Raw genomic sequence first — 144,179 nt, forward strand, 5'->3', positions numbered from 1 at the left:
CCATCTGATTTCCAGGATAACCTCCTCAATTGTTCTTCAATGGAGTATACAGGAGAGAGGTAAGGGACCACCAACAGTTTAGTTTAAATATCACCCCTTCTACTTTATCTTCATGTGAATGGAAGGGACTATGTGTGTTTTCCACATACCAGTGATACTAAAATATACTGGGAAGGCCACTGACTTACCATTTATGTAGCCCTACCTGCCTGCCAGAGTATGCAAGCAAATCATTTGCATTTGTCTCCTACCGGGAAGGCAAGCTTATTGGTTATACCTGTTTGCATAGGATGTTGATACTTCTGGCTATATTTCCTTCCCCTCAACTTTCACAGAAGACCAGCTGCTTTTCACAGCAGAAAACTTCTAGCCTCTGCCTCTTTCCCTCTGGAGCCTACACTGCCTTCCAGTGTATTCAAGCAAAGGCTTTGCCTGCTTGTAGCACAAAGACATTTTCAGATAATGGAGTAGCTTAGGTAAAAGGTCCTAAAATTAAATAGAATCAAAACACCCTCCCTGAACCACAGAGGCAGTGCAGTGATTGATGGAAAGTACGCAAAAATATCAATATAGATGATTCTGTGGGGATGGTCTCTCTGACACATGCATATGCTGAGTTGTCTTTTCATGCTTTCTTCCAGTACTGCTCCCACAGCGAAGGTCCCACTGCCTTCCCACAATGAAGTATTAAAACAATAGTACCACTTTTATTTAAAAAAATAGCAACAAAGCCCATTGTGGGGAAAATACAATGGGCTCTATAAAAGGGGAGGGTGGGCAGGCAGATGTTCTCTCCTCCTCCATCACTGATCCAGGCCAGATGAAGGCATGTCCACCCCCTCTGACCCCCTCTGCACCTGATCCCAGCCAAATGAAGGGGAGTGGGCATCACCACCTGTTCTGCGCCTGATCCTGGCCAGGGGAATGGAGGGCACCTGATCCCGGCTGGGTGAAAGGGGGTGGGCATTGCCACCTGCTTCATTCCTGACCTCAGCTGGGTGAAGGGGCCTTGCCTCCTACTGTATGCCTGATCCCTGCTGGGTGAAGCGGGGATGGGCATTGCCACTTGTTCCGCTCCTGAGCCCTGCTGGGTGAAGAAGGGACGGGCATTGCCTCCTATTTTATGCCTGATTCTGGCTGAGTGAAGTGAGGCGGGCATTGTCTCCTGCTCCACTTCTGATCCCAGCTGAGTGAAAGGAGGTGGGTACTGCCACCTGCTCCACTCCTGATACCAGCTGGGTGAAGGTGGGATGGCGAGCATTGCCACCTGCTCGGCACCTGATTCCAGCTGGGTGAAGGTGGGGGAGGGCATTGCCACCTGCTCCACTCCTGATCCCAGCTGGGTGAATGTGGGGGGGGGGCAGGCAGGCATTGCCATCTGCTCCCCTCCTGCTCCCAGCTGGGTGAAGGTGGACGGCAGGTATTTCCCTCTGCTCCGTGCCTGATCCCAGCTGGGTAAAGGGTGAGCAGGCATTGCCACCTGCTCTCTGCCTGACCCCAGCTGGGTAAAGGCGGTGGGAGGGCATTTCCACCTGCTCCACTAGTGATCCCAGCTGGGAAAAGAGGGGCTGGGTATTGCCACCTGCTCTGCTCCTGATCGCAGTTGGGTGAATGCTGGGGATGGGCATGGCCACCTGCTTTCCTCCTCATCCTCACCAGAGAGTCTCAGTGTGGTGCTTTTTTGGTAAGTGTTTATAAGTGTTTGTATGTTTCATATTCATGAATATTATTATAGTAGAACAAAGTACTAAATTGTATCATACATTTTTTTTATTTTCAGCTCAGGTGTATTGTTTCTGTGACTCCTGAGAAAGGTTCTACGAAACAAGTCACTTGCTGGCTCCTTGTCAAGTCATGGGTTCCTTTCACCCCTATATTTACAGCACCTGTAGACAGGAAAAAGAAAAATAGACTATCATTGTTTGTTTGAAGTATTATATACTTACCTGGCATGATGAGACGCCGTACTCTGTCTTCTTCCCATTTTCTACTCAGCTCCTGTACTGGTAGTTAGACTATTAGTTACTAGAGAAATTGTGTGACAGCCGCTGACCTATTTTACTATGTACTTTTTGGACTAATGCTTTCACTATATCTACTCCTTTTTATGGTTATGTAGCATATGCACTTTACTATTCTTGGAATATATCTTTAATATACATATATTCTTTTCATTGTTATTGCCCTCTGCGTTTTGCTTGTGGGCTTGCTCAGCTGGGTGAAGGCAGAGGGTGGGCATTGCCACCTGCTCCACTCCTAATCCCAGCTGGTTGAATGTGAGTGGTGGGCATTGCCACCTGCTATGCTCCTGATCTCAGCTGGGTGAAAACAGGAGATAGGCATTGCCACCTGCTTTGCTTCTGATCACAGCTGGGGAATAGCATTGCCACCTGTTCTGCTACTGATCCCTGCTGGGTGAAGAAGGGATGGGCATTACCTCCTACTCTGCGCCTGATTCTGCCTTGCCTCCTGCTGTATGCCTGATCCCTGCTGGGTGAAGTGGGGATGAACATTGCCTCCTATTCTATGCCTGATTCTGGCTGAGTGAAGTGGGGCGGGTACTGCCAGCTGCTCCAATCCTGATACCAGCTGGGTGAAGGCGGGGGCAGGGAGAGCATTGCCACCTGCTTTGCTCTTGATCCCAGCTGGGTGAAGGTAGGGGGCAGGCATTGCCATCTGCTCCATGCCTGATCCTGGGCAGGCTTTCCACCATGGTGCACTCTCTGGAGGTCTGGCTGCCTCATTTGGGTTTTCCTCCACAGCAGTGCACTCTGGAGGTGCACCAGGGTAGGAAGTGAGTTGTCTTGAATATGCTTAGCCTTTCAGAGGATGTCCTCTGTTGCTGCTTGGAGTGGCAGCAGGCAAGGGAAGCTCAGGGCAAGGGGTTTGGCAGCCCTACTGTGGCTGTCATTTCCTCCCCTTGCCAGTAGGGGACTTTTTAACAAAATCAGTACTTGGCATTCATTTTTTTAAACGTAAGTCTCTAGTTCCTTCCTTTGCAGAGAAATAATAGAAAGAGCTTATCTCCGCAATGAAAGGAGTTAGAGCCTTTTTAAAAAAATGAAAGCTAGCCTTTCAGAGAACTTGCTAGAACTACTTTTTAAAAATTGTGCTACCCTCGGTGGTGTACTGGAGGGGCTTGGGTGATAATTGCTAGAGACCTGAGGTAGGGATATTACAGGGAAACCCAACATGTGGAAGCCCTATTGCCATTGTGCTTTGTTGGCAGCTGTACCAGTAACAGGGAAACCACACAAGCCCATCCCAATGTGGAAGCCACCTTAGTGAAATTGAATCTTTGGATCCATCCCACATTTTTTACTAGATCATGGGTCGGATCCAATCAACTTTTCTGCTGGTAAAAAAGGAAAGAGGTTCCCTTTGACCAACAGATGGCAAAGCTAGTGATGACAGTAACAACCACCACAACCACCACAACCGTATGCTTCTATACCGCTCTTCTGGACAGAGTGGTGAACAGAATCAGTGTTATTATTATCCCCACAATACAACTGGGGAGATGAGGCTGGGAGGAATGGCTTACCCAAGACCACCTGTAGAGTTCATGGCAGTAGTGGGGGTTGAATCAGCAGAGTGCTGGCTCAGAGCCCAGCCACCTCACCACTATGCTACAGCAGTATAGAATGACCCCCTCTTCAACAAGCTCAGAAGTGTTTTTTTTGTGCCTCTCCACCTTGACTCCAAATTACTCTGTTTCTCTTCCTGTCTGCCAAAAGGTCTACTCTTCCTTTTGCTGCCTTGGCTTTATGGTTTAGCCTGTCCATTGTCCTCCTCTGGCCAGGGTCATCTGCATTTCTATGGCACTGCATGGTTCTGCACTAGTGAATTCTCCCCAAGCCCAAACCCCTCAAGCCCATCCACAGTGAACACACGTTGGTTCCAGCAGAATCAGCTTTATTAGGATCTATGCAGTTCAGGTCTGTTCTCTATCATGGAGCTTGACAGAAGTGACAATTCAGATTAAGGAATCTATGTTATAGTTGATTTTTCCCGCACTCCAAATGACAGGTTTTGGCGTGCAAGCCTACAAGAGTTCCATGAGAACCTAATCAGTTATGACTTTGTGTTAGGTATACAATGCCTACTTCCCAGCATCTGGGAACAGGAGAGAAAACTGGAATCTAGACACATCAAGGTCAGGGTTAGCCAAGACTCACATCTAAGATAACAGGAGAGGCCCTTTCTGGGTCCTAAGGAAGTAACGTCTGCAATATGGTTACAGATAATCAGAGAGAGAGAGGGTTTTAAATCAGTTTAGTAATAATGCACAGTATAGCTTCAGTATATTGTGGTACCAGCAATATAACAAACATACAACCATGGCATGGCTGTACACAGACATGACAGGCACTGCATGGTTCTGCACTAGTGAATTCTCCCCAGTTGACTCTCAACTTTTACCCATGAGCCAGAAATGATTCACTTACCCATTCTGTTCATGCACAGAGTGCAAGCTCAACAATTATCCTTTGGGACTGCTAACTTTAGCACTAATTCTGGGAGGCATTGCATCCCAGCAGTGATAATTTTTATGAAAAAAGTGACCAGACTCAAAGTACACCAGACACATAAATATTTTACATAATTAGCCTTTGTAGTACAACTGGAAATCAGTGGTGAACCAGTATAGTATATTAATAGGTTGGACTGGGACTGTGGGTTGGGGGTCCATGAAACTACACTGGCCAAAATGTTTGGTTGATTCTTGTTTTATTATTCTAAAACAGATATCTTGAACATTTTTACCACGGCATGAGTGACTTATACTTCAGTTTCTGTAAGCAGTGTATAACTGAATTTAATCCCTGAGAGAACCCTTGGTGGTCCACATGACACAGCAGAAAGAAATTGGTCAGAACAAAATGACACAATCCATAGAAGGAAACACAGAGGGTTAACCTAGCCAGCTCTTTCACTCAATCTCATCTAATTCCCCTCCTTACTACAACCTACATCCCACATCTTTTGCCCATGCAGGTCTTGCAATCTCCAGAATTGTCTTTTTGGGTAGTTATAGGGTCTTCTTCCTTTTTCACCAGATGTAAAAGATGTCTGAAGTTCTAGATAATTGCTACCTTTTTATTTATTGTCTAGTTGCACCAGACAATAGACCTGGATATACATAATAAGAAATTAATGGCTTTTGTTAAAGATTTGTGCATATCAGATGACAATTCAAAATTAGAAACTTCCAGATCTTCACAACAGGATTGCAAAATTCAGTTTTGAGGGGAGCTTTCAAAATGTAACTTTGTGAGTCAAAAGCTCAGCAAAAATAACTTGCAGAATTCAGTATTTTACACATACTTTCCCCCTTAAAATGTGTGACCCAAGAAAACATTGTTATTGAGGATTCTGTAAACACATACATGCTGCTTTCCCCATAAAAGCAAATTTGAGTAAGAAAATGTTGTCCTCCCTTTTCCCTCACTCTGTCTGTACTTTGTTAAAGGTACCTTGAAGGCAAAAATAATTTTATCAATTTTAAAAGAGCCTTCCTGATTTCCTTGTTTCTCAGACTGTAAATGATTGGGTTTGCTACTGGTGAAACCATGGAATACAACAGAGCCGCCATTATTTCCTCAAAGGATGATGACTCTGAACTTGTCTTCATGTATGTAAACATCCCAGTAAACGTAAACAAACAGAAAACCATGATGTGAGGAATACAGGTGGAAAAAGCTTTGAATTTGCCCTGTGAAGAAGGAATTCTTAAGACTGTGGAAAAGATGCGAACATAGGATACAGTGATTGAAGAACAGAAGATTAATCCAAAGACAACACCACATATAAGGATTGCTATTTCATTGACAAATGTGTCCGCACAAGCAAGCTTGAGCATTTGCGGGATATCACAAAATAACTGACTGATCTTGTTTGGCCCACAAAAAGGTAAGCGGATGACATTCGCTGTGTGCAGTGATGAATAGATAACACTACTAATCCAAGAACCTCCTACCATACTGGAACACTTCATCTTGTTCATGATCATGTGGTAACGTAGTGGGTAGCATATTGCAATGTAACGGTCATATGCCATGACTGTGAGGACAGCCAGTTCTGCTGATGCAAAGGTGAGTCCGAAAAAGATTTGGGTCATGCATCCAGAGAAAGAAATATGTCTGACTGTGCTTAAGGAAACATTCAGGGACTTGGGGATGGTGACAGAGATGTAGCAGATGTCAAGAATGGATAAGTTGACCAGAAAGAAGTACATGGGAGTGTGGAGATGGCTGTCCAGGACTACAACAACAATCAGAAGAATGTTTCCTACAAGGGCAACTAGATAAATCAGCAGAAAGATCATAAATGATAATGTCTGTAGTTCAAAAACATCAGAGAATCCAAGGAGCAAGAAATCAGTCACTGTGGTTGTATTGACCATTTCCTATGAACGAAAATTTCTGTAGAGGGAAGGAAAAAGTGAGTGAGATATGTAGAAAAATTAAAGAGTAAAGCGTTGCTTATCCAATATATATGCACATGATGTAGAAAGTAGGCAGTATCTAATGAAGCATGAACCAAACTTTCCTTAGATGTTGTGTTGTTCCATTCACACAATTAGTATTGTGTATGCAGAAACACTCGTTTGTGTGATCAGATTGTGTGATTCTTTATAGCTTTACATTATATTTCCAGGTTAATAAAGTTATGCTTTATTTTAGAAACAAGCCTTCTGTTCTGGAGGTGGAGGACCTGTTATGAGTTTATTGATGCCTCATGATCATTGAAAAAGGTTGTAAGTTGATATCATTTATTTTCATTTATAATCTGCGTTTCTCACTGGGACTCAAGGCAAATTATAGGTGCAATAGGACACTCCAGTCAATCAATAAACCAATTACAGAACATGATGACCTTTTGTGAGTCCTTCTCATTTCACAGACTTCCAATGGAAATTATAGGTGAGATACATTGCCTTTCTCTTAGGTTAGGTCCTCAAGATGAATTGAGCTTTCTGACTCACCTTCTTCCTTAATGGGCACCCCGACTGACCTGACAGTGATAGGGTTAGTGCTGGAGACACTCAAACTGATTGTTCTGGGTGACTTCAACATCCTTACCAGTGGCACCTCAGTTGAGCAGCACACATTTTTATAGACTTGTTGGCCATCATGGCCCCATCTCCAGCAGAGACAGGTCCCAATTAGAGATGGGCATGAACAGAAAATAAAATGAACATGATGTTCATTGTCCATTGCCATCCATGAACAGGGACTCACAAACAACCACAAACATGGCCCTACTCACGAACATATTCATGGTTGGCTGTTCGTGGGGGTCAGCAGGCTCTCCTCCAGCCATCATCCAAGTCAAGATCCCTACTGCACCACTCCCAGAAACCTTACCTGAGCAGGCAGTAGGAAAGGTACCAATAATAAATAATAGCTTGGCCCAGAGCCTGGCAGCAGCCCTGGAAATTGAAGGGGTAGATCCCTATCCCAGCACACACCAAGAAAATTCAAGCTCCAATGCATTCTCTCTATCAAAATGTCAACAGCAACTGTATCTCTCCCTCTCCACTGTCTGCAAAGTCAGAGCTGGGAGCCCCCTCCCCCCTGGTCTTTGCTCCCTGGTTGTAACAAATTTGTAGTTCCACACTTGAAAAGAAGACCTGCCTATCAAGCTAGATTGGTATTTCCAGGGCAACAGCAGAAGTTCAGACAGAGTTCAGAAATCCCTACCTAAGTTGCCAAGGGAATTGATTGTAGGTGCTAGACTGTCTGGCTTGATAAACAGCAAGATGAACAACAACGAATGAGGCTTGCAATGACCACCTGTTCATTTAGAATGGGGCCTCATGAACAGCTTGTTCGTGAACAGCAGATTGGGCTATTTGTGGCTTTTTTTGTTTGTAATGCTGTTCCTGCCCATCTCTAGTCCTCCTGATACTATTTTTTAACTCTGAGTCTTTTGAAGAAAAGCTACTCTGGGGAATGGAAATTCACCCTGTGCCATGGTTTGACCACCATCTGCTCAAGGAGAGAGTGAATGTGGCACCAATCATCTGCAGGAGTAAACAGTATGTTAAAATGGTCCACCTACAGAGACTAATGTATCGGGCCAGCCTCCTGAATGCCTTCAGTGACTTTAAAGAGGAAAATGAAGTTTGGCTATAATAGAGATCACCTAGAACAATGCTCTTTGTTTTTTTTAAATACAGTCCACTTTGCAAGAGACTTTATTGCATTGTTTTCTATTTGGGTAATACCGTTTTCTGTATTGTTTAACATGTCATGCTTAATACTCTATGCTTTGCTTCAGATTTCTGTGATCCTAGTCTTTTACATTTGCTTATTAGATATCTCTTTCTATTGATTACATCCATTTACACTGCATAAGCTGCTTTAAGTCACAGTGATAAAAGCTGACTATAAATCTAATAAATAAGCAAAGACTACAAGCATAAAAAAACAGGGCAGCAACTATGGAGTGGATCCGTGGTACAGCCAAGAAAAATGCTCTTAGCCCTTCCTTGATACCATTTATTGTGATTATCAACAGCCATGTGGGTGAGCTGCATTGTAACCAGACATTTGACCTTAAAGCAGGAGGCCATGAACACACACACACACTAAGTAAGATCATTGGTCTATCAAGGTCACTGGAGCTCCAGCATATTTCAGTGGAATCAGCAATCAAAGTTTGCGTTGAATAATAAAGTCACATCTTTCCATTTGTGAAAAACTGAAGCTCCTTATCATCTGTGGATACCAGGTAAGAACTTATAAAGAGCTCTGCTGGATTCAACAGTAGCCTCCCAAGTGCTTTTAGTGCAAGGTGGACATTAAGATAACAGTTTTCATTCTGCATCCCCACCATCTGTTATTTCCAGATGTCTCTGATCATGTAAGGTCCAGTAAACCATCATGTCTCATAATCTCTGATAGACTGGTCCTCCATGAATTTGTTTTCTGAAGGTCACCTGACCTAGCTGTCATTTTTTGCTTAATTTCACCTAATTAGCTTCCTTAGAATATCCCCAAATCTGCATGGCATTTGTATATACAGGTCCAGTATCCTCAGCATAGCTTTTTTTGCAGTCAAAAAGTACAGCCCTCCTTTTTTTATCAGCAGAAAAGAAGGCTGAATCCAACCGAATGTGTTATGAGAAATGCTGCTTTGTTTTTAAACTACTGCTTGCCAATGTTATTGGGTAACCTCAAGTTCTAGGTTTTTTGACAGTAGGAAAAAACATTCCCTTCACCCCCCACACACTGTTATTTGCTTCTACTGTATGCCCCTGAGTTATCCTTTTTCTATACTAAAAAGTCTCAGAACACGTTAGCCTTCCCTCAAAGCCTTCTGAAGAAATAAGTCACCCAATTTGGGTAGGGTAGTCCAATGCTCTGGAACACCTCAGGTAGACCCAGGCCTTCATCTCTTACTTTTCCTCTCCCTGATACATTTTTATCTGATCCCTCCTTCAAAGAACTCTGGGAGGCATACACTGTGATCTCCTTCACAGAGGTATTTTTGCACAAACTAAACAAGCTACAGTTTTGGGTCTGCCATTATGAGGGGACTCAATACCAAAACCATGACTAAATATTACTAAATTGTTTTGTGAAGATAATGTTATGTGTTTCTTAAACTCAACACACTTTAGGTTTCAGTGTATCTTTAATTTGGCCCTGCTTCTATCAGTTTTATCCTTCACTACATCTGTGAAGTAGGCTTGGCTGAAGGACAGTGAATTGCCACTTTTTAAAAATAATACTGCAATATCCTTTTTGGAGCAGGGGTGACTAGAATTGTATACAAGATGCCAAATGGAGCTACACTGGAATTGGGAAGATTTGGTGTTCCTTTAAAGCAGCTGATGTGAAATAAAAAGCAGGAAATATTGCTTTCTCTTAGCAAGACAGTATACTTCTTAAAGCTTTCTCCAGATACAATACTTTGAGGCAAGATCACTTTACATAAGTGTGACTTCTCTTCAAGTGTAGAGGTAGAGATGGTACAAAGACACAGCTAATTATTTGCCAGAACACAACCCTAACAATTTTACATTTCATCCTTTTTACTTGCTTTTGACCCCAAAGGGGATCCACTCAACTTACAAACCATTCTCATATCTTCCATTTTAAAATTCTTTCTATCATGACCTGTAAGATAGGTTAGACTGTGAGAGAGTGACTACTTGAAGGTCACCCAGAGACTCAAACCTGAGTTTCTCAGAAACTAGACCAATATTTTAACCACTATAGCACGCAGGCTCTTATAAAGTAGACCTTCTGTACTTTAAGCTGATATTCTCTGAACTCCCATCCCCAGATTCAAACCTGACTTTAATGTAAGTAGAAAACCATTAGTTTGTCTACTGAAGTCACACACAGATTCATTCCCAAGATACAGGAATTAAGTGGAACTGCAATGCATAAAGGAATCCAGTAATTCAAGCTTACCACAGCCCCCCACCATCAAAGAAAAAGCCAACAACCATGGTTGTTTTATGCTATATAGCTGGAATCTGAGCAGCCCATACAGTTACAATCGATTCCTACTACCTGCTTCCTGCAGAAGTCAACATTCAGTGAAGAATGGTTTGTCTGAATTAACCATAAGTCTGCTAACTGAAGAATTGGCTATGTTTGCAATGTAGGCTATCAGCTTTTAAATCTGGTCCCTCTATCTGTCCCTTGGTATTAGTTTCGTCTGCATGAAATTATCAGATGATGTTATTTAACTTCATGCCATGTAAGCTTCATCTTCTGGTTTCTAATCATTAAATCTTTATTCAAGGGACAGGACTTTCTGTCTGTCTGTCTGGCAACCTTATTTCCCAGGTGATACTGAAAAAAGTTAAACTTACTTGGTTGTTCTGCCACCATCAGCTCATCATAGTTCACACTGAAGTGGACCCCAAAGGTAATTGGAGGAAACTAAGCAATGAAACTTGCTTTGCTCTCTTTCTGCCTGTGACCAAAGCTGCTGCTATCTGAGGTCATGACAGGTGAATCAATTTCACCTAGAAAGCAAATCTATAAAGTGGCTCACCACCTTTCCTGATATATTTTCTGCAATTTCAAATTGGCCTCTTTAAATGAATTTGTATTGTTGTGCAGTCTGAACAAAGTTAAAGCATGAAGTTCCTGAGGGAAGGTAGTACATGTTTTCCTGATATGTTTTTTGTTGCAGAATTATCTCCTCCCAAGGGCATCTGGAAATAAAAATTGCTTTTTCCCCTTCGTGTACTGCTGAACTAAAAAAAAAATGAACAAAAGAAAGAAGAAACTTCTTTTGTTTACTCTTACTAAAAATAAAATAAAAAGTAGCATGGGTCAGGGTTGTCAGTTCCCTGAACCAGCTGCTGTATCTAAGCAGGAGATAATGGTGCTACTCAAAAATATCATGAAATATTTCCATTTATATTTTTTCTATTTATTTTCACTACTTACTGAAAATGACAAACCCAATTTTTAAAAAATGAAAGGAAAACGTAACATAGGAAGCACTCAGATGTAAGCCCCATTGTATTTAACAAGATCTGCCCTGGGAAAGTTTTTTTTTTGTTTGGTTTTTTAGGATTTCATCTCAATCTCCTCTAGTGTTAAAAAAAAACCAAACACCTTTTACCCTTTATTTCCCCATATTGGAGTTTCCAGTACAGCAAAGGCACAATGTCTTCTCCTTGAAGTATAAAATAAATTAGTTCTTCTTGTGAATAATTTTAGTGACTCAAACCCTTGCTTCATTTACATTAAGCATTGTTCAGTTCTACAACTACTTTTTATTACCCAAATCCATATCATGGTGGCCAGAGATTACTAAATATTATTGGAAATAATGCTATATTTCAAACACTGCAGTGTTCTGAAATGTTATGTGAAATCCATGAAGTTTATAGCTACGTAAACATGGGCATGATCCACCCTCACATGAAGCCTCAAACGGCTTCCCCCTCCTCCAAGCTGTTGGCAACCCTATCTTGGAAAGTCCCAGGTTCAATCCTTAGCATCTCCATTTAAAAAGATGTAGCACTCTGTGGTGAGAAAACCCTCTGGCTGAGACCCTGGATATGTCCACAGGGCTTGGATTCTCCATTTCTTTGTCATCACTACACAAGCAGAGACATTCACACTGGGGAAGGCGAGTCCACTCATGAGTTTTGCTCCCTACTTTAAAACAGAAGGTTTTTGATGGCTTAAAAATATCGGTAAGGGATATTTTACTTTTGAGCAATAACATTATAGCCACTCAGTGTCATGCTCTGCCAGTGGTGGAAAGTGCTATCAAGTCACCCCTGCTGGGGTTTTCAAGGCCAGACACAGAGGTGGTTTGTTATTGCCTGCCTTAGCAGGCAATGCTCTACTAGTTCTTCTAAATTCCCAACTTTCAGTGAAAGAAAAAAAAAAGCCTCTAACACCTTTTGTTGTGAGTATGGTTAGACTGAGAGACAGTAACTAGTCCAAGGTCATCCAGCAAGCTTACATGGCATGTTGGGGATTTGTAGATGGGTCTCTCAAATTCTAGCTTGACACTGTAATTAATATACTATATTGGCTCTCAGCTCCCCCGCCCCCAGCAGTCTCTCCCTGAAAACGTCTGACCAACTTGTAGAAGTCAGGAAGAAGCACTTAATTCGAGTGAGTTATGTGGTGGCTAGTACTACCAGACCCAGCCAAAATAGACAAGTTGTGAGCAGGCTGCCAATGGGCCCAGGTGAGTTCATCTTGGCATCAAGGGAAGGGAAAGAGGACATGGTGCAGGAGGGGAAAATGAGATGCCCCCTGCAAGTCTTTGCAGGTCTCCACTTGTTTTATTCAAATATCCATCATTTGCTATCAAAATAGGCAAGACGGGAATTTCGGAACTATGAAGGAATTAATTCCTGTTCAGAAATTTTATTTTACAGATTATGTTTTTATTTAATAGGTATAAAAGAATTCTCTATTGTCTTGGAGGACATAGGTTTACAAAAAGAAATTATAAAAAGGAAGAGGAACTAATAGGAGAGTAAGACAGTCATAGGAAGACATTGTACAATGGTTTAAGTCCAGGAGAAAGGAATAAGCATTTTGAGTCTGGGATTTGAAGGGAGGGTTGCTAACAGGCACCAACCACTAATTCTCAAACAAATCCGGAGTTTAGGCAGGCATGTTAAAGGCATGGGATGTAGGTGGCATGAATGTGATAGGGATTGCTTTGAGGTGTGCAGCTGAGGCAGAGCGTTTGCATTATGTGCAGAATGCCCCAGTTTCAATCTCTGGCATTTCTTGTTAAAAAGAAGTCAGGTGATATGAAAGACCTCCATTTGTGATTCTGGAGAACTGCAGCCAAAGTAGACAATAATGGCCTTGCTCAGCCAATGATCTGAAAGTATGAGGAAACTGTGTGTGACATTTTAATACTACTTTTTGAGGGAGGGGATGGGATGTGACCAACTGATAGAGTATCTGATCTTCTCGGCCAAAGTTCCAGGTCCAGTCCCTGGCATCCTCCATCAAAAGGATCAGGTGGCAGGTGATGTGAAAGACATCTGCCTGATTCCCATTGCCAATTAAAGGGACCAATAGTTTGACTTTTTAGCCCAGGACACATGAAGTCCTGCACATTCATTGAACAAAAAAGTGAGTGAACCTTCCCTCTCCATGATCAGGAACTTTCTGAAGGCATCATTGATCATGGGAGAGAGGCATTTGATAAATGCTGTTATCTTTTGAGAAGGTATATACAAGGTCTTCTGTAACCAGAGAAAAACACTCTGAAATGGTGTCAAATGAAAAACAGTGAAGCACATCTTCCTTGCAAAACATAGAGTCAACTACAAATAAACACACCCAGGATAAATGTTCTGAACATGTAAGTTATGTAGAGACTTTATTGTGCAATGTTCGTTTTTGATAAGATGCTTTGACCAGCTGTAAATGAAATCATTTTTTAAATAGTTTCCTTACAGCTGTTTTCACCTCTTTGTTTTTCAGGCTGTATATGATGGGGTTTAACATTGGGGTTAAGATGCTATACTGAATTGACACAAGCTTGTCTAAAGTGTCTGAATAACCTGAGGCAGGTCGCATGTACCTAATGAAAGCTGTCCCACAAAACAGAAGGACCACTGAGAGGTGGGAAGCACAAGTAGAGAATGCCTTTTGCCTCCCTTCTGAAGAGCTGATCTTGAGAATGGTGCCAATGATGCGAACATAGGAGGCTACAATGAGAAGGAGGGAGGCGAACCCTAATGTCATACTGAAGGTGAGAATTACCATTTCATTGGCAAAGGTACTAGTGCAGGAGAGCTGCAATAGCAAAGGCAACTCACAGCTGAAGTGGTTAATGTAGCTGGGACCACAAAAGTGCAAGTCAATTAAAAAGAGAGTATTGACCAGAGAATCCAAGAAACCAGATATCCAAGCACCCAGCACCATCTGAACACAAACACGGTGACTAATGATGATACTATACCTCAACGGGTTGCATATGGCAGCATAACGGTCATATGCCATTGCTGAGAGTAGGAAGATCTCAGTTCCAACCATGAAAATAAAGAAAAAGATCTGAACAACGCAGCCACTGAGCGAAATGGTCTTCTTTGTAGCAAGAAGGTTCTCAAGCATCTTGGGAACAGTGACAGAGGAATAGCAGATGTCAAGGAAGGATAAGTTACTAAGGAAGAAATACATTGGAGTATGTAGTTGAGGATCAATTCTTATCACCAACATGATAAGCATATTCCCTACCAGGGTTATTAGGTAGATAGGTAAGAATACCAGGAACAGGAAAACTTGGATTGTTCTGTCATCTGAAAGTCCCAAAAGTACAAATTCAGCTACAGTGGTCTGGTTTTCCATTGTATTTTTTCATAGCAGGCCTAGGGTTGGGAAAGAAACATTTCAAAAATCAGATGATGAATTAAGGGGAACAGTGCTAAACAAATATACTACTTATTAGCTATAATAGACCAAGACATAATAAAAGTGCATGTACTTTCAAAGATTATAGAGATGTTTGCAGTTCTTTGAAGACTTTTAATCTGGTCAACAGCATGATTTTGAGCCCCACAAATTACTTGTCACACTTCGTCCTCTTAATCTAACTTTATCTTCTGATGTTAAAAAAATGAGTTTATTTAGAAACAAATTATACTATTCATGAGGTGCAGAGAGGGAGACCCCATAACTAATACTGGGTTGTCGCCAAACTAAATGTTTGGTGTAGTGGTTAAGAGCACGGGACTCTAATCTGGAGAGCCGGGTTTGATTTCCCACTCCTCCACTTGAAGCCAGCTGGGTGTCCTTGGGCGAGTCACAGTTCTCTGGAGCTCTCTCAGCCCCACCCACCTCACAGGGTTATTGTTGTGAGGTAATAATAACACTTTGTAAACCGCTCTGAGTGGGCATTAAGTTGTCCTGAAGGGTGGTATATAAATCGAATGTTGTTGTTGTTATTATTATTATTTCTTTGATGGATAACTGTCAATGGATAGCTTTCCATTCTGTCAATGGAATGGAACTTTTCTTCCTCCCCCTTTCCAGAACATGATGTAACTAGTTTGCTCAATCCCCTAGAAAAAATTAGCAAAAGCCTACATGAGACAAGCCTTGTATTGAGGAGCCTTTCTTTTTGGAACCCAACCACAGTTCTAGAGCAACCCCAAAGGAGAAAAAAGCACAGAATAAATTTACGAACATATTGATTAGACACAATATTGGCTACACAAAGTAATAAAAACAATCATAATGTAGGTTGTCACCCTCTTGGACTCTCCTCATACACTGAAAGAACTGGCAGTCAAAAATTCCTCTTACCTACATGAAATATGTCTTTGCTTTCCTCTTTCGTATCAGCATAGATTTTGTGTTGTTCCTCATATAGAAGGGCTTTTCCTTGTTTTTCAGCAGTATGACTTTTCCTGAGAATGAATAATCCTGCAACATAAATATGTCTTTGGACTCTTGCATGTCCATGAGCATAGTTACACAAGATGTCCTCTTACCATGCTACATTCAAAGTGAGATTCCTAAGGCAATAAGAGATCTTGAAAAACTGTTTTTAAAAAGAGCTAGACAAAGATTATGCAATCTCTGAATGGGATTCATATCTCTGAGGAGTACTAATTGGAACAAATAGAAAGCCAAGTATTTGGGGAATACTTTCATGATTTTGCTGTTCCATACTAGATAATATAGTGTACAGATTTTCCCAGATTGCCCAGTTTATCCCATTCTTTCAAAGGGGACAACATGGCAACCATGGTGATATGACATGTCTTGTAGTTGTTTTTCTTCCCATCTCAGAGTCCACAAAGAAAATGATGTAATTATTCCATAGTAATTAGCACAAAGGTTTGATACAAGGACTGGAACAGTTATTAACAGTTATTGTGGGAAAGCTACCTCCATATTGTGAATCTCCAATCAATTCCTTAAGTTTAGTTATGGTACCTCATGGATTATGACCGTATGCTGAGAATAATAACATATCTCACTACATCCCCTTTGTTTCAGTACTTGAATCTGCTGGGAAGGGCACTGACCTTCAGAACAAAATTATCACTGTTCACACAGCAAGTTGCCATACATGTTAGAGCCCAAGGCCTTGCGACTGAAGGACTGTTTTCAACAGAATCCTCATTAGGGATGCTGTCAAATTTTTGATCCCTACCAATTTGAGTCTCAAAATCCCTTTTTTGATTTTTGCTGACTTAATTATTTGAATTGGATTAAAAATGCTCCCTTCCTTAATGCTCAGATTGGACCGTAAACATGCTGAAACGATAGATTGGTGTATACCATTTTTTCCAAGGAAGTTTGATCACTGGGAAGGCTATGCTGGGGGTTGTGGGGCCCACATGGGCAGAAGCTAGAAGAATCAGATGATGTGACATTGACTGGGAAAAACTGATCCAAAGAATGTCAATTCCACATTAGGTGTCTGAAAGACCATTTTGTTCAATGGGACCTTGAATGTAAATAAAGGATGGAATTCAGCCAGTTGTGCTGCAGGTGAAAAAAGGAGGTTTCCTATCTCTTTCTACAAAGGGGAATCACTGGTCCTGTAAAGACAAAAACCATGAAGGGCAGGATTGGTAGTATGGAGGTCAATTGGGTGACAGAGCAGAAGTGAGTTTCATGGCAATTAGCCATGGACCAGTTTGCCCTGGCCCACATAATTTGGATATGATGCAAGGCTTAATGGGTGGGGGCTGAAGCAGGTGGCTCAATCCATCTGGACAGGGCAGCAAGGGATGTGGCTGGCTGTCCTATCCCTCATCCTCCATTCAACAAGGAAATTGACCAACCCCCCGTACCTGATGGGACATGCTGGTTGACAATTGGGCCAAGTAGGATTTTGGGGGGTTGGCTGAATTCATCTATAAAATGGGATTGGCCAAACAATGGACACTGTAATATGTAGTTTGGTCATGTGTGGGATTGTTTTGTTTACAGAGCTAGTATAAGGCAACTTCATAATTCATTCCACTGATTGTTCAAGGGGATTATGGAAGGAATAGGGTTGCTGTTTTAATGTCTTTGAAAATGTTAGCAGGTCCAAGCAGGTGTGAGTATACTAGCCACCTTCTGTGCCTCTGCACAAATGCCTGGTCATCTCCAAAGGTAAATATATGAAAGAAGTCGTGTTGTAAACTCCTCCTCCCCTGATTACTGATGCTCTGAAAGTAAAGTCATTGATCCCTGGGAGGGAGCAAACTATTAGAAAAATTCTGGAAATACCCTATTGGCACACTATTTTCATCGAACTAAATTTTTCAATTTCTACCCATAAATCTCTTACACACTTTTTTTTATTATTTTTTTTTATTTTTAATATCTAACATAAAAAACTACAAAAGACTACAAAAGTATAAGGGGGAGAGAAAGAAAAAAAAGAAGGGAGGACTGGGAAAAGGGGAAAAGCAACATATAAGCAACAAACACTACACTACATGTCTTGTATTCCCTTCATGCTGCAATTTTTCTTAAAAGTTAACTTTCTAATATGCTATCAGATTGGTAGATCTTATACAATACAGACTATATTCAGGATCAGGTTTTCTTCCCCCTCCACCCCCTGCGTCTCGGTCTCAGTTCTCTCTGCGCAGCTGGAGCAGCTGCGCCCGCTCTCTCCTCCCCCCCACTTTCCCCTTCAGACTTTGAACTTTCTTCCTGCTGGAACTCCTGATGGTTGAGCAAAAAGTCTGTCAGCTGCGCTTCCGATGTAATCTTGTAAGTTTGATCCTTATATCTAAACCAAACGCCTTCTGGAAACAACCATTTATATTTTACATCACATTTCCTCAAGAAAGCTGCAAGTCCTTTATACTTAAATCTTCTTTTACGAGCCAAAAATGGAACATCCTTCAGTATTTTAACCTTGTTGCCCAAATAATCCAAGTCCACATTATACGAATTATATAAAATGGTGTCCCAAGTCTTCTTAGATGAAAAGTCAATAATAATCTCGCGAGGCAGCTGATGCTTCATTACATACTTTGAAGATGTCCGCCGGACTTCCAAAATATCGCTTTTTAACTCTTCTTTAGTTGCCTTTGCGAATGGCGCCAAAAGTCCAGACACCAGGTCTTTCAAATTTGCACTTTGCTCCTCTTTTACATTCTGAAGACGCAGTACCGTTTGGGCACGGTCCACTTGCAATCCTATTATTTGATTCTCCAAAAGCTTCACTTCCTTACTTGTTGCTTTCATGAGTACTGCGTTCTCGTGTGCAGAGTGCTCTGCTCCGGTTGCTGTTTCTTTAATGGTTTTCACTTCGCTTTCCACTGAATCAACCCTTTGCCCCATTTCATTCAGTTTTGCTACAAAAGGCTGCACAGCATCAAAGACTGCTCGTCTCACCATCTCTTCCAAAGTTTCCCCCTTCCCCTGTAACGTCGCCATCACCGATTTACTCATTGCTGGGCTCTGCTTTCTCGTCGCCATCTTAGGGGGGGGGGGCGCCAGGTAAGTTCCAAAACTCCGTGAAGGGGAAGAAATCCGCACCTTCTTAGCTTCAACTCCCACCAATCCTTCGCATACGCTTAGAAATCAGAAGGGATTCGCTTACTTACAGGTTTTCACCTTAAATCTGCTTATTGCCGTTCTCCACGGCCCGGCTGGACGCGGTGCACAGCACAAGTCTGCTGGCCTCCGTTGGAGCAAACGGGCAATTTACCCCTTGCATTGCTTTCAGGGGGTTCTTCCCACTGCGCTCCGGATCCCGTCTCCCTCACTGGGAGTCTGGGGGTTAACCCTCATGGGTCAACCACCCGGTCAGGCTGCTCGGACGTTTCCTCCCGGACCTGCGGAGAGGAGCGTCCGACATGGCCAGGTAAACAAAACCGAAATCATCTCTTACACACTTTCTGATCACCATTTACCCTGCCACATTAAGCTATTGCAGCCTGGATGGAGGTCATTAAGAGTTGTAGTCAGCTATTTTTTCTACACACACACAAAGCTACACTACTCTCAGCCTTGAGAAAGTGAGTTCCAAAGAATGTCATGATAACTACCAAAGCCACTGTTACTGTTTGTGCCTCCTCAAAGATGATCTCTGACTTCTTATTCTATCTTAGTCTGAGAGAACAAAAGGGTTAAATATGCACCCTTCAGCTCTAGTCTTGAAGGCCTGCCTCTTCAGTTTTATCATGAGTTTGCTGGTGCCAGCTTGACTGCTCTCATTCCTAAATGTAATCTATCATCTGGAAATCCATCATTCTCTGAAGATCATGTACTTCTGATTTGACTTGTTAGAGGACTTCATGAGATCATTTTGTACTGTAAACAATTTGTTACATGTTAACCAGGGCTTTTTTCTGGGAAAAGAGGTGGTAGAACTCAAGACCGCACAATGACATCACTTTGGGTCAGCTGGAATAAGGGGGGAGTTTTTGAAAGTTTAAATTGTCCTCGGCAAAAATGTTCACATGTCTGGTGGCCCTGCCCCCTAATCTCCAGACAGAGGGGAGTTTAGATTGCCTTCCATGCTGCTCGGCGGCACTGAGGGCAGTCTAAACTCCCCTCTGTCTGGAGATCAGGGGGCGGGGCCACCGGCCATGTGACCATTTTTAAGAGGTGCCGGAACTCCATTCCACTGTGTTCCCGCTGAAAAAAAGCCCTGATGTTAACTCAAAGGTATAAACACAGAGATGCTGATGTTTAACTTTATGCATTTAGTATCTGACTGCATCAGACTTATTGCTAAATAAACCTTTTCTGTTTTCATGATTCCCAAGGTTATTCCTTGACTAGTAGTGAAATCAGGAAATCTACTATAGGCTAAGGAAATTGGTTTAATTTTCACTTCACAAACATATGGCCACTTTATCACACAGTTGCACCCCCAGATTTCCTTCTTGCATTTGTTGGAACAGCCTAAGAATTACCAACTACTTTCAATAAATTGTGCAATCTTATATTCTAATAGCCAAATGGCCCTGAGCTGAGGATACTTAAATGATCTAGGGTTCCAGAACCAATTTCAATTAGTGGTTTAAAAAACATTAATGGTTAAAAAAATGATTAAAGGCTGTCCTGTGGCTTGAGATGCCCTCAGTGGATGTTGCTAGGCAACCAAGTTAACAGGCTTGGTTTCTGTTAGGAAAAGGCAGAGGAAGGGGGAGGGCCCTTTACATGGCTGTTTTGGCCTCTGAGGGAAGGCTCAGTGAGGCCAGACCCAGAAGCAACCATTGGGTGACTTAATACCATGTGACTCACCCAGGCTCAGCTCCTTGCTACTGCTTAACAGCAGTACCACCTAAAGCTAGTCTAGTATTGTGGTTAGAGTAGGATGTAGGAGAGGCTATTGAGGGGCAGGGAAGGGAAAGATGACATGGTGTTGGAGAGGAAAATGAGACACCCTCTGCCTTGGAGGACACTGTTGTACAAATAGGAATTTTAAAAAGGAAGAGGTGCTAACAGTAGAATAAGGAGGTCATGGGCAGACATTATATGATGATTTAAGTCCAGGAAGAAAGAATTAAAAAATTGAGTCTGGGTTTTGAAGGGAGGGTTGCTAACAAGCACTGACTGCTAATTCTCAAAACAAATCTGTAGCTTAGCATGTGTGTTAAAGGCATTTGGAATATAGATGGCAAGAATGTGATGGGGATTGCTTTTCCATTTGGCTATATGGTGTGGGGATATGGCTTAGTGGCAGAATGTCTGCATTATGTGCAGAAAACCCCCAGCTTCATTCTCTAGCATCTCCAGGTGATATGACCCTGGAGACCTGGTGTCACTTAAAGTAGAAAGTAATGACCTTGCTCAACCAATGGTCTGACAGTATAAGGCAGCTGTATGTAAGATTTTAATGTCACTTCTGGGGGGAAAGGAGATGTGGCTCCTTGATAAAGTATCTGGTCTCCTCACCCAAAGTCCTGGGTCAAGTTCCTGGCATCTTCTGTCAAAAGGATCAGGTAGCACATGATGTGAAAGACCTCTGCCGGATACCCTGGAAGAAAGGTAAAGGTAGTCCCCTGTGCAAGCACCAAATCATTACTGACCCATGGGGGATATCACACCATGAAGTTTTCTTGGCAGATGCTCTGGAAACCCTGGAAAGCCACTGTCAATTAAAGGGACCAATAGTTTGACTTCCTAGCCCAGGACACATGAAGCCCTGCACATTCACTGAACAAGCACATGAGTGAACCTTCCCTCTCCATGATCAGGAACTTTCAGAAGGCATCATTGATAATGGGAGAGGGGCATCTGCTAAATACTGCCATTTTTATGAAGGTATATACAACGCCCTCTCTAACCAGTGACAATCAGTCTTTAAAGGTGTTAAATGAAAAACTATGAAACACATCATTCTTCCAAAATATAGAGTCAACTGCAAATAAATACCCCAAGATAAATGTTCCAAACACATAAGGTACATAGAGACTTTATTTGTACAATATTCTTTTTCAATAAGATGCTTTCAAAATTGAACATCTGTAAATGAAATCATTTTTTAAATAGTTTCCTTACAGCTGTTTTCACTTCTTTGTTTTTCAAGCTGTATATGATGGGGTTTAACATTGGGGTTAAGATGCTATACTGAATTGACACAAGCTTGTCTGAAGTGTCTGAATAACCCGAGGCAGGTCGCATGTACCTAATGATAGCTGCCCCACAAAACAGAAGGACCACTGAGAGGTGGGAAACACAAGTAGAAAATGCCTTTTGCTTCCCTTCCGAAGAGCTGATCATGAGAATGGTGCCAATGATGCGAACATAGGAAGCTACAATGAGAAGGAGGGAGGCGAACCCTAATGTCATACTGAAGGTGAGAATTACCATTTCATTGGCAAAGGTACTAGTGCAAGACAGCTGCAATAGCAAAGGCAACTCACAGCTAAAGTGGTTAATGTAGCTGGGACCACAGAAGTGCAAGTTAATTAAAAAGAGAGTATTGACCAGAGAATCCAAGAAACCAGATATCCAAGCACCCAGCACCATCTGAACACATATGCGGTGGCTGATGATGGTGCTATACCTCAACGGGTTGCATATGGCAGCATAACGGTCATATGCCATTGCTGAGAGTAGAAAGACTTCCGTTCCGACCATGAAAGTAAAGAAGAAGATCTGAGCAATGCAGCCACCAAGAGAAATGGTTTTCTTTGTAGCAAGGAGGTTCTCAAGCATCTTGGGAACAGTGACAGAGGAATAGCAGATGTCAAGGAAGGATAAATTACTAAGAAAGAAATACATTGGAGTGTGTAGTTGAGGATCAATTCTTATCACCACCATGATGAGCATATTCCCTACCAGGGTTATTAGGTAGATAGGTAAGAATACCAAGAACAGGAAAACTTGGATTGTTCTGTCATCTGAAAGTCCCAAAAGTACAAACTCAGCTACAGTGGTCTGGTTTTCCATTGTATTTTTTCATAGCAGGCCTAGGGTTGGGAAAGAAACATTTCAAAAATCAGATGATGAATTAAGGGGAACAGTGCTAAACAAATAAACTACTTATTGGCTATAATAGACTAAGACATAAGAATAAAAGTGCATGTACTTTCAAAGGCTATAGAGATATTTACAGTTATTTGAAGACTTTTGGTCTGGTCAACAGTATGTTTTTGAGCTCCACAAATTACTTGTCACACTTCATGTCCTCTTAACCTGACTTTATCTTGAGAGGCAGTTTGGTGTAGTCGTTAAGAGCTCGGGACTCTAATCTGGAGAGCCGGGTTGGATTCCTCACTCCTCCACTTGTAGCCAGCTGGGTGACCTTGGACTAGTCACAGTTCTCTGGAGCTCCCTCAGCCCCACCCACCTCACAGGGTGTTTTGTTGTGGGGATAATAATAACATACTTTGTAAACCACTCTGAGTGGGCATTAAGTTGTCCTGAAGGGCGGTATATAAATTGAACGTTGTTGTTGTTGTTATTATCTTTTGATGTTAAAAAATGAGTTTAATTAGAAACAAACTATACAATTCACGAGGAGCAGAGAACAACATTGAGCAGAGAACATACAATTCATGAGAAGCAGAGAACAACATTGGGTTGTCTCCAAACTAAATGTTTTTTTGATGGATAACTGTCAATGGATAGCTGTCCATTCTGTCAATGGAATAGAACTTGTCTTCCTTCCCCTTCCCAGAACACAATGTAACTAGTTTGCTCAACCTCCCTGAAAAAAATTAGCAAAACACTACACGAGATAAGCCTTGTATTGAGGATGCTTTCTTTTTGGAACATAACCACAGCTGTAGAGCAACCCCAGAGGTGAAAAAAGCAGGGAATAAATTTGTGAACATATTAATTATACACAATATAGGCTACACAAAGTAACAAAAGTGATCATAATGTAGGTTCTTCTCACCCTCTTGGACACTCCTCATACACTGAAAGAACTAGCAGTCAAAAATTCCCCTTACCTACATGAAATATGTCTTTGCTTCCCTCTTTCGTATCAGTGTAGATGTTGAATTGTTCCTCATATAGAAGAGTTTTTCCTTGTTTTTCAGCAGTATGGCTTTTCCTGAGAATGAATAATCCTTCAGCATAAATATGACTTTGGACTCTTGCATGTCCATGAGCATTGTTACACAAGATGTCCTCTTACCATGCTACATTCATAGTGAGATCACTGAGGCAATAATAGATCCTCAAAAACTGTTTTTAAAAAGAAGATAAAGATTATGTAATCTCTGAAAGGGAATTCATACCCCTGAGGGCTATTAAATAAAAAGCCAAGTATTGGGGGAATACTTTAATGAGTTTGATATACCATACTAGGTGATACAGTGTATAGAATTTCCCAGAACATCCAGTTTGTCCCACTCTTTCAAAGGGGACAACATGGCAACCATGGTGATATTACATGCCATATAGTTGTTGTTTTTTTCATGTCTCGGAGACCACAATGAAAATGATGTAATTATTCTATACTATGGAGCACAAAGGTCTGACACAAAAACTGGAGCAATTAAGAGTTTTTGTGGGAATGCACAATAACATTTTGAATCTCCTTTGCGTCAATATGGCCAATGATGAGGCTGGTGCTCTCGGCAAAAAACACACAACACATCATTATTTTATGAAATGGGCCACAACTTTATTGATTACAGCTATTGGAGCATTGATAAGTCATAGGGCAATGGATCCGTGGTATCGAAGGACCCATTACGGTTTGTTGGTTACTCCCCAGCCCACCTGCTGAGTACCAAGGGATGGCAGGTGATGTACTACCAACCCAGCATCACCAGACAGCACCTGCCACCCAGAGCAAAGCCTGCATTGCCCCCCACCCAGGCACGTACCTTCCGACTTCACCCCATATCGCATGTGGGGTGAGCTGCCCAGTCCGTACTACTCATCCCAGAAGATCCGGCCCAATATCTCAAAACTGCCACAGGAGGAGGTCTGCAAAAGCCAATGCTCCAGTGCTTCAACAACTGAATCTCAGTTGAACTCCCCTTCTGTCCCTAGCCCTGAAGCCTGAAGGAAGGTGACCCCCCCCCCAACCGGGTCCTTGGTCAATCTGGTCCAGTAGGGAAAAAATCCTTCCTAGCCTGCCACAATATGGTCCTGGGAAACTGAACCATGATCTTTTGGGGACACTGACGCCCATGCAGGCAATCCAGTCCCATTCTGTTAGATGCAATGCCACCTCCACCACAGTGCTCACTCACCAGCTCATCTGCCTTCAGGGACCCATTGCGTGCAACTAGAACAAAGAAACATTAGCACTGGCCTGGTTCCATAAGTATCCCTTCTATGCCTTCAAGGCCCAGTGCCCAATGGACTATATGCGAGACATAGGAAATCCTGCTTCCACCATGCTGGTGTCTGCACCAATCCTAAAAGAGTGAGACCCAATCTTCCACTGCTGCCTCCAAGAAAGGAGGCAAGCATGTGGGCAGCAGGATAGGAGCCTGGTTTCGTCTGCACTCCTCCCTCTGTACCCCTTGGCAAAGTTCTTTGCTACACCCCCCAGCCTTCCCATCCAGCTGCAACTTTGTACGTCAGTGAGTCAGTGAGCTTCTTTTCCTTACCTGCAAAGAGTAGTATTACCGCATGGATTATGACCATATGCTGAGAACCACTGCATCCCCTTATTTTAATTAGTGGAATCTCCTGGTAAGGGCACAGAGCTTCAGAACAAAATCATCACTGTTCACATGGTAAGTTGCCACTAGAGATGGGCACGAACTGAAATATGAACCAAAATTAATCATGAACCAGGTTGGTTCGTGGTTCGCGAACCACGGTTCGTCAGATCCCATTTCTGACGAACCACCATGAACTTTAGGCTGGTTCATTTTGGTTCGTTTTTTGGCTCGTCACTGCAGACAGCCTGGTGCCAATCAATCAGTTCCCTAGGCAACAGGGGATGGACTTCCTGCAGACCTTCTGCTGACCCAGAAGTGAACTTCTGCTGGCCCACAAGTGACCTTCTGTTTGCGAAGTGATGATTTTCTGACCTGGATGTGATGTTTTCACGAACCAACAAACCGGTTCGTGAACCAGGGGCAGGTTCGTGAAAGTTTGTGGTTCATGGTTTGTGAAATTTAATGAACCACAAACCACATGGTTCGGGTTTTTTTCGGTTCCTGCCCATCACTAGTTGCCACACATTAGAACCCAAGGCCTTGCCACTGTTTTCAACAGAATCTTCATTAGGGATGGTGTTAAATTTTTAATCCTTACCAATTTGATTCTCAAAATCCCCTTTTTGACTTTGCTGAATGAATTATTTGAGTTGGAATAAAAATGCTCCCTTCCTGAAGGTTCAGATTGGACCATAAACATGCAGAAACAATAGGTTGATGTGTACCACTTTTCAGAGGAGGTAAGGACCCAATTGACCATTGAGAAGGCTATACTGGGGACTGTGGGAGCCAAATGGGCAGAAGACATGCAGGATGGGGGCTGCAGTGAGAATAACAACAACAACAACAACAACAACAACAACATTCAGTACAACTTAACACTCACTCAGAGCGGTTTACAAAGTATGTTAATATTATCCCCACAACAGTCACTCTGTGATGTGGGTGGGGCTGAGAGAGCTCTGAGAGAGCTGTGACTGTCCCAAGATCAACCAGCTAGCTTCAAGTGGAGGAGAATCAAACCTGGTTCTCCAGATTACAGTCTTGCTGATCTTAACCACTACACCAAACTGGCTCTTAGATGATGTGACATTGAGAGGGAAAAACTCACCCAAACTCAATCCCACATTAGGTATCTAAAAGACCATTTTGTTCAATGGACTTTGTATTGTAGTCGGCCCTCCCAGCTGGCAGCACCGTGGCTTGGACAGGGGCCATGTTTGCTGCCCCATAAGAAGGAAAGGCAGCAAGACCTTTCCCAGGCATCTGGGGCTTTGCTGAATAGGCAGAGCAAAAGGCTTATAAGCCTGCTATGCCCTGCACCAGTATGCAGTCTCCTTGTTGCTCAGCCCGCCCACCCTCCCTATAGCAGTGCAGGATTGGCCAGTCACCGTTTGTCAGGGCCAGGTAGGAATTTTTTTCTCCTGTCTTAATTGTCTTATAAGGGGAGGTGTTTTTTGCCTACCTTGCATTGCAGGATTGAATAATGTAATTGGTTCGGTAGAGCTGTAAATAGTTTGGCCACTGGCAAGTTAGGATGGGAAAATGAGCAGGTCGGTGATCCCCTTGGCACATCCTCATCGCTGGGGAATTGAGGTCTGTCAGGAGCAGCTGGTAGGCTGTACAGCTGCCAGTTGCAAGGGCAGACTGTCAGGTGGCTTCTCCTGTACAAGTAATGCCCTCCTGCTTTATGGTGTGCTGCTGCAGGCTTGGAGGGGGAACCATTTGCCTGGCCACTGAATACAGCTATGATTTTGTATGGGTCAGTCCAGGGCAGCGGGGGCTCTCCCGGACAGGTCAAGGTGGAGGTCTGGTGTGACCCCAGGGCTTGACCTGTACCACTAGTTATTTAGATCCGTGTGGACAGTTTATGTTGTAATTAATAAAGTGGCCCAATTTTGATTCCCAATCTTTGTGTCTGCTTTTTACTTAGACCGGGAGGGGCAAATAACATTTACATTTTAAAGAATGAGATTCAGCCAGGTTTTTTGCAGGTGAAAAAGCAAGAAGGTGTTCCCCCCTCTCTACTCTCAGATGGGGATCAATGATCTTGTAAGGACAAAAACTATGAAGGGCAAGATTGGTAGTATGGAGGTGAATTGGGTAACAGAGCAGAAACGCTGGCTACATGGTACTCAAATGTATTTATATATTATCGAAGGCTTTCACGGCTGGAGAACACTATTTGTAGAAGATTTTCCAGGCTGTACGGCTGTGGTCTTGGCATTCTTAAACCTTTCCTGTTGAAATTGTGCTTATGCTTATGAATGTTAATGGCTTCCCTGTGCAATTTGACAAAGTAAGATTGCACAGAAAACTATATCTTAATGTTATCTGAATATATACAATGTTTTCTGAATTCCATCCACTATTTTTAACATCCAAGCCATGACATTTTTACAACCATAACAAAGTAGAGACATGTAAAAGAATTTTGTCCCAGAGGTAATTCCTTAGAGTGGCTTGGGATCATTTACAGATTCCATCAGTCTCTCTTTTCAATTAGACATCAAGGATTTATGCATTAATATTAAAATCTTATCTTGGTGTAGTACCTGTCCGCTGTTGTAATAGAATCAGAGCAGCTAATGGTCTGATCCTTCGAGAGGTTGTCTAGTAGAAAATTGTACCTGATTATAATAAAATAAAAAGTTGGATCCAGCCGGCTTTTCCACTGGTAAAAAAGACAGAAGAGAGTTCACTTTGTTGTACACAAAAATGTGTGTGTCTGTGTATCCTAGCCAATGAAAAGAAATGAATACACAGGCAGAATGAAGTCTAATAAAGGAGATAGTGTATTGTCGAAGGCTTTCACGGCCGGAGAACGATGGTTGTTGGGGGTTTTCCGGGCTGTATTGCCGTGGTCTTGGCATTGTAGTTCCTGACGTTTCGCCAGCAGCTGTGGCTGGCATCTTCAGAGGTGTAGCACCAAAAGACAGAGATCTCTCACTGAGAGATCTCACTGAGAGATCTCTGTCTTTTGGTGCTACACCTCTGAAGATGCCAGCCACAGCTGCTGGCGAAACGTCAGGAACTACAATGCCAAGACCACGGCAATACAGCCCGGAAAACCCCCAACAACCATCGAGATAGTGTATTGTTTCTACAAGCAATAGAAGAAGAATTAAACAAGGCTAAAAGGTACCCAGAAACCTGCTCTTCTTGGCTTCTAAAGCAAATACATGAAATTTTATGCCTTCAGATTCATTAGTAAATATTTCAATGAGAGAAACATAATTGGTTGAAAAGTTTAAACATATCGATAGACTGGCAAAATTCCATTGGTCAATTAAAACTTTGGGCTGTCCATTTACACATTAGTAATTATTTAGTGTTTCAAAGAACATCCACCTCACTGGCACCTCTGATATCTGTTGTTTGGGAGACTGTCAGTTTTTCAAGGGCAGGGGATGTGTTTGCGGTGCCAGCTCTATGGGCCTGGGTCACTAGTGCAGGAAAAATATGCTGACGCTTAATGGTGGATGAAAACAGGCCACAACTTTATTGATTACATAACAGAAAGGAGCGATGGCCACGTAGGGCACGGATCCCAGCATCGGCTGACCCACCTGACAGCCGGTGACCTCACCTTTTCAGCCTGCCTGCTGAAAGAGGAAACTGCAGGATGACGGTTAATGGAGCCACACTGGGCGGTAGCCTCTGCGTAGTTCCCTGTCACCTGGGCACAGGCATGCTCCGTCCGCCCCCGAGCTGGGCTTACCGCTGCCATGCCTGGTCCAGGATCCCCTATGGGGATCCCCATCTATGGGGAAAACAGTGCCACGCAGGTACTGTTTCCCCCCAAGGGATCGGTGCCCAACGCCCAAACCGCCAGACCTAAAGTTGTGACAGAAAACCACAGAACATTGTCCAAAATTCTTCCATAAATCCAATTAAATGCACATAAGCCAATGTCATCGGCTGAACGATCACAAAACTAATACAATTCTCATAACTGGCTTCCTAGTCCCCCCAGACCCCTACAACACTAACATAACTTACGGGAGGGAGGGGATTGCCACACCGGAGCCAACTACGGGGATCCTGGGGCCGGCTCCTATATATAGGAGGTGGGAGGACCTGATAGAAGCCTCAGCTTCTCAGGTCCAGCAACGGCTCCCACCTTCCTGAAACCCAGCCGGTCCCTCTGATTGGCTGGCTGGATAATTCAAAGCGTGCAAAGCATGTGGTTTTGCAGCCTTGCACTTTGCCGCGGAGCCGGCCCCGGGAGGATGATCCTGCTTCCTCCCCACCCCGCGTGCCCCACAAACGCCAGCTCCGGTGAGTTCGGGGGCCAGGGGCTTCTCAAAACAAATAAATTTTCTTACCCGCCATAAATCTGTCTGTGTAGCAAGGGGGAGTTTCTCCCATGGCCATAACTTGATTTTGAATTACTGAGGATGTTTTTGCTTTTACAAGTCTTTTCCTAATCTATTGCTGGCCTTGCTAATAAAGAGTTATCATTTTCTCCTTCTAGCTTCCCATTATCAGTTAACTATAGCCAGAACCCAAACCGCAAGACTGCCTTCACCTTTTAGTGTCAGATCAAGAATTCTAAAGGAATGTCGGGGAAGGTCTAACACTGACCCTTTTGTATGAGTGAGAGGTAGAGAGACTTATCCATATGGATGTGCATGCCTAAAGCTAGAATCAGGTGCTTATATACTTTGGTTCTACTAGATATATGTGTATATGTGCTTATTGTAACAGTCAGGACAAATGCGATTAATATACAAGCATGAATAATATGCAAATATGCTAAGTGAAGTTAGCTAAGGTTATTGAAAAGCTTATTGGAATGTTCTGCGTCAGCACTGTATCCCATACGTCCGTATTATTATTAGGTGACCATAATAGTGACAGGTATATGTAAGAAAACACCCATTCTGTAACTTTGCCTCCCAAAAAGCTGTAACCTGGACCATGGGATCTACATGGACAAAAGCCATGTGTGATGAGGTTGTGTAAAAGAAATAATTTGGGCAAGGTTTAGCAAGGTGGCTGAATCTGATCCAAATTGAAGGTGGCAATCAACCCACAACATGCCCCTCCCCTCGCTACCTCCCAGATTTCTTTAAAAAGTCATGTAGTATGAATGATTTGTATGAAGTTAGTTTTTTAATGGCACCAGGAAAAGGAATGATTCTTGAGAGATTCATTCATCCTAAATTGTCCCATACTTCTGAAGTCAGACAACAACATGCAAACACAGGTGAGTACAATATATTGATTCTTTGTCGTATCACTGGTGTATACTAGCTGAGTCCTTGGAAAGCTACAACCTGGAATCATTATTATACCTGGCATTAAAGCAGCAAAAACTAATAAGGAACTAATAATGCAATCCTAAGAAGAGTTACACCCTCCTGAATCTACTACAGTCGATGGATTTATACAGAGATAACTCTGTTCAGCATTACAGTATAAATCTCATGTGGTCTCTGAGACATATATAAGTAAAAGTTCTTAGAGATCCCAAAGAAAGCGTTTGATGCTAACCAACAATTTATCACCCACTTTGGAACAGAGTTAACTTCTAGCTCAATGTGCAGGTCTATAGTAATTTTCTTTGTCTGTTTGGATTATTTTTGATCATGGCAACAGGTAAGTCTGAATCCATCATGCAGTCATTAATTATCTAGGATGTATGTGTCTTCACAAAGTATGTTCTTTTACAATGGTAAAGATTCTGTAGTAGGTATTATACCATGTTTCTCCTGGTGCAGAGATGGTCTTCCACTTTGGGACATGTTTCTCTGGTGCCAGGCAATTTTGGCTCCTTGGAAGGCATTGATCCTGTATGCAAAGAAATGTCTAATACTACAGGAATGTGTTTCAGTAGCTGAAGGCTGTCTCCAAACTGGAGAGGGAGGAATGCAAGTGGAAACAAGTTTTAAGATCCAATGCACTGACTCTTTTAATGCCACTAGACTATGATGATTTCTGAATCTGTATATAAATCACACTAGAGTAGACTTGGGCCTTGTGTGTTGCATGCTTTCTTCTTGGGATTTTCTTCTTCCATAGGAGTAGCCATATTAGTCAGTTGCAGCAAAACCAAACAAGAGTCTAATGGCATTTTGAGAGGCCATTTCCACACACATTGAATAATGCACTTTCAATGCACTTTCACAATCCTTTAGAAGTGGATTTTTTGTTCCACACATGGAAAATCAGTTTCAAATGTTCACTAATGAGTATTGAAAGTGGATTATCCAACGCATGTGGAAGCAGCCATAATTAACAAAATTTTATTCCAGTATAATCTTTTGCACACCAAATCCCACAAATAACTGCCTTGTAAGAACCAACTATGTTGCATCAGATGAAGTAAACTCTTGTCAATGGCTGCTTCCACACATGTTGGATAATGCACTTTCAATACGCTTTAGTGAACATTTATAACTGATTTTCCATGTGTGGAACAAAAAATCCACTTCTAAAGGATAACTAAAGTGCATTGAAAGTGCATTATTCAATGTGTGTGGAAACGGCCATAGAAAAGTTATGCTGGAATAAACTCTTGTCTATCTTTAGGGGAGCAGTTGATTCCAGTATATTCAGGCTTTTATATGTCCTCTATGTGGATTTATTTCAGAAATCAATTTGTTTCAGGAATGCTGCACTTTTGCTCAGCTAAATATATATATATGCATGGTAATGTTTTGTATAGCAGCTTCCCTGGTGTTACTACTGATTTTGAACATCTGTATTTCAGAAACCCATTTCTTTATATCATAAACTGGGTAGTGCACAACAGAATACCTTACTGTGATCACAGCTAAACTACTCCTAATGTCCATGATCTAAACAATCACTGCATCTGACTTTTCAAAGTGTCTATTTCACATTACCATTTCTAGTTGCATACCTGCACACACACATGTTTACAGTCAGACACACATACAGCAAAGTCTTGGCATATGACATCAGGCACCTTCTGCTGGGTTGAATTTTAATAATGAATAGTTTGATTTTTAAATTTTCATTATTTAGGCTGTTGCTGAGAGTGGGGTATGAATCCACACCTTTAAATATGTGTAAAGTCACCTTTCAGGAACAACGGCCATGGATGAAGAGAGGCTAATAAAAGTTTGGGAATAAATACCTAGATGGCACAGTTGATGAACCCAGAAGCCAAGGATATAAAATCAAGGGGTGGAGTGAGAAGTGTAAACATAAAATATGTATAGTTAACTGAGGGTCAAGACATGTGCCAGTTTTTATCCCATCTTTCCTCTAAGGCTTACCTGAGTATCTGATCATCTGTTCTCCATTTTATCCTTACAATGAATCTGTAAAGTAGATTAAGCTGAGGGAGAGTGATTGGCTCAAGGTCATCTGGTAAACTTCATGGTCAGGGTGCTATAGTGGTTAAACTGATTGAACAATAATAGGAAGACTGAGGTTCAAATTCCCACTCAGCCATGAAGCCCATTGTATGATTTGGGCCAATCATTCTGACACACTGTTCTGCTTCATAGGATTGTTGTAAGAATAAAATAGGATTGGGGGAACAACGTATGTTTATTTGGTTGAATTATAGGATAAACATAGACAGTTGAGTAGGGGTTTAAATCCACATCTTCTCTATCTAGTCCAGGCCATTAATTACTACACCACACTAGCCCATTTTCCTCTCTTCTTTTATTTTCTCCCTCCTTCCATTTCTTCTTCATTTTCTTCCTCTCCCTTTCTCTCACTTTGGTTTGCCCACTTGTTTGAAGATCTTTTTATCATGTGAAAATAATACAAATAAAGAAAACGTGAACAGCTTGTAAACAAACCAAAACTTTTAATTCAGACAAATATTTATGAGAGATTTACTATTGAAAGAAAGTTTTTGAAGTATAGTGGGTATAAAAATGGGTGTGGAAAATATGAGTAATAAGACATTGCTATTGGTTGAGAAGAATATATTACATTAATAAGATATGAATAATAAGGTTGAGTTTGTTATGTAAACGTGTGTGTTTTTAAACAGTGTGGTGCTTTTACTTTATCAATGGGCTGTTATGTCGTTGTTTTTGGTTTCTGTGTTGGGATGTGGAATGGTATGGTATTGCCTGATCTTGTCAGAACTTGGAAGGTAACTAGGGCTGGTCCATGGATGGAAGACCACCAAGGAAGATTGCAGAGAAAGGCAATGGCAAACCACATCTCCTTCTAACTTGCCTTGAAAGCCCGTTGCTGGGGTTGCCATAAGTCAGTTGCCATAAGTCAGAAAGTACATGTGTGCTCATAGCTACACACAACTGTGTTGCATTGTTTCTAAGGAGTTAAGGAGGGATATACATATTTTAAATTAATAAATAATTGAATACTCAGGAGTCAGTGATTTGTGTGTTGGTCTATAGAAGAAAAGGGTACACCCTTTTATGCTTATCACTGCAGTGTAATTCATGCTACTCAGTAAGAAAGAATATTTATTTTATTTTATTGCTAGCTTGATGCCCATGCATCATTATGGTATTTAACTACTTTAAATCCAGTTATAATATTTATGGGTATGTAACTTTTTTGGTTGGGGGTGGGGAGGTTGAGTTGGTTTTGTAGTATAATAGCATAGTACCTGAGCTTCACAAAAGTATTTGAATAAAGCGAAGCACATTGATGCCTAAAACTGATGAAGTGAATTTCAAAATGTAACATTTATTGAAGAGATTTTTAAAAGGAAAAGATTGTAGTGTAATAAATAACGTGGAAAAATACGTGCAACCTTTTCTTTTCTACTGAATGACCTTTTCGTAGACCTCTTTGGTGGTTTTCCCCCACTTTGGAGCCCCCACTTTGAGGAAAAGCTTGTGGGCTTGGAAGCCAGGAGGGTTGAGCAGGTTGAGGAACTCCACAGGGTAGTGGACCGCATCATCCATTTGCACCACTGAGTCCACAGATTTCACTCCATTTCTGCCCCTTTGAGGGAATTAAGTTGTGTTTCATTAATGATGGCAGCCTTGTCATTCCTGGGGGTCAGAATGGCATGTCTGCACAGCCCATCCATGGACTTCTCTGTGATAGTGACAATATCAGGGTATATTGTGGCTGTTAGGTCTGCTAGGGTCATCATCACTACTGTGTCCAGGCCTGCAGGGATGGTCATCTTTCCCTTGGATTTGGGACTTGCTGGTACTTGGCCACTGCTGCTCAGTGCACCTCATGAGTACGATGTGCATATTTCTTTGTCGCATCTCTAAATTGCTTCCTCCTTTTAGCATCAGTATATCTTACACAATGTCTGCCAGGAGGCTTCTTGGGGGCAGTAAGAGGTGATGGCTGCAAGAGGTGTGAGGTGGAATTGGACTGAGGGAGGGGTGGTGTGCTGGGCACTGCAGCAGGTTCATGTGAGAGGTTCGCATTGAAATGGCCCCTAGAATGGTCATGCACCATCTCCCCATGAACATTTAAAAACTCAGTTGCCATACTGACTTTTATATAAAATCCCTTTTCAGGAGTCTTGTACTGTCTTTCTTCAACTGACTGCAGTTTCCTTGATTTAATTTTTACCTCAGAACACAGTTCCATAGCTGACCCATCGGGGGGGGGGGAGGTGCGAGCAGGCAGGCCTCACAGTAGGATTACCAGGTCCAGGTGGGGTTTGGGGAGGGGCCTCAGAATGGTATAATACCATAGAGTCCACTCTCCAAAGCAGCCATTTTCTCCAGGGGAACTGATCTCTGTCACCTGGAGATAAGTTGTAATTCTGGGAGATCTCCAGCCACCACCTGGAGGCTGGCAACCTTACACCACAGGGAGATTTGCAACCCTAATGAACTAGGGGAAGACTGGAAGGTGCATTTTACCTTAGGACACATTCAACAACTCCCTTAGGAGCTATTTAGAATGTTGGCCCCATATGCAAATGACCCTGAAAGCTAGCCCAATCAGGGATGAGTTGACAGTTGGCAGGGGAGGAGATGCCTGTCAGCCACACAGAGAAGCTGTATCCCTATGGGAAAACACATTTTACCCCCTTTTACCCTCTTAGGGGGCGAATTTCTTAAAATCCCTTCTTAGTGAGCCTCTACATCACAAAAGGAGCATCCTGCCCAAATTTCACATTTCTATGTCCAGGGCACTTGTCTTTTTATATATAGATTTACAAAGTTATTTATAGTCCGCCTTTCTCACTGAGACTCAAGGCAGATTACATAGTGTGAGATTAGTACAGTCAGTATCAGGAACATTTCCATACAGTATCAAGAACATTTCTATACAGTGTTAAGGACATTTCCAAAACAATGCCATAGGATTTTACAAAGATGTAGCATTAGTAAGGATCCAAAACAGAGTTGAAGAATTGCTGAAACAGAACATAATCAATTCTAGGACTGACATTAGATAAACATGAAGTACAGGTATTATAAGAGTACATATTTGAGCAACAGATAATATGCAAGGCAACCTAGTGGTGAAGTCTATGGTCCCTAACTCATTAGCAAAGCATTTGAGAGCCCTCCCTATAATACTTCCCTCTGGTCTGAGTAAAAAGCCTTCTTGAATAATTCAGTTTTGCATCATTTGCGGAAAGCCAGGAGAGTGGGGGATCTTCTGATGTCCTCAGACAGACCATTCCATAGGGTGGTGCCCACCACAGAGAAAGCCCGTGTGCGGGCTGCTGTTGATTTTGCCCACGTACAGGCCAGCACCTGCAAGAGACCCTGTTCAGATGAGCGAAGCTGCCATGGAAGGACAAAAGGAGAGAGATGTTCTCATAGGTATGCTGGGCCAAGCCCATGAAGAGCTTTGTATGTAATAACTAATACTTTGAACTGAGCATGGTAACTGATGGGTAGCCAGTGGAGTGACTGTAGGATGGGAGTGATGTTCATGCTCCTGCTCGCTCCTGCTAATAGTCGAGCCACAGCATTCTGCACCAATTGGAGCCTCCTAGTTAACTTAGATGGGATACCAATGCATAGGGCATTACAAAGTCAAGTTTTGATGTTACCATAGTGTGGATCCAGGTGACCAGGTCGGCGGAGTCAAGGTAAGAAGCCATTTTCCAGGCTAGAGTGGAATTGTAGTAAGCATTTTTTGTGGCTGCCTTAACTTGTTTTTCTAGTAGTAGTGCTGGATCCAGTATAACCCCTAGGCTCTTAACCAAGTCTGCGAGGGTCAGACAAACTCCATCGAAAATGAGGAGTACAATGTTTTTCAAGATCTCTGCTCTCCCAACAAGCATCACTTCAGTCTTGTCTGGGTTCAATTTCAATTTGTTATTTTTCAGCCAGTTCACCATGGCTGTCAGGCAGCGATCTAAGATTTCTATTGCATCCTGTGGGGACCTGGATAGTGAGATATAGAGATGCGTGTCATCTGCTGTGAATGAATTCTCCTAAAGGTTTTACATAGAGGTTGAATAACATGAGAGATAAGACTGCACCCTGCAGAACCCCACAAGTTAGTTACCATTCTGGAGATAGCTGATCTCCGACGGCAACCCTTTGAGTCTGTTCCATGAGAAACTATTTAAACCAGTCCAGGGCATCTCCTTTAATGCCCACTTCTGTTTCTAAATGCCTCAACATGATGGCATGGTCTACTGTGTCTAGGCTGCAGACTGATCCAGGAAGAGCAATAAGGAGGCATGACCTTTGTCTATATTCAGACAGAGGTCATCCACTAACGCTACTAGTGCTGTCTGTGTCCCATGCACTGGCCTGAATCCAGACTGGAAAGTGTCTAGAGCACTAGAGTTTTCCAAGAAGATCTGAAGTTGGTTAGCTACTTCCCTCTCAATCACTTTGCCCAGAAAAGGCAGGTTAGAGATTGGGCCATAATTGGCCACATCAGTTATGTCTAGGGATGTTTTTTTAATTAGCAGGCGGATAACTGCCTGTTTGAGTGGCCAGGAGAAGGTGCCCTGAGAGCAGAACCACAAGTGACAAAAGGCACAGATTGGACACTTGTCTGCTTCCCTCAAGTTTTGATGGGAAATGTAGGCAACTTGGCGGAATGTTGGACAAGTGACAGTTGAAAAGTCCATTGGACAGCAGTCAGAGATCGAAGCTGCGAGACCAGGATGCCTACATTTCCCATCAAAACTTGAGGGAAGCAGACAAGTGTCCAATCTGTGCCTTTTGTCACTTGTGGTTCTGCTCTCAGTTAGTGATTGATTTATAATAGATCTCAGCGCTTCACTTATGTGATCTTTACTTGATTTTAACAACCAAGAAGGGCAATGATCAAGCACACAAGTAGCAGCTTTCATAGATGCCAGGATCCTGTTAAGGTCTGTCATTGTAATTGTCTCAAAGCAGTCTCAATGTAGGCCAGATGGTGTATTAAACATTTCTCCTATCTCATTTGCATTACATCCAGCATCTAGATCAGAGCGTACGCATGCTATTTTATCAGCAAAAAACTGATTAAAAAAATGGCATACCTCATCATTTTCCTGCAGCCATGTCTCTGTTAGACAAGCCACATCAATTTTGTCTTCCTGCAACATCCCAGCAATGCATGCAATCTTGTTCCTAACAGATCTGGCATTGCATAGGATTAGTGTAGCAGAGGGTGGGTGGGGATGGAACCAGCCCCACTGTAAACAGGTGGAATCCTAGAGAGGTTGGATAAACAGCGAGCGTTACTGTGCTATGCTGGGTGCCTTTGGTGAGTCCCACTCCCATATTTACCAGCTCCCAATTGCACTTGAATAGTACATTTGACAGACATTTTCACCATGTAAGTAAGTAGTAAGTAGGAAGCTCAGGACTGGACCGTACAGCCAACTTATTGGAGTCTCAACATACTGGTGGTCTCAGTGTAAGCAACAGACTAGGCTACAATCATGGTATAGCTGAGCAGCAGTGTCAAAGAGGTGTTGCACCCATCCTAAATGCAATTCATAATATAGTGATGTTCCTCCTATCATCTCGTAAGCTCTAACTCGTGCAGCTGATGGCTGGTCCCGGGCCGCATTCCCCGGGCTAAGAGCCATGGGCCAAGAACCCTTTGGCGCTCGCCCTTCGGCTTATGCTGAGAGGCTCATGCCTCCCTGCATGGTGCCCCAGTGAAATAGCCAGGCTAGCAAGCAGCAGTACCTGTGTGGAGAGACAGAGGGGAGTTCTAAAGCTTCATTAGATGAAAATGTGTACAAATTGTACAATTTTACAGGTCCCCAAAATTTCCTCACATCTCTACGGTTGAATATTGCAGGGTTTATTTCTCATCAATGGAACATAACTTTTGATTTTGAAATGTATTGTATTCAAGTTCAGGATATCATATAAAGATTTCCCACTAGCCAAAATCATCTAGTTAGCTTTATGGAAGAGTGGGAATTGCAGTCCAGGTATCCTCACTCCAAAGTGCTCAGCAGGAAAGGATAATTTTTATAGGTCTACTTTAGCTGTAATCAAATGTTTGATCTATTTTGACAAGGCTGCAAAATTAGGGAAGGACATACCACATTATGGAGCTTCACTGAGCTGACTTGATTAAACATATTGTAGTCCTGAAAAAGAAGTTTCACAAATCCCTAAGGAAGTTAAGTGCCTGCTAGATATCCATCAACACACTTCTCTTTGGCCTTCAGGGATGTACACACATATAGAATGCAGATTTACAGATCAATCAAAGAGGAAGGCATTTGTTTGTAGTACTGTAATGGTGTTGTTCATTTTTCTTCTTTTTCCAGATGGAAGAGCAGAAGGACTCCATAACAATGGTCAATGAAACAGCTCTGACTGAATTCCTCATCTTAGGGTTCTCTAGTTTACAGGACCTTCAGCCCCTGCTTTTCTTTATCTTTCTCATCACTTACATCTGTACTTTGGCGGGGAACATCTCAATCATTACCATTGCCTGCATGGATCCTCAGCTTCACACACCCATGTACTTCTTCCTAGGGAACCTCTCGTTTCTGGACATCTGTTATACAACAACCAATGTCCCTCAGATGCTAGTGCACCTGCTGTCTGAGATGAAGAGTATCACATATGCTGGCTGTGTGATTCAGCTCTTCTTCTTCATCTCTTTTGTGGGTACCGAGTGCATTCTTCTGGCCACCATGGCCTATGATCGTTTTGTAGCTATCTGTCACCCTTTGCACTATACAGTCACGATGAGAAAAGAACTTTGCCTCCAGTTGGCTGGTGTCTCCTGGGCAAGTGGTTTTCTCAATTCAGCTTTGCACACCTATTTCACTTTCCACTTGCCTTTCTGTGGGGCCAATAAACTCAACTATTTCTTTTGTGACATCCCTCCACTCTTGAACCTTTCCTGTGGGGACACCACCCCCAATGAGATCATTCTTCTTGTGGTTGGTGTCTTCATAGGATGGACTCCATTTGTTTGCATTGTTCTCTCTTACGTCTACATCATCTCCGCTATCCTGAAGATAAGCTCCTCTGAAGGAAGACTCAAAGCCTTCTCCACTTGTGCCTCACACCTGACTATTGTCCTCATGTATTATGGGAGTGCCATCTTCACCTATGTCCGGCCAATATCAACATACTCATTAGATAAAGACAGATTTATTTCTGTCCTTTACAGCATTGTCACACCCATGTTAAACCCTTTGATTTATACCTTGAGAAACAAGGATATTAAAGGTGCTTTAAATAGAATCTTAATGAGGAAAATGTATTCAAATTGAAAGCACATATGTTTATATAAAATGTGTAGTTATATCCTATCCTGAAAGTATTCTATAATTAAATTAGAATACAGCATTGTCACTTACCCATTTTAAACCCTTTGATCTATACCTTGAGAAACAAGAATATTGAAGGTGTTTTAAATAGAATCTTAAATGGGAAAACATATTCAAATCAAAAAGTACAGTGTTTATGTTTGTATAAAATATATAAAATGTGTAGTTGTATCATACCTACAAATGATTCAATAATTAAATTAAATTAAATTAAAGATTCTACTAAGCCACCTCAGATGGTTCCAAATTTCAATGTTCACACTGTGTTTTAAAGGCATTCCAAATTCAGCACCCAGTTTATCCCCAAGTTTGAATGCATAGCACCTGTGTCCTTGTGGAACAGCAGACACAGAGGACCTTTCTTACTATTTCTCTCCTGCCCTCTCTTTGAGGAACCTAGATCTATAACATTATAGCACCACTCTGCCATGCCCCCTTGTCATCCATACTATCAGATGAGTCACGGAATAAAAAGGTGCTGAGGTATTTCTGGAATGACATAAATAGATGTGAAACAGTAATATGCATTCAATTGTAGTAAAATATCTGTTTTGTGGAACAATCTCCTCATTGAAATAATGAAGGTAATCTCACTAGTTTTTGTAAAGGTTGTAAAAACTTTCTTTAAAGTGAACTTGTAATGGGTGGATGAAGTAATAGCAAGTTTATGGCGGGGGCCTTCAGAAAGCAGTGGTTATGTTGTTGCTGTAAATGATACTGAGGCTTTCATTTTTACCTGGTATTAATTGTTAAACTTTTAGGGAACTGTATATTTTATTATGCTGTAAACAACTTTTGACCTGGGCCGTTTCCAGACGGCCCCCCGCCTCGCGAAACGTCGCGCGTCGTTGCGCGTCGTTGTGCAGAAAACACGAAATATCGCGTTTTCTCGCGCGAGTTTTGCGCGACGTCTGGATGATCTAAGCAGGGGAGTGGATAATGGAAAAAAACAAGTGGAAATTGCACACAGAACTCTCTGGTTCACGTCATGAAAGCAGTTTCTGGAACTCTGAACCAAATCCAGCAAAATAAAAATTGAAGTTGGACAAACAAACAAAAAACAAACAAGAGAGACAGAACATTACAATATATATACCAACTTCTCTCTATGAGCAGCGTTCATCCAGCCACCCTTTTCACTCAATCTTACCCAGTTCTCCTTCTTAATATGGTCCATAATCCTAGTTCCTGTTGTCTATGCAGGACCCTTGATCCCCAGTATAAACTGACTTGGTGATCAAAGTGGGTCCCTCCTCCCTTGACTAGCACAAAAGTTGGTTTGATTTAACCAAATGGGAGATGTACGTTGCATGGGTCCTGATTTAAGTGGTATCTGAATACATAAAATGTTCTCTAAATTTCATTCATTACTTTTAATGTTCAAGCAATGATATTTTTACAACCAGAACAAAGAGGGATTGTGTAAAAGAATTTCTTCCCAGAAAGGATTCCTCAAAGTGGATTAAGGGGATCATACGCAGATTCCACCAGTCCCTCTTTTGATTAGACCGTTTGTATTTATGCATTGGTATTAATGACTTATCTTGGTGTAGTGTCACTTCATTGTAGCACTAGAAAACACAAGCAGCAATTAATCTGATCCTGATGCGACTTGGTAGAAACATGTACCTGATTAGAAAAAGCATAAAAGTAAGGATGTAGATTAGTCAATAGATATTAAGGTAGGGGGCATATTAAAGTGTCTGGGAGACCTTCCCAGATAAAGCTTTCTTTAGAAAGGAATAGATAATGTAGTTTAGGTAAAGGACTCCACCACCACTACCAAAATCTTGAAAGATTAATTCATCCTTAATTATATCGTGCTAATAAAGGCAGGCAACCATATACATAATGCAACTGAGTTCAATACCACTAATTTTCTGTCTAGTGACTGGAGTGCACATGCAGCCCCCATGGAAAGCGAATGCCTTGAATCATTATCATCATCAAAGGCATTGCAGGCTGTTGGCAACAATGTGGCAGAAATTAATTAGCAACTAATTCTCATGTGGTCTCTGAAACATACATAAGTGAAAGTTGAGCGAGATCTTGGGGCAAGCATGCAAAGCTAAGCAACAGAAGAGTGCAAGCAAAATCGAGGTACAGGATGCAGACACCTTGCTCCTTTAAATGCCAAAGATTTATGATGATTTCTTCAATAAGTTTGGATTTGAATTAAAGCTGACCTGGAGAAGATTTGGACCTGGTGTGTGGCATTCCTGATTCTTGGGCTTTCTGCTTCAGAGGTAGGGTTGAGAAATTTCTGGAGACTTGTGAGTAGAGCAGAGTTTGGGGAGGGGATAGATCTCAGCAGGGTAAATGCCATGGAGTCCATCCTCCAGTGCACTGTTTTGTCCAGAGGAACTGATCTGTCTGCAGGTCAGTTTTAACTCTAGGAGGTCTGCAGTCCCCACCTGGTATAGCCTCTTAATTGCAGAAAAGCAAGCAGGAGTCTAATGGCAGTTTAAAGGTGAAGAAATTGTATTGCAGAATAAGCTTGTGCAGACAGGACCCCACAAATTTTTTATGTTGCATCTGACAGAGTAGATCCCTGTCAACAAAATCTTACCATGGAATAAATTCCTGTCAGTTTTTATGATACTTCTATATTGTTTTGTTCAAGCCTTTGTACTTCCTCTAACACAGAGATTTGGTGGTGGTATTAGAAAATGATTATGCTTTGTTTTATACCTCTGTATTTTAGAAATGCTGAGGTTTTGCTTGGCTGAATGTATCCATTCATGCTAATGTTTTAACTGTGATTTATCCTCATTTAACACTGATGCAGCCAGCTCCTCTGCTTTATCAGTTCACTTTGCAGCATGAACTTGACAATGCACAATACCATCTGCTGTTATTTCTGCAATTGGAGCTGAGCTATTTCTAACTCAAGGAATCACTGCAAGTGACTATGCAATGTCCATTTCACTTTAGCATTTCTGTTCCCATACCTGCATATACATGAAAGTGTAGAGATCTGGCACATGTGAAATCAGGCATAGTCTGTTGGGGTGAATTTTAATAATGAGTATTTTGATTTGGAATTTTCTTCTGGTTTAGGCTGTTGCTGAACTCTGGGAAGAGATGGGTACAAATCCAGACATACAAATGTGTGTAAAATAGCCCTTTCCAGAACAACAAGCTTGGATTGGGAGAGCATCATTGGTTACTGAGAAACAGGTACTATGGGAAAGGATAGGTAACACTAAACTAGGCATACATACCTGGATGGTACAGTTGGTAGACCCAGCAGTCAATAAAAATGTAACATATGGAAAAGAGGTATACAAATAAGTAGAGGTTTTGTGAAAATGTATGCAGCAATGAACATAATATTGACTCATTTGTTAAGATTTTTTTTAACTCGTCTATTTTCTAAGGGGCCTAGGACTGCCAATTCTGAGTGTTTGGGGTTGGAGCCTAGGGTGGGGTCTGGAGATGGAAAAGCAGCTTTATGAAACCCTAAAGCTGCTAAGTGCCTTCTAGATATCCTTCAACACATTTCTCTTTGGACTTTAGGGATGCATGCACATATAGAATGCAGAATAACAGATCAATTAAAGATGAAGACATTGCGTTGTAGTACAAAAATATTTTGTCAATTTTTTCCCCTCATTGTCCAGATTGAAGAACAGAGGGACTCCAAAACAATGATCAATGAAACAGCTCTGGCTGAATTCCTCATCTTAGGGTTCTCTAGTTTACAGGACCTCCAGCCCCTGCTTTTCTTTATCTTTCTCATCACTTACATCTGTACTTTGGCAGGGAACATCTCAATCATTACCATTGCCTGCATGGATCCTCAGCTTCACACACCCATGTACTTCTTCCTAGGGAACCTCTCATTTCTGGACATCTGTTATACAACCACCAATGTCCCTCAGATGCTGGTGCACCTGCTGTCTGAGATGAAGAGCATCACATATGCTGGCTGTGTGATTCAGCTCTATTTCTTTCTCTCGTTTGTGGGTACTGAATGCATTCTTCTCGCGGCTATGGCCTATGATCGTTTTGTAGCTATCTGCCACCCTTTGCACTATACAGTCATGATGAGAAAAGAACTTTGCCTCCAGTTGGCTGGTGCCTCCTGGGCAAGTGGTTTTCTCAATTCAGCTTTGCACACCTATTTCACTTTCCGCTTGCCTTTCTGTGGAGCCAATGGACTCAACTATTTCTTTTGTGACATCCCTCCCCTCCTACTGCTATCCTGTGGGGACACCACCCTCAATGAGATCATTCTTCTTGTGATTGGTGTCTTCATAGGATGGACTCCATTTGTTTGCATTGTTCTCTCTTATGTCTACATCATCTCCACTATCCTGAAGATAAGCTCCTCTGAAGGAAGACTCAAAGCCTTCTCCACTTGTGCCTCACACCTGACTATTGTCCTCATGTATTATGGAAGCTCCATCTTCACTTATGTCCGGCCAATATCAACTTATTCGTTAGATAAAGACAGATTAATTTCTGTCCTTCACAGCATTGTCACACCCATGTTAAACCCTCTGATCTATACCTTGAGAAACAAGGATATAAAAGGTGCTCTAAAAAGAATCTTTATGGGGAAAATGTATTCAAAATGAAAGCAAGGGTATGTTTATCATGATTTTTAAATGCATCCATTTATCCCTTCCTTGAGGTTCACAACAGTTAAATTGTCCAAACTCTATGATGTATGCTGATGAAATGTGATTAAAATTCTTTTAAACAGAAAAAAATGCATTTCCTTTTGAGTGTCTGTGTATGTGTGTGCACTCATGTACCAGGGAGAAAAAGAATGTTCGTGGTTTTATGGAAAGGGTTGACTGTACTTTATCAAAACTTTTTGAAATTCACACATTTTCCAAAAAAATGAAACTAGAAATGTCTTAATCTTTTTAGATTTGGAATTTTCACTTAAGTGTTTTTCGGATTATTGCTACAGTGAGACCCTTAGTTCATTTTAAACCACATTCCAAAGAAGACATCAGGGCTCTATTTTGGTTTAAGGGCAGTTTAATTTCCTGAGTTTGTTCTTTAGCTGATGCACATCTGCAGCAATCTATTTGGAAAATCTCGACAAATCTACTCCATTCACTACAGTCAATGAGGTGCTTGGTGATAGTGCAGTACCAAGTATGAAAGCATAGTAACACAGTAACAACATGTTTGTTTAATGACTTTGTTGCTTGGAGTTTTTAATTTTACTTTAAGAGTTTTTCTAATCACTATCACCCCCCTGGAAAAATTAACCATTAATTGATTTGAAATTCTTAAATCCTTGTGAAAGTTGGCTCAAGTGCTTTATTTTTGACAGGAGGATACAACAGACAGGGTAGACTTGTAGAGAGAGAGTGTTGCCTCTGAAGCACAGATTCACTTTGCTTTTGGGGGTGTTATTCTATATTTTTTCCCTTTCTTTTGGCAAGTGTTGGGCTTACACCTTGGCTTACACCAGTTTACTCAATTCTCCTCCTCAGAGCCCAATTACTTTTTACACAAGTTACACTTTACAGCTGCAAGTTTCAGTAGCAATTCCAGTAGTCAGGCCTAATTCTCATCAGGACGGTCGTGAAAGGGAGGAGACACTCTTGCCTTCCCCCCTGCACAGTTTTTGGCAACTTGGGAGCTGCAGGGGTGGGCATTATTTGCCGTTTTGAAAGGTGGTAGGTGCAAGCGTTCAGTGCATGTGCAGCCTTCTGACAGAATGGATAACAGCTGCCCACCCCCCCATACCAGCCCCTGATTCATTTTGGTCACTGAAAGCAGGGAAGGTTCCTTACTTGCCTATTTCATTTTTTCTCCACCATTCTCCCCAACAGGAACTTCAGCTACCTGAAAAAGTGAGCTATGGCTCACAAAAGCTTATTCCCTACCACTAATTTTGTTAGTTTTATAGCTGCTACTGGACTCTTGCTCTTTTCCCCTGTCAGGTAGGTTAGGCTAAGAGCGTGTGACTCACCCAAGGGCACCCAGCAAACTTCCATGGCAGAGTGGAGATTTCAATCCCAGATTCTAGTCTGACACTCTAATCAGTACATCACACTGCGAGCTTCTCTTCACCCACCTTCACAGCTCCAATCAGAACAGAGCCTGTCTGCACTTTGTACACAGAAGGTGCCACTGGAGCTGCAAATCCCCATGGTAAAGACATGTAAAAAGTAACATGTGATTTAGAGATTACAAAATTCAGCTCCCTGTGAGTGACAAAGCCCATCACCTCTTCATCTCCTACTAGGTCAGTGGGTCTTTCCTTTGCCACCTATCATATGACTCCCTCTCTTCCTTTTTATCTTGAGAGTGTTCTAATGTCCTACCCAGATCCACCTTTTCTGCCAGCTCTGAAAGGTCATAGCAGTGGTAATCAGAACTCCAGTGGCCTCCAGTGAAGGGTGGCAAAGCCCACACCTTCCCTTCCCTCCAGACCTTGGGTAGATGTTGGCACAGCAGTGGCTGTGTGCATTCATATGTCCACCTTTCACAAAACAAGAGCCACCTCTCAGTTGGTCCCAAGGCTGATCTTGGTGAATTCCAGTGTGCGTTGGCAGTGATTTTGGACTCCAGGGACCCAGAATCACTAAGACTGCACCTGGGCATCAGTGGTTTGCAACATCACATTGAGAGATGCAAATATAAATGCATAACAAAATGTATATTAAATAATAATTTTGAAGATAATGAAATGAGGGCAACTGTTTTGATAAACCATAGTCAACTATCATCATAATAGTTCTTATATAAACCTCTGTTGTGGCTACATTTGTAATACTGTGTACAAATCTGGTTGCCCAGTCACCAAGGCCATTGGAGAACAGGAAATTTTGGAGAAAAAAAGTGATCAAAAGGTTAAAGAAGGGGCTGAAGAACCTTCTCTACAAAGCTTAAAAACTTTGAGGCATTTTAGTTTAGGGTGAAAATATGATTGCCCACCTAGTCAAAATGAAGAGGCGGACACAAGTGTTGGATCTAAGGGCCACTTCATTAAAATAACCTCAATCCCAAAACTGTGGCAAGGGTAAAAGTGGTACAGGTCAAGCCACATGGTCACTCCAGGACCTCTGCCTTGACCTGTCTGGGCAAGCCCCGAAGCCCTGGGTGCGAGCCATCCCAGGGGATGGCTAGGAGACCTGACCAGCCAGGCAAATTGGTTCCCCCCTTTCAAGCTCCAAGCCTCAGCTGTACAGCAGTGAGGGAAGGACTTGCACATGGGGTTCCCCAGGCAGTCAGTCCACGTGCACTGGCAGCCGTCACAAGCAGTACCAGCCACTCCTAGCAGACCCCTCTTCCCCCTCAATAGGGAAGTGCCAAGAGTGCTCACCAGCCCGCTGCTTCTCACAAAACTCTATCCCACCAATGACACACCTAACAGCCCCACACAAACCAATTTCCTCCACTCAAGTCCTGGTGCAAGGTAGGTGAAAAAAACCCCTCAATCTGGTTCCAATTTGGGACTAGACCTGCACCAAAACAGGGTGAGGAGGGTGGGCCGAGTGTTGACGACAACTGCTCCACTCTCCATCCTGCCAGGTGAGCAATGCATGGCCCCCTCTGTTAGCAGCTAAAGCTGCATGGAGGTGTGGCCGTATTGTGTAGGTACATTGCAAAGTTTTAGAAAAGTGTGCATTGTATTGAGTAAAAGAATGCTTAAAATATTCTCTCTTATAATACTAAAACTCTTGATTATCCTATGAAATTGATGGCTAGCAGGACAGACAAAAGAAAAGACAATACAAGATTAATTTACTGAATTCACCGCCATATATTTTTGACAGCCACTAGCACAGGTTTTTAAAGAGACTTGACAAAGAAATATATCGATGACTGCTGGCCATAATGGAGCCGCTGTGGTCAGAGACAGTCTGCTTCTATTTATTTATTAGGAGATTTGTATGTTGCTTCTCAAGAGAAGGCCAGTTGCTGGAGGGTCGAGCAAAAGGACAGGAGAGTTATTTACTTCATGATTTCCTTGTAGACTTCAAGCAAGAGCTGCTATAGCATAGTGGTTAAGTGACTGGTCTCCAAGCCAGCACTCTGCTGATTTGACTCCCACTACTTCTGTGACATCTGTAGGTGGCCTTGGGTTAGCCGCACCTCTCAGCCTCAGCTTCCCACCTGTATTGTGAAAATAATAACACTGACTTTGTTAATTACTTTGAGTGTGGACCTAATCTATCCAGAAGAGCAGTATATAAGCACACAGTTATTGTTGTTGTTGTTGTTGCTGTTGTTGTTATAGAAGTGAAATCCTAAACTGAAATCAATGGAGTAAGCTGAAATCAATGGACTTAGACTGAAGTAACTCTGCTTAGGATTCTATTGCCACTCCAGTCGGAATAAAAGACAGAGACCGTATTGGGATATAAACAGGGCCACTTTATTAATTAACCAACATAACATAAACCTGTCATTGCGGCAAGGGATCTAACTGCAGTACAGGTCAAGCCCTGGGGTCCTACCGGACCACCACCTTGACCTGTCTGGGTGACCCCTGCTGCCCCGGGGGTGTTCCATCCAGAGGATGGCTGGGACCCGGCGGCCAGGCGAGTGGTTCCCCTTCAAAGCACCAGCCCCCACTAGCCGTGGAGCCTAGGGGCGGCCTTGTCAGGGTTCCCCACCAGGCAGTCTGCCCTCGCAGCTGGCAGCCATACAGCCTCACCAGCCACTCCTGACAGACCCCCATTTCCCAACTAATGGGAATGTGCCAAGGGGTCACCGGCCCGCTCAAGCTATCCTACCTGCCAGTGGCCAAACTATATACATTCCACCAACCACCAGTTTAAATATGTCCCACAGTACGAGGTAGGCGAAAAACAACTTCCCTGTTGGCCAATTGGGGAAGAAGAAAAAATTCCTACCTGGCCCCGTAAAACGGCGACCGGCTAATCCCGCACTGTAACAGGGAGAGGTGGGTGGGACGAGCAGACACGTGGCGACTGAGGAAGGCCTGTGGGGCGGAACTGGCTAACTAGCCGTTTGCTCCGCCCCCAGGCCAATGCCCGGATGGGCTTAAGCGCGGGCTGTCTTTGCTCCTTCCGGAGCGGCAAACCCGGCCCCCATCCGAGCAGCCTTGCTGCCGTATGGGTAAGTGCCGCATTGCCACTCCAGTCGGAATAAAAGACAGAGACCGTATTGGGATATAAACAGGGCCACTTTATTAATTAACCAACATAACATAAACCTGTCATTGCGGCAAGGGATCTAACTGCGGTACAGGTCAAGCCCTGGGGTCCTACCGGACCACCGCCTTGACCTGTCTGGGTGACCCCTGCTGCCCCGGGGGTGTTCCATCCAGAGGATGGCTGGGACCCGGCGGCCAGGCGAGTGGTTCCCCTTCAAAGCACCAGCCCCCACTAGCCGTGGAGCCTAGGGGCGGCCTTGTCAGGGTTCCCCACCAGGCAGTCTGCCCTCGCAGCTGGCAGCCGTACAGCCTCACCAGCCGCTCCTGACAGACCCCCATTTCCCAACTAATGGGAATGTGCCAAGGGGTCACCGGCCCGCTCAAGCTATCCTACCTGCCACTGCTAAGGGTCAAGCCTCTGCTTAGGCCCTAGCACCCCACAGGTGGCTTATGGCCAACCTGAGCCCTTGCCGCAAATCCTCCAGGAAAATGTCATTGCCACTCACCGACAGGTGGACCCCATTGCTACGATAAAGGTCAGCCACCTCAGCCTTTATAGCGGGATGTGGCAGATATATCCCAAGACCCCGGCCCAAGGCCTTCTCCAAGGCCCTGTTAGCCCTATGACGTGCCCTTTCAATCCCAACAGGGTCCAAAGCTTCCCTCCATACACGACGGGGAAGTATTGCCGACCATATAATGAGCGTGTCAGGCCAACGCTCTTTAATCCACCACAGGTCGGCCTCCGCCTGCAAGGATAGGGCCTTACCCTTCACAAGGCCAAGATCATTGCCACCGAGGTGGATTACCAGAATGTCCGGCAGGGGGCCACACCTTCCCTCAAAAAGGAGCGGCAAGAGACCAGGCCACCTCAAACCTCTGCGACCCTGCCATTCCACCGTAGCCCACAAACTGAGGCCCAACTGCGAGCCGAACTGGGTCTTCTTTGCTTGACGAGCAGCCCAAAAGACTATACTATGGCCGCAAATCAAAACCCTCTTCCTCGTGTAGCAAGCCGCCGCACCTGCAAAGAGACCAAAGTCAAGAAGTGTTCACCTCTCCGCCCAAAGGGCGGACATAAGATCGGAAGGCCGCCGACCGCCAGCATCCCAGTCGCTGTATAACTGGGCCCGGGTACCCCATAGCCGCGGCCGTCGAAGCCGCCCCAATCCTGAAAGAATGAGTCCCAAATTTCAAGCCGTCAAGACCCAGTTCCGACAAAGCCTTCCCAGTCACCGACCAAAACTGATATTTGGTCAATGGGGAGCCATCCTCGTGCCGGAAAAGCAGCCCGTCACCCTCTCCCCGAAGAGCCACGTAGCACCTCAAAGCGCTGACCGGGCATAGGCCAGGTTCAGCACAGATGCCTAAACGTAACATGAATCCCTTACCCGCCTGGTCGGTCTTGGATCTCCGTACCCTGAGGGTGACCTCGTCACCCTCGAATTTGAGATCCTGCGCCCTCAAGGCACGGCCCGAGTGATCAGCCCGTGCCAGGGCCACCAATTCGCTGACCCTAAGCGCCCCAAAAAATGCGGTAAGGGAAGCCGCATGAAACAACGCCGCTTCAAACTGAGAGCGACATAACTTATCCCAAAGCTCGCCTAAACCCCTAAGAATAGTAGGGGAAATTGGCTGCCTATCGTCCCTGCGAGTCCCAGTTTCACGGGACCACCCTTCAAGCATTTTCCGCAAACGGAAATCGCCCGTCAGATCTGCAAGACCCTTGGCCTTACTAGCGAAGGCTAAAGCCGCTAGCTGACCCCTGATAGACTTAACCGACAACCCAGTACCTCTCTGAGCCACGCAGAACTGCATGAGGTGCTGCACTGGTATAGGCCATACCTGTTGCAAACCTGCATTCCCCCTAAAACCAGCAAATTGACGCACTGCTCGATCGTACGACCACCGCGAGCTGGGGGCCAGTGCCAGTTGAATAGCCCTTTCAGCCTCTAGCCTCCAAGGTTCCACAGTTCCCACGGCATCGTGGTCGGTGCGGCGTCCGCCTCGGGGGCAAGCTGCCGAAACCGGGGAACCTGAAAGCGAGACAGAGCATCTGCCACGCTATTGTCCAACCCAGGGACATGCCTAGCCAGAAACAAAATATTAAGTTTTAAACACCGAAGGGTGAAGGCACGAACCAACCTCATGACCCTCGATGACCTAGATGTAAGGGACCGGAGGACATGAACCACCGCCTGATTGTCGCACCAAAAGTGGACAGAGTGGTTTGCCAAGGTGTCCCCCCAAAGATGCACTGCTACTAGGATCGGAAACAGTTCCAGAAAGGTGAGGTCCTTACACCATCCCTTTCTGACCCATTGTACCGGCCACCGTTCGGCACACCAGTGACCTTGAAAATAGACACCAAACCCCAGGGACCCCGAAGCGTCGGAGGCGACCTGCATATCCGCCGCTAACATAAGCGGCTCCCTCCAAAATGAGACCCCGTTAAAGTCCCTGAGGAATGCCTCCCATACTTCCAGGTCCTCCCTCATCCCCCTATTGATGGAAAGGCGATGATGGGGGAGACGAAGTCCCCCCATGGCATCGCACAAGCGCCGGAGGAAGGCTCTGCCGGGGGCTACGACCCGGCAGGCGAAATTTAAATGCCCCACCAGCTGCTGGAGCTCACGCAACGTGGCTTTCTTCTTCCCTTTAAAAAGGGCCAGCCGCGTTCTGAGGTCGAAGAGCTTCTGGGCAGGCAACCGGGAGGCCTGCCTGATTGTGTCCAGCTCAATCCCCAAAAAGGTGAGGGTAGTAGCCGGACCTTCCATTTTCTCGTGGGCGAGAGGCACGCCCAACTCAGCCGCCAAGGCAATAAAGCCTGTCAAAAGGCGGTGACACTGGCCCCCCCCGGGGGGCCCAACGAAAAGGAAATCATCTAAATAATGGGCCGTGGCGCGGCACCGAAGCCGTGACCTGAGGGCCCATTCCAGAAACGAGCTGAAACGCTCAAAGGCTGCACACGAAATCGAGCAACCCATCGGCAATGCCCTATCCATATAAAACTGGCCATCAAACGAGAAGCCAAGCAACTCGAAGTAACAGGTGCAGCCGAACTGCTGCCCAGAGGGGACTCACAACCCCTCAACAATTAAGGCGCGGCCGCGCGAGCCGCAACGGCGGCGAGGCGCACGGACTGAAGCCGGCCGAGCCGGGAAGGCAGGCGCCGAGTCACCTGACTCCGACCGCAGCCGCAGGCCCAGGCGCTCGCTCCCGCGCCGCGGACTGATCGCCGGGACTTGGCCTGCCTCGAAGAAGCCGAGGCGGGCCGCACCCGGCAGACGCGGGTCGCGAGTGGCCGGCGAGCGGCAGCAGGCTCTCCGCCCGGCCGCTTGCCCAATCCGACCAAGGCCGCCGAGGCTGCCGACCGTCCTCCGCAAAGTGCTCTCGAGGCCCCTGCACAGGCCTCACAGCCGCCGGCCCTGCTCTCGGAGAGTTGCTACGTGCACCTCTCCCTCGAGCAGACACGTGGCGACTGAGGAAGGCCTGTGGGGCGGAACCGGCTAACTAGCCGTTTGCTCCGCCCCCAGGCCAATGCCCGGATGGGCTTAAGCGCGGGCTGTCTTTGCTCCTTCCGGAGCGGCAAACCCGGCCCCCATCCGAGCAGCCTTGCTGCCGTATGGGTAAGTGCCGCATTGTAAGAGTACAAACACATGAACATTTGAAGCTGCTTTGTAATGAATCAAACCATTGGTCCATCAAGATCAGTACCGGCAGCAACTCTTCAGGGGCTTGGGTAAAGGCTTTTCACATCACCTACTAACTGATCCATTTGCCAGGGATTATACCTGTGTCCTGCTGCATGCCGAGCAGATGCTCTATAACTGAGTTACATGGCTGGTCACTGTGGTAAACAGAATGTAGGGCAAGATTAACTGGTAGCTTGATGCAGCTGGGTTCTCCCTACATTCTTTGACTGCTTCTTCTTTCCACTGCCCAATAATAAGCAACTTGTTTAATTTTCCTTTCATGTTTATTTCCAATTCCCTTCAGGAGCAACATCAAGGGAATTTCCCACAACTTCTTGATGAATCAAGAGAGATGTATGCTTTGAGTACATGACATTTATCCCTAAGGAAATGTGATCTTTAAACATTATAATCATTTCTTCTGTCCCAAAGAGCAAAGCATATTGATGGTGATAGAATGAGGCACATCATATAATCAATCTTTTCCTACATTATCTATTTATGAACCATAACAAGATTAAGATTCATATTCTGGTTTCATGTTACCAAAGGACAGAAGACCACTCATAGGAAATGGTCCTTTCTAGCCGTAATATATTTCAAAGCCAACATCCATGGCAGAGGCACAATGACGGAGATCCAACTATGTACATCATAGTGCTTATCATCTTCTGTATGTTCACTATGACTGGGTCCTATAATCACCAGCAACGTTATCCTTCAAGAATGTCAAAAGATCAAGGACGTTAATTCACTAAATGAATACATTGCCGAACAAAGGTAATAACGTGTGTCTTAAGAATCCATTTACATCTTTGCTCAGGTCAGGCTAAAATACCTTTGGGAAGTTTTCAGCATCACAAAAAAGCAAAATGATCTTTCAGCTTCTGCTTGGAACTCAGTCAACGCCATTGCATTTTTATGAGCATCTATGGGGCTGTGTGTTGGGAGTAGTACATAATTATTGGCTAGCCCCATTCTCAATTCATCATTAGGGAGGAGAATGGCAACACCAGTATTTATGATATTCCCAGTTATTATACATAGAGTCAAATATAGCCCTTAGAAATATTTATTAAATGCTCATTAATTTATTAAATATTTAGGACTAAACTCCATTTTTATTTTTTTTAAAACAATCATTTTATAGGCAAGAAAATCCAAATAATTTCAAATAAAGTATGTTTCTTTTGTATTTGTCTTTCTAATTTAAAATATAACAGCTTCTAGTGCTGAGCTGACACATTGGTTAAAGTTTTGAAATTCCTGAAACTCAGAGACCTTGTTTTGAAGAAGCCAGCGTTTCAAGTTTCAAGATTTGAAATTCACATGTTTTAAAGATTCTTCTTTTGATTCTTCTTTTGAAGATATTTCTGCAATGTTGATGTCATCACGATCATGTGAGAGCCATCAAAGGCATACTGTTTGATATTCATGAATCAGAATTTTAATGGATTTTAACATGACTGTGTAGCATTCTAATTTATCCCATGTTATTATGAATGGCAATTACAGAGTGGAAAAACAAAACAATCATCACAGAATTTATTCTTTTAGGATTCGAAACATCCCCTCAATTTCAGATTCTTCTCTTCCTGGTGTTTCTTTCAACTTACATTATTACCATGGCTGGGAACATCCTATTAGTTGTACTAGTTGTTGCTGATCGGCACCTTCACCGACCCATGTACTACTTCCTAGGGAATCTCTCTTGCTTGGAGATCTTCTACAGTTCCACCATTTTACTTAGGATGTTGGCCAGCCTCATAACTGGAGATAAAAGACTTTCTGTTAGTGGCTGTATTGTACAGTTTTACTTCATTGCTTCACTGGTATGTACTGAATGCTATTTGTTATCTGTAATGTCTTATGATCGCTACATAGCCATATGCAAGCCTCTTCATTATGCAGTCCTTATGCAGGATGGACTTTGCTGCCAGCTAGCAAGTCTGTCTTGGGTAAGCGGATTTTTAGCCATTGCTATCATCATCGCCTTAATGCTTCAAATTACGTTCTGTGGACCTAATGAAATCGATAGCTTTTTCTGTGATTTTGAACCGCTTCTCAGTCTCTCCTGTAGTGACATAGCTCTGCTGAAGATTGTGGCTTTGATATGCTCCTTCACATTCTCCATGATTCCATTTGTCTTGACCCTGATTTCCTATACTTATATTGTCATCACTGTCTTGAAGATCCCATCCACCAGTGGAAGGCAAAAGGCCTTTTCTACTTGCTCTTCTCACCTTATTGTTGTCATCTTATATTATGGTACTCTAATAATTGTGTATATGATACCAACGTCCCCGTCACTGAAAGATATGAACAAAATTTTCTCTCTGTTTTATACAGTCCTGACTCCTCTAATCAACCCCCTCATATACAGCTTTCGAAATAAAGAAGTAAAGGAATCCTTGCAAAGACTTTTGAGGAAATATTTGTCTATTGTAGGTAAACAGAGAGCCACAAGCTAATCTTTTCCTTTAAATCATTTTTTTAATAAAAAAGGAGAACTCTTTATGTGCTGAACTGAATGGTTTCCTTCGACTAAGTGAGGAATGATCTATTCCTCCAAGAGGAGGAGTCCTTCCTCTAATAGAAATCTCTATTATTATTATTATTATTATTATTATTACTACTACTACTACTACTAGTAGTAGTAGTAGTAGTAGTAGTAGTAGTAGTAGTAGTAGCAGCAGCAGCAGCAGCAGCAGCAGCAGCGAATATCAATGAGACTCTCAATGCAAACACCCACTGAGAAACTCCATGAGTATTTTCAAATCCTTTTTAATTCCCCTTAAATTTATCAGATGTTTCAATTGAAAGGTGAAACTTGAAAAAAAAAATTTAGTCACAGAAGTTTTTAAAGTTGCAGTTCTGTGACTAATTTTTTTTTTCAAAATTCGTCTAACACTAGGACATTTGTAATTAATTCTTTAGTAACTGTAATTCAAAGGGAGTTACCTATGTGATCCAGTGTCTCTGTAATTTAATGTATGTGAGAAGGGAACGGCTACTACACTAGTCAAAGTTCAAACATGTGAACGTAAGAGTTGTATTAGAACTCCCCGCTTGTTAATCACTATCTCACTACCTGTGTCACATAGAAAAGCAGCTGTGATTCTTGGTTGTGGAATGTATACAGAACATATCTTCAGGCTTACACAAACTCCTTCAGAAAAGAGGAATATTTTGGGTTCACCACCTTCATATGTTGACACCTTGGGGACTAAATGAAGACGTGGACTGGACTTGCTGTGTCAGAAATTTATTTTGGATGTGTGCCTATTGTATTCTTTTAAGTATTGTATTCTTTTAAGGTCAGCAGATTTCCCCCCCTTCTCTTGTCTCGCTGTCTTCTCCCCCTCTCCTCCACCTCCCATGGGAGCATATCTCCATATGACATGGGGGATATTGCATCACCTTTCTATTTTTTATATAGCTGAACTTTATGAGGTTAAAGTAACACTTTACTGCAACTGCAGATTGATAAAACACCCAACCAAGCCTCAGAATACAATATCAAATGAAATGCATCATGTGAGTGCCATCCACAACCTGCTGCAACAATTTATATTATACCACACAATATAAAAGATAAGAACATCAGGAGCATATTTATACTGGTTTCTGAATGTGTGGGTGTGTTTGATTATCATAAATATTATACAATTGATCACTGAGGAAGGCCTTAAGGCTGAAAAGCATATGGTCTGTCTTTGTATTGGTCATTGGACTGTATCATCATCTGTGTATGGAGAACGTTTTAGGAATTTTTAACATATGCATTTAGCTGCTATTCAGGCACACCTATAATAAATACCTTTTTGGAATATATATACATTTTAGGTTGTAACTTGGCCCTTGTATTTTCCCCTTCCCAAATTTACAGTGCTGCAACCAAGAAGGTCTTTTTTTGGTTGTGCCACCCATCTAGCCTTGAATAGTGGGAACAGTCAAAATAGGGCCTGTGAAGATGAGCTACGTGGTTGGGCAAGTTCGTAAGAGAGTAGGTAGTCCTTCAGGTATGCAGGACTCAAGCCATAAATGGCTTTAACGGTCAATACTAGTACCTTGCATTATGCCTGGAAACAAATTGAACATCAGTGTAGATGGAATAAGACTAGAGTGATATGGTCCCTACTCCTTTTGTAACACTGTAGTTGGGATACCAAGTCCTATACCTCCCCTCCAAACCCCTCACAGACAACCAAAGCATACTTCTAGGGCAAACCTAGAAGCAATGGTGGTAGCTGTAGGAATCACTGGATTCTGGCAGTTCTTAGAGCTATCACCATCACTTCTGTGTTTTCCCGAAAGAGACAATATCATGTTTGTGATGCTGCCCCACCATATCCCTGCTCCAACCCTCCTTCCTGTTTCCAGGCTCATCCTGACAATCCTAGATTCCAGTCAACATTCTGATCACAGCAGTCTGTACCAGTTATAGCTTCCAGACAGTCTACAAGGGTAGCCTCATGCAGACCACACTGCAGTTTACTAATCTAGAAGTTACCAGGGCATGCACTGCAGCAGCAAGAACTTTTCTGCTCAGGAATGGCCACAGCTCCTGTATCAGCCAAAGCTGGTGAAAAGCTCTACTGGCCACTGCTATCACCTGTCTGTCAAACAGGAGGTCCAGGTCCAGCAGGACCCCCCACACTACTCCTTTAGGGGAGTATAAGCCCACCTAAAAGAGGAGCTAGCCAAGTTCCTTAATCACCTCCACCAGTAGCACCTTCTTTTTGCCAGAATTAAGTTTCAGCTTGTTAGCCCTCATGTTTGGCCTGAACAGGATTTTTGAATGATGAGCACGTGAACTGGTGAAAACAATTTAAGAAACAGCTGATTTCTCAGAATTATTTCCTAGACTGGTCAATATTGTTATTAAAAACACATGGGGACATCTAGGATGGAGTTCAGGAGCCAGACATCATTTCTCCACACCTGATAATATTATAGCACAGCTCTGCCATGACCCCTTCTCATCTGTTCAATGAGATAAGTCATAAAAAGGTGCTGTGGTATGTCTGGAATGACATAAAAAGATGTGAAACAGTAATAGGCATTGAATTATAATAAAGTATCTGCTTTGCTCTGGAGTGGTTTGAATTGTTTGCTTGACACAAAGTGGCGCGTCTCTGTCAGAGCAAAATGTTCAAATGCAGCTAGCCTTCAAAAAGGCATTATCTTCACATCACATGACAGTGTTCTGAGATGGATAAGGCAGATTATTGAGATGAGTCCCCTATCCCTATTTCCAAATCAAGTGAAGATAAGCCCCAGTTGTAAATAAGGGAAAGAGGACATACATTGTGCTTAAAGAGGTAGAATGCATGAATGTCTCACAGTGTTGCAACTCTCCCCTAATTAAAAAGGTGGAGAATGGATAGTCAGTTGCTTGGGGCTTGTTTCTGGCTTCTCTTAATGCCAAAGTGGCGGGGAAAATATAGATGTGTGTGGAGAGCGGAGGAGGAAGGAAGCAGTTTCCACAGCTCTTTGAGAAATGACACTGCAGCCTTATGATCCTTCCTTGCTAAAAAATTTAAAAATAAAATAAAGAGGGAACAGTTTCCACAACCCTTTGAGAAAGGAAGCTGCAGCGTTCTGATGTTTTTTAAATTAAAAAAATGGTTTAGAGAGCAGAGGAGGGTGGTAGTGGTTAGACCACGGGCATGAACCAAAAAAATGTATCGAACCAGTGGATCGTGATTTGGTGCGGACCATGATCCCACATTCCCAAACAGCAACGACCATCTCCCGTCCCCGAACCGAACCCGGATCGTGGATCGTGGAAAACGCAGCGGGGCGCACCGCTGTTCCCAGCCCATGGCTACTTATAAGCATGGGTCCCATTCAGCAACACAGGAGGTCTGTGTTTGGCTGTCAGAGCTGCCTATCAGGGTTTGCAGTGATGAGATTGGCGTGCCCATGGCTACAGAACACCCCCTTCCCCCTCCCTCCCCTGGGTGTCTTCTCCCAACTTGTAACTGCTTTGCAGCTCCATGGTTGGAAGGAAACCCTGCTGATCAAGGAAAGCTGGGCTTTCATTTGGGTTTCCAGGGCGAGAGGGCTGACAGAGCTCAGGCATTCCCCTGGCTCCATTGCCAGGGGGATAGATTGCTGGCACCTGAGTGTCTGGATTCCCAAACCGAACTCGAACGCCACGATCCAGGCCTCTCCCAACTGCTGGATCATTGGCTGTGGATGATCACGATCCGCCGGGTCACAATCACGCAATCACCATTTTCGTGGGTTTTTGATGCTTGTAATGCTGTTCGTGCCCATCTCTAATACCGGTTATCAGTGGGCAGCTCTCTATCAACTCTGTTGGCTGAAAGGGGGAATGAAACTAATGTGTGAAGCATGAGTGCCTCACCCCACCACCCTACCCTGTAGCTACCTTAAAAATGAGTCTCCCTCCCTGCCAATCCAGTGCTTGCAGGGGAGACCCCCCCTCCCCTCCTAACAGCTTTTGAAACACTTGGAAGGAATAGGCTGCATTGCAATTTGAAAGAGACTTCCCTGGGAGTAAGCAGTATTGAATAACATAGGACTTACATATGAGTAGACCTGTTCAGGACTACTTCTGTAGTTTTTCAGGGCTCTCTCTTTATCTGAGTCAATTGGCAAATGTGCAAGTCCTCCCTTTCAAAAACAATCCTGCCTGCCCCTGGTACAAATAGAAAACTGCAATCTGTTTGGGTGGGGGAGGGATTCAGCCAATCATTCTGTCTATCTGCTTGCTTGAACTTGGGTGATAGAGAAAACTGGCAGGGAGAATGCTCTGCTTTGCAGTGGAATGCTGAGCATCAAAAAGAGGCATTTGGATTCACCCCATATTGTGGAAGCAAAGCACAAGGAAACATGAAAGCAAAAGGCAACAGCAGAATGCAAAGGTAGTAAGTTACTGGCATTATAGAAAAAGAAAAAAGTGAACATGAAACAGGCTTGTTTTTTGTACTTGTTGCAGTATTCTTCTACTTGGGAACTTGCCCTTGCTCCACCAGCCAACACTCGTTGCTGTTGTTGTGTGTGTGTGTTATTGTGCTTGAGGAAAATCTCAGTGGGTCAATGGACTAGGAGGGGGACTGATGGTTGATGCTATTTTTGGTTAAGCACAAAAACAGACCCCCCCAAAAAAAGAACCCTGTGCATTTGCACATGTGCGTGTGCAACAGAACGAAACCAAAAACGCAAAACAGATTATTTCCGAGCCAAGACTGGCAGAACCAAAGCAAACTATGAACTAAACAAGAGGATTCCAGAACTCCTGGAGCTAAACTGAACTGGGAACTTTCTTGATGCACAGCCCTACTAAACAGGGTCAGTCCTAAGTAGTACTTGGATGGGAGACTGCCAGGGAAGTCAAGGGTTGCTAAGCAGAGACAGGCAACTGCAAACCACTTTTATTTGTGTCTTGCCTTGAAAATCTTCTGGGGTCATCATAAGTCAACTGCAACTTGATGGCACTTCAGATACACAAACAACCTTTAGTTCTAGGAAAAGCAGGTAATAAATCCCATAAGTACCTAAACATAAACATTTTGAATTAGTTTAAAAATTCCCATTAGAATATGACCTTAGGGGATGATCCTCATTTCAGTGATGCATAAAGAGAAAATGAGCTTTCTGGGAGATATCTCAGATGCATCCACAAAGGAGAATGGTAAGAGGTATCTCAATCAGTATATAAAAGCATCTTCATGTACATGTTCAAAAATGCAGAAGAGGAACATTTTTTCCTGTACAGGCAGAAGAGGCACAAGACTTTGCTTTACAGGTCAGCAAAAAAGAACAGAAACAGTAAAGGCAGAGAAGAACATTTCATTTCACTTTACAAAGGAGACTTAATAGAATGAGGTATACCTAAAACATTCTATGGGTAAGCAGCTTTTCAACAGAATTAAAAAGAGTCCAGTAGTACCTTTAAGACTAACCAATTTTATTGTAGCATAAGCTTTCGAGAATCAAGTTCTCTTTGTCAGATGCATGATACATAAACTGGTCAAATATAGAAGAGGAGGGGAGGAGAGAGAAGAGAGAAGATGCAGTTGGGGGGGAGAGAGGGAGGGTGCAATCAAAACATTCCTTTGCTAATAAATGTAAACATCTCCTTTTGGTGTCCTTTTGGGGTCAGTTGGCTTGAGTGAGGCTTCAAGGGAGTTTGCCCTGTTAGTTTGCAGCAGTAAAATAGCTAGACCATCCAATTCCTATGTAGTATAAGCCTTCGATAACCACAGCTCTCCCCGTCAGATGCATCTGACAAAGAGAACTGTGGTCCCTGAAAGCCCACGCCAGGTGCCACTGGGCTCCCCCAGACCCCGCCTCTGTAAAGGAAAACTGTTACCTGTGATAATGTGATAACCATTCATAGTCCCTATTCAGTCCCAGATTGACTGAGTCAAATTTGCATATGAATTCCAATTCAGCAGCCTCCCGTTGGATTTTGTTTTTGAAAGGTTTCTGTTGAACTACAGCGACCTTTAAGTCTTTGATGGAATGTCCTGGTAGATTGAAGTGTTCTCCCACTGGTTTTTGGACGTTTCCATTTCTAATGTCAGATTTGTGTCCATTTATTCTTTTGCGTAGAGGTTGGCTGGTTTGTCCAATGTACAGAGCAGAAGGACATTGTTGGCACATGAGGGCATATATCAGATTGGAGGATGAGCAGCTGTAAGAGCCAGAGACAGTGTAGTTGATGCCATTGGGTCCTGTAATTGTATTCCCTGGGTAGATATAGGGGCAGAGCTGGCATCTGGGTCTGTTGCAGGGCCTGGTATCTGTGCTGGTGACTCTGCTGGCCGATTCATGATTGTGGGTGAGAAGTCGTTTAAGGTTGGGGGGCTGTCTGTAGGCAAGGAAAGGTCTTCCACCCAGGGCTTCTGAGAGAGAGGTATCATTTTCCAGGATGGGTTGTAGCTCACTGACGATACGTTGGATGGGTTTGAGCTGGGAGCTATAGGTGACAACCAATGGTGTTCTGTTGTTAGTTCCTTTAGGTTTGTCCTGGAGCAGACTGTTTCTGGGTACTAGTCTGACCCTGTTGATTTGTTTCTTCACTTCATTTGGTGGGTACTGTAGTCTCAAAAATGCTTGTTGTAAATCTCTTAAGTGTGAGTCTTGGTCGAGAGCACTGGAGCAGATACAGTTGTAAAGTAAGGCTTGGCTGTAGACAATAGACCGAGTGGATGGGAGCTGAGGAAGCGTTGCTCCAAGTCCTCCATGAATATGTTAGCATATTGTGGTGCCATGCGTGTGCCCATGGCTGTGCCATTAACCTGTAGATATAAGTTGTCACCAAATTTGAAGTAATTGTGAGTGAGTACGAAGTGACAAAGTTCAGTGGCGAGGTGTGCTGTGGTTTTGTCCGGGATAATATTCTGTATGGCTTGCAGTCCATCTGCATGTGGGATATTGGTGTACAGGGCCTCCACATCCATGGTGGCTAGGATGGTGTCATCTGGTAGGTTGTCAATGGACTGTATTTTCCTGAGGAAGTTAGTGGTGTCCCGTAAATAGCTGGGTGTGCTGGTGGCATAGGGCCTGTTCCTTTAAAACTAAAAGACAAAACTACAGCTTCAGTACAGGCAATAAAGAGCCAGTTCTTTGGCTAAGCCAACTGCATAATTCCTTGGGATGGCACAATAAAGGGGTGACATTGCATTGCAGGGGATCTAGTTATTATTAGCAGTGTGGGACCTGGGCTACATTGCCTCCTGGACCCACGACATTTGCCCACAACGTTTGCTGACAGGTATAGGCCTTGTGACAGTGACATAGGCTTGGCTGACACCAGACCAGCTGAATCAAGGAAGGAAACAATGGAAGTGGCTTTCTTGGGGTTACAAAATACTTGGTACAAGCTTTGACTTTTTCATAGCATAATAATTTCAGTGAGAGAGATTCTTGGCCAACTCACTGAAGTAGGTTGAGTGGACAGATTAACTAACAGTATGGTGTAATGGCTAGAGTGTTGGATTAGGATCTGACTGACACAGGTTAGATTCCCCCCTCTGCCACGGAAGTTCACTGGGTGACCTAGGACCAGTCACACACACTCAGCCTAAATCTCCCTCACAGAATTGTTGCAAAGGGGAGAAATGAAGGACAGGTGAATGATGTAAGCAGCTTTGGTGGCCCATCAGGGAGAAAGGCAGAGTGTAATGAAGAAAAATTAAAAAAACAAAACAAAACATAAAATTCGTAGGTTTGCTTCCTGGGAGAGTCACTCTTTGAACCTTTCACCCTTGAATTTAGCCTGTTATGCTGTTGATTATGTTTTCCTTGAATGTACATTGAGTCAGAATTATGAATTATGTTATAATGAATGCAGCACCTGAAGAATCAGACAGGAAATTTTGGTGGATATAGAAAAATAATTTTTCTGCTCTACACAGCAGTGTCATAAAATAGGATGGTGAAAATGCCCTTTACTGATTTTTTAAAAAAATACATTTTCTATCCCTTATCACCTTCTGTACCACCAATCGAAGTAAAGGACCTGAGTAGCTAAAAAAGGGCCAAGTGTTTTTTAGTTCTGTAGATATAATTATGCTGAACTTGTGAAGCACATAGCGCTGGAATCTCATCTTGCTGTGTGATACAGCATCTGTTAAGGTAGGCCAAGAGAAAGAATATAGATCAACATCAGCAACATTACAGCTGATGAAATTAACAACCAAGCCTTATGTAGCAGTTAACATTGGTTAAAGGTTCACTGAGTTGTTTCATATTTCTTCTCTCTAGAAAAAAAAAACAATGGGAATTGGAGATGGTGCAAATCAAACCATTGTTACAGAATTAATTCTTCTAGGATTTGGAGACCTTCAGCATCTGGATATGGTTTTTTTTCTGCTGTTCCTAGTGATCTATGTCTCTACTATGGTTGGGAACATGCTCATCATAGCACTAGTTGTATTGAACCATAACCTTCACACTCCCATGTACTTTTTCCTTGGGAATCTGTCCTGCTTGGAGACTTTCTACACATCTACAATCTTGCCCAAAGTTCTTGTCAGCTCCCTGACTGGAGACAAAGCCATTTCCATTCCTGGTTGCATTGCCCAATTCTATTTCTTTGCAGCTTTGGTAGTTACAGAATGTGGCCTGTTAGCTATAATGTCTTATGACAGGTACCTAGCAATATGCAAACCCCTGCATTATGCAACAATGATGAATATGAAAGCCTGCCTTTTCATGGCTTCTGTGTCATGGATTAATGGGTTTCTGGCAATGTCGGTAATGATGTATCTGATGTCAAGGTTGACTTTCTGTGTCCCCAATGAAATTGACCATTTCTTTTGTGACCTTAGCCCTGTAGCGAGAATATCCTGCAGTGACTCAAAAAGTTTTGAACTGACGGGAGCCATATTCTCCACCATCTTCACCATGCCTCCCTTTTTATTGACTCTTACATCATACATGTTTATCATCACTGCCATTCTGAGGATCCCTTCTGCCACTGGTAGGAAAAAGGCCTTCTCCACCTGCTCTTCTCACCTGCTTGTAGTTACAATCTATTATGGGACTCTAATTACTGTCTATGTGCTCCCTAATACTGAAAATATAAGGAAGCTAAACAAAGCGTTCTCAGTTTTTTACACCATTCTAACACCACTGGTCAACCCCCTCATATACAGTCTGAGAAACAGAGAGGTGAAAGAGACCCTTAGGAAATCTATTGGTAAACTTATTCATGGCATAAGATCATGGAAATTCAAGGCCTTGTCTTTACAGTAGCATTGAATGGACAATGTTGAATTCTCTAGCCTTTTTATCACTTCTTCCGGGCATGTTTTTATTTATATATGGGCTGGATGGGTAGGAAAACATACATTTTTAAAAGCATTTACCACACCCATTCCTAATTTGAGCTTTGTGCAGGAGTGACGGAATGTACTCAGAGACTTGTAAGGGAAGGAGTTAATAATAGCCTGGAATATGAGCTTGATTGACATATTGTTCTCTTCTTTCTGATTGGCCAGTCAGGAACAGCCCTGGTTGCTGGCAGGATGTTGAGGAGAGTGTGTGAGAAAGTCTGACAGATCGGTTCCCCTCTGGCCTGAGGGAAAGGAAATCTTTTGCCTAGATGTAATATCATTATTTTGAGGGGAAATTCTAGTCAAGGATTCCACTTATAAAAGCCAGCACAAGCTGAAACTTGTTTATACATCCACGATAGAACTAGGGGTGTGTTTTTGGCAACGAGTGATTGGGTAGTAAGTGGAGACTCCCACTCAAGCCAAATGAAGGAAGGTTATATCTTCTTAGCGGAAGAAGAATTCCAGCCCAGTGTCTAATAGGGATTTGCACTTTGGGTTTCAGAAATCTGAAGCAAATCCAAATCAACCCCGATTCGGGTTGATCTGTGATTCCCAATCGGCCCCAGCAGAACTGGCCCAATTCAGGAAAACCAAAGCAGAGCAAACTGAAGCGATTTGGGTTGATTTGGGTTGCTCTGTGAAGCCTATTTCTGTTGCCGCTGCAAAAGAAAAAAAGCTTCAAAAAGCTCTCTTCCCGTGGCTTTCAATTGATGATAGGGGGAAGAGGGGAGTGAGAAAGGCAGGAGAGGGAAGGGGAGAAGGGTGACTAGGGAAGGGAGATTGGCTGAGAGAAAGAGCCAGTCACTGCAGCAGCAAGCAGCTCTTCCCTTCTCAATTGGGGGATTCTCTAGGAGGACAGTATTTTTTTAAAAAAAATGTTTCAAGTTGGGACTGTGATTTGAATGTGCTATTAATGCTGTTTCCAGAAATCCAAGAAATGAAATGTAAAAAAAAAATACTTTTGGTGTGTTTTTGGTTCTGTTTTTGGAGTGTTTTTGATTCTGTGGTGTGATGGTGGGAGTTGATTTAATCTGGGACTGTACATGCTGATTTAACAGTGATGTGATGTTTTTATTTTATTGCTGTTACCAAGAAATAATTTTTTAAAATTGATTCTTGTGTATGTGTGAATCTCTGTTGCGATGGTTCGCTCCATAGGGAAGCATGGAGAGTGGCTGGCCAGCCAGCTCTGGGGGTGCTGGGGAATTTTGAGGAGTTTGTCTTTGGTTTTGTTGGGCTGTTGTGGACGTTATTGAGGGGTTTCTGCCTGTGGCAACGGATGCCACATTCCATGTGTTCCTATTGTGGAAGTCTGGATTTTCCCACAGTAGAAAGTGGGGTGTCTGGGGAGGGGGGGTCAACCTTCTTTGGGGAACCATTACATGGCCCCTCGAAGTCCAATCTCCCTGGTGCTTGGCTGATCTCCAGAGGGCAGGTAGCAGTAAGTCCCCTGCAAGTTTGGTGTATTTTGCTTGCAAAATGTGCCCCCCCAGCCTCCTAGAACAGCCCACTAGTTTTCAACACATGGTTCAGTTTAGTTTGAGTTGAAATTCAATGGATGATTCTCTGCAGTCAAGTTGACCCCCTTTCATCAGTTTGGCTGCACTGAGGGAGGTTGTTCATTAGTTCACTTCTAGTTGCTCACTCACTTGCTTCATATGGTTTTGTTGTGTATTTTTAATCAATTGTTTCTTATTGTGATTCTCTGGTGTTGGAATCCACAAGAACTAATGCTTTTCAAAGGGTAGATCATTTTAACTGCCCCACCTCTTTGTGGGTGTCAGTGCCAAATTCACCCTTGCCTTCAGTAGACAATGCTCCAGGTTGAATCTCCGACCCTGAAACCAGTTTCCCCTTCAAAGACTTGGTGGAAAAGATTAATTCTAAAGTGTAGCCTCTTTAATGTACTGGGCCCATCATTATTTGAGAGAGGCCCAGAGAGTATAAAATCCTGGGCATGAATGTTGCCCCTGCAGAATCTCAGTCTACGGGTCTCCAGCACTGGATCCTTTATTTATAATTTTTTTTTTAATTTTAACATCTAAAACAGTAAACTACAAAAAAACTACAATAGTGCAAGGGGAGGGAAAGAAGGAAAAAAAGAGAGGGGGAAGGGGGGTGGAATGATGGAATGGTTAATCTTACAAAATACAAATTACAGTTCAAATTAAATCTTTTTCCCTCCCCTGGGCCTCAGACGCAGTTCTCTCTGAGCAGCTGCAGCTGCAGCGCTCGTTGCCTCCCCCCTCCCTTCAGGCTTCGAATCTTCTTCTTTTTGCTTGGTGTCTTGCCCAAATTCTTGATTTTTGTCCACAAAATCCCTTAGCTGATCTTCCGAATTAATCTTGTAAGCTTGATCTTTATAACTAAACCCGATTCCTTCCGGAAATAGCCATTTGTACTTTATGCCACGTTCCCTCAAAAGAGCTGCCAGCCTTTTATACTTAAGTCTTCTCTTCCGAACTAAAAATGGAACGTCCTTCAGTATCTTGACTTTATTTCCCAGAAAGTCCACGTCCGCATTATATGAGTTATATAGGATAGTGTCCCGGACCCTCCTAGATGAAAACTCAATAACAATCTCGCGAGGCAGCTGCCACTTCATTGCATATTTTGAAGATGCCCGACGGACTCCCAAAATGGCGCTTTTTACTTCTTCTTTAGTTGCCCTCGCGGGTGTCGCTAAAAGTTCTGAGGCAAGATCCCTTAAATCCTCGTTTTCCTCCTCTTTAACATTCTGGAGACGCAAAATGGTCTGTGTTCGCTCCACTTGCAGCCCAATCAGCTGGTTTTCCACCAACTTTAGCTCCTTGTTCGTTGCTCTCATAAGTGACGCATTTTCCCGAGCAGACTTCTCTGCCCCCCCGCTACTTCCTTGATGGCTTTCACATCGCTCTCAATTAAGCCCACCCTTTGATCTGTTTCATTCAGCTTGTCAACAAAGGGTTTTATGGCTTCAATAACCAATCTTTTCACCAATTCCTCGAGCGACTCGCCTCTTCCCTGCAGGGCAGCCGAAACTGACTTGCCCAGAGCAGGACTCTGCTTTTTCGCTGCCATTTCAGGGGTGGGGGGGACCGCCAATCTTCCGCGACTCTGCGAGGGTGGAAAAATCCGAATCTTCTAAACTTCAGATCCCACCACTCCTTCACATGCGCTTGTAGTGACAGAAGGGATTCGCTTACTTACAGGCTTCCGCCTAGTCCTGTTCTTTGCCGCGCACGTCTGCCGGCCTCCATAGGGACAAACGGGCAATTTACCCCCTGCCTCGATTTGCCAGAGGGCTCTTCCCGCCGCGTCCCGGACCCAGACTCCCTCCCTGGGAGCCCTGGGGGCTAACCTTTGCAGATCAGCTGCCTGGTCAGGCTGCTCGGCCGCTTCTTCTCGGACCTGCCGAGAGGAGCGTCCGACATGGCCGCGAAAACGAAAACGAATCTCCAGCACTGGATCCGAGAACACCTCTGTCACAAGAGGGTGCCCAATGGGGAACTGGATGGCCAATAAACAAGAAGAAGGCATAATTGATCCTTAGCCCCCAACAAAAGAAGTGTACAGTCAACGGCATGAGTCCATGCTGCCTGGCGAGAGCCTTTGGTGGCTGGTGGTTTATTTAGTGCACTCAGCAATAGTTTTGTTGCTGACTTAGGTGAGCTTTGGGGAGTTGCGTTTGCAAGCAGCTTTTTAGAGCCTCACCGCCTGGGAGGCCATTTGTGTACTATTGGAGGGCATTGTGCACTCTGAGGCTGGTGGTTTATTTAGTACACTCACTTGACGCCCTTGCTTGCAGCCTCTGGCAGGCATTCTGCCAGCTGTTGGGCTCGTGTTGGTGGGTGGGCTGATGGCAGTTTAACCCCCAGAGTATAACTGGCCTATTGCACGGCTTGGTTGAGGAGGCTATTTTGGCCTTTGATTTATTCAGCGGTAACCTCCCACGCCTCCCCATCCCTTGATTTGTGCTGGTACCAAAAAAATACCCCTTATTGCTTATTGCTGCATATTTCAGCTGTTGGGGGTAACTGTTGCTGGGGCTATTCATAAGGAGCTTAACGGCTTTATTTGCTCCGGGGTGTTGGTGGCCATTTTTGTTTTCATAGCAGAGCAGCCTTTCAATATTAATATTGGCAGCAATCTTGAGTACCACCATTGGAGTGAGGGTAGGAGCGGCCATTTTAGAGTGTGCTTCTACATAAGGCGGCCATTTTAGTGTGATAGAGTAATAGGGGCGGACAGTTAAGTAGTGGTTATTTGTTCACAGGGTGCTGCTGTGGTGTAGTTGTTAAGTGGTTAAGCTGCAAATCAGCACTCTCCAGTTTTTATACTATAGCACTTTACAGGTTCATTTCCTAGAACTGTCTAGAAGAGTGGCACAGCAATTTGAAGCCATTTTCTTGGTGCTGTGTTACCGAGGGGAATTTGTTTTGTGAGTCATGCTGCCGAAAAAAGCTGGTGGGCGGTCTAAGGGGAAGCAGCTGGTTAAGAGGCCTGCTCCAAAGAGGCCTGTAAGCAATGTGTCTTCATCTGACGATGAGGACAGGCCAAGCAGACAGGAGATTTTAGATAGAATTGCCGCTTTGGATTGCAACATAGGGCCCTGTCAGTACACAGAGGCGTTCGGCTATTCATTCTACATCTGCAGCAATGTTCCGACGTAATATTTTGTCGTCTTTCTGCATTAGAAGGTACATCCGGTGTGGCTGCTGGGGGCGCTGGTGCACAGCAGAACATTCAGGATGCTTCCGTGCGATTTCTGGAGGATGAACCGAGCCTGTGCCTATGGCTATGGCTGTTGAACATGGAGAGATTGGAGGTAAGGCAGGTTGGTCTCAGCATGGACATGCTTGGCCCTGGGAGCAGCCGTTTGCCTTTGGCCAGCCTGGCTCAGGGCAAATAGTGGAGCCTCAGGCAAGCACATCACAAGGCATTTCAGTCACCCATGTGGCCATTTCGGGGTCACACAACCTGGGGCAATGCATATGGTGGCTCTGCATGTACCTTTGGTGCCCATACTTTGCTGACATCGACACAAGGTCAGGTGGGTTTGGTTTTTCCTACACAGGGGGCTACAGGACCATGGTGTCCGTTCCCATGGGTAGGCTGACCAGCTTCTCAGTTTGGGCCAGCATTTTATGAGTCAGTTCCTTTTACAGATCTGCCTTGTGGTGATACTGCCCTGCCTTTGGGTTATCATCTCACACAGGCTACTAGGGATAAGATATTGTGGGGTGAGCACATTGATGTCTTCACCCTTATCTTCAGGGAATTGGAGAAGAAGAATAAGGAAGACTTGGATGATAGGGAAAAGGAGCACCTTAAACGTAGGAAAGTTGATTGTACTTGGGCCAGTTGGTTGGCTGGATTTTTTATATATGCAGGTGTCATAGCCAGGGCTCAACCTCTGAGGGCGGCTGCTCTATTCCAATACCTAGATATTATCTATAGGGCATATAGGGATTTGGCAGTGCTGCCTGGCTTCAATATGATGAGGAGTTTTGGAAGAGAGCGGCTATCAATCTTAATTTGCCTTGGGATCAGATTCACCAGCAGCTATGGCTGCAGGTGATGTCCCCCTTGAAACCTAACACAGGTGACCGCTCTGATAGCGGTCACCTAATTCACAGGGTAGCACAATCTTCAGCTTTTCATCAGACAACAGCCCGTGTGTCAGCAGGACAGCCAGTTCAACCCCGGCTATTGTGTTGAGAGCTTGCATACCAAGGGGTTTGCACCAGGAAATGGTGCAGATTTGGATAGCATGCAAGAAGTATCATCAGTCAGGAAAGAAGGGAGGTGGGGGTGGAGGTTCCCAGCAGGCTGGAAAAGGGCCCCAGTCCCATAAAGCTGAGGGAACTTAAACAGTTGTTGGATATTTACCCTAAAAGAGATGATGCTAAATATTTGTGGGAGGGTTTTTCTGAGGGATTTAGGATCCCTTTTCAGGTCCCAGGACCCCTTTCATGTCAGCCAACTTGTGTTCGGTGGTTGGCATGGAAGGGATTGTACAGCTAAAGATAGCAAAGGGATGTGCAGAGGATAGGGTGTTGGGACCCTTCCCTGCCCCTCCAGTTTCCTGTCTACGAGTCCCCCCATTGGGTATAGTGCCAAAGAAGGCTCCTGGTGAATTCAGACTTATTCACCATTTGTCTTATCCTCAGGGGGCATCAGTTAATGATGTCATTCCTGATCATTTCTGCTCTGTTCATTATACATCCTTTGACCAGGCCGTCTGAGTGGTTTGGCGCTCCTGGGTTGGTGTAGAATTGGCAAAGTGCAACATCAAATCAGCATTTTGTCTTTTGCCAGTGCACTCTGAGGATTTTGAGCTGCTGGGGTTTTCATTTGAGGGGCAATTTTATATGGATCGAGCACTACCTATGGGGTGCTCCATTTCATGCTCAGCATTTGAGCGCTTCCGCACCTTCCTTGGATGGGCACTGCGTTACTGGCTTCATTGCCGTGACACCTGTCATTATCTTGACGATTTTCTTCTGTTGGGGCCCGCGCGTACTGGTCAGTGTGCAAGGCTGCTGGAGGGATTCGTCCAGTTGGCTAATGAATTGGGGGTACCTTTAGCACATGAGAAAACAGAGGGCCCAGCAGCTGTCTTAACATTTTTAGGCATTTTTAAGGAAGCTTTGTAATGCTATGGGTAGGTTACAGTTGCCTCAGCACAGACTACAAATTAGTACAGGCATAAGGGAAGACTTGTTAGTATGGGAGGAATTTCTGGATTTCTTCAATGGGATATTTTTTGGGAGGTCTGATTTGTTGCTTGAGGTGGAGCTTCTGGTGTCTTCTGATGCCTCTGGATTTATAGGTTTTGCGGTTTACTTTAGGGGACATTGGTGTGCTGCCGAGTGGCCAGCAGATTGGGTTAGAGGGGTTAATTTCTGATCTCACCTTCCTAGAATTTCCCCCCATTTGGGGGGCACTCTATCTATGGGGGGGGCAGAATTGGCTAACCACAGTGTCCACTTTTGGTGAGACAATTTGGCTGTGGTTCATGTCATTAACTCTCTCTCTTCTAAGTCACCACGGGTCATGGGATTGGTGCAATGGTGTACGCTCTGCTGCCTGAGGTTGAACATTTTGTTCAGAGCTAGGCATCTCCCTGGGGTAGACAATGGAGTGGCAGATGCATTGTCTCACCAACAGATGGAGCGTTTCCGTCAGCTTGCCCCCAAGGCCGACTCGGAGCCGGCTCGGATGCCCCTGGAACTGTGGATGTTTGGAAGGCGGAAGCATTCAGAGCAATGTGACTTGCTATTGCTCCAAGCACCCACAGGTCGTATGATCGGGTGGTCCATCAGTTTTCAGGTTTCAGGGGGGCGGTGGGACAGCAACATACATGGCCAATTCCTGTGGAACACATGATTCAATTCTGTGTGGAAGGTAGATTGCAGGGCTTGTCTGTGAAGTCGATAAGGACTCAGCTAGCTGCTTTAGCTTTTGCAAATAAGGCAAGGGGCATTAGGGAGTTTACAGCAGATTTCAGGCTTAGAAAAGTGTTAGAGGGGTGGGCTAGGGTGTCTAGAACTAGCAGAGAGCAGAGGCTACCCATCTTTCCAGTGATCCTTCGGGGTTTGGGGTGAATTTGGGCACAGCTTTGTAATTCTAGTTTTGAAGAGTTGTTATTTCATGCAGCATCACTGACTGCCTTTTTTGGCACCCTTCGGGTGAGTGAGCTGGTGGCCCAATCCCTTAAGGATGGGTCAGGGAAGGCATAAAGGACCTGCAGTTTGTTGGGGATGGAGTGACACTTTGAGTTCGAAGTTCCAAGACTGATCAGAGGAGGCAAGGTGTACTATTTAAATTAGGCCCTTGTGGAGAGGAGGGCTTGTGCCCAGTACGGGCATTGCGTAGATATGTTGAAGTTAGGGGTGAGAATGCTGGAGTTTTATTTTTCACATTGATCGAGCACCACTCACTAAGTATGAGTTCTGGACAGTTACAGCTCGAGTCCTTTCTAATTTAGGATTAACAGGGGTTGAATTTGGCACCCATTCCTTTAGGATTGGGGCTGCCTCAACGGTAGCAGCCATGGGTTACTCTAGGAGTGATATACAGAGGGTTGGCAGGTGGCGGTCAGCTGCATATCGATCCTATGTTCGGTCCTTGCAGTTTTAAACATGTTATTAATTCTGTTTTTTCTTAGTTGCTGTGTCTCGCTGCGAGAGGCTTCGAATCCTCATCTGTGGACACAGCCTGGTTTTCTGTGCCACTGACCAAGCCAAGAGGACATGGATTGGGTCCCAGCTTGGGCTTAGTGAGTGGGCTACCGTGGAGTGGCTTTGCCAAAGAGGTTTGTGTTGGCCTGGTCTGTTGCCATTGCTCTTTGATGGAAGGTCGGCTCCTCCTCCTAATATTCTGGTGATACATCTAGGGGAAAATGGCCTGGGTTTAATCCAAGGCAGAGCTCTATCAATGCAGGCTCATGCTATACGGCGAGGTGCTATAGGCTTGGAGTGGGGAGCCATTTGCCTGGCCGGCTGGGTCCCAGCCATGCATATGGATGGCTCACACCCGGGGCAGCAGGACTCGCCCATACAGGTCAGGGCGGAGATCCAGGGGTGACCCCAGGGCCTGAACTGTACTGCTAGTTAGGCCCTTGTCATGTATATATGTTGGTTTATGCTGTTGCCAAATAAATATGGCCTATTTAGTTTCCCAAAGAATTTGTATCTGTCTCTTCTTTCTGTCTGGGGTGGCAAAATGGTACCTCTGTTGTCAATACAGGAATTGTCTGAAATAGGAATAACATTCTAGGTAAGACAATCATTTTAATTGTAGCTGTTCTTCCCAACAGTGATCATTGGATTTTATCCCATCTTAGCATATCCCTTTTAATTTCTTTCCAAGTCTTAATATAATTATTTTGGAATAACGTACAGTTCATCTTTGACAAAGTAATACCCAAGTATTTTACTTTTTTCTCAACTTTAAACTCTGTTTTGCTCTCAAGTTTCATTTGTTCTTGTATTTTCATATTTTTACTTAAGACTTTGGTTTTCTGCTTATTAACCTTAAAACTGGCCACTACACCAAATTCTTTCAACTTTGTCATTAGAGTTTCAATTCCATTCAAAGGGTCCTCCAAAATCAACACCAAGTCATCTGCAAAGTCTCTCAGTTTGTAGTTCTCCTGTTTCACCTTAACACCTCGAATTCTCTCATCTTGTCTTATGTCCCTATTCAAAACTTCAAGCATCAGTATAAATAACAAAGGTGACAATGGGCAATCTTGTCTTGTGCCTCTTTGTATTCCATATGGTTTGGTTAACTCTCCATTCATGACTATCCGGGCAGTCTGGGTTGTATAGATTGACTTAGTCCATTTAATATAATTGTCCCCAAAGTCCATATCTTCCAATATCTTTAAAAAAGATGCAGTTTATATTGTCAAAGGCCTTCTCGGCATCTAGGAAAATCAAAGCAACTTGTCTTCCATTATGTTTTTCTAAATATTCCAGAATATCCAATACTGTTGTTACATTGTCCTTTAGGTAGGAACCCACTTTAGTCTTCATGAATAATGTCCCATAGGATACTTTTAAGTCTTCCTGCCAAGAACGATGCAAACAGATTATAGTCATTATTTAATAGTGATATTGGCTTGTAGTTTCTTGTCAATGTATGATTTTGTCCATCTTTTGGAATAAGTGTTATGTTGGCCTCCTTCCATGAGTCTGGTATTTTCCCTCCCTCTAAAATATAATTCATCGTCTTTTGTAAAGGCTGAAGAAGTTCACCATCAAAATACTTATAATAGCAACTTGGGAGGCCATCTGGTCCAGGAGCCTTTCCCAACTTACTCTATAGCTTTTCCCTCTTCTCTTACTGCTATAGGTCCATTCATAATTTGTTGTTGTTGTTCTGTGATCTTAGGTAACTTCTGTTTATTAATATATTAATCCAATTTGCCATTTTTGTGTATTTTTAATAACATTTTTCTTATTGTGATTCTCTGGTGTGAAGTTAGTCCTCTTAGGGAATAATGCGGTTGGGGGGACCTTCTTTGGGGGTGGCATAACATGGCCCCAAAGTCTAATCTCCCTGAAACTTGGGTGACAATGGGAGGAGATTTGGGAGAGGGTCCCCTGCAGGTTTGGTTCATTTTGCTTGCAAAATGCCATCCCCAGCCTCCTGGGAACCTTCCCCCGATTTTCCCATAGGAAACAATGGCGATAGGCAGCAGCTGGAGAGGCCTTCTTTGAGGGGGCATAATATGCCCCCCCCCAAGTCCAATCTCCCTGAAACTTGGGTGGCCATGAGAGGAGGGTTGGGAGAGGGTCCTCTGTAAATTTGGTGTTATTGGGTAAGAAAACAATCACCCCAGGCCCCCAGATAGCCAGGAACAACATTTCCCATTGGAAACAATGGCTGAATCTTCCCTACTATTCCTGGATTGGCTTAAATACCTGAACCCGAAGCAGCTTGCTGCTTCGGATTTTGGGTTTACCCAATTTTTTTTTCCTGCTCTGGGTAAACCAGAAACAGGAAACCCGAATCTTTTGGGGTTGCACACCCCTAGTGTCTAAATGTGGTTTGGATATGAGGAGGACCCTGGGCCTGCTATAAAGGAAAACAGTTTTGAACTAATGTCTGGAAACCTGAGTTGTGAAAGGGAACACTACGAAGAAACATTGTTGCTGTAACCTAAGTATTAAACAAAACACCTCTCACTATAAAGGATTAAGAACATAGAAACTAAGTTTCAAGAAAACTATTTTGTTTGTGGCTTAAAGAGTATTCTGTTCTACCAATAAATTTTACCTCAGCGCTTTCGTTCTCTGACTGCCCTTATTCCATTCCTGCCTGTTCAATAAAGTTGTTGTTTATTTTGAATGTTATACAGTCTACAGTGCCATTTCCAACAATGAAGAAGAGTGTTCCTGCCCCCCCCCATCAAGTTTCTGTAGTGGGCTAAAAAACCAAAATTATAACTGCTTATCACAGCAGGGCGCAAAAGAATGTGAAAACCACAAATAAAGACAGACTACTTGGGGCTGCTCAGACAAGGCAGGCAAACTTGGATTTTGGCAGGCAAATTTGCCTCAGAGTGGGGGAGTGGGGGTGGTCTGTTATAGCAGGTATTGCAAATTTGCAAACATCTAGCTTATGACCACATCAGTGTCCAAGATTACAGTAAGAAATATGCTCCATGAGCAATGGTGCTTAAAGTTTTCCTTAAATACTAGAGTTTATTTTACCTATGTATTAAAACATACTGCACCATTCCCCATGCCTCAAGGTAGCTTACAATCCATAATTAAAGTCATCCAGGTGACAATAAAATCCCAATTCCCTAATAAAATATCCCTAATAAAATGTATCTGACTCCATTGAAAACTGTGGTAAATAAAATATCCCTATAGTGCTGCCTCAAAATTTCTCAGGATGGTGTCTCCCACATCCTAACCCTAAAGTGGGAACAACCACAGGGAAGGCATGGATCCTACTCCCTTGTCAAACTCCAGTGGGATACATTTATTAAGTGAACACAGAAAAAGTGGCAAGCTGATGGCCATATGTGGAGCACAGGGTCATAGGGAGAAAGATGGTCCTTTAGATATGTTACTCATAGGTCATTACGACCATAACTTTGAAAAAAGAGGAGGATTAGTTTTCAGTAGACTAGAAAAATTTATCCTGTGTATACTGCCCTGTACATCCTCAAATTCCTGCAAACTATACCTAAACGAAATTACAAATCAAATTCCAAATTTTCTGCTTGATCAAAGCATCCAAGGAAAGATAAAAAATTGAAATTCCTCTGAAATATGGACACTCTTTCTTTCATTGCATTTTCAGTTTTGTTTTTGATTTGAGTCCCCATTTGGGGGGAAGATGTGGTACATAAATATTTTAAATGAATTTGAAACAAATAAAATTTATTTTTTCATTTCAAAAGATATAACCAAATATATCAGGGGATCTTTTCCATTTCTTTTTCCGTTTCAAAAAATATAACCAACTAAATTAGGGGACCTTGAGATGGTACAGAATAACAGAAACATTCTAAGAATTTTTTTTAAAAAACTGACTGGAGATCTGAATTCTGCTTTACACTAAAACCAAATACTAAATACAAAAACCACACATTTCTTGTGAAATACATTATTATTTGCTGTTGCTATTTTTAAAGTACACAAAAATTGTGATCATGTAGCCTATATTATTTTCCCCTTTAAGTTCTTATTTTTTGAAGTTTCATGTTTGGGGAAATAGCTCCAATCAGTCTTTCCCCAGAGAACAAAAGATCATGGAGCAAGAGCATGGGCATTTATATTCCCTGCCATCTTGTGCGACTCTTTGGCAAGTATGTCTATACTTGCCAATTCTTGAATCTTTAAGAATTACCTAAAAATATTGTAGAACATGTGATTGAGCTATAAATATATACATGCCTAATGAATGAAGTTTAGAAGCAGAGGGAGGGTGCATTCTCCACCAGTATTTTGGGAATGCTTGGTGGATTTTAAATACCAGATATTTATTTGAAATTTACAAGGCTTATTCAAAAATCTGTAGGCCCTCAAGCATCAAAAGAAAAAAAGGGGGGATTCAACTTCCTCCGAAACCAACACAAGAAAACCAAAAGGAAGTGTGCTAATACTATTATATATTACACAGTGAAGTACAATTCCAGGAACGATGAAAAACCAATGAAATCACTTCCCAATATTAAAGTCACATCTATTAACAGTTCCTATAGACAGAGAGATGTTCATAAATGAAGTTCAATCATATAAGTCCATACAAGTTCCATACAAGTCTATGTCAGCTGGTAGATTCTTGACCATGAAGCCCCTATGATTAAGCTCATTGCAGATGAATGGATTCCTTGTATTTGCGCTGATTTGAAGCATTAGAAATATTTGGTGGCCTGATGAAAGAACTTTCTGAAACGAGCGAAGCATGATAGGGCCGGCATAGCTCGTTGCCACGCTATTGTTTCGTGCCACATTGTTGGTCTGTTGCTCCGTGTCAACCTTACAATCGACTCTGCTCCCTTCTGGCGGCATCACGGTTGCACGGCTTCGTGGTCAAGAATCTACCAGCTGACTTATAGACTTGTATGGAACTTGTATGGACTTATATGATTGAACTTCATTTATGAACATCTCTCTGTCTATAGGCCCTCAAGCATCACCAGCAAAGAAATCTAATGGGGGTATGTGTGGGGGAGGGGAGGGGGAAGGACTTGCCAAACTGGTAAAAACTATTGAGCAGCTTTTTAGAAATATCCATTTGTGTCCATGTCCATTCATGTCTCTGAAGGCTCCTGTTCTTTCACTCCATAGAACAAACATCCACACCCAGTTGACAGGATGGAAATTCTGGATTATTTTGTGACTTAATACATCAATATACAAATTGCTTGAAGATTTGCAGCAGTTCCCAGTAGCCACTAAAGAGAGTTACTTCTTGATAAAAATATTACATGAAGAATCACCAGAGACTGTAATCTCGCAGGATTGAAACATCTTTGCACAGTTAAAACAAATATAACAACAACAGCCAATTAAATGAGGTAGCTATCCTCAGCAGAATACAAAACACACATTAGAGACAGGAGTGGCCTACATAATTCATGGACTTCCACAACCCACCACTGATTTTGAAGAGTATTAATATGAAGCTGAGAATGAATATGAAGCTGAAATTTGTAAGAAATACTCCATCACCAAAATTCAAGAAACATAATGATAAAAACCGTTCTTCTTCTACAACCTCATTTTATATAAGGTGCAGCAAAGCCACCAACTAAACAAAAATGTTGCTTACCAAGAAGTAATGATACTGTTGAGATATGCACTGTGACAAAAAGGAAGGCACTACCTGGATGCTTATATATGCTGGCAGGTAATGTTCTTCCTTTGTATTTAACAGGAGTAATAGAAGCAAAAGGAGAAGAAAGGGGACTGCAAGTTATCAGAATGAAGGAAGGAAAATCAGATATTCTGATCAATATTAGATCAGAAAAATGCGAAATTATAAATTTTTCATGCAGTTTTATACACTGTTACAAATACAACTAAATTTAGGAAAATCTGGAAGTGGGGAGAGTGAATCAGCTTTCTTGTCCATTTCACAACTTAACTATGGATGGTTCTACCATCAACCAGTCATCATATCCCTTCTTATACACTGGAATACCGAGAACAATTTCAGATCAGAAATATCATAATTATCAAACTGCATATCTGAATCAGTGTTTGGTCCCACCTCTTTATTTTCTGGGAGTGACTCTGGTAACGTTCATGTGGCTTTCCAGTATTTGAAATGAATAGGAAGGACAAGATAGAGTTATTATTAATTTCTACTTAAGCAAGATGTGCTGAGAGAAGCTGACCAACACGATCACTCAATGGCAGCCATCATGCAGGTTCAGGCCCTGATGTCTACCACTCAGAGGCTTCCTTCCCTGAGCCTACTCAGGCCACCAAATCTGATTTGGTCACCTCTTCCCATTGATAGACATCTCAAGGTGCTTACCAGACTGATACATCTGAATCCCCAAATGCAGGAAGGCCGATAGCTTTTCTGCCAGCCCACCCTGTTTGCATCCCAGTCAGTGGCTGATGCCCTTCCTTTTCAAAATAAATAATAGCAATAAACTGTAGTAATAAATAAATCAATGACACTGATCCAAAAGGTAGAAAGCACTATTTTTTTTTATTTTGATCCACACAGGAAGTGGTTATATGAGGGTTCTATTGCGGAAGGGGGTTTTATGTAGGATCTTGATACAGTAATTGTCAGAAAAAGCAATGCAGAGATCCTGGATTTATTGTGTTAATGATTCACTGTATATTGTATGGATCATTGTCTTTCATCTACAGAAAAAAACAGGATGGGAAAAATCAGAGGATGGGGAAATCAAACAATCATTACAGAATTTATTATCCTGGGATTTGGAGACATCGAAGAGCAGCAGTTTGTTCTCTTTCTGTTGTTTGTCGTCATCTATATTTTTACCATTGCAGGAAATGTTCTTGTAATTGGATTAGTTGTGTCCAACAATCACCTTCATACCCCAATGTATTTCTTCCTTGGAAACTTGTCCTGCTTGGAGGCATTCTACATTTCTACTATCGTGCCAAAACTAATGTCCATCATCTTGACTGGAGACAAAGCCATTTCAGTTGAAGGGTGTATAGCACAGTTTTACTTCTTTGCCTCACTGGCTGCTACTGAATGTGGTTTGTTAGGTGTCATGTCTTATGACCGGTATTTAGCAATATGTAAACCACTGCATTACATTACAATTATGAATAGTAGGCTCTGCCTCCATCTGGCAGCTGGGTGTTGGCTCAGTGGCTTTGTCGCAATGTTGGGAACTCTATATTTGATGTCAAAATTAACCTTCTGTGGTCCAAATACAATCGAGCACTTCTTCTGTGATCTTACCCCAATAATGAACATTTCTTGTGGCAAAACACATGAGCTGGATCTTTTGGCCTATATGCTGGCATTTGTGTTCATCTTGCCCCCATTTCTGTTAACTGTGATGTCCTACATTTTCATCATCACAACTGTCCTGAAAATCCCAAGCATTTCTGGGAGACAAAAAGCCTTATCAACGTGCTCATCTCACCTTACTGTGGTGACCATTTTCTATGGATCATTAATCATTGTCTACATGCTTCCAAGGACTGAAACATTGAGGGAAGTCAATAAACTGTGCTCTGTTTTTTATACCATCCTAATACCCCTAGTCAACCCCCTTATCTACAGTCTGAGAAATAGAGAAGTGAAAGAGGCTCTTAGGAACACTTTCCGGAAATGTATGTCATAGAATTTTGAGAACTCCTTTAGAAACAGAGTATACAGTTTCTGTCATGATAGGTGATCCTAATCAAGGTAAATTTCCCCCATCAAATAATGTATACATACAATTTAAAATTAGTCATAACCTCCCTCTTGTTTACCTATGTTCCTTTAGACTTCAGTCTAACTCACATATGATTAACTATCTGCTTGCATTCACAAATGTAAAAAATACAAACCCACCTATTCTATCTAAATTCTTAAACAACCATAGACCAAAGCTATCTAGGCTCCTATAATCAAGTCAAATCAGAATTCTGGACTTCCCTCACAGATTCACTCAGGGTCAGCATCAGTGGCAAAGCTTCACGAGTGCTTTGTCACCTCTGCTCCCAGCTGCATGTGTTGCCTAGCACAGATGGAGAAGGACATGTGAAGCATCAGAATTTCTGGTGGCCATGGTACTGGTACTCCTAGCTGCACCTACCACTCAGCACCACCAGAGAAAGGGTGTGCGGGAAGCTGTGAACTTGCAAGCAGGCAAAAGAAGGACACACAGGCAATTGAGGGCACATGGGTGGAAGGGCAAGAAAGGGAGCCCAGTAGTGGATATGGAGATCTGAGCACTCTCTGTTCAGCCCCTCACCACCAACCTGGAACTGACCTTGTGTTCAATATTAAAATTTTGTGATAGGAATGGAGATGTCTGTTTGAGGAAGGGTTGTGGTTCATTAGTAAAGCACAGGCTTTTCCTACAGAAGTTCTCCACTTTTAGTGCCTGACAACTCCTATTAAAGTCAGGTCACAAGTTTTGAGAAAAATCTTATTTTCCTGGATGAACTGGGGCAAGTCACACACTCTCAGACTAACCTACCTTATGGGGTTGTTGTGAATATAAAATAGAGGAGAGGAAGAGGATGTAAGCTGCTTTGGGTACCATTGTACAGAAAGGTGGGGTATGTATAAATATATAAATAAACAGTGTCTCCTCCTAAGTCACTGCTGATTCTTGTTCTGCATCACAATGAAGGACTGTTCATGGGTTCATGATCCTGTAGCACAGGAAAAGCACTGTAGAGGCTGATATTGCATGGCAGCAAAACTCTTCTTCAACATAGAATTCAGTTCCAACTGTGAACAGAAACACCAGTTCAATTTGGTGAGGGTTCAATTTGCAAGTATATTGCCATTACGGTTGCCAGATGTCTGATTTTGGCCTGGAAAATTTGGTATTTTAGGTGGCTGTCTGGGGAAAAATGTCACACAAATACCAGACAGCTGGGCCAGTTCCTTCCCCTTCAGTTGCCCAGCATGGCACCCAGCATACTGTGGGTGGGTAGCCCTACCACCAGGAAGTGTCCTGCTACCACAAGTGCCTGGCTGGCCTCTTGAGGCTGCACAGCACTACCATTGGGCCACAGAGGTGGCCTGCCACCTTGGGCACCTTGCTGGCCTCCTGCAAAGATGCCCAGAAGTGGCAAGCCAGTTTGGCTGCTAACCTGGCCACCTGCAGCTGGGCCATCCAGGTTAGGCCAGCCATCCCATGTGCCCAGGCGGCCTCCTGTGTCTGTGCAGTACCACTCAGGAGTAGCTCCTAGAAGTTTGGGGAATTGGCATGATAATGACACTTCCTATAGTGATGTCGTTATGCTGTCCTGGGAGAGCATGCATGTTGTATGCACATTTGCTCTTGCATGCTTCTGGATGCTGGATTTCCAAATAAGTATTGGGGCAAAGCAATTATGACGGTAGCATATCTACAAAAAGATTACCATCAAAAGCAATTGACAGCACTCCATATGACTTATAGCATGAATCAAAGACAAGCGTCAAGCACATAAGAATGTTCGGATGGAAAGCCTATGCCTTCCGAGTGAAAAGTGCTCAAAGCTGGATAGTACAGCCACAGAAGAAATGCTAGTGGGTTATAGTGATCTCTGTAAAGGGTACAGAAATCTATTACCAAAGACAAATAAGATTTCAATAAATGGTACAGTATACTTTGATGAGACCCCCAGACTCAATATGATCCAACCTGCAGAAGTTTTAAAAAAACTCATTAACAAGTGAGCAAGAGACAGCAAGACCAAGTGAAGTAGAGGTGGAATTCGGCACAGACTTGTCAGAGTTTCAAGAGGAAATGGGACCAACAATAAGACATTACTTAGTGTAGCTGCTGGAAAGTCAAATATTTAGACAAATATTTAGACATAAAAATATATCTTTTTATATGGTGATATTATAGAAGCTATTTACATGGTCCAGCCACCTGGCTTTGAAGAATCAAAATTAAATGAAGTACTCATCAGAGAAGGATTCATGAGAGGCAAAGCAGATCCATATTTGTACACGAGAAAAAAATATAACTGATAGACATATATCCTGATTTATGTGGATGACATAATACTTTGTTTTGAACAAGAAGGGGACAGTGATAGGTGATAGAATAATATACCAGTTGAATCAAAATTTGAAACAACTTGGAGATATTACATTTTACCTTGAAAGAGCAGATATTGAAAGAGCAGCTGATGGGACGTATCTCCTTAGTCAGAAACAAACAAAATAACTGAGAGGCTGGAGTATTTTCGAATGAAAGATGCAAAAGAAGTGACAACACCCATGGAAGTAGGATTGCGAGGCAATTGAGAAACCGGTATATCTAGCCACAGTCTAGGCCAGATATAAGTGCCGCTGTAGGATTTCTGAGTAAACCAATTTCTGCACCTATCCAGGCAGACTGAAATGCAGTGAAAAGAGTGGTGTGGTATCTGAAGAGAACAAGCCCGTTGGTACCTGAAGGGAACAAGCCAACTGCAGATCCAAAACTGAAAGCATATGTGAATGCTGATTGGGCTTGGCACACCACTGATCGAAAGTCCACCAGTGTATATCTATTTCAGTTCGGAGAAGGGACCATTAGCTGGGCAAGACAAAAATTGCAGACAATTGCAGCATTTTCTTCAACAAAAGCAGAATACATTGCAGCCGTACAAGCTGCACCAGTTAATTTTAGACTTAGGAATGGATAGACCTGTAACAAGAACAATCTTTGAGAACAATCGCAGGTGTATAAAACTGTCCTCTGATCTGTACCAGACAGTCTTCAAGGACAGACCCATACAGACCAAACTAATCTAGACATTACCAGGGTATGCATCACAGCAGCAAGAACTTCCCTGCTCAGGAATGGCTAGAGGTCCATCACCAGCCAAAGGTGGTGAAAAGCCCCCCTGGCCACTGCTGTCACCTGTGTATCCAACAGGAGGTCCAGGTCCAGCAGCACCCCCAAACTACTAAACCCATCGAGAACAGGAGATATTCCAGTTTGTTGGTCAACCCTCTCCCACCAGTAGCACCTTCCTTTCATTACGATTGTTTCACTTTGTTGGCCCTCATGTGTTTGGCCTGTACAGAATTTTTGGATTGGTGTACAAGTGAACTGGTAAAAACAGTTAAAGAAACAGCTGCCTTCTCAGAAATAGCTCCTAGACTGAAGTCGGTATTGTCACATGGGAACTTCTATGTGAAGTTCAGGAGCCAAGCATAATTTCTTTACAGCTTATAAAATTCATAGCACCTCTTCTCTAAAACGCCTTCTCATCCATACAATCAGGTGAGTCAAGAAATAAAAAAAAGTGTTGTGGTATTTCTGGAATAACATAAATAGATCAGAATTGTAGTACTGTATTTGCCTCGTGGAACAGTCTCTTCATTGAAATAATGAAGACAAGTTTTGTAGTTTTGTAAAGAATGTAAAAACTTTCTTTAACGTCAACTTGTGGATGAAGTAATAGCAAATGTATAGCACAGGCCTTCAAAACAACTGTGGTTATGTTGTTGCTGTAAATGATATTGATACTTTCATTTTTTGCCTGGTATTGTTGAACTTTTATGGAATTGTATTTTATTATGTTGCAAACAACTTTTTACCTGATTGGTTAAGGCTTGCCCCACCTCATAAGATGTTAAAAACTATACAGGGTGATCCCTGAATAGCATTTGGATGGGAGACTATCAAGGAAGTCAATCGTCTCTTCCCCGAGGTAGGCAATAACCTTGAAAAGTTGTCATAAATCATCATTGTCATAAATCAGCAGCAACTTGATGGCACCTCACATACACAAACAACTTTTATTTCTAGGGAAGGCATGTCCCATAAGGACCTAAACACAAACATTTGGAATTGGTTAAAATTCCCATTAGAATATGACCTTAGGGGTTGGAGCCTCATTTCATTGATGTGTAATATAACAATGAACTTCCTAGGAGATGTTATCCCAGAGGCATCCACAAAAACAAAAGAGAATAGTAGGAGATATCCCAATCAGTATATAAAATCACCTTTATGTACATGTACAAAAATGCAGAAGAGGAACACTACTTTTTCCTTTCACAGAAGGCAGAAAAGGCACAATAATTTGCCTCAAGAAGGGGACAAAAAGTCCTAACAGACCCAATGTGTCTTTTAATTCAATCTTCAATTCAATTCATATGATAGAATGTTTCTCACAGACAAGAGATGATAAATTGTTCACTCAAACGATGTACACTGAAAGAATCCACAGATGTGGTCAGGACTAGGGGTGTGCAAGACATGCCTGTTTCGGTAAACCTGATTCGATTTTAACTGAATAAGGAAACTGCTTTGGTATTCAGGGAATACCAAATCAGTAAGCCATTTCGGTATTCACATTTCGGCTTGATTCGGCCATTGTTTTCAATGAGAAAACCTTCTCCCGGCTTTCCGGGAGTCTGGGGGGGGGGCATTTTCTGTCCAAATCACACCAAACTTGGTGGAGACCTTCTCCTAACTCTCCTCTAACTATCCCCTCTCCATGTATCAGAAATATTGGACTTTGGGGGGCCATGTTATGCCCCCCAAACAAGGTGCCCCCATCCTCCTACACTCTCCATGGTTCTCTAAGCGGAATAACAAGTCATCTTTATAGGTGGCTTGGGGTGGCATTTTGCAAGCAAAATGCACCCAACTTTCAGGGGACCTGCTCCCACCTGTTCTCCCACCCTCCACCAAGTTTCTGGCAGATTCCACTTTGGGGGGCCATTTTATGGCCTCCCAAAGAAGGTGCCCCTATCCACCTCCATTCCACTATTCCCTATGGGGGAAATAAGAGAGGCTTGTCTGTCCCCAACCTTCAGGCACCCATCTCCCACCTCTCCTTCCACTCTCCACCAAGGCCCAAGCTGATCCCACTTTGGGGGGCCATTTTATGGCCTCCCAAAGATGTTGCTCTTAGTTCCCCCCCCCTTTCTCCATTATATCCTATGGGGGAAATAAGAAAGGCTTGTCTGGCTAGGGGTGGCATTTTGCATGCAAAATGCCCCCAAACTTCAGGGGTCCATCTCCCACCTGTCCTCCCACCCTCTACCAAAGCCCAAGCTGATCCCACTTTGGGGGGCATTTTATGCCCCCCAAAGGTGGTTCTCCTGCCACCCCCACTTTATCTTTCTACTGTGGGGAAGACTTCTACACCAATGGCTGCCAATGGCCACAGCCACAGTCCACCTGCACCCAAACTGCCAAATACCACACACACACTCCCCAAAACCTAATAAAACACAAGCTAAATAAAGTTTTAAAAAATATATTTTCTCACTTTCAAAGTACAAGTAAGCAAAGCATTGTGACACATTACACCAGCAGTCCCCCACACAGTAAAATAACACAACTCACTTAACATCAGAGAATCACAAAAACACAATTCCTGTCAAAAATTTCTTTAACTGCTTTAGGTTACACAGTAGGAGGGCACAACAGGGCATGAAAGCAGTCTACTACACAAAATAACACAACTCACTTCACTGTTTTTGACAGCAATTGTGTTTTGGGTGATTATCTGATGTTAAGTGAGTTGTGTTATTTTTGTGTAAGATACTGCTGGCATGCCCTTTGGTGTGCCCCCTGCTGTGTAACCTAAAGCTGTTCAAGAAATAAAGTGTTTTTGACAAGAATTGTGTTTTTGTGATTCTCTGATGTTAAGTGAGTTGTGTTATTTTTCTATGTGGGGGACTGCTGGTGTAATGTGTCACAATGCTTTGCTTACTTGTACTTTGAAAGTGAGAAAATAATTTTTTAAAAAACTTTATTCAGTGTGTGTTTGTGTTTTATTCTTTGTTGTGCAGTTCATTCCCATCATAGGGAACAATGGGGCTGGCTGGCCAGTCATCTCTGTAGATGGTGGGGGAATTTGGGGGAGGGTGTCTGTGGTTCAGGTGCTCCTTCACAGGGACAAGCTCGCACTCAGGAGTGTGCCCACCATTGTGGCACCCCTGGGCTGTGCATAATTGCCTGGGGAAAGAGAGTTTAAAAGTTCCCATCACAGGGAACAATGTGGGACAGCTGGCCAGCATGTTCCTGGGGTAGTGGCCGGTGTTGGAATGTTGAGGAGGGTGTCTTTGGGTCAGTGTGGGGCTGTGGGGGGGATTTAAAAGGGGGACTGTGCACGTGGCCATAGATGCCACATTCCGTGTATTCCTGCTGTGGGAGATTTTCCCATAACTGGAATCAAGTGGCTGGCCACAGGGCAGGGGAGGTTAGGTTTTGGGGAGGGTGTGTGTGGTATTTGGCAGTTTGGGTGCTGGTGGACTGTGGCTGTGGCCATTGGCAGCCCCAATCCCATGTCTTTCTGCAGTGTGGAAGTCTTCCCCACAGTAGAAAGACAAAGTGGTGTGGCAGGAGAACCACCTGCCACGGGGGGGGGATCATAAAATGGCCCCCCAAAGTGGGATCTGGTTAAGCCTTGGTGGAGGGTGGGAGGACAGGTAGGAGATGGGCCCCTGGAGTTTGAGGGCATTTTGCATGCAAAATGCCACCCCTAACCAGACAAGCCTTGATCAAAACCATTTTTTTGCAGGAAAACAGGGTCAAGGGTTGCTTGCTGTTCAATACTGGATTCCACATTATTTTCAGGAAGAATTAGACAGACAGTTAAAGGAGGAAAGCAAAATTCAAGTTTCGGGGTTCATCAACAGAAAAAATTCCATTCTTATTATGAAGTGAAAAAAGGTGGGAGGGCAGTGTTACAAACTATCGTTTAGGCATTCCCCCCTTTGTTTTTTTAACAGTCAATGTTGTGTCAACCCCAATGAACAGAGGACATCCAAAGGTGTGTTTGAGAAATAGAACATGGAACATTCACCAGAAACATGCATGCATTGAACTCTGACCTCATCAGTACACTGAGGGCCAAGCTACACATGACGAATGACACTTGAACAGCAAGTGTATTTCTCCCTGTTCACTTGCCCTCCACTCAATCCACTTGCCATTCAAGTGTCATTCGTCATGTGTAGCTTGGCCCTGAGTTGCCTGGATGCGGGGCTAAACGGTTCTTCTTCTCCCACTCTAGCGCATGTACTGTTCCTCTCTGCTAAGAAAGCAGGGACTTCTTCTTTCTTTTCCCATTATGCAGAACTGCATGGAGCAGTCTGAGGATTCTCTGGTCTGTACTTTTGGGGGGTGGCATTCTAGACGGTCAGACCAGACACACTTGCACATCTTATTTCAGCTTGTCCAACACCTGCCACCGTTGCATATGTGCAGCAATTGTAGAGAAAGCATCTCAAAGCTTACATATACATTTTGGGAAAGGGAGTACACGTTACTATGTCAGGAGCCAAAAGCAGTCATGAGAGTGGCATACAGTAACTGACTGCCCCATTATGTGGTGAAGGGCATTGTGACAGTGTCAATTTTCAATTGAAAGTCACGTGTTTGCCCACACAATGCATGAAGCAGTGACACCGCAGCATCACGGAACAACTTATGGCTCTGCCAATGCTTTAAAAAAATCCCCCACATTAAATTCAGAAACCACGCATCACCGTTCTAACACCTTTCGGAGAACAGAAGCAGCAATAACACAATCCGCAGCATGTGCGCGCGCGCACACACACACACACACACACACATGTATGTACAAAGCTCGGTTTTCATTGTTCAGGCAACTTAGACACAATATGCAGTTGAGCGTGTCGCTGCTGCCTTCTTTATGACTCCATGAAGGTGGCCAGAGCATCCCGAACAACTTTTCCTGCCTCAGGGCGAAGCTACAAGTGACGAATGACATTTGAACGGCAAGTGTATTTCTCCCTGTTCACTTGCCCTCCACTCAATCCACTTGCCGTTCAAGTGTCATTCGTCACTTGTAGCTTGGCCCTCAAGTAAAGAAGTATTGTTATCTACGATTTCATCCCCCTCTGCAGGCAAGACAACAGGAGAGGGATCTGTAAGTTCTCCCAGGACCTGCTGTCCCCTGGCCTCACATATATTGTGGAGGATAACCCATGCTGAGATTATTGTGACGAGAGTCTCCTCCCTGGCCTTCAGTCTGTGCAGTAAACACTGCCAGTGCCCCTTCAGTCATTCGAAACAGCGTTCAACCTGGTTCCTTGACCTGGACAGGCACCGGTCAAAGTTAAGTTCTCTCCGTGATGTGGCAAGCTTGCCATAAGGTCTCATGAGCCACAGCCGCATGGGATAGGCCCTGTCAGATAGTATGATGGGTGGAACAGACACCCCATCCAAGTTTAGTGTGGGATTCCCAGGGACAAAAGTGTTGGCATCCATGGCAGCGCAGATAAAGGAGTTTTTGAAAATGAAGACAATAGTGATTCTTACCACTCCATCCAATTTCCTTATCCACAAAGTGCCCTGTGTGGTCCATGGTGCCCTGAAACAACATTGAAGAAAACATTTTCCGATTTCCATACTGCTCCGGGCTGCCCCCAGGTGCACTGATCAGAATGTGGGTGCCATCAATTGCACCGATGCAGTGAGGGAAACCAAGTACCGCAAATCCATCCATAATCTGAGAAGAAAAAAATAAAACAATAATTGAGACTTCTGAACAGTAGTCTAAGCTGAGATTACAGCTTTAAAACCCCTATTTTCGAAAAAGAAATATGACCGGAGTACTCCCATGGGAGGCCCTTCCTTGAGAAGCAAGAGATAAAAGAGAGTAGATAACTACTCTAGTGAGATTACTCCTCCTTACTCCACAACCTTTTCTTTGCTTTCCCTCTTTTCCTTCCTGCTCCCACTGTTATCTGGGGGAGGGATGGCTTCAGGTTTTGACCAAAGTCCAGAAGCTGGAGGAAAGCCAACTCTGGTAGAGGATTCTCTTCCCCCCCTGGGAATAACTGCTTGTCCTTGAGTTCTAGTATTATGGGAGAGGATTCTCCTCCAATTAGGAGATCTTCATGGTGGAGTGTACTTTTGTTTTTGTTTCTACTGATGTACATGATTACAATAACTGAGACTACTCTCATTGTTTTATTAGTCGCAACAAACCTTTTCAGACACACAAACACAGAGTAGTTTTTGCAAACCAATTTTGCTTGGAGACTTCTGCATTTCAACTATCCTGCCCAAGAATTTTTACTCAGTCTTCCTCCAATGAAGGATAAGAATTCATTCCAGTGGAAGAGAACGATTGTACTGAATCTAAAATTCTTTGTACGCTATTTGTGGAATATTTGGTGGATTTTTAGTACCAGATATTTATTTGAAATTGACAAGGCTTATTAAGAAATTTATAGGCCTACAAGCATCACCAGTAGGGGAGGGAGAAGGGCTTGCCAAACTTGCAATAACTATCAAGCAGCTTTTTACATCCATTCATGTCCATGAAAGCTCCATAGGACAAACATCCACATCCAGATGATGAGGGAAATTCAGGATTATTTTGTGGTTTAATAAATCAATAAACAAATTGCTTGAAGATTTGCAGCAGTTCCCAGAAGCCACAATAGAGAGTTAATTCCTAATAAAATCGTGAAGAATCATGCGAGATTTTAATCTCACAGGATTGAAATGTATTTGCACAGTTAAAAGAAATATAACAACAACATCCAGGTAAATGCATTGGTTATCCTCAACAGAATACCAGACATGAATTATAGACAGGATTGGCCTACATAGTTCATAGACTTTCACAACATACCCATTGATTTTGAAGAGGATCAATGTGAAGCTGAGAATGAATAGGGAGCTGGTGAAAGGCACCCCTGGCCACTGCTGCCACCTGTGTATCCAACAGGAGGTCCAGGTCCAGTAGCACCCCCAAGCTACTAACCAGTTCCTTTAAGGGGTGTGCAACCTCATCCAGAACAGGAGATATTCTAGTTTCTTGGTCGCCCCCCTCCCACTAACACCTCCATTTTGTTAGGATTGTTTCACCTTGTTAGTCCTCATATTATTTGGCTTGTACAGAATTTTTGAATTAATGTGGAAGTGAACTGGTGATACTGATGCTTTCAGTTTTGCCTGGTATTAATAGTTAAACTTTTAGGGAATTGTATGTTTTATTATGTTGTGAACAACTTTTGACCAGAATGGTTCAGGCCTGCCCCACCTCATCAGATCTTAAAAACTAAGCAGAGTCCCCCCAAGTTCGTATTTGTACAGGAGACAGTCAAAGAAGTCAATGGTCTATCCAGTGGGAGGCAATGGAAAACCACCATCTTGCCTTGAAAACCATATGGGGTTGTCATAAATCTGCAGTAACTTGATGGCACCTTACATAGGCCATTTCCACATGCTGTTAAAGAGACGGGCTACTTACTGAACGCTGGCGGGGTTTTTTCACAGATTCCAGATGCCTCTGATTTCAAAGCAGAAGCAGGCAGTTTGTCTTTCGTCTGATCAGCATCTTTTCTGAGACTGGCATTTCCCGCTCTTTACTGTGCCGGGTCAAGGACGCTGATCAGACAAAAGACAAACTGCCTGCTTCTGCTTTGAAATCGGAGGCATCTGGAATCTGTGAAAAAAAAACCACCAGCGTTCAGTAAGTAGCCCGTTACTTTAACACCATGTGGAAACAGCCATACACAAACAACCTTTATTTCTATGGAAGGTAAGTAATAAATCCCATATGGACCTAAACATAAACATCTGGAATTGGTTAACATTCCCATTGGAATATCACCTTGGGGGTTGGAAGCTCATTTCACTGATGTGTAATATGACAATAACCTTCCTAGGAGATGTTATCTCAGATGCATCTACAAAAACAAAGGAGAATGGTAAGAGGTATCTCAATCAGAATATAGAAGCGTCTTTATATACATGTACAAAAATGCAGAAATGGAAAACCACCTTTTCATTCACTGAAGTCAGAAACGGCACAATACTTCGCATTACACGTCAGTAAAACAGAAGATCAGGAATAGCAAAAACAGAGAAGAGCACTTCACTTTACAACTGAGAATAGAATGAGATATACCTAAAACATTCAATGGGTAAGAAACTTTTCTCAGTGGAATGAGATGTTGCCTTTGGTTTACAAATATCAGCAAATTATCTCCATTTAATGCATTAGAGAGAATTGTAATTTGTTATCTGAAGGGAGCCCAACTTAGAGAATTCCTTCTCTTTGAAAAGAGTCATTTGACTTCTCCAGGGCTATAGGTAGCCAGTGTCCAGGCAAAATGGAAGAGTAACTAATATTGTTAGTATAGCTCTACTCTGTTTCCTTCACTAGTGCTGTTGATTTCCTTGATGTTCCTTTAAACCCAAAAGACAAAACTACAGCTTAATTGAATGCAGTAAAGGGCTGGTTCACTGACTAATCCACCCATATATTTCCTGAGGATGGCACAATGAGTGTGGTACCTATGTATTGCAGAGGCTCCACTTATTATTAGGAATGTTGGACCTGGGGTACATTGCCTCTTGGACCCACACCATTTGCAGACAGGTATGGGCTAGGCTCTTGTGACAGTCATATGGGTTTGGTTCACAATTGGCTGGCAGAGACATGGAAGGAGATAATTGATGTGGCTTGCTTAGGGTAAAAAATAATTGGCACAAACTTTGACTTGTTGAATTATATAATGATGGCATTATCATTTGAGTGAGAGATATTCCTGATCAATTCACTAAAGTAGGTTAGGCTAACAGATTAAGTAACCTAAAGCCAGATTGGTGTAATGGCTGGAATGTCAGACTAGGATCTGGGCAACCCAGGATTGATTCTCCACTCTGCCATGGAAGCTCACTATGTGACCTTGAGCCTGTCACACGCTCACAGCCAAACCAACCTCACAGATTGTAAAGGGAAAAAATGGAGGAGAGGAGAATGGTGTAAGCCACTTTGGGTCCCCATCAGGGAGAAAGACAGAATGTAAATGAAGTAAAAGAAAATAAATTAAAATATAAAAATGCACTGGTGAGCTTCCTTGCAAAATGGATCTTTGAACTTTTCACTCTTGAATTTATATGGTTAAGCTATTTCTGACACTCTGAATGCTCATACAATTATGAACTTGGTTGTAGTGAATGCAGCACTTGAAGACTCATGCTGACGAGTTTGGTGGATGTTAAAAATAATTTTTCTGCTCAACTGTATAAAGAAAAAGTCTAGAGAAAACCACTATTCCCCCAACAACTTTTATAGCACCAATGGAAATATAGGAGCTAAGTGACTAAAAATGGCAAAAGGTGTTTTTCAGACCCCAAGTTCTGTAGATGTATTTATCGTGGGCTCTGAAGCAGACAGCTCTGGAATCTCAGCTTGGTTTCTCATCCAGCACCCATTAAAGCAGGCCAAAAGAAAGAAGACAGACCAGCATGAGCAACTTTACAGTTGATGAAGTTAAGGCCTGTGCCTTATGTGGTGGTTTGATGTGGGTTAAAAATTCACTGAATTGTTTCACATTTCTTTTCTTTAGATACAAAACATGGCAACTGGAGACGGTGCAAATCAAACCACTGTTACAGAATTAATTCTTCTAGGATTCAGTGATCTTCAGCACCTGCAGATTGCCTTATTTCTGCTGTTTCTAGTGATCTATGTCTCTACCATGGTGGGGAACATGCTCATCATAGCACTAGTTGTATTGAACCGTAACCTACACACTCCCATGTACTTTTTCCTTGGGAATCTGTCCTGCTTGGAGACTTTTTACACATCAACAATCTTGCCCAAAGTTCTTGTCAGCTCCTTGACTGGAGATAAAGCCATTTCCATTCCTGGTTGCATTGCCCAATTCTATTTCTTCACTGCTCTGGCAGTTACAGAATGTTGCCTCTTAGCTATAATGTCATATGACAGGTACCTAGCAATATGCAAACCCCTGCATTATGCAACACTGATGAATATGAAGGCTTGCCTTTTCATGGCCTCTGGGTCATGGATTAATGGGTTTCTGGCAATGTCAATAATGACGTATCTGATGTCGAGGTTGACATTTTGTGCCCCCAATGAAATTGACCATTTCTTTTGTGACCTTAGCCCTGTAGCGAGAATCTCCTGCAGTGACACACAAATATTTGAACTGATGGGATTCATATTCTCAATCTTCTTCATTCTGCCTCCCTTTTTATTGACTCTTTCATCATACATGTTTATCATTGCTGTCATACTGAGGATCCCATCTGCCACTGGCAGAAAAAAGGCCTTCTCCACCTGCTCTTCTCACCTGCTCGTAGTTACAATCTATTATGGGACTCTGATTGCTGTCTATGTGCTCCCTAATACTGAAAATATAAGGAAGCTGAACAAAGCCTTCTCTGTTTTTTACACCATCCTAACACCACTGGTCAACCCCCTCATATACAGTCTGAGAAACAGAGAAGTGAAAGAGACCCTTAGAAAATCTATTGGTAATCTTATTCATGGTATAAGATCATGGAAATTCAAGGCCTTGTCTTTAGAGTAGTATTGAATTGACAATGCTGAACTCTCATTATTTATTCTTTATGTCATATGTTCTGCCTTTCTCACTAAGATTCAAGGTGCATTACACTGTGTGAGAGTTGTAAGTATCAAGGACAATTTCATATACAATGCCGTAGGGTAAATAAACTCAAGTTTACAAAGACTTGAATACAGAGTTGAAGAAATGCTGCGTCAGAACATAAGCAATTCTAGGGCTGACATAGGAGCACATATTTAAAACAACAGATAGTACATAAGGCAACAAATTGATGAAGTCTGTGATCCCTCTCCTAATCAAAAATACGACAAACAAAGAAGAGGAAGTCAAACTCTCATCACAGAATTAATTCTCCAGGTATTAGGCAATGTTCATGGCCTACTGAGTAATATTTTTTGCTTGTATCTACTGATGTACATCAATACTATAGCTGGGACTACTCTCATTGTATCATTAGTTGCATCAAGCAATAACCACATACACACACACACACAGGAGGGGGTCAATTGTAAACCTGCCCTCCTTGAAGACTTTCAGCATTTCAACCATCTTACTCAAAATTTTTGACTCAGTCTTCCTCCAACCAAAGATGAGAATTCATCCAGTGCAAGGGAACAATTAAACTTACAATTCTTAGTACACTATTTGTGGAAAGTGGATTTTAAATACCAGATATTTATTTGAAATTGACAAGGCTTATTCAGAAATCTGTGGGCCCACAAGCATCATCAGCAAATACATTTAATGGGGCAGGGGAGGGACTTACCAAATGTCCACATACAATTGAGGGGGAAATTCAGGATGATTTTGTGGTTTAGTACATCAATATATAAATTGCTTGAAGATCTGCAGGAGTTCCCAGTAGCAACAAAGGAGAGTTAATTCCTCACAAAAATATTGCATGAACAATCTCACACACAGTTAAAAGAAATATAAATGCAGTGGTACACCTGACCTGGCCCATTACCCATCACTTATCCAGCTTGGCACCCAGCCTCCTGTGGATATGTGGTGCTGCTGCCCGGTTGAGAAAGTGGCCTGCCACTCTGGGCACCCAACCAGCCTCCTATGGTGTCACAGTGGTGTCTAGGAATGGCCAGGCAGCCCGAGGGCCCATCTGGCCTCCTGTGGCTGCATGGAACTGCCCTATGGCCACAGGGGTGGCCTGCCACCCCAGGTGTGTGGCTGGCCTCCTGTAGCAGTGTCCAGGAGCAGCCAGCCAGCCACAGCCAGTCTGTGAACCTCACCCTTTAGCCTCACTGCCTAGTTTTCAGGCCATGGTTTAGAATTAGGGAAGGTAACTCTTTAGATTAGGAACTTTTCCTTTTACTACAAGATATTGATATGGAAGGAAGCTAGTTCAATAAAACTGCAAGTTGTATTTTTCTATGATTTTGTCTGAAGACTAATTAATGCACATTTTAAGGGTTTAAATGCTTCTGCCTAAATAACTCTGCTGTTACTCTGCTGTGTTACTATAAAGGTTTCACATAACTATAGTTTCAAACCAAGAAACCTTCATATAAAAACTTCCAACAGGTTTGCCCTCATGCTCACCAATCTGTCAGTAATCCATGGGAGGTGGCAAGCCCCCAGAGGTTTTCCGCCACTGGCAGACACCCCAGGAAGACACATGGCACACGTGCTCCCAAGAGGCGTGATGACATTTCCAGAAGTGACATCATCACACCGACCACAGGAGTGCTCCTGTGCTTCATTTGGGGCTGATTTTGCTGTGAACTGTGACTCACAAAAGCTCATACCCCACCACAAATTTTGTTATAGGTGCTACTAGATTCTTGCTGTTTTTCCTCCTCAGAGTTCAGCATTCTTCATATCCCAGCCAAAGCACGTGCTACTACTTTCAGTCACGGTCCTGCTCTTGCATATGTGTTTTGTAATTTTATTAGGATAGTCTATGGAATTGCCACATTTGGGATTCAAAGATGCATTTCTGATTTGACTTATTAGATCTATGTTCATCAGGGGTACTTGTTTTCCTCTATCTGCCTAATTTCTGTAGAAGCAAGTAACCTGACTTTAAAAAAAGAGATCATAAGTATTGTTTCAAATGACCTGAATAATTTAATCCCATGTGCTTGAATTGCAAAAACAGTTTCATTCATCAATATACTCAATAGATCATGAGGGATATAAATCCCATGGGCTAGAAACCTGAGAAAACATATATGTATACTGCAAAGCAGAACAGTAAATGTATCAGATGCAGCAAAATATAGAATCTGCATCTGCCTTATGGAAGGCTGAAAAGGTATGTTGGAAGATAATACATAATTGCAAGCTATAGAGTTCTGTCACACAGTAAGGAACTTCTGAAAATTAAATATGCTACTATATTGGAGGTTTATAGGGAAGAGATGTTTCACAAAGTATGTGGACAGTATCACCCCCTCTATCAGCACACTGAAATTTCTATCAGAAAGGCAGCAAAAAGGGGGCTAGTCACATACAAGGCGGGAATTTCTATTTCCTCTAGAGACGTTCCTGTTACACAGAAAACTATGGGCTTGGCTACAACCAACTCTTTTATTCAATCTCACCTATTAATCTTAACGCTGATCTTTTAAAATTGTTTTTGATGTTTTTAAATGATGAGAAGGTGCTATACACATGAGCACATAGCAATGAGCTGAGTGTTAGGTGAGATTTAAAGAACAAGTAAGGATTGAAACCACTGGCAGCAAATGTACACAATGCCCTATCCCGTGTAATTGCTGCAAGCATTGCTACACTCCTGATCACTAAGTCAGGACATGAACATGAACCTTCATGTCCTGAGACACAATATCTTTGGATGTAAGGTGTTTGGAACACACAGCATGGGGCTGATTTGTGTACATGCCATGCAATCCTAATCCTCTTGCATTGTTTATTGGATATCCCATCTCACTGATTATATTGATTTACACTGTAAACTCTTTCTGGACTCTCAGTGAGAAAAATGCAGTGTTCAATATAAGCTAGAAAAATCAGACAGTGGAAATATGACATGTACACAAATAGATTATTATCAGTTTTTTTGCAATTACCCACTAGTGTAGCTCACACTCACCTTGTAGATAGTGATTATAGGAATGTTCAACACAGTGTCTGCCTTTGGAAAGTGTCCAATTGTGGGAGAAAAGACAACTGTGCAATTGCATAATACCTCGTTGCTCTTACCCTTGCCACCACATATATTCTAAAATGATATACATGACTTTATAAGCATATACATACATTCATTTTATATTATAATTGCAAGGAAGTTTTAAAAAATTGCAAAACTGTTGTGAGGAGGAATGCTGACAATGTCATGAGTGCTAGACAAAGGAAAGCCTCCAAAATTGGTGCTTCTTGGTTAAATATATTTGAAATCTCTTGTAGACCCAGTTTTTCAGAACTTGCATGGGGAAATGGAAATGGATGTTTTTACTGAATGCAGCAAAAAGCTATCCTTCCTAGTCCTAAAATATTACCTCTGTACAGTTTGTCCTTCCTTCCTTCTTTCCTTCCTTCCTTCCTGGCTTAAATATCGGCATCCATATTATTAATTACAGAAGACCATGCCAACTTAAAGAGATACATACATTTTACCATGAGAAAAATGTCCTTGATTTTGTCTAAGCATTCTTAAATTACAAGAAAAGTTTTTGATTTTCAATATCTCACAAAAAAATCAAGAATTTGTTCCCAGACTTCTGGATGGGAAGAAAGGGGTGTTACCTAAATGAGCCTTCTTGTGAATGGGGGAATGAGCAAGCAAGGAGAAGGCCGAGTGAGAGATAGTAACTAGTGAGATCCTCCACCAATTTTTACCAAGTCCCTTCCCCCAGGATACTAACGAGATGGGTGTTTTCCAAAACAAAAGTAATTTTTATTGAAGCAGAAAAACAACACTCAGAGATAGATAAATGCATATATATCACATAGACACAAGAGTCCTTGGAATAAACAGAGAAAATGGGGAATAGAATAGATTTCAAGTAGTAGTTACCTATCAGAGGAGTAGAGAGGTCCATGGAGAAAGGAGTGAACGACCAGGATTGCTCGGAGAAGTTCTCAGTGAATACTGAGGGTACGGCACCTGTTTTGAAGTGCACACACTTTGGCTAGGGCAAAACCCAAATATTTGTAGGGCAAAATATGCCATGGGGCAGAGTGGTCCTTTGGATCAAAGACCTTAGTGGTTGCTTCCTGGGAAGGCAAGTGGTTTGGAGTGACTTTGATCCTGGAGTGTGACAAAAGGGGGCGATTGTCTATTCTGGTAGCTGACAATAAAATGTTAGTTTTCATTAAATGTCTCCAGGTATGGATGATGGACTTTGAAATTTAGATTAAGTATTCCCAGGAAGGAATAAAGCTTTCCAGAGATGATCAATATCTCTTGATTGCCAGACAGGGTCTTAGCAGGGGCTCTGATCAAAAGGGATGAAAGGGAGAGAAATGGCTGAAGGGTGTCAAAATGGAAATCTCACAAGCACTTTTCTTGTCAGAGATCTTGTAAGTCTGCAGCTGGGGGGGGGGCAGAAGTCAAAGGGGCCTAATCTCTCAGTATTATTCACATTTTGATTCCCCCAGGTGGGAGCTGGCATCGCCTCCCCCTCTCAGGTGGCTGGCTATTGTGGCTTGCAGTGCACATGCGGCTATCCATGTGCATATTAGATGGTAGACAGCTAGGTGGCCTGCTTACTGAGGTATCAGAAAATGTATGCCACACTCACTTTCTAATTCTGATTTCTTCCCCTCAGCTCAGAGATTACCATGATGATGGGACAAGACAATCAGACAAGTCTCAGAGAATTTGTGCTTCTGGGATTCTCCAGAGATCGTGGAACCAATGTGTTCCTTTTTGTAGTGGTCCTCTGTATGTACCTCTTCACCTTGGCAGGGAACACACTCATTACTGTGGCTATCCGTGTTGATACACGGCTCAACACTCCCATGTACTTCTTCCTGAACAATCTGTCTGTCCTGGACATATGCTACACAACTAGTGTCGTGCCTCAACTGCTGGTCCATTTCCTGACTAATCAAAAAAACATCTCTTTTACCCGGTGCATAGCACAACTTTCTATCGCGCTATTCTTTGGTAGCATTGAATATGTACTGTTAGCATTTATGGCCTATGACAGATATGTGGCTGTCTGTCATCCTTTGCATTACAAAACTATAATGAATAGGAGGGTGTGCATCCAGATGATGATGGCTTCCTGGATCTCTGGCTTTATCAATGCTGCAGTACATACTGCATTCACCATGCACCTTCACTTCTGTAGGTACAACATCATCAACCACTTTGTTTGCGAACTCCTAGCCGTTATCAATCTGGCTTGTTCAGATACTTTTGTTAATGATATTGGACTTATGGTGTCAGGAGTTTTTGTCCTGTTTATCCCCTGTACTCTGATAATGCTCTCCTATGTGTATATAATCAGTGCTATCCTGCGCATCCGCTCTGCAGAAGGCCGGCACAGAGCCTTTTCCACATGCACTTCTCACCTGACTGTGGTCACCCTCTGTTATGGCACAGCAATGTTTGCTTATATGACTCCTAAAGCCAAGACATCCCCCAACCGAGACAAGGTGCTTTCTTTCTTATATGCAGTGGTTACACCCATGCTCAACCCTCTCATATACAGCTTAAGAAACAAGGAAGTAAAAGCAGCCCTTACCAAAGTAGTGCAAAGGAAAAAAATTGTTTTAGAATGATGACTTTTTCTGTGTCAGACTGTGGCTAAATAAGGCACTCACTACAGGGTTCCCTTTAGAAGCAAACACAAGTCCATTGTTTGGAAAAGGAAACTTTACTGCAGAAAAGGTCCATTATAGTCCACTGTCCTGAATAGGAGAATCAGGATGGTACATGATCATTGTTACCAATGAAGAGCCAGCATAAGATACAGAGTAACAATACCCATTTGGATCAGCCTCCCCCCACAGTTCTCAAAACAACATCTCTCAGTCCTGGGAAGCTGCTCTCCTTCAAGGCCAATGCTTGGTGGAACGGTGTTAGACAAAACAGTCTCCTCCGGTGGGAATGCTGCCTGGGAACTGGTGCACCTGGGAAGAAAACACTCAAACACTAGAAGCATTAGAAAATGGAGTCAGTACAGTTTAGGTATACACTGGACCTGACATTCTGCCCCCCTTAAAACAGATCCCCCCCTGGCTTATATGGGTAGCGAGTATGAAAAGCTTTGGTTAATCTAGGAGCATGAACATGTGCAGAGTTCACCCATTCATCGTAACCAGAATCAAAGTCCTTCCATCTAATGAGGTAAAAAAGCTGATTTCGTTTGAGTTTAGAGTCCAAGATTTGTTGTACCTCATAGTGTATTTGGTCGTCAATCAAAGTTGGAATGGGTGGAGCTTTGACGTGCCATTTGTTGTCGATGGGAGCTCTCTTTAGAAGACTGACATGGAACGTATCGTGCACATGGCGCAGGTTCTTGGGCAAAGTTACAGCAACAGTTACTTTATTTATTATCTTGCGCACAGGAAAAGGTCCCAGGAATTTCAGAGCGAGTTTGCGGCTTGTCTGAGCTAGTTTTAGATTTTTTGTGGAAATATACACATGATCTCCGGGTTGTAATTCCCATTCGGCCACACGATGGCGGTCTGCGTATTTTTTGTAATCCAGTTTGGCTTTTTCAAGGTGTTTCTTAATAAGAGTCCATTGCTGCGCCGCCTCCCCCCACCACGAAGATACATCTGGCAATTTAGAGGAATGGAGAGGGGGTGCATCCAATGGGAAGGGATTGAAGTGAGTTCCGTAGACAATTTTGAAGGGGGCCTCCCCCGTCGAAGCGTGGACACTGTTGTTATATGAGAACTCGGCCAGAGGGAGAAGGTCCACCCAATTATCTTGTTGAAAATTGATGTAGCAACGAAGAAACTGTTCTAATATTTGGTTTGTTTTTTCGGATTGCCCGTCGGTTTGTGGGTGGTGGCTTGAACTGATGCCTTGTTCAATATTCAACATTTTCAAAAGCTCCCGCCAGAAGTTGGCAACGAACTGTCCGCCGCGATCCGAAATCACCTTGGACGGAAAAGAATGTAATTTTACGATGTGTTTTAGAAACAAATCTGCTAGTTTTCGAGCGGAAGGTATAGTAGTACAGGGGATAAAATGAGCTTGTTTGGAGAACAGATCTACCACCACTAAAATACAATTATGTCCTTTTGAGATAGGTAGATCAGTGATAAAGTCCATGGATATTACTTCCCAGGGTCTGTTTGGCGTTTCCAATGGCTGCAGGAGACCCGGAGGCTTCCCTTTCCTGGTTTTGGCGCTGAGGCAAACAGGACAGGAACTAACATATTGGGAAATGTCTTTGCGCATGCCCGGCCACCAGAATTGTCTTTGGATTAGGTGCAAAGTTTTCAGATACCCATAGTGTCCAGCAGTGGGAGCATCATGACAGCGCTGCAAAATTTCCAGTCTGAGGCTGTCTGGGACATAAAACTTGCTCCCGGCTAACCAATCCCCTTGTGGGGATTGGGTCAGTTTGCTTCGCGGAGCCCTATCCCCCTCCTTCTCCACTTCAGTTTTAAGTTTCGATTTCCACTCTTGGATGGCCGGGAGGGGCTGCTTGGCACGGCTGCGAGTAGTCACCACGCCCCCAAGTTGCGTAGGCGAGAAGACAGTGTCGACAGTCTCCTCCCGTTTGCTCTTATGTTGGGGCATGCGCGATAGGGCGTCTGCCAAAAAGTTAGTTTTGCCCGGGAGATAATTTAGAGTGAAGTTGAATTTGGAAAAGAATTCTGCCCATCGCAATTGCTTGGCATTCAGTCTGCGTGGGCTTCGGAGGGCCTCCAGATTTTTATGATCCGTCCAGACCTCGAAAGGGTATCGCGCCCCCTCCAGCCAATGTCTCCAGTTAGTAAGGGCCGCTTTTACTGCAAAGGCCTCCTTCTCCCACACATTCCAATTCCTTTCCGCCTCCGAAAATTTCCTAGACAAGAAAGCACACGGCCGCAGTCTACCATCCTCCCCCTTCTGCAGTAAAACCCCCCCTATCGCCGTATCGCTGGCGTCGACCTGTACTATGAAAGGGGATTGTTCGTTGGGGTGGGAGAGGATGGGTTCTGTTACAAATTGCTTTTTTAGACAATCGAAGGCCGTTTGGCAATCGGGGGTCCATTGCAGTTTGGCAGAGGGTTTTTTAGCTTGGTCCCCTTTATCTTTGGTTTTCAGCAAGTCTGTTAAAGGGAGCGTGATTTGGGCGAAATTTGCTATGAAGTCTCTATAGAAGTTGGCAAAACCCAGGAAGGATTGTAATTCTTTACGGGTGGTGGGTGTCTGCCAGTCCTGGATCGCCTGTATTTTGGCTGGATCCATTTTTAGACCTTCTTGGGAGATACAGTACCCGAGGTAAGTGAGTTCGGTTTTATGGAATTCACATTTGGACAGTTTGATGGGTAGCTTATTCTTCATTAGGGTGGCTAAGACTTTTCGTACCGTTTGAATATGTTCTTCCTCTGTGTCCGAGTAAATTAACACATCATCAAGGTACACCACCACCCCTTTGTACAGAAATTCGTGTAGAACTTCGTTTATCATGGACATGAATACAGACGGGGCTCCCGTCAAACCAAAAGGCATAACTAAGTATTCATATTGTCCGAGGGGCGTATTGAAAGCGGTTTTCCACTCATCCCCTGCCTTGATACGAACGTGGAAGTAAGCATCTTTTAGATCTAATTTCGTAAAGATCTTACCTTGGGCCACGACGTTGAGAAGGTCTCGGATGAGCGGTATAGGATAGGCGTTGTTGGTGGACACTGCATTCAAGCCTCGGAAATCTGTGCACAGTCGAAGTCCCCCGTCCTTCTTTTTCACGAAGAGGACTGGAGCGGCGTGGGGGCTAGTGGCTGGGCGGATGAACCCTCGTTGGAGGTTGGTGTCAATGAATTTCCGGAGCTCTTCGCGTTCATGGAGACTCATGGGATAAAGTCGTCCTTTGGGCAGTGAGGCTCCGGGTAAAATTTCTACCGCACAGTCCGTTCGTCGGTGCGGGGGTAGAGTATCTGCTTCCTCTTCAGAGAAAGCATTTAGAAAAGGCCAGTATGGTTCGGGTATTTGGTTGACTTCTTCTTGGGTGAGAAGGGCCTTTTCTTTATGAGTTGGATCTTCGCCCCAGTTTTGATTCCAACGGTGATTTTTGCAGTTGGCATGACTGAAGGTAATACATCCTTGTGCCCAGTCTATGTAGGGATTGTGATCACATAGCCATTTGCTGCCTAGAATTAACGGGTACTTGGCAGTAGAGCTGATGACAAAGGACCTCTTTTCCCAATGTTGTCCCATGCCTGTGATCACTGGGATGGTTTCAGTTGTTACAGGATTCATGTTGGTACCATCCATTTGTTCAAAGATTACTGGATTTTGTAGATCCCGAGTTGGTAGGACTAGTCCATTGACTAGAGCAGGGGCGATGATGTCTCTGGAGCAGCCCGAGTCAATGAGAGCTTGCACCCGAATGTGCATCTTCCTCTCTGGGTTGATTAGAGTCACTGGCATGAATAAAATGGACCCAGGCGGCCGGTTCCGTGCAGGGACGGGCTTAGGGCGGATCTGTCGTTTGGGTCCTCTCACGACAGATCCATTTCGTTTCCCGACTGGGGACTTTCTGGATTGGCTTCTGCGGTTGGGGAAGCGGGATCGTATTCCATGACTTCTTCCGCTTCCAGCCCTCTCTCCGAGGCTGGCCTTTGGGAAGCGCCGCGGCCTCTATTTGCTCGTGGTGCTGGAGTCGGGCGTTGGAGCGTAGGAAACGGAGCAAGGGTTGGACGCCGTAATTGGAGCGGAGGTCTTTGCACAGGCCGGTAAGGGCATTGTGCTGCAAAGTGACCAGCCTGTCCGCATTGCAAACACAGCCCTTGTTGCCATCTAGCATCTCTCGCTCCACGGGTGGCGTAGCTAGCTCCCCGTGTTCCCCTCTGTAAGGTCAATGGTCTTCTTTGTCCCGTTTGTTGTTGTTGTTCAACCAAACGGACTTCCAAAATGCGATTCTCTACTTCGCAAACAAGTTGGATCCACCCTAACAACGTGGGGGGATTGTCTTGCATGAGAGCTCTGTCCAAAAGTCTCGGGTTAAGGCCTTGTTTGAACAGGATAATCTTGGTGGACTCCTCACACCTAGGGCACTTGGCTGCTAATTGCCGGAATTTTGTGACATAGTCTCTTGCTGACATGCTGCCTTGTTTGATGGCTTGCAATTCTGTTCGGGCCCGGGTTTCTTCTAAGGGGTCTTCATATTGCGCTCGGATAGCATCCACTAACCCCTGGAGAGTATCAAGTTCTGGGGCCCCGACATTGTATAGTCCTACATACCAATCTGCTGCTTTGCCCTGTAAACGAGATCCAAGATGTTCGATTTGACTGGCCTCACTGCCGAAGAGGTGCCCCCAACGGTTGAAAAACTGTACCACTTGGACTAAGAAAAATCCCAATTTGGATGGATCCCCATCGAAGGTGGCTTCCAGCTTCACCCAGCCCATCGGGAGTTCTTGTCTCGGAGCAGGCGCTGGGTAAAAGTCCATTGGCAGTCTTAGTTGCGCCTGAGGCACAGGAGGAGGTAACTGGAGCCTCGGTCGGGGCAACGGTGCCGGCTGTACTGGCGGCGGTTGAACCGGCGGTGCCGGCTGGGGTTGGGCTGGCTGTGCGGGCGGAGGTTGCCGTGGTTGCGGTGGCGGGGTTGGTCTTGGTTGGGCCGGAGGCTGCAGTGGCGGGCGAGCAGGAGGCGGCAGTCTTGGTCTGGCTGGTAACACGGGAGGCGTTGGCGGTAGCTGTCGAGGTGGAGGAGGTTGGTGTGGTTGAGTGGAGATCGGCCGCTGAGGAGGGGGTTGGAGGTGTCGTAGTGGTGCAGGCCGTCCCGGTTGGTTCGGGGGTGGTAAAACGGGCTGGTCCTGGGGCTGCTGCAACGGTATGAGCTGCGGTCGAGGTGAGAGGGGCCGCAGCGGCGAGGGTTGAACAGGTGAAAGGCCGCGCGGGCTTGCCCCTCCGGGTGTTGTTAATCTGGGAAGCAGCGTCTGGCCTCTTGGCGCTGTTAGACCGTCCCCCGTAGGTTGCCCGACGGGGACAATGTCTCGCGGTTGACGAGGGGCTCCCTCCTCGGATGGAGCCGCGTGTGCTCCCGCTTGGTCCGGCCGGACCGTTATAGAAGAATTAAGAGGGGGTCTCACCGGTGTATCACTTGGCTTTTCTTCCCCTTCCGTAGGCCTCTCAACGGGAGTCTCGTCTGGCGGCGCATCCCCTCCCTGGTTAGGAGGTTCGGTGGGGGTCTCTCCGGGTGGCTCAACCGGGTCATCCCTTCTCGGTGGAATTTCCTGCTGTGCGGGAAGTTCCTTAGGTTGCTCTCCCGATTCGCCAGGATAGGTGTCCCCTTCGTCGGTAGGTGACGGCCGCTGCTGGACATCCTCCACCGGATAGGAGATGACACTTTGAAGGGTAGCTATCTGTATCGCCATCTCTTCAGGGGACAGTCTTTCCCCTGCTCCCATTGCCGAAATTAAATGGATGGCATGAGCCAAACTTTCTTCCATATCCATCAGTTTAGCTTCTAACTGTTGCATTCGACTTGCCCCCGGTTGCTCGCTTATGGAAGCTTCATTCGTTGCACTCACCGGGGACAAGGGGCCCCAAGGAGGAGGGTCCCCTTGGACGACTCTCGATCTCGCGGCTAGAATTCCCTTGGCCATACCCGTCACGGCCGAGATGCTGGTATCCACCGCATAGGTGCGACCTTGTATCTGCTCCCAACTTTGTTCAGGGACCTCCGTTGGCTCTTTCCACGGAACCAGTTCAGAGTAATCCCAACTCAGGGCGCCGCGGCGAGACGTGTCCCCCTCCGTCTGCTCGGACGTCCTGTTCCAATATCGCCATGGTTGGCTGCTGTCTAGCTCCGGGACGGTTCCTAGGCTTCGGCGCCCTTCCATCGAAACTCGTGGATGGAGTCCACCTGCCCGACGCTCTCTGGTTTCTCGGGGTCTGGCTCCCCACTCCGACGGGGTGGGTACCGAAATCAAAGGGAGAGCGGTCGCTTTCGGCCTTGCCCCGAGGTCGGCTTCAGTCTCGTCCTGAGTACTGAGTTCGATGAGAGGCGGGGTGGAAGTGGAGGCTCCGGTTCCGTTCCCGGCTGCTCCCAGCTCCTGGGAGTCTTGGGCTTGCACGGGTTGCACAGGTTGATTGTCGGGAGACGCATACGGATCAAACAAAGGATCCCTGTCCGGGACAACCTTGGATTCCGCTGGGCCCGACTCAGACATGTTTGGTAACAAAATGTCAGACTGTGGCTAAATAAGGCACTCACTACAGGGTTCCCTTTAGAAGCAAACACAAGTCCATTGTTTGGAAAAGGAAACTTTACTGCAGAAAAGGTCCATTATAGTCCACTGTCCTGAATAGGAGAATCAGGATGGTACATGATCATTGTTACCAATGAAGAGCCAGCATAAGATACAGAGTAACAATACCCATTTGGATCAGCCTCCCCCCACAGTTCTCAAAACAACATCTCTCAGTCCTGGGAAGCTGCTCTCCTTCAAGGCCAATGCTTGGTGGAACGGTGTTAGACAAAACAGTCTCCTCCGGTGGGAATGCTGCCTGGGAACTGGTGCACCTGGGAAGAAAACACTCAAACACTAGAAGCATTAGAAAATGGAGTCAGTACAGTTTAGGTATACACTGGACCTGACATTCTGGATTCCATGAATTTGTATTAGAAATTTATATTGAAAGTCTAAAGGAGGCCTCACGCATCCACTTTCATCACTTATAGTTCAATCTGAAGTGGAGTCACGCCCTTATAAATTTATGGATGTACTCTAGAGAAAACTCTGTATTTTCATGATTTATGTGTCATGTGTAAAATTAAAAGGACTACTCTGGTAATTATTCAGCACAATGACTTGCAGCTGAATGTTTGAACTCTAGTGTAACTCTAGCGTAAAATACTTTAGTGTGAATTTTCTGTCTCTGCATTTCGTCTAGAAAGGATCATTCAGACGAGCAAGTCACAACTAGAGGCAGGCACGATCCAAAAAAAATTACCAATCAAGCTGATCATGGATCAGCACTGGCGACGATCCCAAATTAACGATCCACACCAATCATCTCACATTTCCGATCCATGGATCATGGATCGTGGATGCCAAAGCGGGGCACACTGCTATTCCCAGCTATGTGGGAAGGTGAGTGGTGGTGGCGGCCGTCAGGCCCGGTGGGCATGGGAGACGGCGATAAACCACCTCCCCTCAGGGGGCAGGGGGTCTGGCCGCTCACCGGTGGCACCCCCCATGTGCCCGCCTGCCAGACCAAAAAGGAGCGTGCTGGTATTCCCAGCACAGGCTGGAAGGTGTGTGCTGGTGGCAGCAGAACACCCCCTTCCCCTCCCTCCTTTGGGTGTCTTCTTCCAGCTGGTGACTGCTTTGCTGCTCCACAGTTGGAAGGAAGCCCTGCTGATCAAGGAAAGCTGGGCTTCCATTCGGGTTTCCAGGGTGACAGAAGGAGGGCAAACACAGCTCAGGCATTCCCCTGGCGCCGTTGCCAAGGGGAATAGATTGCTGGCGCCTGAGTGTCTGGTTCCCCAATCCGAGCCCGATCGCCCTGATCTGGGCCTCTCCCGATCACTGGATCATTGGCCATGGACGATTACGATCTGCTGATTCACGATCGCGCGATCACCATTATCGTGGGTTTTTTCCGATCGTAATGCGGATCATGCCCATCTCTAGTCACAACCTGCAGTGCGACCCAAAAAACCCTTTCCTGGGAGTAAGCCCCATTGAATAGAACTGAGAAGGATTCTGAGAACTGCCTATGGATGCTCTCTTTGCAATGTAAATATTAGCTGCTGAATATGTGAAGCAAATCTGTGTGCCTTTAGATTGTTTGATCTAAATCTGATTTCCTCTGACTAATCTCCTAAGCATGCAGTGCTTATGTGACAGCACTTCATTATTGCTGCTATCGTTGACCAAACAGTTCTTTGTCCTTAAAAATCAATGAAAAGTTATTTGCAGAAGTTTGTCGGACTACATTAAGTGTATTTTATTCTTAAGTTTCACAATTAGAACCTCAAATTGAATCTGTCAAATATTCAAACATTTATTTTTCTATTTTTAAAGGCTTTTTAAAGTGTTTGATTTTCAACATTTCGTATTGTACAATATCATCTGAAATAATACACAAACATATCAAGAGTAGCAATAGTGATCCTGAAATTACAGACTACATCTCCCATAGCCCCTGACTGAGGCCAAACAAGACACTGCAGTTACGGTAAGCTGTGTCTAGGTTCCCCTGACTATACTCTTTGGAATACAACACATGCTGGTCCAAAGTAATGTAAATAACTCTCTGCTGGGGCTGTTTCAGGTTTTCAAAATAGCATGGGGGAAGCAGGAGTCCCGCCTCCCCCAACATCACAATTCTGAGACAAAAAGAGTTATCTATAATATGACATTCACTGCAGCTACTGTGCGACTGCAGGGATCCCAAGTTGGATCGGAAGAATTCAGGAACAAGTTGCCCCCCCCCTCCCACACACACAATTTTTATCTCAGACTCTAGGAACAGTTGCTTTTTTATTAAAGGGAAGAGGAAGAGAGAAGAGGGGGAGGGAAGAGGACTGAGGAAAAATGCAGCTAGGAGTAGGTATGTGAGAATTATAAGGGCACCAGTGGGCATCTTAGAAGGTGAAGCAAAGAAGATGGAGACTGATAAGACTGATACCAAAGGGAAAGACTTCGTTTAATATTGACTGCAAAGGCCTGGCACCCGTGAGCTCCCATTTAACTAGCAAACATGCATACACAACCAATTGAAGCCTCATTTCTGGGACCCAATTATTCATCATCCCTTCTTGGATGAAGCTTCTCTGTTTATCATCCCCATTTAAGTTTTTGTTCCTCTTATGGAAATGTCCTTAATATTGATTGTACTAGTCTCACACTATGTAATCTGCCTTGAGTCTCAGCGAGAAAGGCAAACTAAAAATGACACAAACAAACACACACACACACACACACACACACACACACACACACACACACACACACACACAAAAACAAACAAACAAACAAACAAACAAACAAACAAACAAACAAACAAACAAACAAACAAACAAACAACATGTCTCTACAGTGTTGGAGCCCACCAGGGTTGATAATAGAAGTTGCTAGCCCTAAAAAGTCTTCAGCCCTTGACGTCATTATATCATATAGATTTTACATTATATAGACATTGCAACATCCCTTCAGGGTTGCCATGGTGTCCCCTGGTAACAGGCAGTGGGTGTGAGGGGGGATGACAGGAGGGTGAGAGGGACAACATCTTGCAGTGGACCCTTACCTGTGATGTCATGACATTACCAGTGATGCACTGATGTCACTTCATGAAGTGAAGACATCTTGTTGCTGGCCTGCCAGAACTGATCTAGTATTTGGGCAAAAACTCTAAGTCTTTTGGGCAAATCCCAGGAATTCACCAGCAATGTGATGACATTACTTCCAGATGTACAGGAAGTGACTTTGTTGTGTTGCTAGTGACATAATTGTGTCATTAGTAATGTCATGACGTTGCCCTGAAAATCCTGCTGCAACCTGGTAGATCTCATTTCCCTCTATTTTCCCCCCTCTGGTCAGCTGAGCAGCGGCAGGGGTATGTGATTGTGACTCTGCCACATCTGCATCGCTTGGCTGTTTCTTAAAATTCACCTCCCCAAACTTGACTCAAAATTAACTGTATGGAATAGTACATTGAGTGTTGGATTAGGATCTGGGAGACTCGGGTTCAGGTTAGTATTGTTAAGTGAAGTTCTCTTAATTCCCCTTTATCCAATTTCTCACTGAAATCCAACAATCCATCTCTTTACCTCTTTTTAGGAATTTGGAGTCACTTTCTAACGGTTTCCATATTGATCAAAAATGAATTCAAAGAGAAAGGGGGGGGGGAGCGTTCTCTGCAAAATTTCAGAATTTTACTGTGTATGTGTTCAGAGCAAATGCAGGGTCTTCCCCAGGGCTATTTTTCTTGGAAAAGAGGCGGTGGAATTCAGTGGGTTGCCAGCACAGGGGGCAACTCTAGGTGGGAGGTGATGCCCCTGGTACCACATGTGTGCACACAAAGTGCACACATGCTCCCAAGGCCAATGATGCCACTTTGGGCCAGCTGGAACAAGGGGGTAGTTTTTAAAAGTTTATATCACAATCAGCGAAAATGGTCACATGGCTGGTGACCCCACCCCCTGATCTCCAGACAGGAGTTTAGATTGCCTTCTGTGCTGCTGCAGCATAGAGGGCAATCTAAACTCCCCTCTGTCTGGAGATCAGGGGGCCAGGCCACCAGCCATGTGACCATTTTCAAGGGGTTCTGGAACTCCATTCCACTGCATTCCAGCTGAAAAAAGCCCTGGTCTTCCCAAAAAACCCTGTGGTTTGTAACATAAAGCAACTGAAAGAGTTGAAGTTAAAAAATGGTGCATTGATCTCTCTCCAAAGAGAAATCAAAGAGAAATTAGATATTCCCATTTTAAAAGACAAAAAGAGGAACCAATAATTATTAATTTCAGAAAAAGAAATTCTCTTCCCCATAATAGTGCTTGTTCAAGTCCCCATTGTGACATGAAGCTTATTCGGTTAGACTCACACTCTCAGTCTCATCTATCTCATGGGGTTCTTCAGAAGACAAAATGGGGACAGGAGAACTGGGTATGCTCTCCTGAGCTCCATGGAGGAGAGATGAAATATAATTAATTGCACTGGGTGAATTGTTTAGTGAAACTAGCATGTATTACTACAAGTCTAAGGGAAAACTTTGTCAGATGTGACCAAAGGTCTTTGCTAGCAGAACAGCCAACTACTATAAAAAACTCACCGGCTAAGTCCTCATTGGTGCTTACATACATTTGGCCTTCACTGAGGTCTTCCCTTTTTAAAAACACACCTGATTTTTAAAGAAGCAAATGATCAGATTGATTGTTTTTAAAAAGTCATAACTATGGTTTTGAATGGTCTAAATAATCTAACTGCATGTGCTGAAGCTTCAAAGATAATTTTATTCATTAAGAGAAAATACATAATAGATCACAAGGGATCTACATCCCATGGGTTAGAAAACCTAGCATACATATATATACAGCAAAAGAGAATAGCTAATGAATCAGATGTGCAGCAGAATATGGAATCTGTATATCACATACTAAAGGCTGGAAATATACGTTGGAAGGTATTATTTATTTAAAATATTTATACCCTACTTTTCTGCCATTCAGTGGGACTGAAAATGGCCTATAGCATTAAAACCAGCTAAAATACACTTTGCAGAAATACATTATGAACTAAAAGAGAGCACGCAACTATCCCATCATAATAATTTACCTCTGCTCACAAGCCACTAAAAGCTTACCCCACAAAGCTTCCAAAATCTTTGCAAGACTGGTTCTCCCTTACTCTTGTGGATGCACAGCATGGGAGAGATTGGGCTGCATGCCATGTTTACTTTGAATAGTGTTCAATATAATGTATACAATTCAAAGAGTGGAACTGCGGAATACAATGGATTATTAACTCCCTCGTAGATAGTGATCATGTGAATGTTTGACACAGTTTGTCCACGTATGGAACATGCCCAAAAGATGTCTATGCAAATACATATTGTTTTGCTGCTGCTTTCCTCACCCTTGTGTTTATGCTTATTCCATGAATGTATATCTTCCACAACAGGCTTTTCCCAGTTCAAACTTAAGTAAACTGAAATCCCTTGCTGACCTATTTAATTCAAAGCTTGCACAGGGGAAGGAACAAAAATGGATGTAACTACTGTGTGCGAAAATAATTATTTCAAGGTATCCTCCCCCCACTTAGAATGGTGCCTCTGTAGAATTCTTAGATTAGAAGCAAAGGGGGGTGTCATTACTCCAACCAGGAAAAAAGTATGTCACACCAAACTTTGCAATTCTATTTTCTTTCCCTCAGTTCAGAGATTACCATGATGATGGGACAAGACAATCAGACGAGTGTCACAGAGTTCGTGCTTCTGGGATTCTCCAGAGAGCGAGGCACCAATGTGTTTCTCTTTGCAGTGGTCTTCAGTATGTACCTCATCACTCTGGTGGGGAACACACTCATTATTGTGGCCATCTGCATTGACCCACGACTCAACACACCCATGTACTTCTTCCTGTGCAATCTGTCCTTCCTGGACATCTGCTACACAACCGCTGTGGTGCCTCAGTTGCTGGTCCATTTCTTAGCCAGTCACAAAAACATCTCCTTTGACCGGTGCATGGCTCAGCTTTACGTTGGTTTCTTCCTGGGCAGCACTGAATTTATCCTATTGGCAGTTATGGCCTATGACAGATATGTGGCAGTCTGCCATCCTTTGCATTACAAGAACATAATGAGCAGGAAAGTGTGTATCCAATTGATGATGGTTTCCTGGACCTCTGGCTTTCTCAATGCCTTGATTCATACTTCATTCACATTGCACCTTCACTACTGTAGCTACAACGTCATCAACCACTTTGGTTGTGAACTCCTGGCAGTTATCAAGTTGGCATGTTCGGATACTTTTGTCAATGATGTTGCACTCACGGTGTCAGGAGTCTTTGTCCTGTTCATCCCCTGCCTTCTGGTCATGTTCTCCTATATGTATATAATTAATGCTATCCTGAGCATCCGTTCTGAAGAAGGCCAGCACAGAGCCTTTTCCACATGCACTTCTCACCTGACTGTGGTCACTCTCTGCTATGGCACAGCAATGTTTGCATACTTGGCTCCTAAAGCCAACATGTCTTCTGACCGGGACAAGATTCTTTCTTTCCTTTATGTAGTGGTTACACCCATGCTCAACCCTCTCATATACAGCTTAAGGAATAAGGAAGTAAAGGGAGCCCTAACTAAAATAGCACACAGGAAAAATATCCTCTTGGAAAGACAATGAATCGTATCTGAATGTGTAGGTATAGCATAGAATTCACCAGCTTTTCCACTAGTGAAAAAGGAAGGAGGGGGTCCCATCCCATTTCACCACCCAAAAAGTCTGTGTTGGGTACTGTGAGACCTTCATGGACAAAAGCCATTAGTGATAATGGCTGTAGTTAACTGGAGAATTGGGAAGGGATTGAGCAAAATACTGACCAGATCCCACCCATAATTTGATGGGCATTTGGGGTTTTTGGAGATTAAAGACTGGCCCACATATCCTCTTTCATCACATAATTATTCATCATGGTGACTTGCAGCTAAATTTGTGAACTGACTCCAATGGAAAACATGAATGTGAACATTCTGTCTCTGGTATTTCTGATTTGGGATGTTTGCTTGCTTGCTTGCTTGCTTGTTTAATATCCCACCCTTCCCACAAGCAAGCTCAGGGAGGCTTCCAAAAAGAATATACAATTAAAACATACAATAAAAGCCTCATAGTGAAGTCTATGGGTTTAGAAGAGTGTAACTTTGCTTTAGATGGCACTTTGAATCATATAAGTCACCACTTATTGATAAAAATGTTTGGTGCTGAATGTGCAGGTGAGATCTGTGTGCCTTTAGAACGTCTAATCCATACCTCATCTTCCCTGAGCAATGTACTAAGTATAAATGTAATATCCCTTCACTTTTGCTGCTTTCCTTGTCTAAAGCAGTTTTATATCCTTAAAAAAATGAATGGTTGATTTTTCAGGAAATTTGCTTGACCTCGTACAGTGTCTTTTACTGCTAAAGTATTGCAATTACAACCACACAATGAGTCAGTGAAATACTCAAACATTGATTTTTCTACTAAGTTTTTCAAGGATCTGATTTTCAGGATTTTTAGTTGCACAATATCTGGAATACTGCATAAAAATTTCACAGATGTGTTGACTTTCTTTGTTGGGGGAGTATTTTGGCTCTCTTTACCTATAGAACTTATATTAATTTTCTCGATTGACTTATCCCTTTCACTTTTGCTAACGGTTTTAATTGAAATTGGCTTTTTCTTGTTTTTCAGAAGTGTTTTTAAACTTCAAATGCTGATCAAAATGTGATAGTATAGTAAGTGGTCATACTTGCCCTCATTATATTAAGACTTATGAATATGGCAATATCATAAGCCCCTCTGCTCATGTGTTTAAAACACAGACAAGCTGCCTGGCTAGGCAGGAGATGGAAAAGTACTGGAATGTGAGAAGTGAAGTAAGACTAACTTAGCCCCACATCCTGGAGTTTGTGAATAACCATAGAACAATGGAGGTCTCCAGAAATACTTGAATGAATCCATTCATACATCCTGCCAATTCTTCCCTTTACCCACTCTCCTATTATAACTTCACCCATCCCGCCATCGTTGTCCTAACTTGGAGACAATTCACCAGTCTTATTGTCTCACCACAGACAATCCTTTGTCCCACCCTGGGAAGAACCATTAAGGCATTGTTTTAGGGCAGAGACTCTCAGGGCTAAGCTACAAGTGACAAATGACACTTGAACAGCAAGTGGATTGAGTGGAGGGCAAGTGAACAGGGAGAAATACACTTGCTGTTCAAGTGTCATTCGTCACTTGTAGCTTGGCCCTCAGTCCTGTCACAGGGCATGTTTCACGGTATATCTGGCTGTCCTGCCATGTGCTCAGTGTGTGTGTGTTCTGGACCTTCCACATGTCCTCAGATGGCATATCTGAGCCCTCTTGCCATGAAGTACTGGTCACTGAAGCTGCTCTCCCTCGAATAACCCCCATCTTCTGGACCTGGTAACTATAAACCTAACTCTGCAACTCTCTCCAACTTTCTTCCCTGTTTTTTTTCCCTAGTTAACTCTGTGTGTATGCTATGTGTTTTGTGTGCAATTGATCTTTAGTATTTTAAATAAAACCCCCTTTTTTGATTGAACATCTGCCTGCTTATTGAAAGGGTTCTCTAGAGGAAGGGATCCTCATATGCATTGGCACAAAAGATCCCAGTTACCCCCCTCTCACAAGCTTCTCCTTGTTGCTAACTCCCCCTACTCACAAGGAGACCTCCTCTTTGGGTAACAGTATCCACAAGGTTGCAAATAGCATATAGATATCAGAGTGAATCACTGCCATTTTCAGCTAAATGTGTTTTATAATTTGGGTTTCTGTGAAGTTTTTCTTGTTTGTGTAATGTAATTGTTTTTGATCAGGGGCATGTTTTCCTCTATCCGCCTAATTTTCATAGAAATAAGTAATCAGCTTGGTAAAAAAATGAGATCATAAGTATTGTTTTGAAGGGCAAATAACATTCACAGATAATGTTCCACCAGATTTAGACAAGTTCAAGGCAGATAAATTTGACTGTCACACAGTAAGCAACTTCTTTAACCTAAATATCCTACTATATAGGGAAGCAAGTTTCAGCATTTATTTATTTCTCTATTTCCCCCCAAAGAGACTAATATTGCCTTACAACAAAAAATAAATACTTACTATATAAACGATTAAATCAAAACTGCATCTTAGAAAGTCTTTGACTCGTCAGCTGACTTATCTGAAGATACAGGCAGTGAGTCATAGGCTAAGAACCAAAGGGCCAAGAAATCTAGTTAGTTAGTTAGTTAGTTAGTTATGTCATTTATAGTCCACCTTTCTCACTGAGACTCAAAGCAGATTATATAGTGTGAGATTAGTACAGTCAATATCAAGGACATTTCAATAAGCAATGCTATAGGATATATAAATGCAAATTTACAAAGACACAACATTGGCAAAATACAGACCTGAAGAAATGCTGAAACAGAGCATAAGCAATTTGAAGACTGACATTAAACAACTTATAACACAGAACTATGTACAGTTCTGGTTGCTGTATCTAAAAAGGGATTTTGCAAGGCTGAAAAAATACAGAAGAGAGCAACCAAGATGATCAAGGGGTTGGAGCAATTTTCCATAAGGAAAGGCTAAAGAACCTGGGATTTTCATTTTAGAAAAAAAATACAACTAAAACTGCATGTGATAGAGCTGTATCAAATTGTGCATGAGGTAGTGAGGGTGGATAGAGAAAGTTTTTTGTCCCTCATGATACTAGAACCCGGAAGCAACTGATCAAGTTAATGGACAATAATTTCAAGACAGACCAAAGGAAATATTTCTTTATACAACAAATGATTAAATTTTAGGATTCATAGCCAGTGGATGTAGTGAAGGCCATGAGCACAGATAGCTTTTAGAGGGGATTATATCCATGGAGGAGAGAACTTTCAATAGCTGCTAGCCATGGATACTAAAGGGAACCTCATGATTATATCCATGGAGGATAGAACCTTTGATGGCTGCTCATGATGACTAAAGGGAACCTCCATAGTCAATGACTGCAAACCTCTGGATACTAGTGCTAAGAGGCAACATCATGGAAAGGCCTTGGGCTCTCTGCCCTGTTTATTGGCCTTCCAGGCTAACTGCTTGGCCACTTTGTGGAAGAAGACATTAGACTAGAAGATCCACTGGTCTGATTCAGCAGAGCTCATCTTGCATTCTTATCACCATTTTGGTTCTTGCCCTTGGGCTTGTGTCCAAGGGCTTGCACCTCTGGATATGCCGAAGCTTCGTATGGTACCTGAAACAGGAAGGGAAAAGCCAGTTTACACACATTCACCTCATGGCTTATTGCCCTAGATCATGGTTTGTAATGAACTAATCTCAGTATAATGCCTTTGATGTGTGAGATTCAAATTCTATGTTCTGTTGCTACATCTGATTTATTCATCTCAAGCCTTTTACATATCCAAACTGAATACCTCTTGGTGTCTTATCTTCTTTATTGCAAACAGCTTTAGGGCTGCTGCATGTGGATGACATTTATGTAGATTTAGGCCCATCAAAACTTTTGAAAATAATATTACTTCTATGGAAAATAGATCAAAACTTACGCCCTTGATCAAAACAAATCAGTTCAACAAGGCATCCTACAAAGAAATAATTGAGCTGTAGGCAAGAACCACTGAAGGACAGTTGTTTTCTCTTTATGGCCTCTTTTAAGAACATAAGAACATAAGAGAAGCAATGTTGGATCAGGCCAATGGCCCATCCAGTCCAACACCCCGTGTCACACAGAGGCCAAAAACCAGGTTTTGTGTCAGACTGTGGCTAGATAATGTCCTTCCTACAGATTCTCCTTTACAAGCAAACAAGAGTCCATTGTTTGAATAAGGAAACTTTACTGCAGAAATAGTTCATTATAGTCCACTGGCCTGAATAGGAGATTCAGGATGGTACAAGAGCATTGTTACCAATGAATAGAAAAGCATGAGGTACAAAGTAACAGTTCCCAGCTGAACCAGCCTCCCCCCACAGTTCTCAAAACAACAGCTTTCAGACTTGGGAAGCTGGACTCTCTCAAGGCCAATCTTGGGTGGAACGTTGATAGACATAACATTCTCTTTCGGTGAGAAGTCTGCTTGGGAACCTGTGCACCTGTGGAGAAAGCACTTAAACACTAGAAGCATTAGAAAATGGAGTCAGCACAGCTCATATACACACTGAACCTGACAGTTTTGTATGATATTCTTGTGCTTAGCTTCCAAGAACTGTTGAGATCAGGCAATCCTGGGCCACCATGGTCAGGGCATTGTTTGGGAACTATAACCTTAGAAATATCTGAGGTAAATCTTTCAAGTATGTACAAAGAGTGGAGAAAATGAGGAAATAATGAAGTAATGAATGTAAACAACTGACATTATGGTGTGTTCTGAGTGGAGGTTGGTCAAATTCTTATTGTTGGTTTTGGCTATTGTTATGTTCTGATGTTTAATAAAAAGCTCTAGAAAATAATAGGATAGGCAAAGAATGAACACAGAAGATTTGGGAAGTGGGGTAAGATTTGTCTTGAATATTATGTTCCTTCCAAACAGGAACAAATCTGTATTTTGCAATATATGCTTTTGATTCAAAAAGCTCTGAGAGGAAGTTTTTAAGGTATGCATTTTATCCCTTTGCTATGGCTACCTGTGGTTCAAATTTCTGCTTAGCTATTATAGTGCCTGAGCAGCTCTTGACTTCTCACCCTACTCTAGCCTTCTTGAAAGGCTAAAATGGTTTACTCATATAACCACGAGGTGCTGGAAGAAAATTGAGATATAATCATAATCCAAATTCTATTAGATGACTGTCAGCAAATTACATTTGGTTCAATGTATGCATATAAACAAGAGTTCAGTAGCACCTATAAGACTAACAAAATTTGTGGAAGGGTATGAGCTTTCATGAGTCACAGCTCACTTCTTCTGTGGATGAAGGTACTTGTTTCATCTAGCATTCCCTCAATTACCCCTACTTCCTGCCCTATATTTTTACTGTAGTTTCTGCATTTTTACATATGTATGTTAGCTTGGTTTTAATTGGCTTTATGACCTATTTTGATAATGTTTTGTTTTTAATTGTTAGCCACCTTGGTGGCTCTGATTGGGTAGAAAGGTGAGATGTAAACTTTTTCAATAAATAAAAAAATAATTAATAAATACCAGAATCTTAACTCAGTAAAATAATATCCAACCAGTTTCCCACTATTCTTAATTTCTGTCTTAAATGCAGGATTAATACAGATGGTCCAGTTCTTCAGAGATGATACCAATTATATTTGAAAACTCTTAGGTACATGAACTGAGGATATCTCTGACTGGATTGGATCCAGTCACCTCCCCCTCCCCCTCAATCTTATTGAATTCTCCTCCGGAATACAGTCCCTGTCCCACTTTAATGTAGTCCATGCAGGCCCCATGATCCCAAACATAGCCTTTATGGTAGTCAAAAAGGACAACGTTCTCCCCTTTGCACTGGCAGAAAAACTGTCGGTATCCAACCCACTATTTAGAGACCCTCACTGAAGAAAATGAATACATTTTCTTATACATCTTCAGCCCTCAAGGGGAAAAAAGACGCTTCTATTGTCATTATCAACTGTTAAAAGTATTTGTATCTGACCGTCAGACAGAAACATAAGCAAATTAGTAATCTGGTTGCTTTCAGGATCCTACAGAAATGTGCTGAGAAAAGGAAATAAAATAAATTCAGGACAGAAAGGACCATGTTGTTTATTGAAATGAGTGAAATCAGGCAATCCCGTTTGTGGCCTATTCATTGATTCTATGAACTGAGGGCGAAGCTACAAGTGACGAACGACACTTGAACGGCAAGTGTATTTCTCCCTGTTCTCTTGCGCTCCACTCAATCCACTTGCCGTTCAAGTGTCATTTGTCACTTGTAGCTTGGCCCTCAATAACTATTGTTATAAACAATTCAATGCACAAAAAAGCATTCTGTCAGTCTCCTACTTCTTTCTTCCTGTTCCCTGCCCTTTCAGACTACATCTCCTAGCAATCAGTGCTTCTAACTCTGTTGTTTATAGCTACTATTATCTATAGGCATTTCCCCAGCCCCAACTGGCAATTCATAAACCAATACTGGGAGGAAATGAATAAAAATGGGGTGTATTACAGCATTACACCGGCACATTACATCACTTTTGGTACCAAACAGGAAATGACATCATCACATTATGGGTTGTGCTCTAGGATTTGCCCCAAATTCTGTGGTTAAATCATGGCACTGGAAGTGATACCACATGCCAGCGTGATGCTGGCACACCTGTCCCTGGCCTCCAATTGTACCCTAACTTTGTCTAAGAACACACTTTGGCTTTTGGAAATGACAGGTAACCTTTTACTTTCTCTCTTTCCCGCCCACCCCCATATAAATTATTTTAAAACTGCAACTTACTATTCCTTTTCCTTCATTTAAATCCTGGCTTTGAAAGAGGGGAGAGAATTGTTTTATGACCAATTGTAGACACAAAAGCCCTTTTTATTGGCTAGGAATAGGAAAGAGAGAGAGAAAACAACAACAGACAGACAAAGCAGATGGTAATATCTTTATAATAACCAAATAATATATCACAAATAGAATGAACAGGCTTTCAAGTTTTTCAGAATTCGTCTTCAAACCTGATGTTAAGGATAACAACAAAAAAGGAAGTGGGAGATATTGTTGAGAAGCAGCAGCTTCGGTGTGCAGTTTAGATCATACAGAGATCCTTTGGATGGAGTGGAAGTAGGATTTCCAACTCCAGCTATTGCCATGGGAAATCCTTTGATCTCTAATCCTTCTCACCTGGAGGCTGGCAACCCTAAATGAAAGAGTTGTTAGTCTTAAAGTCATGCTGGATGCAAGAAAAGGTCTCAGGCTGCACCAAAGGCTGCTGGGATGAAGAAACCTTGACTGTTGTCCCTTGAAAAAGAAAAAGCCATCAAATGTTCAGATCTGCAGCACTTCCCAGGGGTAAAAGGAAATAAAATCCCTTTTAGGGCAGATAGCATAAGTTAAGAAAACTGTAGTGAAGATAAACCAGGGCTAAGAACTGTAAAATCATGCTAATTTCCAGAGCTTCCTCAACCAATTGTGTGAGCTGAAGTTTATCAACGAACTGTGGGCCAAGCTACAAGTGACGAATGACACTTGAATGGCAAGTGTATTTCTCCCTGTTCACTTGCGCTCCACTCAATCCACTTGCCATTCAAGTGTCATTCGTCACTTGTAGCTTGGCCCTAAGAATGCTGTTCCTTCATTGCTGCTCCAGGCTAAAGGTCATTGCACATTACAACAAAGGATTTCTGATTCTGAAATGTTTTGGGATCCCTAGCTTCAGTTTTTCCACTTACAATTCCTAAGGTTCCTTCTGAAGAATTAATGGCTGTTAAATCTGATGTACATATTAATCCACTTGTTAATTTAATACTAAAAGTTTGAGGAAGGGAGATTCCCTAAAAGAACAATGGTTCTCTGTCACATGCAGAACAATTCCTTCCCACCACAAACACCACCTAGAACATTGCTTTACTTTCAGATATGCACAATAAATCGCTTTACCTTCAGATATGCACAATAAATGATTTAGGTGGTTCCCATAACCCTTACTCTTGACATTTGTTTTAGTTTAGTTGCAGAGGGATGGATGTGGATTAAGTGGGTTCTGCATTGACTGTGCTACTTGGGTAATTGGCAGCTGAATTTCCGTATCACTTTGGCCAAAGCCCCTTTAACGTCCTTGTTCCTCAAGCTGTAGATGATGGGATTCAGCATGGGGGAGACTAAAGCATAGAAGATTGAGGCCCTCTTCTCCTGGTCTGCAGCCCGGCTGGACCGGGGCTGCAAGTAAGTAAAGCTGATGGTGCTGTAGAACAATGTGACAACAGTGAGATGTGTAGCACAGGTAGAAAATGCTCGCTGGCGTCCCTCAGCCGAGCGCATTCCGACTACTACCCTTGCAATGTATACATAAGAAATAACAATGAAAGTAAAAGGCAGCATAAGGACAATTACACTCAGTACAAAGATGAGAACCTCCACAAGGTACGTGTCCATGCAGGCCAAAGGCAGCACTGCTGGTTCCTCACAAAAGAAATGGTTGATCTGGTTGGGACCACAGAAAGGGAAGCTTATGGTGATGATAGTCAGTGTCGCAGCATTGAGGAAGCCCCCAACCCAGCAGGCCCCAGCCATCTGCATACATATCTGCATTCTCATGAGAGTGGGGTAACGCAGAGGTTGGCAGATGGCCACATAGCGGTCATATGCCATAAGAGCCAGGATGAAGCATTCAGTCATCCCACAGGACAAGGTCAGGTTGAGTTGGGCCATGCATTTGTAGAAAGAGATTGACTTTGTCCCGGAGGCCAAGTGGATAAGCATTTGAGGGATGGTGATCAATGTGAAGAAAATGTCCAGCAAAGAAAGGTTCCCAATGAAAAAGTACATGCCTGTGTGGAGGCAGGACTCAACCCAAACCAAGAAGACAATCAGGCTGTTCCCAAGGATAGTGACCAAAGAAATGACTAGGCCCATTGCCAAGAGAAGACGCTGTAACGTGGGGTTACTGGTGAAGCCCAGAAGAATGAACTCATTCACTGATGTCCCATTCCAACTCCACATCTTACTAAACACTACCTGCAATGATGAGTAACCAAAGCAACACGAAGTTCTGGGTCTGATGCCGTGCTAGAATACACAGCCGCCTAGACCGGGTTTCCAAACCGATGAGCCCTCCATGCTGCTGCTGCAACGGTTACTCTTGAGAAAGCTAGTGCGAAATCTGTGCTTCAGCCGGCCCCAGATCTGGTGCTGAGAGGACTGCTTGCTCAGTTTTTACCCTGCGGCTTTTGTCAGCATTGGGAGGAGACGTTGAAACACATGGTTAAAGGAGAAAATAAAGAACGAAGACAGGTTTTGGAGAACAACTTCACCTCACCCGGTTGTTCCAACTTTATGGACCAAGACTGTTCATGGACTGTTACTGCTATAGTGTGATTTATTCATTGTCTTCCTGATAAGTTGTTTACACTTGTAAGCTTGCACTAAAATTTATTATAGCACTTGCACTTTAAATATTGGAAACCTATATATAAAAATCTGGTTGAATAATTACTTAACTATATTGAATGCTTCCTGTGGGAGGTTGCCCACATTTTTGCTAGTTTCACTAGGAAGCAGCCATTCTCTTTATTTGCTGAATCACTGTGATCTGGCAATCCTCAGCATAGGTTTTTTTGAAGGTCAAATGCATCCTCTTCCCACATTTGGCAGCAGAAATTTGGTTGGACCCCATCTATTGTTTCAAGGCTTTGTAGAAGGCACAATGTCAAAAGTTACTACATTGCTTTTTGTAAGATGAGGACCCCCAAAATAAACTAACACAGAGAATAAAATATACTATTTCAACAGGTCTGGATTTCTTATGACACCACAATCATACCTACTGCACTTTTACTACATTTGATTGCATATCATTATAATTTTAAAAGCAACTATTTATCTCTAAGTATAAGAAAAACCTGACCTTTGAACAATAGCACTCACCTCCCTTAGGGATAATCAGCAGGAAATCCAATAGTCATCAAGAATCCAGGTCTTGATCTGTGGAAGCTCTGATACATGGACACAGTTTTGCTAATCCACTTCAGTGCTGGCAAACCACCTTCATATACAATGGAATATGCAGCAGAGCTCCCATGTGGACTAATCAAGCCCCAAAATAGTATGAAGACACTTCCTAACTGAGCTAGGAAGATTATAGGAACTGTATGGACAAAAGTCATGTGGCATGAGGGTAAAGACAAGAATTAGCTAAAAGAGAGTGAAAAAAATCTATTGGATTCCACCTAGTAGCAGGAAATTATAGCTAAAAACCAGAATTCCATCAACATTTCACAAGCATTCATTTATAAAGAGCAATTCAATACAACAATAAAGAAGCAGTTAATTCTGTGTTGAATTCTTATGCTGTAGATGGGAGTGGCTTTAGTTGAGGCTGAAAGATGACAGATTGCCTAAAGCATATGTGTTCATAGCAAATTAAAGACCTGAGACAGGACTTTTTAAACTTAATCTCCTAATCACTGTGCTACATTACTACACTGACATGGACAATCCAGCCAGTCCTAAATTTTTGTCATCATCCATTAACTCAATGCCACTTTGAACACTACACAGCCATGTTCTTATCTCACTCACTGCACCTCAGCAAGAGATTGCCTCAGAATGTCAAAGTGCTATCACAGGTGGAGATTACTTAGAATCACCAATTAATTGACAAGTCACATGCCACAGTGATATTTCTCTCTGTCCATAGTACATGTTTATCATGCCCCTTCTCCAGAAATCTCAGAGTTGCATACATTGTTACTCCTTACAAACAAAACCAAACAGAACAAAGCCCCTTTGGGTTAGTTAGGTGGAGACAAAGTGGTAACAGTCAGTAGGTTTAATTGTATATGGCCAAAGGCCATCACAATACAAAGTTAAAAAACAGTAAAAATAGAAATCTATCTTACAGGAATAAAATACAGTTATTAAAATAATAAAAATAAAACACAATTAAAATGGGACCTTAATAAATACCAGATAGTTGAGAAAAGTTAGGTTTCTGAGGAAACAATCTTGGCCCTGATCTTTTTTGCAGCTAAGGCAAACAGGGATACTCTGCTAGTGACAAATGAATCAGTATCAGATAACAAAAAAACTAGTTTGTCAATATCAGAGGTAAAGTTACGCCCCACTAAGAAGTTAGCAAGAAATTTAGCTCTAACCTCTGCATACGTGGGACAAAATAAGGTGTAATGTAGAAGATCCTCAGGAACTGAGGCACCACATATGCAGAGACGGAGAGCCATTGGGGTTTGTTACTCCTTACAAACAAAACCAAACAGAACAAAGCCCCTTTGGGTTAGTTAGGTGGAGACAAAGTGATAACAGGGAAGGCTAAGTAGGGATACGAATTTGGGTCTCCCAAATGCTTGTTTGGCATTAGAAGAAAGACTCCGTGGTAGAGCATCTGCTCTTCACACAGAAGGCTGCAGCTTCAATACCTTCATTTCCAGTTTAAAGGACTTGGTAGCAGATGAAGTGAAAAATCACTTCCTGGGATCCTGGAAGGCCACTATCAGTTAGACTAAGATAGACCAAAGGTCTGGATCTGCATAATGTAGTTTCAAGTGTTAACGTGTATTTCTACCATGCCACATTGGCCCTCTACTTTGAATTAAATGTATATACTGTTTAAACCTGAAGAACACTCAGTCAAACAATGGAAAATCCTTGGTGAATTATGAGGAGCAAAACCAAAATCTCTCATTATTAAAGATTATTAGATCATGGAATTATTAAAGATCAACAATTTTCTCTTATCAATAATTTTAGTGGAAAGTGGGGTTTTTTAAATTAAAAATCCATGCAGTTCTAGGCTTTTATTTCTTACATTACATACAGGCACTTATGCAACAATACGAGCTGTAACCATGTCTCACACATACTCCTAAAAAGATTGATTTCTGATTTTATTGGCAATGACCCCTTCTTACATCTGACTATTTGTATGGCAGGGATATCAATGCAAGCCTACAATTAAACATTTACCTGCTGAGTGTATATAATCCATCTGCAATATGATTCCAATGACAGCAATCTTATATAATTCTGTGCAGAAATACCAGTACCTCTTAGAGGTTTGGAATACGTTTCCAAATACTTCAAAATGGTGTACAAAAGTGGGAGGAATGGAAAGATTAAGAATGTGGATGCAGAAACCTCAGCAGAATCTGCATTGGATGGGTTTGGGGATTAAAGAATGAATGTATATCTGATGCAACACAGACTAAATCTTATTTTGTCTGAAGCACTTAAGATGAGCTAAATCCCTTGAGAAGCTCCAACCTTGTTAACTTTTATATTCCTTTTGGGACAGGAAACAAGGAGAAGGAATTAATTTGGTAATTGCTAATTACCCAAATTTTGGTAATTGTTAGAGTTGACCAAACAGAACTTTGGTCAACTCTAACAAAAGGGAAAATAATATATGGAATCTCAAAAATATGGAACAGTGGTTTATATGTATAGAAGATGGTGGGAGTGAAGCCCATAAAGATGGTAATCAATCCAGTACTGAAGACCATGATAGAGAACACTTGCTGTGTTGTCATGCATGTCTCTTTGGTGCCCTAGTAGAGGCAAGAAAAGACACTCAAGCACCAACATGTTGAACTGCACTATTAAAACAATCCGGGATCTTAGTCACAAAGAAATCTGTTCTGGAGGCCAGTACAATGACTTTCAATTTCTAATCCTCCTCCTGCTGAAAAGAGATTTGAATCTCACTTGTAAAAGGGGAGATTAGAGACTTTGAGAGGGGGAAATTGTTGCTATAGAGTTTGTTTTTATTATCTTTTGCTTTTATGCTCCCTGGCCTGCAATAACTTGAAACCTGATTTTCCTTTGCTATCAACATATCCAACATATAAAGAGGTCTTCTTTATACCATGACCTGAAAAAATTAGCTTCAAGTCTGCTTTCCTCCCTCTTACTTTATTTGTTAACATCTGGCCTGATGAAAAGTTCAGGGGAATTCAAAATCTTGCACACTGTTTGTGGCATTGGTTTGGTTCCAAGAAAGATATTATGTGGATGGTGCTTTTGGCTTTTGGGGCAACACAGTGTAAAGGATGCTAACTGATCATTCCTCAGGTTAAAGGAGAAAACAGGAAACAATAATGAAGATGCAGAGGATTGCATCCATCTAGGTTCTCTGCTGGTGAAAAAAAGAGAAATGTTCTCCTTTAATGACCCAAAAAAGGCTATGATGGGGATCATAAGGCATGCATGGTCAACAGTAGGGGTGTGTTCTGCGAAAAAATAATAATTATAATTTCAGATTTAGAATTCAGATCTGATTTTGGGGTAGGACAGTACCAGCTTGGGATTCAAATCTGGGTCCCCCTCCCCCACCCTGGGTGCTGGAATTTTGGGATCATTATTTTAAAAGGAAAATAATGATCCCACAATAATGATCCCCCATTTGTCCATTCAAGTAGAACAGACAAAAGGGGTTGATTTTATAGGAATCCAAAGTAGGTGCCCCTCAGGTCGCTGTTTCCTATGAGGGGGAAACAGTGGCTGCCCATTAGAACAGAGCCTACCACTGGCATTTTAAAAACAAAATTCCTGGATGTACCTAATTTTTTTTACATACTTTAATAATAACATCCGATTTATATACTGCCTTTCAGGACAACCTGTGAGGTGGGTGGGGATGAGAGAGCTCCAGAGAGCTGTGACTAGAGATGAGTGTGAACCAGAAAAAAAATGAACCATGCAGTTCATGGTTCGTCGCATTTCATGAACCATGAACCACGAACTTTCATGAACCTGCCCTAGTTCATGAACCGGTTTGTTTGGTTCATGAAAAGTCATGTCCAGGTCAGCAAAACATCAGTTCTAGGTCAGCAGAAGTTCACTTCCTGGCCAGCAGAAGACCACTTCTGGGTCAGCAGAAGGTCTGCAGGAAGTCCATCCCCTGTTGCCTAGGAAACTGATTGATCTGTGCCAGGCTATCTGCAGTGATGAACCAAAAAATGAACCAAATATACCAGTCTAACAAGTGCTTTTTATAAGCTGGCAGTTTGTCAGAAATGGGCTCTGATGAATCACTGGTTCACAAACCACAAACCGGCCTGGTTCATGACAAATTTTGGTTCGTATTTCAGTTTGTGCCCATCTCTAGCTGTGACTAGCCCAAGGTCACACAGCTGGCTTCAAATGGAGGACTAGGGAATCAAACCCAGCTCTCCAGATTAGAGTCCCATGCTCTTAACTAGACATGGGCATGAAACGCATTATGAACGCAAAAAACCCACGAACCACCCAATCATTCCTTCACAATCTGGCAGTTCATGAGCGTTTAAGTCCAACGAACCAGTGTTCATAAGAAGCCCGGTTCGTTGCGCACATCTGTGGTTCGTGAAGCCAGACAGTCAGGCTCCATCAATCAATTCCCCTGGAAACGGAGCCAGGGGAATGCCTGAACTCTGTCTGCATTCCTTCTGTCGCCCTGGAAACCCAAATCGAAGCCCAGCTTACCTTGATCGGCAGGCCTTTCTTCCAACCATGGAGCTGCAAAGTGGTTACAAGTTGGGAGAAGACACCCAGGGGAGGGAGGGGGGTGTTCTGTAGCCATGGGCACTCCAATCTCATCCCTGCAAACCCTGATAGGCAGCTTTGATGGCGAAACACAGACCTCCCGCGTTGCTCTATGGAACCTCAGCTTATAAAAAGCACTGCACTCCTAGGCTGGCTTTCACCTTCAGAGAGCAGTGGAGTGTGAGAGCTGTTGCTTGCTACTGGCTAGCCTTTAGGGAGAGACAGAGAGAGAATAATTGAGCTTGGATTTTTGTGGAACTTTCCTGGGGGCTTCAGATTGAAGAGGGATAACTCCAAGATCCCTATTGCAATCTTGACCAAGAATATACCTTTATATGGATATATGATACTGTATGATTCTGTATGTATATGTACATGTATATGAACTTTGCTTTGTTTATAGAAAGAAAGAACTTTGCTTTGTTTATAGAAAGGTACTCTCTATAATTTTGGGGCTTTCCTAAAAATAACGAGTCACATTTTAGCTATTCCACTTCTTTCCTGTGTATGTGTGTCTGTAAACAAACTGGGCATTTCTAATGGAATAGATTTTATTGAGTGTGCAACTTTATTTATTTATTTACATCATTTATAGTCTGCCTTTCTCACTGAGACTCAAGGCGGATTATACAGTATGGGGTTAATACAATCAGTATCAAGTAAGTACATTTCAATACAATACCATAAGGTAAACATATACAAATTTAAAAACATATCATTAGCAAGGATCCAACACATAGTAAAAAATACTGAAGCAAAACATAATCAATTCTAGGACTAACATTAGACAACATGGAGCACTGGTTGACATAGGAGTACATATTTAAAGCAGCAGATAATATAAGGCAAAATTTCTGATGAAGTCTATGATCCCCAACTCGTTAGTGAAGCATCTGAGACCCCATCCCTACAATACAGTCCTCCCATTTGAGTAAAAAGCCTTTTTGAATAGTTAAGTTTATTAAGTATGAATCTTAAAAATTGCAGAGAGGGAAAAGCAAACCATTAAAATTGTCCTAATTTTCTCAATTCAATCCCTTCAGCCATTATTTTGGGTCTCTCAGTAAAGTACAAGTACATTTTTGAAGAATCATTAACTCCTTTTGGAAGTTTTAAGCACTCAAAGTTCTTCCAGGCCACCTGCCAAAGCAAATTCAAGCCACTTCACATTTCAGCTATGACCATGGTCCTCTGCCAGGTTATAGCAACTTTTCTTGCTGAGTCTTCTGTTAATAGCATTTGTTAATTGTTTGGCATGACCTGTTTCCAGAACAAAGGTTGCTTGCTGTGCTGTGTTGTACACAGAAATCAGCTCAGAGCAACATGATTACAGAGTAGCATATACCAAAGCCTATAGATTTTGATCGTTAGGCATCATACATAGGTCTAACAACCATCAGAGGGCCAAGCTACACATGACGAATGATACTTGAACAGCAAGTGTATTTCTCCCTGTTCACTTGCCCTCCACTCAATCCACTTGCCGTTCAAGTGTCATTCGTCATGTGTAGCTTGGCCCATAGATTTCTCCTTACAAGCTCCATTGGAGAGGAAAAGAAGCACTAGTATATGTATGTGCTTCCATAGATTCTGATCTGAAGTCTTATGGAAATTTGTACACTGATTTTAAGGTTTTGTTTTTATATTGATAATGTATGAAGATTTTATTTGCAAGAATTCTTGAGCTAGACTCTGGTGAGGTGGCCCAAACATCTCCTGATAAATTGAAATGAAATGAAATAAATGCATTTACAGAGCCACCACTGAAAAATCAGTTTCAGTGCTTGTAATAAAAATAGCAGCAAAAGGTATTCTCCTCCTGTTTCTGGGAGATAAGTTATTATGCTCCTTCTCCTAGATCAGGGATTGTGGGAAAAATTCACTAAGACACTCTGTTTTACTTGGACAGAAAGAAAAAGAAAGTCAGTAACACTTTTCAGCTGCTGTTCTCATGTTTCAGCTTAGAGGAGTATTTTATCCTTACAACAAACCTATAAGGTAGGTTAAGAAGGAATTTTTAAAAAGAGAAAATTGCTTAAACAGACATAGGTGAAAACTGAGGGGTTTTTCCAGCCAGATTGAAATCTTTAGCTACTTCAGCAGACTGATTTTTCATGACTGTGCCATCTATTCATTTGTTTTCTTACCTGGTCTTCTTAAAATGCACAGTCACATCCCCAGAGCCTTTCATAAAGAGGTCAGCTTAGAAAGTCCTTGACAAGATTCTTATGAGGAATTGTAAAGGGGAAAGGTACTTGGCATTCATTCATTTCAGCAACTTCAACAAATAGTTACATGAACATTTAATGGAGGCCATTTAACGAACATGGCCAGCCACTGTCATCCCATTATCTCTTTCATTACTTTGTACTTAGTACTTCACACAATAATTTTGGTGAAAACAAATGGGTGTAAAGCTATTATATCTTTTTAGTGCAGATATTTAAAATTTGAGAACACTCTGTTAAGGATCCGTAGACCATCTCAACCCAAATTACAACCCCTAATTTCCCAGAGAAGGAAGAATGATTGTTAAGGTAATTTAAGTACCTTGATGCCCATTAATTTAAAACAAGAAAAAAACCCTGCTAACTGTTGATATAATGCCTCAAATATCTGAAAAAATAAAGATTATGTATAATCAACAATGTGCCATGCAGATGACACTTAACTGGCTTTCCCTATTGCTTTGGTCAATGCCCCTTTAACATCCTTGTTTCTTAAGCTGTAGATGACAGGATTCAGCATTGGAGAGACCAGGGCATAGAAGACTGAAGCTTTCTTCTCCTGGTCTGCAGCTCGGTTTGATCGAGGCTGCAGATGAGTGAAGCCAATGGTGGTATAGAACAAAGTGACAACAGTGAGGTGTGTGACACAGGTAGAGAACGCTCGCTGACGACCCTTGGCTGAATTCATGCCAAACACCACCCGGGCAATCTGGATGTAGGAGATCACTATGAAGGTGAAAGGCAACATGAGGACAATAATGCTGAGGGCAAATATGAGAACTTCCACCATGTATGTGTCCATGCAGGCCAACTTCAGCAGAGGTGGCAACTCACAAAAGAAATGATTGATCTCGTTGGGCCCACAGAAAGGGAAGGATGCCATGACTGATGTCAACACCACAGCATTGAGGAATGCCCCGCTCCAGCAGGCCCCAGCCATCAGCATACACACCTGCATTCTCATGAGGGTGGGGTAACGTAGTGGCTGACAGATGGCAACATAGCGGTCATAAGCCATGACAGCCAGGATGAAGCATTCAGTCATCCCACAAGAGAGAGTCAGGTTGAGTTGGACCATGCAGCTGTTGAAAGAGATGTTCTTAGTCCCAGAGGCCAAGTGGAAAAGCATTTGAGGGACAGTGATGAGTGTGAAGAATATGTCCAGCAAAGAGAGGTTCCCAATGAAAAAGTACATGGCTGTGTGGAGGCGGGAGTCGGTCCAGACCAAGAAGATGATCAGGCTATTTCCAATTACAGTGGCCAGAGACATGGCAAGGAATGTAACCAGGAGGAGAGGCTGCAATGTGGGGTGACTGGTAAGGCCTAAGAGAATGAACTCATACACAAAGGACAGATTCTGGCCCCACATCTTTCTCACCAACTCTACCTGCAATGACAGCATAAGCCATAACTATAAAAAGCTCTGCTTACAATGCCACAGTTGATATTATACAACCCTGTTCCTCAATTAGCAGACAGTGGGGCAAATCTGATTGTCTGAAACATTCTAAAGCAGCTTCCCAGATCTAAGCCTCCTGCTCTTTCCTTGTCACTGCCACAGAATCTCATGTGTCTCAGCTACATCAGAATCTTGGCCACCATCCTTATTTATTTGTTTGTTTGTTTTCTCCTTCATTTATACCCTATCTTTCTCCCCAGTTAGGAACCCAAAATGGCTTACATCATTCTCCTTTCTTCCATTGCCCCCCTCAAAACAAACCCTGTGAGGTAAGGTAGGCTGAGAGTCTGTGAGCTTCCATGGCAGAATGGGGAATCGACCCTGGGTCTCTCAGATCCCAGTCTAACGCTCTAGCCACTAGACCACACTGGCTGTCAGGCATGCTGTCTGTGTGACGCCTGTGCCTTGAAATTTGTTCCTTAAGAACTACATAGTAATTTTACTTTACTTTGGTTTCTCTTCAGATTGATGAATCTGTGTAACACTTCTATTGCATCACAATAGAAGTGTTGTGGTAGTAGGGCTGCTTACCTCCAGGTGGGGCCCAGAGTTGTTCCAGAATTTTTTCCAGTGCCCCTGGAAGAAATGTCAGATATGCTTTATGACATCACATCCCCACTGACATTCCTCTCTTTTCACAGATGCAATTAAATAATACGATTTCTCTGTACTACTGAATGGTTCTTATTTGAATATTTAGATTTTGTTTTAATCTTTAGAAAGATCTAATTTTTCACTTCAAGGGATCCTCTGGTGGGAGAGGCATGTTCTACCAATGAAATGAAATTAGTGCCAGAAGAAGGCTCCTTACATGCTGCAAAAAAGAAAAGATCCATAAACATAGAAAATTATCATGTTATGAAAGAAGCAGGGTTAGAACCTTGCACCAAAATTTTCGCTTTTCTGTATATAGGGATTTTTAAAGAGAGAGATGCATTCTATCATGTTTATTTATTTATTTGCATTATTTATAGTCTGTCATTCTCACCAAGACTCAAGATGGGTTAAACAGTGCAATGCAATGGGTTAAACAATGCAATAAGGTTTGGACTGGAGAAATACGAAAACAAGCAGAAATCTGAAACAGAGCTGAAAGAAAGTTGAATCAAAGCATAAACATTAGCATAATATGTTAAACAATGCAGAAGTTACATAGTTGGAGCATACTTACAACATCAGACAACGCATACTATACACAGTAGTACACAGTCCTTATCCCTTTACTAAAGCATCTTTCTGAACCATTTCATTAAGGTATGGCTCAATTACCTATGTAAAAAAGTTTTCTGGATTACTAGGATTTGCATGGTTTGTGGAAAACCAGGATATGCTTGATCGTAGTTTGACATCCTAACCACTGTACCCTACAGCCTCATGAAAGTAGTTAACTCGCTGTGTTTTTTTCACACAGTCTCCCTGTCTCTGCTACTGACACTACCTTGGCTTCTCATTTTTGCTTTTGTTACAAATAGCAGAGGGAAACTGTAGAGCTAACCTGTGCCAAGATGGTTTGATTCTCTTTGGTTTTGGTCCTTTAATTCCCACTTTCTCATGAGTCATTGCTTGTAACTGAAGTAGTATAGTTCAAACTTAAGTGAACCACTACATCCACTACTTCTGAGAACTCAGCAGAAGTTATAACCACTACTGAAAAAGAGCTATAGTCTTAGGGTTTGGGGGGGGGTTGGGGGGAAGACTTCTTAATGCATGCACCTATACACGTAGCAGAGATAACGTACTCTCGGTGATCTGGCTGTGACATCTTTCACCCCATTGTTTGCCAGGGTTGATTTGGCTGATCTAGCTGGCTAGACAGGTGCCCCCTTCTTCCCTCGCTGCTCCATGCGCATCTCTCCTCTGCATGCTCAGAGGAAGAGGACAGGAACTTTGACCAGACAAATCCACCATTAGTTACCTGTTTATGCAAAATCCACACTAGCAGACATTGTTTCCTGTGATATAAATCCCAAGTGCAGAATCCACAACAATTGGATACTTCAGGTCCTTAGAAATTTGATTATATATTTGAAAACACATTCAAATGTCAAAACCTGTATGTTGATTATTAGTCCATTATAGGAGCTCTGTGGCACAGAATGATAAACTGCAGTACTGCTCACGATGGAGTTCGATCCTGGTGGAAGCTGGTTTCAAGTAGCCAGCTCAAGGTTGACTCCAAGGTCGGTAAAAGGAGTACCCAGTTTCCTGGGGGTAAAGTGTAAATGACTGGGGAAGGCAATGGCAAACCACCCCATAAAATGTCTGCTAAGAAAACGTTGTGATGTGACGTCCCCTGCAAAAATAACCTTGGAATAATACTGTCATTTGAACCAAATAAAAATTTTAAAAAAGGGGGGGTAATAAAGAGCAGAGAATGGAATGGTTGAAGGTGGACGATCCAGTAGCTCCCATGCAGTTTAGAACTAAAATATTCTGCATAAGAATATATATGATTAAAATGTTTTTTTTTTCTGCAGCTTACCTGCCACAGACATAAAACTTGATGCCCTCAAGACAAGTTAAATCCCAAGCAAGTTCTAACCCTGTTAACTTTTAAGATCTTTGGGGACAGGCAGCTAGAGAAGCAATTAATTTAAAGCAATACTTAGGACTTTACAAATAGAACTTTAGGTCAACTCTCATTTCAGGTTAAATTACAATATAAAACCTGAAAATATAAGGGCATTGGGTTTAGATTTTTGGGTTAAATCCACAAAGGTTGCCAGGACAGCCCTTATCCTACTATATAATTCCCTTAGCAGGATTCCGATGACTCACATTGATGCTGGTGCGCCTGCGCGGGACGTACCAGCATAAGAGCGCGTCGGGCAGGCCACTTTCGGCAAGCGCCGCTCAATGCCGTGGAATTCGCAGCCTGGTTGGAGGGCGGAGGGGGTGGAGCAGGAAGGGTGGCACTCCAGCAAGCCCCGGGGGAGAGAAGCCCGCCGGCCTCTGACCCCTGCTGGAGCCGTGCCACACCGCTTTCGGCAGGGACGGCGTGACGGGGCGAGGGAAAAGCACTCGCTGCCGTATCAGCCCCGCCAGAGCTGGGAGCGCTGCTCTGCGAAGACCCGGGGCTTTGCACGACGGTGGCACTCCTCTCAGCCCTTCCCGCGGCAGAGCGGGAAGGGTGGCAAGGGCGGCATGCCGGCAAGCCCCGGGGGAGCCACGACGGGAGAGAAGGCCACTGCTCTCTGACCCCCGCCGGAGCCATGCCGTGCCGCCTTCGGCAGGGACGGGACGAGGGAGAAGCGCTCGATGCCGTGTCAGCCCCGCCGGAACTGGGCTTGCCGCTCTGCAAAGACCCAGGGCCTTACACAGCAGTGGCGCTCCTCTTGTGGCATCTCGCCCCGGGTCCAAGGAGAGCAGTGTGCTGCGGCTCCAGGAGTCTCGCAGGGCAGCGGTGCTCCACTCTCCTCGGGCCCGGGGAAAGGCGGCACAAGTGGAGCGCCGCCGCCCTGCAAGGCCCCTGGAGCCGCGGTGCGCTGCTAGCCGATCCAAACCCCCATTACCTCCCTCCCTGCCTTTCCTTTCCACACCCCACCTGCCTCTGACCCCTCCCCAAAACCCCATTGCCTCCCTCCCTGCCTTTCCTTTCCACACCCCACCTGGCTTTCAGCCCTCCCCAAAGCCCCATTGCCTCCCTAACTGCCTTTCCTTTCCACACCCCAACTGGCTCTCAGCCCTCCCCAAAACCCCATTGCTTCCCTCCCTGCTTTTCCTTTCCACACCCCACCTGGCTCTCAGCCCTCCCCAAAACCCCATTGCCTCCATAACTGCCTTTCCTTTCCACACCCCACCTGGCTCTCAGCCCTCCCCCAAACCCATTGCCTCCCTAACTGCCTTTCCTTTCCACACCCCACCTGGCTCTCAGCCCTCCCCAAAACCCCATTGTCTCCCTACCTGCCTTTCCTCTCCACACCCCACCTGGCTCTCAGCCCTCCCCAAAACCCCATTGCCTCCTTACCTGCCTTTCCTCTACACACCCCACCTGGCTCTCAGCCCTCCCCTATACCCCATTGCCTCCCTACCTGCCATTCTTCTCCACACACCCCTGCCTCTCAGCCCTCCCCAAACCTCCATTGCCTCCCTACCTGCCATCCCTCCACAAACCCCTTCTGCTTCTCACCTCTCCCCAGACCCCCCTTGCCCCCCACCTGCCAGCCCTTTCTAACCACACCCTCCCACTAGCCCTACCCAGCCCCAGCTTTCTAGAGCCCATTGTATTTATTTGCACAATGGGCTCTGTTTCTAGTTGTAATATAAATTACAAAGTTAGACAGTTCATCTAGGCAATCACCCACAACACTAGATCAGTGTTTCCATACCTGTGGGTTGGGACCCAAAGGTGAGTTGTGATAGTGAAGCCTCTGAAAATGCATTGCAGCCCTGTCCTCCCTAATGCCTTCTCCTCCAGGAGCCATCCAACATCATTAGAAACTTTATGGTAGTAGCTGGAAAGATAGTGGAGGGATGATGGGGTGATGCTGGAGAATTGATGGGAGATGTTCAGTCAATAGAAAAATCGGAGTAAGACAATGGAAAATAAGGAGGTGGAATGGGAGTTGAAAGGCTGAAACAAAAATCATTTGAAGGAGCTAACAAACCAGGGAAATATTTAGTGTGGCAGTTAAAGAAGAAAAGAGAGAAACAAATAATTAGTAAGATCGTGGAAGACGGGAAAGCACTGTTTGATCAAAATTCAATAGAGAGGGCTTTTTTAAGTATTATGCAAAGTTGTATCAGAAGAAACTAATTGATAAGAATTCAATAGAGGATTATTTTCAAAAGTTGACTTTACCAACGGTGCCCAAGAAATTGAGAGATAAATTAAATGCTGAAATAACGTTAGAAATTGTGGAAGTGATACAAGCTACAAAGATGGGAAAGGCGCCAGGACCAGATGGCCTCACAGCTAAATTTTATAAAGTAATGGCAGAAGATTTGAAAGAGTTGCTGCAAAAAGTGATGAATGCAATCTTAAAAGGTGATGACCTGCCGGAAACGTGGAATGAAGCTAATATTACATTAATACCAAAAGAAACACAAGATTTAACCAATGTTAAAAATTATAGACCAATATCTTTAACAAACAATGACTATAAGATTTTTGCAAAAATATTGGCTGAAAGGCTGAAGGCCTGGCTGATGGAGTTTGTAGGGGAGGAGCAGGCAGGCTTTCTACCAGATAGGCAGATAAAAGACAACCTGAGGACCGTATTGAATGCGATAGAATATTATGATAAAAATCCAGGAAAACAAGTTGGTTTCTTCTTTGTGGATGCTGAAAAAGCATTTGACAATTTGAACTGGGATTTTATGTTTGCAATGATGGAAAAAGTACAGATGGGTAAGATGTTTATTCAAGCAGTTAAGGTGATATATAAGAATCAATCGCAGCCATAGTTGTCAACCGAGAAATAACAAAAAAGCTGGACATAAGAAAGGGAACAAGATAAGGATGTCCACTCTCTCCACTGTTATTCGTGATGGTGTTGGAAATTTTAATTAGACAAATACGAGAAGATGATGAAATTAAAGGTTTGAAGATTAAAGGATATACATACAAGGTGAGGGCCTTTGCAGACGATGTGATGGTGATAGTGGAGGGCCCTCTACAAAATATGCCAAGGTTAATGGAGAAGATAAAAGAGTTTGGAGATTTGGCAGGATTTTATATAAATAGGAAGAAATCTAAACTGCTTTGTAAGAATATGTCTAAGCAAGAACAACAAGAGTTAATGAAGATAACGGATTGTGAAGTGGTTCGTAAAATAAGATATTTAGGTATTGAGTTGACTGCAAAAAATATTGATCTATTTAAAAACAATTATGATAAGCTTTGGCACCAAATAGACAGAGACATGATAGTGTGGAATAAGTTAAATCTATCGTGGTTGGGTCGTATTGCTGCAATTAAGATGAATGTGTTACCAAGAATAATGTTTTTAATGCAGACAATTCCAATTGTGATAGATAATAAGCAATTTGAAAAATGACAAAGAAAAATTTTAACCTTTGTGTGGGCAGGAAAAACACCTAGAGTGAAGACGAAGGTGTTATATGATGCAAAGGAAAGAGGAGGACTCCAATTACCAAATTTTAAACTATATCATGAAGCCATATGCTTAGTTTGGGTGAGGGATTGGATGTTGTTAGAAAATCATAAATTATTGATATTGGAAGGGTACAATAAAACCTTTGGATGGCATGCATATTTATGGTACGGAAAGAATAAGGCTGATGCAATGTTTTTGCATCACTTTGTGAGGCGGAGTCTATTTGCAGTATGGACTACATACAAGCAATATTTGAATGAAAGAACACCAATGTGGATTGTACCTGCAGAGGTTGTGAATCCGAAAACTGACTATGAAGGAGCGGAGTAGATGACATATCAGAACATTCTTAGAGTGGATCAGAATTTATACAATATTAAAGATAATGATGAATTGCCATTTCGATATGGGTGGTTTCAATATATGCAGATAAAAGATTTGTATGACACTGATGGGAGGAAAGTAGGGTTTAGAGTGGAAAATTCAGAATTGGAATAATGTCTACTGCAAGGGGGGGGAATTGATATCTAAAGTGTATAAGATTTTGTTGAAATGGTTTACAGAAGATGAGACAGTTAAAGTTCAAATGGTAAAGTGGGCAATAAATTGTAATAAAGATATATTGATGGAAGCTTGGGAGAAATTGTGGAAGAATACTATAAAGATATTCAACATGTACCACGATAAGAGAAAATGTGTATAAAATGATTTATAGATGGTATCTCACGACAAAAAAGCTAGCCAATGGAAATAGTCAGATGTCAGATAAATGTTGGAAATGTGGAAAGCATGAGGGTTCTTTTTATCATATGTGGTGGACATGTGAAAAAGCTAAGCATTTCTGGGGGGAAATAGTAGACGCTATGTCAGAGATATTGAAGAAAAAAGTTGTTAGAAACCCAGAATTGTTATTGTTATGTATGAACCTAGAAGACTTTGACAAAATGGACAGAATAATGGTATTTTATATGACTACGGCGGATAGGATAATTTATGCGCAGCTGTGGAAGACAAAAGAGATACCATCGGTGGAAGTTTGGATTTTAAAAACATTGAGCTTGGCTGAAATGGATAAACTAACGAGGAAACTTCGAGAGGAAGATATGGAAGAGTATGTAACAAGTTGGGAGAAATTCAAGAATTACATAGAAATAAAGTGGGACATTAAAGGGAAGGTGTGGTCTTTGGATACTTTCTGAGGGGAGGATAGTGTTCTGTTACTTTGAATTAATATAGAGGTAGTAACCATTATATTATATTAGAGGTAAAAAATCTAGTTTGTGATAATATACCATTTTATTGATATATGTAGGTACAATATGTTATAATTTACTAGGTTATAATGTCATGAATTGGATAACAATATAAAGGATATTAATAATTTTGAACATTATAGATATGATAGATATATGTAATAGTGCTATCTAAAGATATGCAGTGGTCTAAATTATATTACTATGACCCATTCTTAGAATGTAGTATATAGCTATTAATATAGGGGACATATTATATTGTAGGTTATTGGATATTATTGATAGATAATACTAAAAGATATGGAATGTTAGATAATGGTATTTATCATTAGATAGATATTATTATATTATATATATTTTAGCTTGGTTAAGGTTTTATTTAAGAGGTAATAAAGGGAATGGAAAACTGTCGGAAGTCAACAGAAAAGGGTGGGAAAGGGTGGGGGGTATTACAATATGATGGAAAGTTAACTGTGTATGTTCTTTTATTTGTATAATGACCCATCCAATAAAATTAAAAAGAAAAGAAAAGAAAAATCTGAGTAGGAGAGAAAGAGGTGTGTTCGCATCTGGAGCTCTGTCTTAGTCCTGCTCTTTCAGTAGGTTGACCTCTTGGCCAGTTGCCATAGTGCCTCAGTGCTCTCTAAGGTGTTGTGGGAGATGTACTGAGCTGCCATCTGCCATCTTCGCACATCCCCTAAACTCAGCCACCACTGCCTCCACCCCCCTGTTCCCAGCTCACCTCCTCTCGGACCCAGCTTGCAGGGAAGAAGGAAATAACAGCTAAGGACCCCACTCTCAAGTAAATGACTGCACAGGGATTCTTCTGAACTCTTCACTTGGAAAAAAGACTCTTTGTTATAACTCCTTCTCCCCTATTGGTGACATATTTTATGGATGGAATTAGTTGCTGTAATAGAGACCTTTTAATTTCCATACTGAGGCAATCAAGGATCTGTGGGTTAAATCTTCCTTCTTATCTCAACACAAGCAATGATGCCAGTCTGTACATCCAAACCACTCTGAAGGTGGCTCAAGGTGGTATAATGCTCAACGTTAAAGCAATTATGAGCAAACAGCTGTTGAGTAGCCTCTGCCCTCCCATGCATGGTGGTTTTTACCCAGTGGTACAAAAAACCATGTCTGCCTTCTAAATTGAAATTAGAAACTAGGGGTGCTTTCACAGCTTGTATTATCCTAAGCCCCGTGCACTATTTTGAGGTTGAAAACTAGGATATTTTAATTTTTACCTGCCTTGATATTTCTGCATTGGGGAGGAAAAAATTGTTTTCACTGTTTGATGAATGTAACTATCTCAGGAAGCAAAACATGATATTTGACTACAACTGATGTAGAATAATATTTCCCTAGGGAAATCATCATGTGTGAAGTGGTTCTTAGAAGAGCCAACTTTAGTGCTTAATTTGACACAAGGCTTTGACCTGTAATTTAGAAATGAAAGCCTGATCCTGGGAACAGCATCTTCCATGTCATACATTAGTTGATATTTTTTCTTCCCTGCCTATGCATGTTGATCAATAAAGAACAATAAAATGTGGGCTCAGATCAGCTGATAAACAACTACTGATGGTCTCTGGCCCCAGGGAGGCTTGACTGGCATCGATTACAGCTAGGGTGTTCTCAGTCCTGGCTCCAGTCTGGTAGAACTCTCTGTCTGTCAATACCCAGGCCTGCCAAGAAATCTTATCCTTTCAATGGACCTGTAAGACAGAGATGGTCTGCCAGGCATATGACTGAAGCTGGTCTTGTGTTCATCTGATGAGCCTCCCTACCAGTCTTCTGTTAGGAGGAGGTTGTATAGTCATCTTGGTCCTTCTCCCCCATATGAGTCAACCTGTCCACAATGATTGTTCCCTCCCCCTGCCCCCCCCCATGCACTATCAGCAGGGGTAGATGATATGGACCACTATCCTGGAAACTGAAAGTTCATAGTGCTTTATGATTGTATGTTTTTTATTGTGATTTTAATTTTATTTATATTCGGATGTAACCTGTCCTGAGACCATTCACAGGGAGGGAGTTGATGATGGTGGTGGTGGTGGTGGTGGTGGAGGAGGAGGAGGAAGAAGAGGGATGTAGGCTACTTTTCTAATATTAGCCACATGATTAATAACCTGGCAATAATTGTCAGGAATGTAAACAGAACAGGAGTCACTGAACAAGGCACACACTCCTCCTTGATCAACAAGTAGCATATGAAGGGCCATGCAAATCTGGAGTATAGTGGTTTGAATGGTCTGTTTTTCCTGGGCCAAGGCAGCTAAAGCATCTGCTGTTTGATTGGCAAGAACCTCATCTACTGCTTGTAGCCTAATAACAGAAATTCCAATGTGGTATTCTCCGTACAATGGAAAGACTATTCCCAAACCAACTTGCCACATTAGAGAGGGTTGTATTTGTTTAAAATGTGGGCTGCTGATTGTGGATCTCGGTAATTTTTAACTTTTGAGGTCTGATCAATATTTGGCAGTAAAAATACTGATGGAGGTAGCATGGTTACATAGCAGGTACCAACAACTGGGGGTAAAATATAATAAGTATTTGTACCACAAACCCAATAATGGCCTAATAACGCAGGCTAAGTTTGATTCCCTATAAGAAATGTGTTAAATCAGTGCTTATTGAAAACTTGAACATTTCCTGATGGAACTTTCCTGATGGAAATAAGGTTACAGCCCCATTGATATCCCTGAAAAATACAGTAATTAAATATCTGATTAAACCACTCATTATTCCATGTACATTTCCAATTATAGTTCTATTGGTTTTGACAAATTGCATGACTCCTTCAGTTTCATTTTAAGTAGAGTACCAGGAAGGGCTGGAAGAGATTTCTGGCTAGTCAGGTATATTACTTGGGGAAGACATAGTACCATTGGGATATAAGGTAAATAAGCATTCACTCTGGTCCAGAAAGGGCCTTGGGTATAATTTTGAATGAAAGCATCACATTCCAGGGTCTGTTTAACACTTATTGGAACAGTTGCATTTGAACCCCAAGGAAATTTGGTAGCACTTGCCCATGAATCATAATCTTCCACTGGGGGTTCCAAGAACCTTCCTTAGATGGTTCTGTCATGGCAGATTAATTTACAAAGCTATATGACCCATTTATCTCACAGCTATTGCCAAAGTCTCTAGCCATAATTCATCTTCAGGCTATGCAATTTGATAATTTCTCCAGAGGCAACATGTTTGTGTTAACATTTGAAAATTACTTATCATTAGGAGAGATTTTATTTTCCAATCAAATGATGAGTAATGAATCGAATGGAAAAGACAAAGTCCTCAGTTTCCCTTGAGAACTGAAAATACACATGGTAAAAAGTGCATGCTATGTTATAAAAGCTCCTTTTCTAAGTAGCCTGAATTACACAGTGGAGACTGGGACCATATGGTAGACTTTTCAACCTGTATACTAAAGACAGATGATCTTCCAGCATACAGGAAAACAGCTGCTTTGGTTTTCATCTATCCTAAAATCTCTCAGATCAGTAAACATTTAATAAGGTAAGCCAGAAAACACCTTCTGTTGTGATTAAGAAATGTTGCTGGCCATCTAGTGTGAACCAAAGCTGGCCTAGTATGGCAAATTCTGGAGAGTACTGGGTGTGGTCTACATCATGTTCTCAATAGTAAAGAGTCCAGTAGTACCATTAAGACTAACCAACTTAATTGTAGCATAAGCTTTTGAAAAATAGTCACCTACAGGAAAAGTGTTTTTGCCATATATCAAAGGAATTACTGATCAGATGGGAAAGCTTATGGAAAAGCATAACCTTCAAGCAGTATTCAGACCCACCCGAAAAATACAACAGATGCTACGATCAGCAAAAGACAGCAGAGATCCCCTCACCTCTGCAGGAGTATACCGTATACCCTGCAGCTGTGGACAAGTTTACATCGGGACCACAAAGCGTAGCATCCAGACAAGAATAAAAGAACATGAAAGACACTGCAGACTTGGACAGCCTGAAAAATCAGCTGTGGCTGAACATAGCCTAACTCAAACAGGGCACAGTATCTTATTCCAGGACACCAAAATACTGGACAACACTTCCAACTACTTTGTCAGACTGCACAGGGAAGCCATTGAAATTCACAAGCATAAGCAAAACTTCAACAGGAAAGAAGAAACCTTAAGAATGAACAGAGCATGGGCTCCGGTTCTGAAAAACACCAGGCCAACAAAACACTCCACACCCGTCAATAGCCCTGCAGAGAAGATTAGCACATCAAGCACCAATCCATATGCAAAAGAACCTCCTCAGGAGACAGTGAAGCCTCCCGCCATTAGCATTCCACACCCTGGGAAACTCTTACAGAATGACTCAGCTCAACCCCACCCCTCCTGAGTAGATACAAATGACCTACATCTTTTCCACACTGTGACACTGAGAGATCTCTGTCTTTTGGTGCTACACCTCTGAAGATGCCAGCCACAGCTGCTGGCGAAACGTCAGGAACTACAATGCCAAGACCACGGCAATACAGCCCGGAAAACCCCCAACAACCAACTACTGTTCTCTTCATCAATGCATCTGACGAAGAGAACTGTGGTTCTTGAAAGCTTATGCTACAGTTAAATTGGTTAGTCTTAAAGGTGCTACTGGACTCTTTACTATTTTGCTACTAACATGGCTAACTCCTCCAGTTCTATGATCATATTCTCAGTTTGTCAAGAAGGTGAAATCCAACAGATCCAGCCAGAGTTTGGCATGAATGGAATATATAGTTCAGAACATAAACGCAGTACTCATCATAAAGTAGTATAGTGGTTAAGTGGTTGGGCTACAAATTAGCCCTCTGCTGGATTCAAATCCTGTTATTATCATGCCAGCAGGTGGCCTTGGGTAAGCCACTTCTCTTAGCACCAGCTCCTTTGCTGTATTGTGGGGACAATAATAATACTGACTTTTTTTCACCACTTTGAGTGAGGTACTATTGCCACCCTAGTTGGAATAATGAGACAGACACAAGGCTTGGAACGAAAGGGCCACTTTATTAAACATAACATCAACCATTAATATGGCAAGGGCCAACTAGCGGTACAGGTCAAGCCACGGGGTCACCCCTGGACCTCCGCCTTGACCTTTTGGGCGAGCCCCAAAGCCCCAGGTGCAAGCCATCCTATGGATAGCTAAGACCCAGCCAGCCTGCAAAATGGATCCCCCCAGCTCAAGATCCTAAGCCTCAGCTGTACAGCAGTGAGGAAAGGACTTGCGCATGTGGTTCCCCAAGGCAGTCTGCCCACGCAACATGGCAGCCATCACAAGCAGTACCATCCGCTCCTGGCAGACCCCTCTTCCCCATCAGTGGAGAAGCACCTAGCGTACTCACCGGCCTGCTCCCTATTCCCAAACTGTCTCCTGCCAGTGACCATCCTAAGGTGGCTCCACCTTGCCAATTACCTCAAACCTCTGCAAGCAGTACAAGGTAGGCAAAAAAACCACCTCTTCCCC

At 43.0% G+C, this 144,179-nt stretch overlaps 12 protein-coding genes across 12 annotated transcripts; 8 read left to right on the forward strand and 4 right to left on the reverse strand.

The window, feature by feature from the left end:
- Positions 1-13,898: 13,898 nt before the first annotated feature.
- On the reverse strand, positions 13,899-14,828 carry LOC129340053 (olfactory receptor 5A2-like). Its single transcript, XM_054994606.1, has one exon. The coding sequence runs from the start codon at positions 14,814-14,816 to the stop codon at positions 13,899-13,901; it is 918 nt and encodes a 305-aa protein (XP_054850581.1). The 5' UTR covers positions 14,817-14,828.
- A 7,089-nt stretch (positions 14,829-21,917) lies between these two features.
- On the reverse strand, positions 21,918-22,847 carry LOC129340166 (olfactory receptor 5A2-like). Its single transcript, XM_054994776.1, has one exon. The coding sequence runs from the start codon at positions 22,833-22,835 to the stop codon at positions 21,918-21,920; it is 918 nt and encodes a 305-aa protein (XP_054850751.1). The 5' UTR covers positions 22,836-22,847.
- Positions 22,848-39,158: 16,311 nt separating this feature from the next.
- On the forward strand, positions 39,159-40,118 carry LOC129338863 (olfactory receptor 5V1-like). Its single transcript, XM_054993386.1, has one exon. The coding sequence runs from the start codon at positions 39,159-39,161 to the stop codon at positions 40,116-40,118; it is 960 nt and encodes a 319-aa protein (XP_054849361.1).
- Positions 40,119-43,792: 3,674 nt separating this feature from the next.
- Positions 43,793-44,758, forward strand: LOC129338826 (olfactory receptor 5V1-like). The gene has a single exon (XM_054993333.1). It carries the CDS (start codon positions 43,826-43,828, stop codon positions 44,756-44,758), a length of 933 nt encoding a protein of 310 aa, XP_054849308.1. The 5' UTR covers positions 43,793-43,825.
- Positions 44,759-54,469: 9,711 nt separating this feature from the next.
- Positions 54,470-55,438, forward strand: LOC129339165 (olfactory receptor 5B21-like). Its single transcript, XM_054993769.1, has one exon. The coding sequence runs from the start codon at positions 54,470-54,472 to the stop codon at positions 55,436-55,438; it is 969 nt and encodes a 322-aa protein (XP_054849744.1).
- An 8,287-nt stretch (positions 55,439-63,725) lies between these two features.
- Positions 63,726-64,706, forward strand: LOC129339166 (olfactory receptor 11A1-like). The gene has a single exon (XM_054993770.1). The coding sequence runs from the start codon at positions 63,726-63,728 to the stop codon at positions 64,704-64,706; it is 981 nt and encodes a 326-aa protein (XP_054849745.1).
- A 14,937-nt stretch (positions 64,707-79,643) lies between these two features.
- Positions 79,644-80,588, forward strand: LOC129339167 (olfactory receptor 6B1-like). Its single transcript, XM_054993771.1, has one exon. It carries the CDS (start codon positions 79,644-79,646, stop codon positions 80,586-80,588), a length of 945 nt encoding a protein of 314 aa, XP_054849746.1.
- A 12,674-nt stretch (positions 80,589-93,262) lies between these two features.
- LOC129339168 (olfactory receptor 5B21-like) lies at positions 93,263-94,243 on the forward strand. Its single transcript, XM_054993772.1, has one exon. The coding sequence runs from the start codon at positions 93,263-93,265 to the stop codon at positions 94,241-94,243; it is 981 nt and encodes a 326-aa protein (XP_054849747.1).
- Positions 94,244-99,010: 4,767 nt separating this feature from the next.
- Positions 99,011-99,952, forward strand: LOC129339169 (olfactory receptor 2F1-like). The gene has a single exon (XM_054993773.1). It carries the CDS (start codon positions 99,011-99,013, stop codon positions 99,950-99,952), a length of 942 nt encoding a protein of 313 aa, XP_054849748.1.
- A 12,289-nt stretch (positions 99,953-112,241) lies between these two features.
- Positions 112,242-113,189, forward strand: LOC129339170 (olfactory receptor 2F1-like). The gene has a single exon (XM_054993774.1). The coding sequence runs from the start codon at positions 112,242-112,244 to the stop codon at positions 113,187-113,189; it is 948 nt and encodes a 315-aa protein (XP_054849749.1).
- Positions 113,190-121,217: 8,028 nt separating this feature from the next.
- Positions 121,218-122,162, reverse strand: LOC129339172 (olfactory receptor 2D2-like). The gene has a single exon (XM_054993775.1). It carries the CDS (start codon positions 122,160-122,162, stop codon positions 121,218-121,220), a length of 945 nt encoding a protein of 314 aa, XP_054849750.1.
- An 8,202-nt stretch (positions 122,163-130,364) lies between these two features.
- On the reverse strand, positions 130,365-131,294 carry LOC129339173 (olfactory receptor 2D3-like). Its single transcript, XM_054993776.1, has one exon. The coding sequence runs from the start codon at positions 131,292-131,294 to the stop codon at positions 130,365-130,367; it is 930 nt and encodes a 309-aa protein (XP_054849751.1).
- Between the last annotated feature and the right edge of the window lie 12,885 nt (positions 131,295-144,179).

The sequence above is a fragment of the Eublepharis macularius genome, chromosome 12 (genome assembly GCF_028583425.1).
Source record: "Eublepharis macularius isolate TG4126 chromosome 12, MPM_Emac_v1.0, whole genome shotgun sequence".
Taxonomy (NCBI): Eukaryota; Metazoa; Chordata; class Lepidosauria; order Squamata; family Eublepharidae; genus Eublepharis; species Eublepharis macularius.

Coding starts and splice junctions, on each gene's coding strand:
- LOC129340053 (XM_054994606.1), bottom strand. CDS start 14,816: ATGGAAAACCAGACCACTGTAGCTGAATTTGTACTTTTGGGACTTTCA.
- LOC129340166 (XM_054994776.1), bottom strand. CDS start 22,835: ATGGAAAACCAGACCACTGTAGCTGAGTTTGTACTTTTGGGACTTTCA.
- LOC129338863 (XM_054993386.1), top strand. CDS start 39,159: ATGGAAGAGCAGAAGGACTCCATAACAATGGTCAATGAAACAGCTCTG.
- LOC129338826 (XM_054993333.1), top strand. CDS start 43,826: ATGATCAATGAAACAGCTCTGGCTGAATTCCTCATCTTAGGGTTCTCT.
- LOC129339165 (XM_054993769.1), top strand. CDS start 54,470: ATGGCAATTACAGAGTGGAAAAACAAAACAATCATCACAGAATTTATT.
- LOC129339166 (XM_054993770.1), top strand. CDS start 63,726: ATGGGAATTGGAGATGGTGCAAATCAAACCATTGTTACAGAATTAATT.
- LOC129339167 (XM_054993771.1), top strand. CDS start 79,644: ATGGGAAAAATCAGAGGATGGGGAAATCAAACAATCATTACAGAATTT.
- LOC129339168 (XM_054993772.1), top strand. CDS start 93,263: ATGGCAACTGGAGACGGTGCAAATCAAACCACTGTTACAGAATTAATT.
- LOC129339169 (XM_054993773.1), top strand. CDS start 99,011: ATGGGACAAGACAATCAGACAAGTCTCAGAGAATTTGTGCTTCTGGGA.
- LOC129339170 (XM_054993774.1), top strand. CDS start 112,242: ATGGGACAAGACAATCAGACGAGTGTCACAGAGTTCGTGCTTCTGGGA.
- LOC129339172 (XM_054993775.1), bottom strand. CDS start 122,162: ATGTGGAGTTGGAATGGGACATCAGTGAATGAGTTCATTCTTCTGGGC.
- LOC129339173 (XM_054993776.1), bottom strand. CDS start 131,294: ATGTGGGGCCAGAATCTGTCCTTTGTGTATGAGTTCATTCTCTTAGGC.